Source organism: Cinclus cinclus, chromosome 3 (genome assembly GCF_963662255.1).
Source record: "Cinclus cinclus chromosome 3, bCinCin1.1, whole genome shotgun sequence".
Taxonomy (NCBI): Eukaryota; Metazoa; Chordata; class Aves; order Passeriformes; family Cinclidae; genus Cinclus; species Cinclus cinclus.
This window is the reverse complement of record NC_085048.1, coordinates 23,308,002-23,452,180: the sequence shown is the minus strand read 5'-3', so window position 1 is coordinate 23,452,180 and position 144,179 is coordinate 23,308,002. Positions and strand designations below refer to the sequence as shown.

Below are 144,179 nucleotides of genomic sequence, written 5' to 3'. Positions count from 1 at the left end.
CCAGCAATAAGTAAAAATGTTTACCAGTACAGCAATATAATTAACCCTTTAAGTAGAATTTTTGTGCTTATATGGAAAAAAAAAATAATTGGCTTTGCAAATGTGCTTTTTAATAGTGCAAACTGGCCAGTTTTCATGAACTTTAGTACAGGTGGCCTGGGACAGCACATTCGGGTAAAATCAATTTTCTTAGCAGGAAAAGAGGGTTAACCCATAACCACAGAATTTCATTCTCTTCCTGACTTTGCCACTGACTTACTATACTCTCTGTGGCAAATAATTTCATCTCTTTATGCCTTGGTTTCCTTACCTGTACAATTGAGATAAACTTGCTTCAGAAGATTGTTATGAGGCTTTTTGATACTAAGTTTTAAACACTTTGAGAACCCAAAATGAAAGTCAAATATGACTAGTAATAAATCTCAGTATAGATCAGAAATGTGCCATGTCATCATAAAATCAATCAGTTTTGTTCTTTTCTAAGCATTTTCTATTTTCACAAACAGAAGGGAGAAACCGGCAAACCAAAAATACCACACATAGCATGTGCATACTTTCCTTTTGGTGCAGCAGTATTCAGAAAAACTTCTCAAAGCATTTGCTCCCTCAGAAGGTAGAAAGAGTTCATCTTCTGCCATTAAACCCTTTAATTCTTATATCAAATGCTGTGACATGGCTTTCAAGAACTGAATCCACAAAATACTTTAGTTCCCATAAGCACTATAGGCCAGCCCCAAGGGGCTACTTAGGGTGCCAGATGGCTCTCCTGACCTCTGTGTACACCAAGGAACATCACCTCATCCTCCTCCTCATGCCAGGGAGACACCCCTCTCATTCCATGTGGAAAAACCTGGAAGCTGAGTTCATGTCAGGAGACACCAAGGGCTAATGGCCTCTGAACATGGGGAAGATGTGTAGGGAAAACCCCCTTACCTTACTCCAGCAAATAACCAGCGGAGTCAGGAACAAAGATGGATTAAAGACTTCAGGATCTATCCTTTAGAATTTGTGTGGAAAACAGGGAATCATGGGAAAACTCCCTTAGCAGAAACAAAGAGATACCTTAACACCTTTCTTGCCAGGTGTAGGCACAGTACCACCCAAAGTAACCTTCTCCTGGGCATACCATTATGCATCTCCTTCTGAAGCCTTCATTTAAGCCCTTTTTATGGAGATTTAATTCATATTATTCCAAAGGTTAGACTAACACTCTTTGTGTTGAAGTTTTCCCAGTGAATAGAGTGGAATCTTAATTTAGTTTATCTTCCAAGAATTTGTTTTCCTGATTTCAGCATGAAGTGGGGGAATTAAGCATGAAACCTAATCCTATTCCCATAGCCAAAGGGGTATGCAGCCCATCATGTCCCGTGAGGATTTGATAACAAAGGACTGCTGTCAGCAGAAAATGTCTACATCAGCACAAAATATCTACATCCTTCTTTTGGGGAGGAAAGAGGGAATACAAGGAATTAAAATGATTTAATATAACCAGAAGGGCACTCACCTTAACCAATAACCTCCAATTCATGGAGGTTTCACATTGAGTTTCCTCAGATTATCATTGACACCTCCAGTTTTCAGTACCAGTGAAAAGCCATGCTCTTAGCAATGCTTAAGCGGCAGACAAATTTTTTATCTCATTTGCAAAAAGGGAACACTATAAAATTGTCTGTCAGTGCAGATGTTGTCGAGACAAGCATTTTCATGACCCAGGCTCTTTGTAGCTTTGTTAAAGCTGCATATTGAGGATCAGCATGAGCGTGACATGGTATTAGAGATGATGTAATCCACTCTGTCGGTTGGGATTAAACTCCATGGTACTCAGTCCTGTTTTCCAGTTCCAACTTCATATTTGCATCCTGACTACACAATTTTAAATTTCAAATTGTATTTTTGAGATACATGTTATATATTGCCATCGATGACTTGTGGTCAGAGTAGCACTGTCATAGCATTTTGATTCATTTAATTGGCATATAGTTATCGTCTACTCTGTGTAATTCAAATAATAACAAATGTAGATCAGAGTAACAGAGTAATATTACTTTAAGTATGAAAATTCTGTTCTTGCCCATTCTAGTCACCAAAAGCTATTCCTGAAGGAAAGAAAAAAATTTCTCTTTTCCTAAGTCATGACCATGTGTTCCATGTGAATGCATTTAGGAAGCCCTTTAGAAATAACCATCTGTTGCAATATTTTTTGTAAAATTTTCTATCCATCCAGTCCAATGAAGACACCTGTACACATTCAATTATAACTGTATACATGGTGTAGTTACTTAGCATTTATAAGGTATCCATAAGGTTGTATTTATAAATTGAAAAAACAACTATTATGGCTTCAAACAAACATTAGATTGTATTGTCATATGCAAGTGTCTCTTTTTTTTCCCTTTAGGAATTCAGTTTCCAAAATGCCACGAATAGTCAGCAAGAATTGCTGCATGCTTTCCTGTTTATAAGCTAGCACTTCATGTACATCAACAACCATCTTGTTTTTGAGTAGTAAATTATTTATGAATGATGGGCTAAGTGCAATGAAACTTCTCTCTTACTACTTAAAGGGTTAAAAACTTTGGGGGCCAAATCCTTTTCATCTTACTCACAAAAAAAAGGTTCCATTAACTTCAGTGGGACTACAGAATAAGATGTACAGGATTTTGAACTCTTGGCCAAATTCTGGCAGAACAGTAAATAAAAACTGTCATACCCAGAAGGAAGACTGCTACTCTGCCTCCAGTGCCCTTGGTCATGACAAATCCATTAAGACATGTCCTAGGACAGGAGCCAAATACCACTGGCCATGTGTTCCTTCTGTAGCACAAGTTAGGTACATACTTCAGGCCAAAAATCTTAGGTAGATTCACAAATGATATGGTTACCAATATAACACTACAGGTTGGCTTTACATTATTTTCTCTAAACATCTGTTTAGGCTTCAACTGCACATTGAGCCAGGATTTGGCCCTTAATATGTGACACTATTAGCTGGACTTAATATTATGTTGAATCATATTATGTACTGAGCTATTTGTGACACTTTTATGTATGACCTTCTTCTGTTAGAACTGTGAAAATTATTTGTATGTTGTGTTTTATGGGATGTGTTCTTTCATTGTCTGGTACCATATATTCAATCTCTAGATGTTTAATAATGACATCTCAGTTGAACTTGAAATACTGTATATACCAAAAAGAAGTTGTAAAGTACAAGGAAGTACTGTATACAGTAATATTAAGAAGAGCAGAGGACTTCCAACTGTATGAGATGCAGACTGTTAAAGCACTACAGGGATTTTTAATGCTGTACTAGTAGTAGGAAAAAAAAACCAAAACAAATTAGTGTAAGCTGTTACCCTCAGAATTCTGTATAAAATACCTGTGCATTTTATAGTTGATACCTGTGCTTCAAATTCAGATCTGAAAAATAAGCTTTCTTCAGTCTGTGAGAGAAGCAGTTTGCAAGGGTTTGTTTTCCTGTTTATTCCTGGCTGTTTGGGTGCATGGGAGAGTGTGTTAGAGATTGTGAGGGAGGAACTTACTGTTGGAAAATTGTGCTGAAAGGAAGATTTTGTGTTCAGTTCTCAATCAAGATGAGATCACAATCATTTAATCTCTTCTTGAGGTTAACCTGCAAGTTCACCTGTGGATCAGTCGAGTCCAGTAAACTTGAATCCTTCAAAGAGGGAAGCAGGAAAAATTAGCATCAACAAAGTTCAATGAGGTACTGAAAAGTGCTTTGTGTTGAGATTTTTAAATGGCAGTTCTTGCAGGAAAAAAAAAAAAGATGCAATTAATGAAATTGCTGAGTAAGAACATTTGTATTATCCTGAAACCTAGATTAGTTTATCTCACAGTTCTAACTATTACCAAATCATACTGGGTTTAGGAGCAGTTTTTCCTTAGCAGCAGCTGGGCTTGGTAACTCTAGCTGCAAAGCCAGCAGTCACACAAATAGTTGTATGAGCTTGCATACCTTCTTTCATTTGGTGGACTTCTGCTACAGAAGTTATTCTTAAGGATTTATATTTGGAAAAATAAATTATAAGAACTAAATTAATGAGCAGACAAACATCAGTGTCTAATTAAAGCAAACATGAGGGTGTTATACTGATCCTCAACATCAACATTCACTTACCATACCAGTACATGGCATTTTTTGAGACTCAATTACCCTGTAAGGAAAATATTTCCTTGGAGTTGCTGCTCAATGAAATCCTATGTGTACTCCAAAGGTTTTTTGTGCAATACACAGGATGGGAGGTGCTCTAGTCCATGGAAATGCCAGGATGGAGCCCCTTTGCCCCTCAGCAAACTAAGATTTTTTTCCCAGTCCTCAAGGATGTTTGAGAAAAACGTGCTGGAAAGAAGCACCTACTTCAACACATACCTTCCCATAAGCATCTTTGCTGATGTTCCATAAATGAGATTTTCATCATCTTTCTGATGAAAAGCAAAGACCAATTTTCAATTGTCTTTCAATTCCATTCTCAGCTGAACTGAATTTTCCATCCATTTTAACTGTTTAGCCAAACTGGGTGATCTTTTTCAAAGTCTGAATTCACCTGCTCAGAGAATGCAATTGGAGACAGTAGTCCTACTATAGGTTCTTTACCTTTCTGCAATGAATCTTTTCATCTTTTTTGTCAAAGATTTGCTTTTTATAAGTATTCACAAACATTGTAATGCACAGATTTATACTTTGACTTCTCCTTGAAAGAGGAAGATCTCTTGTCTCTTTTAGTTTCTCTGTTCTTATCCATAACTGAGTGACTATCAGAGCACCAAAGAAGATGCATAGATGTGAACAGTACATAAAAGCTCAACTGTGAATCTGTAAAAATCTCATTGCTGATGGCCACAATAAAGCAAAGGACACATTCTGAAATGCCTGCTGGATGAAAGGGGTGAAACATCACAGAATCACAGAATATTCAGAGTTAAGGGAGCCATAAGGATCACAGAGTCCAACTTTTAAGTGAATGGCCTGTATGGGGATCAAACCCACAACCTTGTTAAGAAATGAGTTGCTGGTGCTCATTTGCAAGTGTGACCCTGCACAGAGCTCTGTTCCCAGAAGTTCCCTATAGAATAAAGGAAAATACGTGCAATTCTATACAGCTGGTGTGAGAGCTTTGGTTAATACCAGATAAGTTTTGCCATGCAAAAGACAAACTTGCCTCAATGAAAATTTTCAATAACCATATAGGCAATTAATAACCTTATGAGGAATAGGCAGTTTCTGTTGGTAAGAATGGGAACACACACATTTAGATACACTGTGAAAGGAAGATGTTGCTACTCTAGTAGCAGTCTTATCAGTTCCTTTATTGACAAGAAAAGTTTAAAATATAACTTATTTGTATAAAGTATTTTCCTGACTTATAAGTGTTAGATTGCTTACACAGAATGGTTTTCTAAGAGTACACTTTAAAGATGGACTGTGATAACACAAGGGAACATATTACAACAGAAAAAAATCTGTAAGTGTAATGTGAGAATGTTACAACTTAAAAACTAAAATTTGTAGAACAGCAAGTTGTCATTAAGAGGAAACCAGCATGTTGGTATTTTTCATTGTGTGCTTTAAATAAAACTGTTGACACATGGCACAAACAAATTATTCTAATTGTAAAATCAGTTGGAAACTGCGAGACTGTCTTTCTGACAAACGCCTGGTTGCAGTTGAAATATGCTTTGTTTTCTGATCCCTGGGCTGATCTTTGCTTTCATATCAGCCAACTGGAATGTTTGTTACACCCAGGCTGTCAAACCACCTTCACAATAAGCTGCACAGTGTGACACTGGAGCCACTTTTATCTTTTCCACTTTATAACAAAGACAATAACTTGCTTTTTTACAATTAATTTCACAGTCTTTTGTTGTAATCAAAATGCCTAACAAGAAGTGATGATAAATCAAATGTCTGACTAGCCACTGAACGTGTTTTTATTTGGATTGTATGGCTAAGAGCACTAAAAATAAAAACATCTAAGTTTCAAAGAAAAAAATTAGTCCAAATTCTGAAGAGAAATTAAGTTGTCCCACAGATGAGAGGGTTTGAGATGTCAAAAATTGTTCCCAGCTTTCTGACACCAAGGACTTGGTTCAGGTGTGATTCTGTAAGTTACAACCTGCAGGGTTGCCTGGCCTGTGGCTCTGCAGAGATCATGACTGCGGGTTCCTAAGATTCCATAATACACGAGGACACAGAGTCTTTATCCTCTAAAATTTTCTGCTTTATTACAGATTACCACAAAGATCATTGCTAGCAAGTATGCCAGTAATTATTACAGCTAATATGAAGATTTATAAAGTGAATGAATATGAATTTCAAGCTATTACAATTATTACCAGCAATCAATAATATTAGTCAGTAGGATGGTGTCAATCAATACTAGCATCAAGCAGATTGGTAGCACACCTGATGACAGCAACAGCCAACTAGGTCTGTACTATTACAATTAGTGGAGCTTGCCACTGAAACTAACTTGATCAACAATAATATAACAGCAAATATGCTTAATATGTATAATATTTTCATTCAACAAATTAGCCACACTTAAGAAGAAGCCAAACCAGCCCAAAAGGGAGGAGTAAATTGATCCTGGATGGGACACCCAACCATCCCCAAAAGAGGGGAAGAAAGACCCAAGCAGTAAGACAACAGACAGTTTCCCTTCAAAACAGATCCCTGACACAGTCTGGAGTCAGCCAGCATTCCCACTGAGTCCAAGAGAATGGACAGTTCATGTGGGATTCAGCTGGGAAGTTCTCAGAGGGAGACAACTTGAGTCCGTTTTGTAACAGAGACACATTAAGTGTTTGTTGGAGATTCTGCTTTGAGCAATTAATAGATGATGTTAATTTCTATTTTTTACCTCTAGCAGGCAATAGATGATTCTGTTTTCTGGGTTTTTTTACAGCAATATTATATCTCTATATTATTTTCCATTTTCTCAGACAGTAAATTGTCATTACAATCTCTCGTTTTTGCATTTATTCCTGGTACCTTGGGATGTCTCTGGTTTCTAGGTCTCTGGCTGCACTTTTCAAGGATGCTGGCAGTTCCCAGGCCTAGTCCTCAGTCTCACAATCCCAGGCTGGTAGATCTTTCTCTGTCATGATTTTCAACCAGTGAATTTTGTACAGCAATTTTCCTCTTCTAACCAGGTTGCTCACAGCTGGGTGAGCCAAGGCAGCTGGCTTTGAACCAGGACCCATGCACATCTGGAGCAGCAGCTGGGCTCCTTAGGGCACCTGAAAAGCCACTGCATGCCTGTGGCTGTGCTTAGCTGCACATCAAGTCTGGGGGTCAGGACTCAGTTGTCTAAAAGTCCCTTTTGCAGATGCCCCAGGTGCTGCAGAGCATTTCAAACGGCACTGGGTGTCCAGCTATGGCCACTAAGTCAAGCCTGGAGAAGGGGACTTGTTTGTCCCTCAGGTCTCCACACTGCACCCAGAGTGAATGGCTGACCTGTGTGTGTATGCTGGTGTATCCACTAGTCCTGCCTGCCTTGGGTAGCGATCAGGATTTTGAGGAAACAAAAGGGATGATTTTGCTTCAAAATTCAAGGATGGTTTTAAAGAGTCAAGCCATGAGTCTGTATTGTAAAAACTTCTAGAAAGACAGAAATTGAAATTAGACTATGATATAAAAGCAAAAGTATTTTAAGCAAGTCTTGACAAATGCATTAACTGCTAGCATTGCTAAAGTAAACATGGATTAAAGTAGAAACTATCTGGATCCTTTTTTTCTTATATTTGCCTTGTTACTTAAGGGCTTGAGAAAACTTATTTTTCTGTATTGCAGTTATATTTCAGATCTTATTATGTCATTATTTTCCCTCAAAAACAAATTATATGAGTGAAATATTTACTTAGCAAAAGCTGGTTTTCTGTAAATTATCCACAGTTTAGCTCTAGGTCCTACACAGATTTATGGTGTCCATTATAGCAACTTAAACCCAGTATTTAGAGGCCTATAAATTGGTATGCTGCTTTTTTTCCTGAAATGCTTATAAGATAAATGTTACTCAGGCCTATGGCACCGTATTCTTTTTTCATTTGAAGGACACCATGAATTTTATAAGCAAAATTCCTAAGTAGCATAAGAAGTTCCACCTGAATATGAGGAAGAACTTTACTGTGCAGGTGACTGCACACTGGAACAGGTTGCCCAGAGAAGCTGTAGAGCATCCCTCACTCAAGAATCATCTGGACACAATACTACTACTACTACTACTACTACTACTACTACTACTAGGATGACCCTGCTTTGGCAGGAGACTGGACCAGATGACCCTTTGTGGTCCTTTCCATCCTGTGACTCTCTGATTCTGTAGTGATGTGAGAATAGCTAAGATGAGTAGGGTCAGAATTCTGCTGAATTTCATTAGAAACAGCCAAATCGAACAGACTGCTTTTGTTTTGTGTCGTTGGTGTATGGGATTACGGTAAATTTGTTGAAGTTACTTCTCTAAAGGAGGAGAATAAATTGAGATTAAAGGTCTTTCAGTGTGCAACTTGTGTTCTTTCCAGTAAAAGCAGCCACAGAACAAATCACGACTTCTCATTCTGTGTTGGATAATGCCACCTTTTAACTACGGTGCAAATGGTTATGCAGGGAATGTCTTTGAAAAGGCTGCTCTCCAAATTGTTACTCGGATAACCTGGAACACCACGTTGCTTTACTGAACGTAGCAAAGCCCGTCTTTCTCAGCCTGGCTTAATGTCAGATGGGCGCTTCTATCTCTCTCCTTTGGTCAAGGACACAAGGCTTGTCCAGTTAATTTAGTTCCAACCTTCAGCTCGGCACCTGATGCTCACTCATCCCAAAGGATCATGGCTCTACGCGGGATCTCTTAAGGGTTTTGCTCTCCTGGACTGTTCCGGGAAGGAGACACTGGAGGGCACCAGAGGCCGGGGATGGAGCGGGCGGCGAGCAGGGAAAGCCGGTTTATCCGGCGGGGACACGGCTGTCCCGGGTGGGAACACGGCTGTCCCTCTGGGAACACGGCTGTCCCGGGTGGGAACACGGCTGTGCCGGTGGGATCACGGCTGTCCCGGGTGGGAACACGGCTGTGCCGGTGGGAACACGGCTGTCCCTCTGGGAACACGGCTGTGCCGGTGGAAACACGGCTGTCCCGGTGGGATCCACGGCTGTCCCGGGTGGGAACACGGCTGTCCCGGTGGGATCCACGGCTGTCCCGGGTGGGAACACGGCTGTCCCGGTGGGAACACGGCTGTCCGGGTGGGAACACGGCTGTCCCGGTGGGAACACGGCTGTCCCGGGTGAGGACAGTGCCGGGGAAGGCAGACTGAAAGCCAGACAGCGTTTACTTCAGCCAGCAGTGCTGGAGGCTCCGGGAAAGTGGAAGAAAGAGGGGAAGAACATTAAAGTCAAGAGTTACCACTGCTGAAATACACATTTAAAAATGTGTACAGTGTAACACATGTAGAAACACTTACTCCCGCATTTGCTAAAACCAAAGTGCACAATGGTGCCTGAGTTTTGACAACATTAGCATTAGGGGAATGTTTATGGGATTCAGAATGAATTTCTGGTTACTGCAAGAGAGTAGCATTCCTGCTTTCACAGGGAAAAGGACATAGTCTTGATTGGGGAGGACATACACCTTTCCATGTTTTTGGCTCACACCAGGGACTTGGTTTGCATGTTGCAGGTACACGATCTCAACATCAACCTATCTGAAAGCTTTTCAACCTCCTCTGTCAGATCCGTTCCAGTTTGAATACATAACTCACTATTTACCCCCCTGCAGGGCAGGGAATACATTTGTTTTCAGCTTCCCAAGCCAGTCTGCTAAGTGCTGATAGGTCAGGACAAGTTCATGCAAGAACATATTTTGCTTTCATCCCAGTGCAGTATGAACACATTTTTAAATTACTGACATTTAGCAGATGGGAAAAACAGTTATTTCCTATGTTGCTGGGAGAATGGCGCAGCCAACAGATTCCTAACCCAGCTGCTGCTCTAAAGCTGTTATGCTGGTCACTGCACACACCATACACTTGAGAGTTCAGCCAGTGAATTACAGTTTGCTATAATAATAACAGTTTTGCTTTCCATCAGATCACACTCAGTGGAACAACAGCAACTGCACTGAAGTAGCCAAAATGACTGTCAGTGACATTTCAGGCCCCTTTGCTTCATTGCTGGTGTCAAACAAGTTCTGGGAAAAGGACACCTTGGCCACATTGTCAGAAGTAACAGATCAGCTCTTCTGAAGAAGGAACAGATGTGGCAGGACAGGTGAACTGCAAAGCACTTAGACTGCAAAGGAATCTTAACAAAGCTGAAAAAATGAAAGTGAAGATTATAAATCATTTATTAAAACTCAATGCAGAGCTCTCTTAAGGTGTTATGTGAGTAATAACACCCTAAGATGTTAGCAGCAGCTTGAATTCTTCTCACACAACCCTTTGAAACAAAAGATGCACCTGTCTCCTGGATGGAAATTGTTGCAGGAAGTCACAAGAAAGAGACTGATTCATGCAGCAGAAGCAGAGCAGAAGGATGTGTCAGTTTGGGTCACCACTCAGAAGTGGGATCTGTTCATATGAGAAGTAAGTGTTCAAAGAATTCCCATAGGATCATATCTCTTTGGAAGGGCAGACCACTTAAAAAGGCCAGATCAGTCATGCAAGTCATGAAGCTGAGGAGTTGCAGGCATTAGCTGCTGTGTAAGCAAAATGCTGTCATATCTGCCACTGGTCCTTTGAAACACTGGGGACAACCCAAGGTCAGGAAGCAGAAATTCAGACATCTATATATATATACTATATATTAAACCTTCAGTTGCAGGCAGTACAGCCAAAGGTACACTATCAGCCAATGCAGGCACATGAAGTGATTTATTTGGTCACCCACAAGTCCTACTGTAGGGTAACCCAAGTTACTCCTTATGTTTTACTGACTATATTGGCACGAGACAAGATCCACACATGAATGTCCAGCACTGCTTGTGTGTTGGGAGAGCATCCTGTCTGGCATCCAGCCATCCCAAAAGGATGTGGGTTTCCCTTATGTTTAAAGTGCCAGGCATCACGTCTTAGACTTCTGCAATTCTTCCAAAGGCATTAACAGTTAGGCAAATTAATCAAACTACTGGTTTGATTTACTGACCCATTGATCTCCATAGTCAAAGTATAGACAGCAAGCATGTTTTTATCTTTACCTACATGTAGGCATGTCCATTTAAGAGCCTCCATCTTGAAGTGAATTCCAGTCCAGATATTACCTGTTTTTCTCTGCCCTTGAAAATTTTGTTGGCCAGAAGTTTCATTTTGAGGCTGTTGTGTCTTTTAATTTTAGAAGCTCTCATGCTTTTTCACTCATCTGAAATATGTCCATCAACAGTTCACATTCTTAAGACTTAACAGGTTGGTGCAGAACAAATACATGTGCACACAAGTAGCTCAGTGTTTAGAGACTGCATTCAGACTTTCCTAATCTGGTTTATTTGTATTTTACAAGAAAATCCCTGGAAGGCAGCCCTGTGGCCCTCCTTTAGTGTCTGGGGACAAAAATTGTACTTATGGGGAGTTATGGGTGACACAGGAATGAATGTGTTTAAGAACATCAGAAAAAAAACAGTAAAATTAGTTCAAAGGAATGGTCAGTATTAATAACCAAGGACATGTATGGAAGCAGTCAGACTGGAAAATGCTGAAGGATGAATTGTTCATTTATATCATTACCAGAAGGCCTCTGCTCCCTCCACAAGAAGATGGCAACCAGCTGTCACATGGGCCATGCTTCCTTCCACTGTGCCATGAGGAAGATGAGGATACGCAAACAGATGTATTACAGACAAAAGACAGCAACCTTGCCAGAGCTTTATGGAGAACAAAGCTTTGGAGGATGAAATGAGGATCTGGCATTATTTGCTGATCATCATTCAGCATTGGACTCTGGACCAAATTCTGGTCAAGATTAGCTTGGGAGTGACTGGTCCAGTTCATTTGTCTTGAAGTTCTTCTCCCAGCCTTCATTCTTTTGTTTTTGCTGGAATGAAACACAAAGCAAAATTTGACTGACATTCAAAGTGCTCTGTTGGTGACTCACTGCCCCACTCCATGGCTTTAAGCTAGTAATTAGCTCACTTGCTATCTCATTTGTGCCTTCTGAAAAACAGGGTAATGAGTTACACTTTGCTGATAATGAAAAAGTGAACATGAACGGAATTGTTCCCAGAAAGTAAATCACTAAATAAATATGCATTAACAAGTGATCCTAAGACAAGAATATACTTGTGGGAGCAACTGCATTTTCACTGAAGTCAGTCTTGAATAACACCCTGCCTTACAAAAGGCTGAGAGTCACCGTGACAAAGCACAAATTGCTATCAAGGTTATTAAGGTGATGGTGACTCTTTTCATTGAATGGTATCACAGGGATCAGTAAATGATATGTGGAACATTCTTCAATTTTGTTTCCTTCTTTCCTTGTCCGTGGCTGCCCCTTCTGCAGGTACAGCTCAATCCTGCTTCTCAATGCCCTTCCACAAACAACTGAGTGCCGAGTTAACCAGGCAACTTTGCAGGACTGAGTGTTTTAGAGGAAGTGTTTTATAGTCATAACAACTTCCAGACTCTTCAGTTTAGAAGGAACACCACTAACATTCATGCATTCAGGACATAAATAGTACAGTAATGTATTCACATTTATTTGCTTATATTACCATAAATTTTATAGACACAGACAGGTGTGTTGACTAAGACTTTTATTGTGCCCAACAAAGAAAAGGTCTGAACAGAAGCACTTGGACTCGGAGCCATGAGGTAGAAAGTAACAGGAAACAGAAACAAACAATCTGAGGGAGTAGTTTCAGTATAGCAACCATTCAACCATCATCAAGAGTTGAGTGGGCCTGAGGACTTTCAGAGAAAATAATTGGGTGGCTATGAGGTGTTTACAGTGACTTTTCCAGAGAAGAGAGAGTGCTTCTTGGAAAAAGCATCAAAAGCATGTGTTTGAAAATTATCAGGTTGGAAATGGAAAATTACAAAATTGCATCATAAGTTGATCAGAGGTAGGGCTTGACCTCTAAATACTAAAAAGGTTATTTTAGAAGTTGTTTTATCTGAGCAGTCACAGCACACAGAGTTGTGGTGAGTTCCTGGGAATAATCATTTAATTCTACAAGCAGTAAACCTGGTGAAGCCTGGTTTATTTTGTTTTATTTTCTTACCCACCCACCACAATAACCTTTCCTAAAGCTCTTTACAACCTTCTCCTCACCTCAGCTTGTTTCTTCTCATGACCTCTAAATACCATCTAGATGAAGGGCTCCCTGGCAAGGGGCATGCTCTGTCTCACAACCTGATACTCACGGTGAGTGGCCCTACCACTGCTGGTGAGCACATATTTCAGCTTTGCCTCATTAAATTTACTTTCTTATGTAGAGACAGTCTTCAGAAGTCATGTAGGAAATCCCACTGTTCTTCATCTCAGATGGTCATCCTAACTAAGCAGGAAAGAGAAAGGCACTTTAAGTCCATGATTCATCCTGTCCCAAAATAGACATCTAAATCAGGTCATTTGAATCATGGTTAAACATGCCAGCTGGTCTCCACTAAGTGTAAGGACAACCAAAGGGATTATCTCAGATGAAGACATTGGTACTACAGAAGTTTAAACTTAGGTGAAATGAATCCTACTCTAATTCTTTTGAGCTCTGTGTCACTTCATGATGTTAAAGAGTGGTGGTTAGTTTAAAAACTTTTAGAGTGGGACTGATGGATGGACATTGTGATCACTGAGTCTTCCTTCATCTTCCACAAAGGTGAAATTAGTTCACTTACCTTTTTGGTTTTTGTAAGCTTTTCCAGGAATTAATGTATATTTTTCTAGTCAGAGATAAAGAAAGAAGGTGATGAAAGAAGATGAAAGAGAAATCACACAAAATATATTGGTTCCAACAAGATCAGAATATTTAGTTGTTCGGTATTGCAAAACAGAAAAAACAACCATTTACTAGTAAAGGACCTTGAAACCTTTTCTTGCAATGCCCTTTTTTGAGGACAACCTGAATTTCCACACGCTTCTTTCTCCAGCCCTGGAACTAGCCTGCAAAATCCCTTCTAAGGGCTAGTGTGTAGATGCAGAGGTGCCCCACAGCTCTGACTCGGTTTCTCAACACACAAAAAAGTCAGTTTTATGCAACTTCATTGTGAAAAGCCACCCTGAACACACAATAAATGCTCCTGACTTACATTGTGAGTGAAATTCTAGGACAGCTGGGCTGGGGGAACCTAACAGCATGTCCTACACACCATTTTGCATACTCATCCTAGACTGCCACATGCCCACCCCCTGCAATTTTTGTGGCTGTCAGGGGAATGCTGTCAGAGGGCTCCTGCTCATGCCTGCAGCTCCAGCACTTCCATCCTGCTTGTGGCATGCTGTGGCATGGGGCTTCATGCTCATGTGTGCACCATCCCAGCACAGGGAAGTAAGGATCAGGAAAAATTCACAAAGGCTCACAGAGCTCTGCTGGAGGTCAGTGTCACTGTCCCCAGGTTAACAGCCACCCTCAGGCTCAGCCATGCCACATAACCTCACCCTGTGAGGAAGCACAAGCTCCCAGAGACCACCCTGCATCCTCCTCCCTGGTCCCCTGAGAGACAGTTGTCTCCCTCCCCTCCAGCCCTGCCTCTTGTGGGCACACATGTCCCCATGGCTGGATGGAAACCACATCACAACCCCGAGCCAGATTACAGCTGTGGTTTTGTTCCCATTGGCTGAGGCTTCAGCTAGATTAATTCATTTGTTGTTCAGACTAGGCTTGTGCAAACTCAAGGGAGACGGTAGGGATGAGCAGGAGGGAGGCACTACTATATCTTTTAGCACAAATTCTGGCAAATGTGAGCTTAAAAATACAATTCCTATCCCTGAACCAGCTTCTCAGCCCTAGCAAAGCAATCCTTTTCAGCCTTCTCTCCATGAATGTGGAGGACACATCTGCCTCTGCAATTGGGCTACACAAGTCATACAGCCCACAAAGAGCAGCTGGAACGGAATTTGGAAGTGCCAGGAGAGGAGGGTCTGAAAACGTTCACTTCAGACAAATCACTGGGTCTGCAAAAAACTAAACGAAGCAGTCAGCTGCCTGCATTGCATGGGAGCCTCATGGCAACACTCAGGACACTGTACATAGAGCTTTCTGTGTAATTTTTAATTATGTTTCTATTTGCTAGGGACTAAGAAATTTGACAAACTCTTGTTCTCCCCTTTGCAAAAAGAATTAGAAGGTTTGAGCTGTATCAGACCATGACACGTGTGATGTTGCTCATTGACACAGGCAAGAGAGACCCAGACAAGGTGCTCTTGCTCCAAGAGGGCTCCTGAACCAGACTGGCCCTGTGTTGGGGAACTCATGGAAAAAGTTGCTGCTGCACAGTGATCTCCCCACAAATACTTTGAGATTGCCTTCTCTCTCTGTGCATCCCCCTTCTCCCCATAACTTTGAATTGCAATTAAAAAGAAAGTACCTGAGTGTAATTCCTGAAACTACTTTTTCTATTGAAACTCCTCTGAAAGCTGTGCTCTGTGGAGTACCAAAATCCTGTTTACATCTGCACTTTCCACTTGAAGCTTTTGGAAATAATGATGGTGCCAAAGATTAAAATAAACCAATTCACCAGCCAGAAGAGAAAATACTTCTTGCCATACTTATCCCTTTTTATGTTTTAGTATGTTTCCTACCAGTTTTGGTAGGAAAGTGGCAGAGTTGATGGCAAATTTGATCTATCAATCCAAATAAGGAATAACAGGTGCCACCTGGGGGAAAAAAAAAATCAGAGGAACTTAAAAACAGTTATGGCTAAATGTATTCTTTTTTTTTTTTTTTTTGCATTCCAGAAGGTTCCCTTTGGTCTCTCGTGGAGATAATACATGAACATTAGGATGAAATACTGGTGTGCTGTTCAAACTTTTCACCTGAGATTGAATTATAAGATAGAGATGCTGAATCACTGGTCTTTTTTATTAGCTCAGAAAAATAACATGACATTACTCAAGGATAGAGACCAGCCAAATTTTTCTGAAGATAAGAAATGGATTCATTTTTCCTGAAAAAATAATTCCTTATCTTTCTGGCTTCATTTGGTGATACACCAACAGAAAACCAAAACTAACTGATAAAAACGATTTGTTCATTTATTTTCTTACAGAATATTTGATCCTTTTAGATGATTTCAAATAGCATCATATTGGGTCAGAAATTCCTGACTACCAAGGAACTGGAAACCTGATTTTCATAGCATTGCTGCCACATATTGATGTAACTTATCATGGAAAACACCCCATATTGATTATATATAACCATAGTATGGCTAAACAACAATACAAAGAAACACATCCACAAATTTTAATTGTTTTCAACTCCAAGCAGCCTAAGATCTAACATGAGAGCAGAGAGTCTTAGGGGAGCATGAGAACAGCTATTTAGTTCAGATGGAATTGTTCAGGTTGACAGAGGGAGCTGGGAATGTGGTCAGTATTTTCTAAAATGAAGCATCTTACAGGTTTGTTATAAAATAGTGGTGTTAAACTTTCAGAAACAAAGATCCTAGTCACAGGTGACTAATTATCATACAGTTTGATCCAGGGGAGCTCCTCTATTCCAGTGCTTGCTGAACAGCAACTAAACATTTCTGTGTATTTTTGGCAATTATATTTACTTTTGGTACCATCCCCACAAGAAGCAATTTTCCATTTCAAAGTTGTATCATCTACTTTTAGATCTCTTAGTATTTCAAAAGGATGAGCATATTTAAAATAAATTACATCTTTTGTGCAGTCAATCAAATGTTTTCCCATCAACTAGGACAGTTTCTGACTCTTGTCTCAGGTTTGGATTCTGCTACTGAGCAGCTTTGTAGGTGTTGAAGAAGTCAGTGTGCAAGTGAGACAGCTTAACAAATGCAGAAATCTGAGATGCAGAAACTTGCTTCCTTCAGAAGTACAATATGAAACTGAATAGCAGCTATTGTCTTTATTTTACAGTGGGCAAAATTATGTCCTATGTCTTAAGGAATGACGAAATCAGGACAGAAATTAATAATTTAGTGTTTTCTGATTGGTACAATATACAAATCTGGCATCAGTGTTTACAGGAAACTGTCCAGTAGTTCTCACTTGAAGTCCTTCATCTGACTTTGCAAGACTTCCATACAGCTGAAAATTTTCACTCTTGGTATCACTAAGAGTGCCTGTCATTAGAAAATGTTGACAAAAAACAGTTGTCATTACTGAGAACAAGAAAAGACATAAAATACACCTTCTTTATGGAGGGGCTTAGTCACTGTTGAGAATATGACCAGGTGGGAAACATGCTGTTTCATAGGTTGACAAGACTACAATTGGTCCCTTGGGAATCTCTTTGGTAACTATGAATTTGGTGAAAAAATTTCCATTTGGAAAGGTGAGGTTGCATGGTATAAGAAACTCCTCAAATTCCAAGGACACAACAAACTTGGGTTGGAAGTTCTGAGGGGGCCCTGCTCCTCCAGTTTGTGGAGGTTTATGAACCAAGCAGGGACTGGCAGATATGCCATCCCCACACAGCAAAAGACAAACACTTATCACAGAGAAATTATGAAAAACAAGTACAAGACAGTTCTGTGCTCAGCTCCTATTAGGTTCTTCTGGAGTTGGGAATAAGCAAGTTTCATCTATCAGCATATAATATGTCAAAGGCAATGAGAACACAGATGTCTCAGCATCCTTCTGGCACTGACTCCCTAGGAAGGGCAGCCTGTCTCTGAGTGCAGTTCAAAGGGCAGAGGATGCGTTATAAATCAAAAGCATCTTAACTTGCTGAAGAGCACATAAATGACAACATGAGTGGTGTATTCACAGGACACCTGCATTTTCACCTTCCCAGTTTTGTGAAACTATGAGGTTATTCACACACAACACCCAAAAAAATGGCCCTGCACTGAAAGAAAATTGTTATTGCAAAGTCAATACATTTAATGTCATGAAATGCCAGAATTAAGCTTTCCTAATGTGACATCCTGTTGTGTACATATTATGATACACTTCTTTAATGATACAACTGCATCGTGCTTCTTTCAAGAAATCCCTACTTCATTCAGTACACAGGAACAGATGAGATTTCTTAATGAGATTCTAGGCAGGATTTTTATTAACATTGATCTTCTACACTCTCTTTTGTTTACTGAACTCACTCCCAGTACAGCTCTGAATAGGAAATTAAAAATGTAATATTTTATGTAATTATTCTCAAAGTTCAAATCAACTGCAACTGTGTTCTATGACTCAGTAATCCAGGACAGTAAACTAAAAATTGTAGACTAAGCAAGCTGTGAAAACATAGTTTTCGTGTCTTGTGTCCCCAGGCTGTGTGAGATAGCCATGTCCAGCTGCATTTACTGTGGCAGTACTCCTACCCTTGTTGAAAGTTCTCCACTCAACCCTAAACATTGATAATTCAGAAAGCAGCATATTTCAGCTCAGGCCCAGAAAATACACATTTTTTACTCAATGGGCACAGTTACACTAATGTCCTCAGGCTGATTGACTGAAGGATATGTTTGCACTGTACAGACTACAGAGAATACCTGAAGGTATCATAGGGAAATATGAAGTTGAAAGCTTGAAATTCCCTCTGATCTATGCTAGGACAGACCACTGTATCCAGTGCCTACAGACAAAAAAGAAAAGAACTCCTTTCTTCAAAGGAAGTATGTCCACCTGAAGGACATATTTTTCCTTGAGTTTTGGTTAATCTGTCCACTTGAAGGTGGACCATTCATCCAGTTTTCCAGGAGACAACACATAAGGGATACTTTGTGCAACCAGAAGCACTGGGCTGAGAGCTGCCTGTAAGGCAGTGGCAACTGCAACATGGGAACTTTGACTTTCAGGCTGCCAAAAGGTCCAATATGCTATGCCAAAGAAAAAAAGCCAGCATAAATAGCCCGTTTGTTTAAAAAAAAGTGGAAACCATAATCCATTTAAAGGTTTCAGAGGAGAATACATTAAGGAAAACCAGCAAATACATTCTCTGTGTGGGCTGGCTCTTTCACTCATGATTTCTTAACACACTAGCCCTAGGAGAACTTTGAAGAAAGATGCAAAGGTTTTCACATGTAGATGCCCTCTTGAATGCCTGGCATATCTCACCCAGCCTCCAGCCACCAAGGCAGAGGGCAAGGAGGTCCAGCAAGTCCTGTGTTGTACCTTCAGCCCTGTGTGCTGTCCTGGCCACCCTCTGAAGTTTATGTCCAGGCATGTGCTTTGTTCTCCAGCACGCGAGGCTGTCCATGTTTTGGCATGAATCACCCTTGTGCTGCCATGCAAACGATGCTCCCATGTTCCTGCCACTGCACCTGCCCAGCCAAAGCAGGATGCCAGAAGCAACAGTGAGTCATTGCTATATTCACCCCAAGACACTGTTGCGTGAGGAAGACAGGTTCTTGCTGAGTTTTGTTTATAAGAAAGCTGAAGCTGTACTTCCCACAGAGCTTAAAAAGTGAACAAGAAAGCCTCAGATGACATTTCAAGGGAGGATGGCTTGGTAGGTGCCTTTTCTTTCAAACTAACCTCAGTAGAAGAATGAGGATATAATCAGGTAAGTGGCAAAATGAATGATTAATCCACACATCAGATAACTAACCCAGTTTTGAAAGAATATCGTATTTTATTATTTTAGATTGAAAAGCAGGATGGTTCAAAACTTAAGGGATTAAAACTGCCCCAACTCCAGCCAATGGAAATATTGTCTTTCACTTCAACAAAAATAGAAAATGTCTTCAGTAAATCTGGAAAAACTTTGAAATGCTGGAATGATTACTAGTTGCTGCCAACCATTAACTTTCCTCTTCTCCAACTGAATTATGCCAAATCTTTCATGGGCAGTATGTTTAATCGCCATTTACTTATTTGCTGTCTTCCTTTTCTGTAGATTTTTGAGAGGAAGATGGAAAGCTGATCTGTTTCCAGAATTTATGATAGGGGAAAAAAACAGCTGAAAAATGGGGGGAAAAAAGAGAAAGAAAGCTCACCTTAGTCCCATGGAGCGGGCAAGAGAGATTGTTGTCTCCTGGAGAGAGCTGAGGGGCAAGCCTACAAAATATTACTATACTGTATTACTATACTATAAAATATACTAGTATTGACCACCCTCCCTCAGAGCAAAGCCATGTTGCTGGTGTCTCACTGATCTGTCATATTGCAGTCCCAGCTTCATCCACTTAAACCCACGCTGTGAAAGACAAAACCATAATAATAAAAATAACATGTATATGAAGGATGATGCTGAACTGTGCATGAACAGAATTTGGCCATTTGTTATTCAGGAGTAGTGGCACTTTACCACAAAGAACATTAACCCGATTTCCATTGCTATAGAGTTCTTGTTCAGTTCTCCTCTACCTTTCCCTGGACCCAGATCCAGTCACATCCTTTGTGTTAGCTTTGTGCTCATCAGTACATTCATGCTTTGAGTCAACTCCATATGCTATCACAAACAATTCACCTGTTTTTCAGTTTAATATTCTTCTCAGTTCCAGTAATTAGAATTGTCTTGGTGCAGGGTCAGAAAACACAAGCCAGTGCATGTGAGGGGAGGTAGGCCAAGGCAGAAGGAGAACAGGGAAAAGGGTACAAAATCTCTTTATGTGGAAACGAGCTGTTAGACAATCTCAAGCCCAAACGTGTAACTTTACCTGTGTAGCTTTGCTGCAGACACTTTAATTCTTTGTTTTGTGTCCTGCAGGCTTCTCTTAATAGCTATCTTAATACTGCTGCCTGACAGTAATTACATAGCCTGGCTCAAAGGATTGAGCAATAATGTGATAAGGTGAATATGAAGAACTCCAAGAGAAAGCTACCTCTTCAATATGTTTAGAGGCCTGAAATGTTGAATAGTATCTATTGAGGTGTTTCCAGAGCACTTATCCATCCCTTTAGAGATGCACGTTTAGTTGTAGCACCTTTGTCTTTGAAAATATATGCCTTCCCTCTCAACCACCTCCTGGGTCATTTAGGACCACATCTTTCTTTCTGCAACAAAGGCTGAGAAACAAGTGTGGTAACACCACCAAAGCTAACACCACCTGCAGCCCATGATTCATAGCTACTTCCAATAGTGGTGTTTATGCAGCATGTGGAAGCAGCAGTGAGACAGCACCTGGGAGCTGTTCCCTCACATAACTCAGTTTCTCACTGGGGAAAAGCAGATTTATTCAGCTTATATTCCACCCATTTCTCAGTACCTGAAGCTCTATCCAGAAATACAAGCAGCCAAAGAAAGATAAAAATGGAATGTAAAACTATTCAAATACCTGAACTATTCAATGGAAGGCCAATGTCATCTTTCTTGATATGGCCGGTCTATTTGCAAATTGGTGGTTCAGCCTCACTACCATTTGCTGAGCAAGGCAATAGTGTGTTTTACTCAAGAACATCTTTAGGCTTATTAATAAACTCAGTCTTCTGTCACATGTAGTAACACACAGGTTTCTACTTGGGATTTTGAAGAACCCTTTCATGATATAGTTAAAGCCTTGTCCTTGGTGGAGTGCCACAGAATTACACAGCTTTTATGAAAAAGAAGATTAAAGCAGACTGGAGTCATGAGAAATTTGAGAAGAACACAGGTTTCTCAGGGGGTGATCCATATGAACAAAACCTGTACACTAAAAGGGAGGTTATAACCAGCATTAGACTGAATTCTTTTAAGCGTGGAATCTTTTTGAATCTGTGTCTGCTGTTCTTCCTTCTTTCTCTGCTTCTGTATGCCCCCAACAGCCTGCACTGAGGGAACCCTGCAGCCTTCTCTGCCTCTTTATACCAAGCATTGATCCATGCAGGGCACAAACCCAACAATGCTGCCTTGGTGCTGCCACCCAATAGCCATGGCTTTGGAAAGAACCAGCTGGCAGCAGCTAATCCAACTGGCAAAACCTGGGAATCCTGGTGTCAGCACCACAGAGCGTGGGAGAGCTGCAGGTTTGGCAGGCAGATGGTTGCTCTTTTACACAACTGTGCAAAGTACAGTTCTTGTGATAAAACATTACAGTTCATGACAGGTTATTTGGGGCGAGGGTTACATTTCCCTGAGTCTTATCTTGGTACCTGATGCATTCTTTGGCAGAAGTGGGAATTTGGACAAAGATTAAAGAAGTTATGGATGTGAACAACTTGGTTACCACATGGAGGCTGTATTGCTGTTACTGGCAGTATTAGGAGAGCTTAGAAATGTGAGGCATATAATCATTTACAGGCACAGGAAATAAACCAGGCAGTTATTTTCTATAAACCTCAAATACTAGAACAATGGAGCCCTGGGGAATTTGGTAGTGCAAAACATGGTTTGGGTTCCAACTCTTACCTCACCTGCTCAGGTTTAACTATTTCTTCATACTTAAAGTAAAAATCTTCCTGAATGCATATATATATTATTATTATTATGCATATATATATATAGCAGAGCTTGAGCTGAAACAGGGAATATAAGCATCTGAAACATAAGCCTTGTGCAAAGCAATGTTAGAAATACATACTTGATTATATGAAGGTGTATCACTATTTTAAAAGCTTTTTGCATATACTTATTACTTTATCATCATAGGTTTAATATCAGCTGGTGAATGGCCAGGAGAATATGGTTTGTCAGCCCTCCCAAGGAAACAAGTCTAAGAAGAGGTGAGGACACAGTACACACTTCATCTAGCAGCTCCTCTGACCTTCTGCACAGGGAAATAAATGGGTCACCATCCATGGGTCTCTGAGACTGACATCAGGGGTTTGCCAGGGAACATACAGGGAATATAATACAGCTCAGACCAACACTTCCTTCAGCAGCCCTGACCTTCTCAACAGCCTTCTTTGACCCAGTGCTCTCCCCTCCACTTCTCAGTCACTGGTGTTTCTGTATTAAATGCCTTTCAGGGTTGTAGCCCACCAGTTAGGCTGTTTCATGAGTGCTGCCATAGGGCAGGGATGCCACTAACCAGTTCCTGGCTCCTACTAGCTACACAGATGAAAGCAGTAAGATGAGAGAGAGCAGGACAAGAACCATATCTAACAAACCATTGCCCATTTCACTGCCTGGGGGTCCCTGTTGGAAGGGGGCACCGCAGTGGGGCACAGCATGGAGGGAAGCTGTGTACCTGCCTGCAAAGCCCTCTGCAACCCACAGGCTGCCTCTCCTCACAGGCAGGTGTGTCACTCTCCACTGCCAGCACCCCTGGCAGGCTGTCACTGTTGTTTCTTACGCAGTAATTCCATGGCAGGCTTTACGGGAGACTGGGAATCTTACTCAACAACAACTGCATCAACCCCTAAAGCTGGGGATCTAAAGGTAAGGTAAGCAATAATTATTTCAGGTATTTGAATTAAACTTTGTGTCTCCCTCACAAAGCAGTCTGACATCTCTGCTCCTCTGCTTGCCCACCTGCACACAAGACCACTTGCCAGTTCCTCAGCAGTGCTATAAATAACAGCAACATATTACAAAGTGCTGTAACTCTAAGTACTAGGCCAATTTTTAAAACTGTATCAATTAATCCACCCAAAAAAATTTCACGAAAAGTATTTTCCATATCATGTTTGATTTATCTTTGAAATAGAGCCTCCAAAATATTTGTAACTTGCCTCTGGAAGAGAGACCCTGAGAAGTACTGATCTGGTGGAAACACCTAGGAGGTATGAATGGTGTTAACAGTAACCTTCAAAGAGTTTTCTTATAGCAAATACTGAGTTTCTCTCTAAATGTTCCCTTTTGCTACGGTTTCTTCTTACTGTTTTGATTTGGCACTCATCTCTGTCTAAATTCTTTTAAAAACCACCAACTAACCAATTTCATTCACAGAGACAAGGGGAATGCATTTCCAGTAATTTTCAAGTTTTCAATAGAACTTAATACTCTATATAAAATCAAATACACAATATGAAGCAGAAGAAATGAAAATACTTTGTAATTAAAGATTTGGAGACATGGACCTTTAAAATACAAGAGGATTATTCACATTTGGTACATTGTTACCTGACCAAAAGCCTACATGATGAGCAATCTTGTAAATATTGACTACTCCCACCAGGAACTGTAACTTATACTGCAGTGAATTCTACCCTTATTTTCCCCACTAAGAATCAATACTTTATTCTTAGCTACTAAACTTTATGTAAAAAATATGCTACAGCTTGAGTGTGGCAAGAAAGACAAGACACCTGCTAAAGAGAAAAATATTATTTATTTATTCTGCTTTTCAACTAACTTTTGAATGCTCCAACCCACATTGAACTAATATTTGTGGTTTTGTGAATTCTTTTCAGGAGATGTGGATGATGGAATTAGGACTTTCTGGCATCTTGTCCTTCAAGAGAATACATGTGTGCAAAAAAAGTGCATGCACCTGCAGTCCTGCCTGTGGTGGGAATTCAAGTAACCAAGGAACTCAGTCACTTTGTTAAGATGCACACTCTGAATTCAGGCTTTTGTAAAGCTTAATCATCAACAGAATCTTTGGAAGGACTTTGCACTCAGCCACTGTCTTTCTTATGTCTAAAGAATTTCACTGCTTCTGATACAATGAATTAAGTGATGTATTAAAGACAACAACTCAGCATGCAGAGAGGATGAGAAGGTAGCCTTCAGCTTTTCTACTGAGCACCTGGCATTCATTTATTTTATATTACACACTTATCTACTAAGCAAAAACCCCCACAGGTCAGCCTATGGAAAAGAATATAATCTTATAATAGAGGGTCTCCATCTTAGAAGATGCTAGAAAGAAAATAAATGGGAAAATAATTTGGAAGTTCTTGCATTATTTGGAATTCTTTATATCTTGTGGATGTCATCAAAGAGCCTCTTTAGGACAGATCTGGACACAGGGACAGCTGAAGTGGTAGGAGAGTGCACTTCCAAGTGAACTGGTGGTGGCAGGAGAAAAAGGTGAACAGGATGGCATCAGTCACCATGCCAGACCACTCTGAGAGGGAGCAGCTCAGCAATGTGCACACAGAATAATTCACACACTACAACTGCTATTACTGCCAGCAGCATTCATGGCATGATTAGATATGCCCAAGTCAGTGAAGGCACCATAATCATGTCCTGTCCACAGACATAGCAAAAGAATACGTGGGCTACTCAGAAATGAGAAATTCAAGTTCCTTGCAAAAGGAACATGCTCATACAGACCAAAGTGGTGAACCAATGTGATTATATTCACTTTTTACACAAATGCATGAAACTTTATAGACTGAAATGCACAATTCAACCTTACTGAAGTAAAAAACTTCAACCCTCAAAATCTGTGTTATCAATAAAAATTCACCAAAAACATCCTAGAAATGCACCATTTAGGCTCATGACATAACTTAATGCTACTACAGTTATTTCTACATCAGGCAACAGCAAGAAAAAGAAATTTTAAAGTAATACTGAGAAGCCAGAACAGTGTCTCTCATACACTAATTGAGAAGCTGGCTTGGAGAGGAATAAGCACATTTAGTTAGACCAGATTAAGTCCCCATTAGTCATATTCCTCATCGCACAGCAGGAAGACTTTAACTGAAGATACATCAGGAGACCCTTCCCTTTAATCTTTGCAGTGTCCTGACTTCCTTCTCCCCCCAGATAGATCATTTAATCCAAGTTGCTAGTCAGCAAGACTTTCTGTATCAAGAAATAATTGACTGAGCACAGATCTCTGTAGTGCCTCAGGAAATGTCTGGAGACCTCCTCACTCAAAAGGAAGCAGTTATTGCATCTGCTGCTCACCTGAGTCAATTATACTGGACACAAGTGCATATCATAAATTATAGACCTGGAAGCATAAAAATTGGATCTAAAAATCTAAAAAATAATAATTTTTTTCTACCAAACATAAAATTTCAAAACTTTGGAAGTGGATTGTTTCATTTGAAGTCTTCTCATTTTACTCAGAGAATAACACAATATATAGCAATGCCAGCTCAACAATCACCTTGAACAAAGCTGCTTTAAAATTTTTTGCAGATGATTCATGAAGTAAAACAACTCTTTCTTTCTTCCTTCTAATAACAGCCTCATCACAAGACATCTGCTCATTACTTACTACTTTTAATGACAGCCAGTAAAAGAAAGGAGTCTGTAGGATTGGCCTCCCCATGAGCCTACATATCTTTCATCTCTCCCAGCGGGTATATTCTCAAAGAGCCAAGCTACTCTATTTAGGTTTAGTGGCAGCTGATTTGAATAGCTTTGCAGCTATACAAAATACAAAGTGAGTTATCCTCTGTGGAGAAAGGCAGGAACATGTCAAACAGCTCCTTGTTGTGCAGAATGCAAGTAACATATTCTCCTCCGATCAACTTACCAAATAACAGGTAGATCAGCCTTTTCCCTCAATGATTTCATTTGGACTGTTCAGAAAAAGTAGTTAAACCTTGAGGCTGGGGATATGGGTACAAAGTAAACTAATAACATCATCCAAAGTACTGCCTGTATGTTCAGAAAAGCTATTTTCATATTAAGTGTACTGGAAATAATTATACATGATACTTAGTGTACTGGAAATAATTATACACCATTAAGCATGTGGGCAGGTATCATACAAAGGTGGTTTGTCTTTAAGTAATATTTTAGGTGATGTGCAAATGAACATTTCTGCATGTGATGCTGTCAACTTTGGAATGACTTAGTCCTCCACTATGGATCACACCACACTGCCAGAACACATACCTTGGAACTAGAGGGGGAAAAGCTTCAGCTAAAGGTGGTGAACACTTCATAAACACAGCTGACTAGTCACACTGTTATGCTAGAGACTGCAGTGTGAGAAAAGAGTTTATATATTTATCAGTTTTACTGGTGCAAAAGGAAAATACCTTGATTTTCTGATGTAAACAATGTATTAGCTCTATAGTTGATGAGACTACACACACAGGACTGGAAATAAAGCAGATGTTGGCACTGAAGTAACACAAAAATGAGCTGAGTTTAAATACTGAGAAAGACATGACACTGAAAATGTGCTCTTGAATTGCAGGTCAAAGAGTAGCATTAGTGGTCAGCTGAAGAGTACAGACTGCATAATAGCAGCTTGCAATATAATAAAACTGATCTTATTTTCAAAATTTTGTGTGTGTTGCTGGAAATGTTTACAGTGCATTATACACCAGCACACTCAAAGCAGCTGGGATTATACCAAATATTCAATTCTTCCAGAAAAGTTTCTCAGTAACACAGGGCTCTTGCTGTCAGCCAAGTGAACTGAGAGCATGGACCCTAAACAATACAGACAGGTTGGCTCAGATTCCTAAAATGACAATATTAACTTTGATTTGGTACAACAAGGTTTGCTCCAGACCCAGGCTCAAGACTGCCCCAAGAGCCAGAGAGGGTCTAACACAGCTGCTGGCTCTCAGGTGCTGCTTGTCAGGCCAGGACTCCTCAGGTGCTTCAGCTTTAACTCAAAGCTGTGGAAAAGCTGAGACTGGATGGCAGCATGATGGCACCGACACGAAATCTTGAAATTTTGGTGCAACTGCCCTCAAACATGCAAGGTTTTGTCACCTTAGATCTGAAATAAAGTACAAATTGGCTTTCACATGACAGATAGGCCTCATCAGACTGCCATTACCAAGTGTGACATTTTTGGTCTCTTGATGTTTCAAAAATAAAAAAGGCTGTGGGATTTTTTAGCTAGAATAAAAGACTGTTTTCTTGTCCCCAAAATTAAGTCAACCAGCCATCTCCAGATCTACTACACTACCAACAACAGCACTGCTTTCAATCAGGCCAGCCTGTACAATTTAGGCCAAAACCATGAGTTCTTTGGGTTTTTTTAAATAAAAAAGCTCCTAAAAAAAGAGTTCATTATAAATTGTTTGTAATTGTAACGATTACCGCTTGTTCTGTCAGTGCTGCCCTTTGTGCAGAAACTTATGTTGTTACAACACTTCCAAGTCATTTTACTTTAATATTCGCTATATTCCACTAATGCATTTTGGTTTTGTTATTCTATTATCTTGGGAGCTTACTCTATCCTTTAGGTACCTCATATCCTGGAATAAAGACAATTAAGCAGTTCTTGTAAGTACAGTCGTTCAGTTAATGAAAGATCTAATAATACAGTTCATCCATTAGTGGGCGATATCACAGTTTAAATACCTTACTAATTCTCAAAGCATTGGTTTATCATATCCCAGCAGCCTATGATCAGCTTTGTGAATGCAACAACGAGGGTCCAGGAGTAATGAATTTCAGCTTCTCAGCAGTGAGAAACTCTCTTCGTGTTAACGTCCAGCCTTTTGTCTCTTCATTTAGTAAAGACTTAACACTAAGAGGCCTTCCTTCTACTTTTTATCGAATGTAAAATACACGCCTCGACACGCCCCCGTATCCTCCTTCCTGAGGCACTGCTGTTGAAGTTCCCTCCAGAAAAACTCCCGAGTAACAAACTCAATTTCAACATCTTCACGAGCTCGGTTTATGGTTGACCCACAACCCGTCGCTCCGCAGCTGGAGATGCACAGGAGGATGTATGGGGGGGTGAGGTGTGACATCTCTGGGTTTCACTCCACCGCTCCGAGCATCACGTTTTCCCCGGGTGATCCGTTCTGTGCAACACACAGCAGCGTTCGCAGGCCGTCCGCGCTTTGGGGCCTTTCAATCGGGGCTTTTATTTTGGCGCTCTCAGCCCCACAAGGGTCCCTTTCCCTCAGGAGCACCAGCCCGGCCAGACGCGCCCCGTCCTGCCGGGGGACACCCTCCCGCCGCCATGTCGCCTGGCGCGGGCGAGCGGCGCCTCCTGCCCTGCGTCCGGGGCCGTGGGCCGGGCGTTCGGAGCAGCGGCGCTCACGGTCGCTGCCGGCGACCGGGTTTGCCTGACCCGGGGCCGCTCGCGCGCTCCCTCCCTGCGGCTCCTTCTCGGCTCTCCCAGAGCGCGGCGGGGCCGCCAGGCCGCGCTCAGCCCCGCGCCGGGGGCGGCGCCTGCCGGCGGAAAGTGCTGAGTCACGGCCTGACGCGCGGCCGCCGTCACGTGCGGCGCCGGGCTCGGTCCCGCCGCCGCGGCACCAGCGCACCCGCGGCGCCGAGCGCACCGCGCGCACGGCCGCACCCGCTCCGCTCCGGCTCCGCTCGCTTCTTCGGCCTCCCTCCCTCCCTCCCGGCCGGCATGGGGCTGCTGTCGCAAGGCTCGCCGCTGAGCTGGGAGGAGACGCGGCGGTACGCGGAGCACGTGCGGCGGCACGGCATCCTCCAGTTCCTCCACATCTACCGCGCCCTGCGCGACCGCCACAAGGACGTGCTCAAGTGGGGCGACGAGGTGGGTGAGACCCCTGCGAGCGCGGCCTCCGCCGCCCCCCGTCGCGGGCGCAGGTGCCGTTCCGGCGTGGCGCGGGTCGGGCCGGCCGTGGCCGTGCTGCCCGGAGCGGGCCCTGCCGCTCGGCCGCGGTCGCTCGGCGGGTGGGGACGTTGCGGGCTGCCCGGCGGGGCTTTGTTTACCTGGCGCACACACGCGCGCTCGCCGCATCTCGTTGCGCAGCACGGCTGCCCCGCTCTGAGCCGCGGCTCTGAAACGCTGGAACAACTTTGAGTGTTTCCGCCTGGCACCAGCCGGTTGCCCGGGCAGCCCCTCGGGAGGGGCGGTGATGCTCGGCAGCACCCGCTCCTTCTCCGTAGTTTGTTTATGCTCTCTTGATGAATCTGAGTAAAGCGTGTCTATGCTTTTCGAGTCCGAGGTAGTGCCTGCTCGGACTCGAACTCAGTTTTTGAGAGGAAATTGAAGGAAGCGGGAGCGGGGATGGGCGGGCAGCTCTGCAGTGGCAGCCCTCTCACCGCGCACCGCGTTTCTCCTGTATCCCTGTGTGAAAGGGACCTGCCGAGCCCTGCTTTACCCCAGAGTTTCCTGGGCGTTCGGCAAGTGACAGCCTGCCTTCTCAACAGGGATCAGGATGATCGCTCGGGTAATGACTTGAACTTTGTTACAGGTGCTTAGTGCCCGAGGACCGTAACTTTAGTTACAGGTCTTGGGTGTGTTGCCTTGTAAACCTGCACTCAATTGTGCCACAGCCTGACAGCACTCTGTAAAGGAGCAAAGGCTTTTTCTACTGATCAGTTCCCCAAAAGACAGGGAGCAGCTTCACATGTGCTGCACTAGAAGCTGTCTTTGTCCGTGGTGTTGGTGAGGTCCAGCATTGGTCACTTGGAGGTGTCCTAGATGCAGCTGCAGGGAAGTTGGAAGAGTAGAGTAGGATACAAGCAATGTGAGGACTTGGCCATTACATCTCTGTCTCATGCACCGTTTGCTTTCTGAGCAGCAAAGGCATTTGTGAGAAAACTTTATTCACTAATAGCAGCTGTTCACAGATGCTCCTTGCCAGAGGAGAATGCTGTTCACCATGTTCACAATGTTCTCACCTCGAGAGAACTTGTCTCTTTAAAGTCAGTTCTTCTTTTATTGAAGCCCTTTTATAATTCACGTAATGGCAGGGCAAGCATCAGCATACAGAATCTGCTTCCATGAGTGAGTGGGGGCTTGGCTACTAAAATCTGTTTAATGAAAGTATGTGTAGTCTACACCACAGGGTTTTGCAGCTAGAGTGCTGTGAACTCAGGTTAAATATACTTCTATCTATCAGTGTCTGACATTTGTGTTCCCGCATGTCTGGTATGACTGAAGTTACACTGACAAAAGAGCCTCACAGTCTTCAGTCCAGGAATATAAACAGTCTTCCTGGTGCTCTGAGACTTAGCTTGAGGGTTTTCTCATGAATCTTTAAGAGATAGTACTCATTTTTAAATAGGTCTTCAATTTTAGTTGCCCTTTGCTTGAGAGTGAGATTTCACAAGATAGCTAAGGCTGATCCACTAGCAAGCTGGTTCAGCTTCCCTTCCTGTGTTCCAGGCTCATATTTCTGCTGCCTGCCTTGTGTTGTTACTGGCCAGCTGAGTTCAAAAAGTTAACCTAGCAGACAACTCTTCTTTTATTCAGCTTTTAGAGTGATGGGTTTTCTCAGCAGAGGTTCGGCTCTTTCACAGGAAGACCCAACAAGCTCTGCTTGATGTGAGGAAAGTACCAGGAGTGTGTGGAGGAGAGGGTCAAATACAGCTGGCCCCTGCAGCACCTGCAGCTGATCTCTTGGTAATCATAGATGTATGGTGAGACTGGACTCTGGGAGCTTCGTTGTTCCTTTGGCCTGGGGGCCGTACCTATCAAAGTATTTATGCTCAATAAATAGCGGGGTGTTACGTTAAAGAAGATGACAGTTTTCTTCTACCATGCCCCAGCATGGCAAGAGGCAGGATTTTAAGAGTAATAACATTGCAGACATGGTTTTGATAAGGAGCTGAGAGCTGTGTTAGAAATGTCTATGAACATTCAGAGAAGGTTGGGTAACCTGGTTAATTGTCTATCTCTTCATTTTAGCAAATGCTAATAAACTCAGGTGTGGCATCTTTGTTCTGCTGTTGTTATGCAGTTATATATTTTTATGTAACACAGCATTTAGGAGTGTGTTAATGGACCAGGTCCTTGTAGCCAGTCTGTTCTTGTGCAAACACAAAACCATACCTCAGTCCATAAGTTACTTGAGCTGTGCTATAGATAGACTGATGCAGAGGGCAGTACATTTATTTTCCATTTTTCCTGTCAGGTATCTAGTCAGAAAGTGGCGCCACATTTCTATGCAGCTTAGATGAATCAACTGACTAATTGAACAGTTTTCATAAAAAGTCTTTTTTGCACTTTGACTTTATGTATGAAGTTGTGGCCTGAGGGTGTTTAATTGTTTTAAAAACTTATTGAAGATGGAAATCAAGAATGAAGATGACAGTCTTCATGTTATGGTAGTGATAAAATCAGAATAAACAAAATTACTTTTGTGTTCCAGAGATGTTTCTGTGAGCGTGTTTAGTAAAAAATGTATTTTGTTATTTTTTTAAAGGAATGTTTATGAGAAAAAAACCCAACTTCAGTAGCACTCCTGAGTTTGTCTTTCAGGGCGTATGTGTGCATACTTGAAAGGTAGTTCCCCATCTAGGTGATGTCATTGTGAAAAGGAAATACTGTGTTTGCTTGTGAGCATAGATAGCAGCCTTTGCTTTGCTTTGGTTTTCATTAGGACTCCCACTTCTCAGTGTGTGTTATAAGACTCATTACAGAATTTTGGGGGGTCCCTTGGGGTGCTTGTAACTTCCTAAGGATCCCATTCCCTGGGGTTCCAAGGGTATGAAACTGTAGGCAATCATCATGTACTGTTTCTTGAGTGTCAGGCAGAAGTGCTAAGGCTAAGTGCTAACAGAGCATGGTGGTGGCATCTGCTTTGAAGGGAGCGAGACAGCATCACAGCTTACATTGCAGGGTAGCATTCCCTAGTGCTCCCATCCTCTCCCGAGTAAAGAGCTGGAAAGGTCAAAACTCTGGTTCTGCTGCCTTTTGAAAACTCAGCTCTTTTATTGCTTGCAGTGTTAATAGAGCCAAGAGCTGTTGTCTGTTTTGGGGCAAGTTCTTTTTTAATCAATTTTTTGCAACCATGAAGCTTTTACAATGGTAAAAAACAAAAGCCTACCAAGTATGACTGTAAGAGAGTAATGTTTGCTATAAAAAAATACTTTCTAAAGGTCTCCTTAAACTTACATCTGCAGGTAAAGGTCCCTCTGCCTCTTAATCATCCTTCTACCTCATTTAAAACTGACAGTTGACCTCCCTCTTCATGCTTGACTTCTCCTGACTGTGGAGAATACAAAACAGTGAATTGTCTCATTATCCCTCATCAGACCCCACCTTACTATCATTGTCTTAATGCTCACAAAGTTTGGGCAACAATTACATCTGCTGTTGAGACCTTGTCATGCTAACAAGTACGATCTCCTTATGTTCTCATCTTCCTCTTCCATCCAATAATGTATGCTTTACCTCGGGGCTGCGGAGTTGTGATCATTGTTTGTGGGGTTTTTTTGTTGTTTTTTTGGGGTTTTTTTTGTGCAGCAGAATCAAAAACCTGCAACGTTTCAGTGCTGTGTTTCAGAACTCCAATACAGTTAGCAGATATCATGTGAAACAATTAGTTTGTACAGCTTGGCAGATGCTAGCCTATTTTGCTGCTTCCCAGCTTTTATCCCGAAAAGCTCCCTTCTGTGCCAGTGCATTATTAGTCTCCCTTGCTGCTCAGCACCTCTTGTGTGCTGATTGCATTCCTCTAACTGACGGATGTTGCTTAAATTTCCCATTGGAGCTTAATGTGGACACTAGGATCAGACAAGTGGAATGGGTGACCCTTGGCAAAGCTCACTGCTGCTCTTCTGTGCTGAGCGTGCACACAAGTGTAGAGTCACAGCATTTCACATCGAACTGCATATACATATGTGTTCATATGTGCATGTAATGCTTCTCTTCCATGGTCTGTAAAGACTAGGAGGAGCTGTATTCGGCATAAGAAAATTTTGAGAAAGGTGTGCCAGAAGGAGACCTCAGAAGGAAGGGATTTAGAAAACAAGCGTAGGCGCAAAACATGGCAGTTTGGCTTTAAAGTACATATGAATTAAGTAGGACTCTGACTTTCTCAGCCTTGTTTAGTGAAATTAGACATAATCACCCTTTTGTTGTGGATGAGTCTTGTCCCAGTCAGTATGGGGATCTAGCACTCAGTAAGCATCTTCAGCTTTTTAAAGGTTTTCTTAGTCCAAACTTGAAGTGAAATTTGGAGGCCTTTGAAAAGATTTGATAATGCTATGTATGAGGCAGCACGGATAGTGTACCACTGCATTGCGAGTTGAAGTCTTACTAGTTAGTTCTGGTTTGGTTTTCGTTGTTTGTTTTCTTTTCTTCCTTTTACCTCTTTCTCAGTCCTTTTTAAGCTTTTGATCTTTCTCCTGTACACTCAATTCATTCCCCTCCTTATCCTTTATTTTTTAATTATACCTTATAAATAAGTTAAATAAGAATTAAAATGAACATGTGCCAATCCACACTTCCTCATGCAAGAAGCAAAGCAGCCCTTCTCGGCTATGAGAGGCCAGAGGTTTCTTACCAGAATGTCCCAAAGCTGTTGCTTCTGATTAGAAGATGCATGACTCTCTTGAAAGCTTTCTCTTTTTTCTTCATGAAAGGCTAGGCTGTGAAAAGAGATGAATTTCTTTGCTCTTTAGTGATTCTTTTCAGGGAACTAGCTGTTGCATTAGTGTCTTGTTACAGTTTCTAGCCTGTTACGGTTTTAGTGTTTCTAGAGCAGTAGCAACCTGTAAATGCTGCAGAACTTCAGATGGGAAAATTTTTTGCAGTGTATTAGGGAAATGAAGTTGGGTTCAGATGCACACAGCTTGAGGCTCTAGTTTGCTTGTCTCCCATTTAAAACCAGGAACAAAATCGAGGGCATTTTTTAGCAATGGTGAATCTAGCTCACCAGCTGCATGAAATAAGTACAGGTACTGTCCATAACGTACACAGGAGAAGTTTTTGTCATATCTTTGCTAAAAAGACAGCCAGTGAGGCTTGGTGAGAGACAGATACACGTGCATAAAAATATTCAAAAAGAGATAAGAAAGGACCAGAACTGATGAAGGCTTAGGTTCAGAGAGCATTACGGTATACAGAAAGGTAGTCTTAATTTCTCATTTTACAAGAAACTTGGCTAACCTAATGGACCAGAAGAGCAGATGTCCTTTTAAGATAATTACTTATTTTACAAAGCCTAGATGCCCTGTGGAACAAGATGCCACATGATAGCTTTGAAGCCGAGATAGACATTGTCTTACATGGACAACAAGAACAGACAGTTAATTGTGTTTTCTTTAAACTTTACATGCTGCAAGATGTTTGTCCATCTATCCAAACTTCTTAGATAATTGTATAGTGAGTTGTGGGGTTTCTTGAATTTATCTGGAACTTTCTAACTAGCTTTTTGTTTTATTTCTTATAAATAAAATTGACTTGAAAAAATAGTTGTTGCATTTTCCAGAATGTCAGTAATATATGGTCTTTAAAAAAAAAATTATCCAGGTCATTTTACAGATTCCTCATCAGTGCTATGATGATGTCACATTATCACTTGGTACAAATTGCTGCAGTATACCAGTGTGCAGAAATTGCTTTTTAGAAAGCTTTTCTTGGTAATCTTTTGCCAATATTAAAGCTAACAGTAGCCTGAAGTCTTACAAATTGTTTTGCATTCTTGTCATTTTAAGACAAATGCTTTTAGTCTCCCTGTCCCCCAGTGAAATTCCCCAAACAGAATGCATTTTTAATTTTTTTTTTTTTAATGTGGAAATTCCTCATGATGGCCTCTGCCAAATGTGGCATGTGTGGATGCATCTCAATGGAGCTGTCTTAATCGATGTGCTCACCCGCTGGCCGCTTGGGGGGAAGCAGCACTCGTGAATGATTTCATTATTTGTCACGTGTCTGCTTATTCACCCTTTATCTCTGGGCTTTATTGGCTAAATAAAGGGACTGTGGAATTATTTGTTTACAAATAGACTTAGTGATTCCTTAATATCTCTTATATGGCTACCTGCTCTTTCAAATAGCAGTGTTTCTGGGGCTGGGTCTGAAGGTATGGTGTTAGTGCTTGACAAAGAAATAAAGGAATACACTAATGCACAGAAATAGAACTCTTTACATCTTGACTTGAGCAAGATAGGTGCCCTTGAAGAGTCTTCGTGTTTATTCCTTCCCTGGATACTTTGATTGACTGCTGTGAAACTACTTTTCCTGCCTGGCTTTAATCCTGACATCAGGGAAAACCTAAACTAAATGCTCTAGCTCTCAAAACATGCACAGTGTGCTAATCCCATGATGGCTGATAATTTTGCTTTGTCTCCCTATAGGTTGTAGTACAGCATCAGTGACCTACCCTAGAGCTGTACTGCCAGATGCACTGTGTGTGTCACAGTGCAAGATTCATTGTAGTTTATACTGACGTGCTCTTTGAAAATTTAATTTTGTAATCAGTGAAAACCAGTTTGGAAGTTTTGGGGTTTTCTGTTGTGTGGGATTTTGTTTGGATTTTAACTTAGGGGCTTTTTGTGTATGTGGTTGGTTGGTGTTTTTTAGGGGTTTTTTTTTAGGAGGTTTTTTCCCAAAGCAAGCTGCAGTTGGTCATAAATACTGAACCACCCCCATAGTAAACATTGATATCCTCCTTCCCAATCTCAGATTTTAATAAAAGAAGCTTAATTTTTTAATGTTTTTGATACATACTTTTTTTGTGTATTTTTGATAACAAATTATTCTGCTCACACTGTATTTCCATCTGTGAATATCAAGTTGGATTGGTGTGGTTTTATCATACTTTCTGTTGTAATTCCTGTTTTCCCTCAGGACCTCTTCTTGCTGTGCAGATGCCTTATTTTAGTTAACAGTGTGAGAAAGGGTGAGTCAGAAGGATAAGTGCAAGAATGATTTTATTATTGATGTTGCATATTTGATTGTTCAAATTTTTTATTTTTCTTTCTGATGCAAAAGGCAAATTAGAGACTTGCAGCATTTTGTTTCACAGGTAAATAAATAAAGTTGTCTTTGCTGCAGAAATCTAAAGTGAACGTGATCCTAGTCTTTAATAATATTAGCCTCAGGTGTTACATAGTACAGGAGTCTGTGACACTTTCTGTAATGCACGACCTCTTATTTTTTTAGAATCATGCAAATGGTTATAACGTCTCAATTTTAATTTTCAATAACCCAGCTTTCTGGTTTGCAATGTGTGCAGAAGGTTCTCTAGTCACATTGTGTCATGCACAAAAAAATCTGCAGCCCTGATGTTGTTGCATGGGAGGGGGAACAGGCAAGAGCACTTAGTTGGGGCTGGCTGTGTTGACTGAGATGAGAGCCTCTGCATCCTCTTTGTTTTGTTTATTATAATATTTAATGTGGTGTAGAAGTCTTGATTTTTTCATTATTGTCAGTGTAACTCATGTAAAACATGAGTTGTGTTTTGTTTCTGGGACATGCTTGCTGTAAATTGCTTTTCTTTAGAGCTGGCAATGGTGCTTTTTTAATTGGGTTGCCAATTCCAATCTGCTTGATCGAAATTAAGCATTTTGGGAGTTACATTTTAGTCTTGGTTCTCCTGCTGCAAATTTTTCAAACTATTTCTGTGGCAGAGAACATCCATGATAATCTCATGAGTGTGGAAATGCCTTGCCTCATGCCAGTGCACAGTTTGGCAGCTTGCTGGCTAGAAATGGGGTAACTAGCCTCTTGGCACTTGCAGACTTGTTTTCCTCTGAAATGTGTTCCCTTGAGCATTAGACTTATTGTAAGAGAGTAAAGCTTTCATTAAAGGTGCATTACCAACTGTTTATTTCTGTGGCTTCATGCTTTATCACAGCAGTGGTGAGAATATAACTGCATCAAAAATCCCCACCTTGGATATTATGTTCCATCAGAATCCATCTGATCCATCAGAAGTATTTGTACCTATAGAAAATAATCTGCTTTTTCCATCGAAAGCTGAAAACTTGTGGCAGAGGTTCTTTAATGAACTGTGAGATTATTAAAACTTTGTTCTCCTCTAGACTGTTATTTAATAAGAATGGTATTTTAATGATGCATTAACTGATGAGTAAACATCTGGAAGAACTACTTTTTTTTTCTAAAAGTAGGCTTAATTACTAGTGAAAAGGGTATTCTAATGCATACTTATGTGAAGCAAACTACATGAAAATACTTAAATGTTGGTAGTGGCTTTTGTTAACAATAAACAATACCCATGAGACCTCACTGGATGTTCAGGAAAAATTTTCAATTTCCCTTAAAGCTCCAGGCCTGAAGGAATGTGGAGACTGCTAACAATTGTTCCAGGTATGTGTGGCAATAGCTGTCCAGTGGGAGGAGAAAGAAGCTGTCATTAAGATTGTCCTTGAGAAGCAGAGTGGTCTATGAGTCATCAGGTTTATTTAGAATCACAGAATGGTTTGTGTTGTAAGGGACCTTTGGAGATCATCTTGTCAAACTTCATGCCCTGGGCAAGGACACCATCCAGTTACACCAGGTTGCTCAAAGACCCATCCAAACTGGCCTTGATCACTTCCAGGGAGGGGACATCCACATCTGAGATGGATGGTCAGGAGTGTGGTACAAGGCTGGCACCTTACTTCTGAGCTTACTAAGGTCCAGACTGTGCTTAGCAGTATTTTCATAGGCAGAAGTACCTCATGGCAAATACTTTGAATGTTGAAAGGATTTTAGCATTTAACACTACAGCAAGAAGATTTACTCTCATCTATTAGATAGGTTTTGTTCCCTGTGTAGTTAGCATGATGGCATTAAATTGAGTATGAAGGGTGGGTTTTATATTGGGAAGCAGACCACTACCAAGGCAAGTATTTGGATGATGATATGTTGCTGTCCAGGCATTAGAAAGATAAATTACTTGTCGATAGAATTGTGTTAAGATTTAGGGCTTAACATGCTTCAGTGATCTTAGGACTGGGGGTAGAGGTTAGCAACGCTTGAGGAGAAGGCTATACTACTGATAGAGGGCACAAAGGACACAGAATTTACAGGCCACAAGGACGTTTGGCAAAACTCCCAAGATAAGTGAGAAGCTAACAAAGCCAACTCAGCAACTGCACGGAGATCAGTTCCAGCTGGGTAAAAGGTAATTCCAGCAGGGAGAGATTCCCACCACCATGGTCTGCTGACTCAGGAAACCCACCAACTCAAGAGAAGTACTGAGCATGCAGACTACTTGAAGCAAGCAAATAATTTAACCAACAGAAGGTAGAATTATTAAGAGAACTATGTAACTTGTAGTCAGTGAACTTGGATTTCTTTGCTAAAATGTATAAATTATATAAAGCTTTGATGATAGGGGAGCTAGCAGCCTTTTGCAGTTTATCACCTAGCTCCTTGCTTTGCACAAATTAGAATAGAGAAAAGTTCTGCCTTAAGTTGAAACAGGGGTGTTTCAGATCAGACATTAGAAAAAAAAATTCACCATTAGAGTGGTCAGGCACTGGGATGGATTACCCAGGGAGGTGATCAAGTCATCATCCTGAGAGATGTTGAAGAGGTATCTAGATCTTGCTCTGTGATACGGTTTAGTGATTTAGGGCTTACAGTGGCAGTGATGGTTTGACTTGCTGGACTAAGTTGGACTTGCTGATCCTTAAGGTCTCTTCCAACCTTGAAAATTCTGTGATTAAATAGAATTACCTCGTCTTTATCTGTACATTGGCACTGCGCACTGGGCAACAAGCCCACATTTGGGACAACAGCATGGCATAGGTGGTAACTTGGGTCCTCCTTGTTTCTTAGAATGTCTGCTAACAAGTTGTTTCTGATAAACCTTCATTTTTAAGAAGCATTCTTTATGCAGAAATAATATGTGTAATTATGGTCAAATAACTCAGGCATTCAAACAATTTCAGACATGCTTACCCATTTCCAGAGAACTGTCATCTTTCATTTTGCTTTCAGATAAGTCCAGCACAACTGTGTGACTTAATGAATGAAGAGTGGTTGTGGTTCTCCGCAGTTGAGAGGCTTCAAGGTCTCACTTGTATTTACAGAGGTGATATCAAAGAATTCTCAAAAGCCTGAAATTTTCTTGGTAGCCAACTGTGAGAAAAGATTGTAGTGAGTGCAGTAGCACCATTCTGGGTGCTAGCAAGCTAATGGAGCATAGTGCTTCTTAAGATGATTTGGCAATGGAGTGGAGCAGAGCTGGCCTGGAAGTACTCTGTAGATGCAGTTACATTGCAGGCCAGTAATTAAGAGGAAGGAAGCTTCTAAAGGCCAGTTTTTGCTTGTGTTGGCTTGTAAGTAGTTCTGATACTCCGAGTATTTGCTTTAACTAAAATTGTGTTTGCTTTTTTAATGCATTTAACTGTGAACAATAATTTGTTTTAGGCTTGCTCTGTGTCAGAACAGGGCAGGGGTTGGACTTTCAGCTTTCACTTTGCAACCTTGCTGGCCAAACTCTTGTTCCTTTGCCTGGTAAGGTACCACAGAGCTTCAGTGAGCCAGGCAGACTGGGGTGGTCAGAGAGATTCATCCACTGAGGCTGTGCAGAGCAGTCTGTCTGCAGGGAGGAGCTGGGATGCCACCTCTTGTCCTCAGCAGCCTGGCAGCATTTGCCAGCCAGAAGACAGAGGTGTGTAGGGTTTGCTGCACAATGAGAGCTCTGACTGGAAACTTGTGTCCAAAGTGGCCATGACAGGGTGCATTGTCCTCACTGGCTCTAAGCAAGGCTGCTGCTCAGCCATCTGCATCAGTAGTTTGATCTGATGTGTATTTTGCTTCTTGCTAAGGAACCTAGTTAAAATTATCAAGAAAAGTGATCTCCAAAGAGTGCAGCAAAATAATGAATTATGGATGTTGGGTGAAGCCCCTCATATTTGACCTTTGGACTGGAATCTCTGCCAGGCATGCTGATTCTCTCAGCTTGGTTGTGTTTCTCTAGACTTTGTTGTGGATAAAAAACATGTGAGAAGTCTGTGAATGATGACCTGAAGTTGAATGTAAAAATGTGTGAACTCTGAATTTGTTTCTTTGTAGCTGTAGGCTAAATCTTTTGATGAGTCTAAATTGCATTCTTTAAGGATGCCCCTTCAGTCAGTCTCTGTTGTTAAGATACTCTGTGGGTTACTTGGAACTGTTGGCAGCTGTCTGAAGGTTTTTATTTTCTCATTAAAATTAATGGCAGATCATCTCTGTGTTAACACAGCTTTGAAGATTTAGTCAGTGTTTCTGGAGGCAAAAGTAATAGTGTTTCTAAAGCTAGATGTATAAATGTAATATATTCACTACTTGAAATATGAAACACTTTAATTTCTTTGGGTTTACCTTCTTGACTTAAGTGTTTTTTACATGTTGGTTTGTTGTTTTTTTTTTAAACTTGCAATTTGATTTATAGAGAAATACAGTGCTCTTCCCACCAGCTCATTACAGCTGCATTTTGAGAGGGATTTCTAGGACAGGAGGCTAATCACAGTAACATACTCTTGTAAAGGTGGACAAGTGTTCAACTTTGTGTCTCTGGACAGCAGCTGCAGTTCCTATGCTCTCCCTTCTACCCACTCCCACAGGAAATGTGGCGAGCTTGATGCCCATTCTGTGTCCATCTGAATGACTAACACCTGTGGACTCTACCCCCTCTAGATTAGGCCAGCTCCTAGTGAGAATGATACTTTTACAAAGCAGGAATTGATGTTGAACATAGTAGGAAACTGGAAGTCCCTTTTTCTTTCCAGTATTCAAGGTCAAGTGACACTGGAAAGGCTGATGCTGGGCAATGATTTAATCAGTGCTCAACTATGTTCTGTTTGACTATAGTCTGTAGTTATCTCAAGTTGATTATTGTGGCATCATACACACAATTGACAAAGTATACCATGCAAGAAAGTAGAAATTAGAAATTATTTTTTCTCTAGGAGATAAAAATTTGATCATAGAAAACATAGAGGAAATGTGTGTAATTGCTGGATGAGTCCCTCCAGAGTTTGTCTCTGATGAGATTCTGTAGAATTACAAACACTCTTGGATAATACTGCTTGTGGTTTAATCACATAACCCAACCAAGGATTATATTTTTTGTCACAGCAGTGACAAAATAACTCTTCCATGGACAGTGAAGCAGCCAAAGAACATGAAGGCCAGAAATCTACTTACAGTATGCTGTAAAACACATCACAAATTCCCTGTCTTTTGGCAAGCTATTTTCCTATTTTCATTGGACTTAACTGCAAAATAGAAATTGCCATGAGTTGGTGAACCTGAACTCCTGGGACTGGAGCAGTCACGTTTGTTAAATACAGAGGGATGTGGCTCTAGACAATGTTGGAAAATGAAATTGAGGAGCACAGTGCACCTCTGACAGTTCTAGCTGTGAAAATGCAATCTGAATTTTTAACTATAAATTGATGCTTGAATTAGATTGTTTTTGGAAGTCTTGAAGGCAGTGGTTCGAGAGCCTCCAGCAGAAGGCACTGCCTGTTACCACTGGTCCAGCTGGGGTTTGAAAGGCAGTACCCTGGTAATGCATTTCCATGTGTGACTTATATTTTTGCATGGTAGGCAACACATCGGGGGCTGGTTTGTCTTATACAGTTCCCAGAACATTGCTAAATATCCTCTGACCTAGAGGTGTTGACAAATGGAGTGTAAGTATTGAAGGGCTACAAGGTCCAAGCAGCTGTTAGGTTGCTGTGCTTGGTAGCATTCTAAAAGTCTTTACAGGAGCTTTGACAGCAAGTGTGCATGGAGATCAGGGAGTTTGAGATGAGGGTGTTCCAGGTTTGGCTTCTTTCAGATAATGTCTATTAGAGGAACATACTCTGTAGTGCTGGTATGCAGCGGTGCTGTCACAAGTGGCTTGTTGCATCTAGTGTGGGTTGCAGCTTGGTGCAGGGACAGGGGAGAGCTCTGGGGATAAGGTACACTGCTGGGCATGAGGAGAAGAAAATGTGGCAGCAAAGCTTAATCAAGCAGGGGTGAGAACTACTGTACTAAGAGCTGGAGTGTTGTAATGACAGGACTGATGCTGTCACCAACAGTTGTGGGCTTTCTGTGGTGTAAATAAGACATAGTGCTAGTCTTTAATAGCTTCAACAAGTGATGGGTGTAAATGGATATCTTGTAGAATAGCTTTTGGGGTTTTTTTTTGTTTGTTTGTTTGTTTGGGTTTTTTGTCAGCAGCAGAGATTGTAACTGATGGGATAACAGTAAAATGTTTGTAGGTCACGTATTTTGCATGGGGTTTTAATTCTTTCTTGTGTAGAAAAAACATGGAGGCAAGTACAAATTCAGGATTTTTTTGGTGAAGTGTCTCCAATTAGAAATGGAGGGAAAGGAATTTCAAGTCTTTAGTCAAGATAAAATAAGCCTGCAGCTGTCTTTGCCACTATTGCTTACTGCATTCATAGTAATATTTTTGAACCTTTGTAAAATTCAGTGTAACAATTTTTTTCACTTGATGCTTAAAATTGCATGCCAATGTGTCTGTGTCTGAACAAAACCTTACTGTTTAATTGTTTGTTTTGTTTTTATTGCTTGCAAGGTGGAATATATGTTGGTGAAATTTGACCATGAAAACAAGAAAGTGTGTTTGGCACTCCGTGGTGAAGAAGTTCTTCAAACGCTGCAAGACAAGGGGGAGAAGGTAAACCCCAAGTGAGTAGCTGTTTTCAGGTTTGGTTTTTTTTATCTTCCACTTATGATACAGTTTTGTTATTCTGGCCTAGCATTCGAGTCTTCTATTGATAAAACTGTAAACCACAGATACTGATGTTTTCAGATAACCTGGGGTTCAGGAAGTGAAAGATATTGAGCACACATGCAGGCAATCCATGAACTTTTTGCATTATGCTTTGAAATAAAGGATCACGTAATGGTGAGCTCACAGATGTTGCAATGTGGGTGCTTGTTTTGTCTTGCTCTGATTTTGTGTCTGTGTGTATGCAGTACTCCATGTCCCATAAAAGTACATGTGCATGTGTACTTGCTCCTGTATCTCTTGACTAGAGGAGCAAGTGGGGGCTGTGTAGGGGAAGCCTGTTATCAGGAGAAGCATTCTTCCATTTTTGGAAGAACTGGAAGTATAGATGCAAGAATGACAGGGAAGTTTTTCCCTGTCCTGTCCTGTGGAAAAGCAGCAGTGATCTGTATTTTCTGGTTCTGGTTAAAACCCTAAGAAACAAAGCCTGAGACAGATGCCAAGGGTGACTGCAATTTGGTGTAGGCAAATGCTGCTTATTATGCTACACAGCAGCACTCTTACTGCAAAACTGCACCTTGATTTCTTTTCAGCACTTCCTTATGGTGAGGTGCATTGGAAGGTATGTTGTATTCCTCTGTCAAATATTCAAATATAGGAGATTTTTCTTGCAAGTGATATTAGTTTCTGAAATTCTCACAAATAATTGATCTTTTTTGAAGTTGCAGAAACGTTTAAATGTGACTCTTCTTTTATTTTAGTCACCCAACACTCTGGAGACCAGAATATGGAAGTTACATGATTGAAGGAACACCTGGACAGCCATATGGGGGAACCATGTCTGAATTCAACACTGTGCAAGACAACATGAGGAAAAGACGGCAAGAGGCTGCTTCTGTACTCAAAGAAAATGAGGCTGTTTGCACAGTGACATCATTTCCAAGGTGAGATGGTTGTTGATGTGTAATGCCATGTTTCCCGTTCCTTACATACTTTTTCTCCTTATTGCGTATAGCTGAATCATTCAGCAAAATAGAGAAAAATATTATTTGACTAAAGTACTTTGGCTTGATGCTCCAGTCACGTTTCCTAAAAGTTTTCTTGCAACGAGACAAGCAAATAAGCATCTTTTACATTTTTAGGTTGCTTCTAACCTGTGATGTTTTTTTATTAGGAGAGAATGCTGACTATTTGCAACATAAATTGTTAAGTATAGAGTAGTCTACCACCTTGAGTTGATACATAAAATTATATAGAAAAGGTTTCTCTTTACCTTTTTTGCAAACTGTGATGTTTATAAGCAGCACTTTTTCAACACATGGCTAACCTGATCTATTTTTAATACTACCTTTTCCCTAAAGTACATGCAAGCTTCTCTTAGTTTGGGGCACCTGAACTTAGTACTTCCGTTACACAATATTCTACTTACTGAATCTAGAAAGGAGAGCATCTCTCCTGGGTTAAAAATACCCTTACAAAGGATAGATTTCATCCGTTTATTGTTGTAAAGGAATTCTTGAAGAAATTAAATTTAGGATTAACTTCATTATCTAGGAGAAACTGTATTTTGTGACATTCTTTTGAAACATAATTCTAGGCAGAGATTTATTGCATTTATTGTAACTAGCCTGATCAGCAAAGTGAATGAAGATAGTTGTGCTTATGAGTGTAAAAAAGTTGCTCTGCAGCAGAAGAGTCGTGGCTGGCCTTACTGGCTAGTTTTCTTTTCTAATACAGAATCCAACAGCTCAAAATTCTTGCTGAGAGGAGGAACAATACAAAATATGCCTTAGCAGCAGTGGTGCCAAAATATCTGCATAATGCCCCATGAATGCTCTATTAAGAATACTCTGTTGGCAAAATTTACTTTCACCTTGTTAGAGTTATACTAGATGTAATAAGAGTTTATTTAAAATCCAGTGGTTAAGTAGTTGTCAGTGTATTAGAGAATTGTGTTTTTTTCCCCTGCAACCTTACCAGGTACATTTTGTCATTTAATAAATTTTACATACAAACGTCTTGGACCCTGTCTTGCAGGGAATAAAGGGAGAAAAGTTCTTCATCCCTTTGTCGATACAGATAAATACTTTTTACATCACTGTAGGAGCAGTACATTGGACTTTAGTGAAAGCCAGTAAATAATAAAATATAGTTTGTTTATGACTTACAGGTCATTCCAAACATACTTTAATCCCTCAGAGATTGCTCTCCCTAGGCTAGCCTAATTTAGTTTATTTTTTCTGACTTGTGCTATCTTGCCATTCAAGTCCTTGTTGGTTTGACTGGAGTCTTGCCAACATATAATTCTGAGGTTTTATGGGGTTGAAGTTTTTTGCCACATTTTCTCTACAGTAACATGTGCATATGCCTGTGTGCATCTGGGCATGTACACGTATATATAATAACATCTTTGCATTCTAAAAGACAAAAAACCTTTTTTAGACTGCTGACAGAAGAAAGGTAAAGAAGTAAGCTTATTCAAAATAAAATAATTCAGTTAAAAGTGAACTATTTGAAAATGCTTAAATATTGAAAAATTCTAGCATAATACTAAATGAGTGTCCCTAGTTCCTAAGTTTGTGAGCCCTCACTGCTTGACCAGAAAGTTGTTTTATTTCTTGAGGACTGGAGGGATGCAGTTTCCAGTGTAGCACTTGGGTAAGTGATGAAGCTGGCTTTGCAAGTTGTAGGACAACTTACTAAAACCAGGAAGAAGAAACAATATTGAACATAAATAATATTCTCGGAAGTGTGAGTGTTTCCTGATCTTTGAATAGTTTGTTTGTAATTTTATCAGCTTTTTTTAACCATCCAAAATACTAGAGCTTTTCAACAGAATCTTTGCCTTTTTGACTGTGCAACATGGAGAAACTAATCTGCTATTTTATCTCAGCCTTGTCAAATGTTCCTTTGTCTCAGCTGTACTGAGAGCTTATTCTTGGTTCAGGTGACTCTGAAACTTAAAATGGAGTTTCCCAAATGGGAGGGGTGTATTCTGGTTAGCTTGCTTATCTCTCAGCACTTTACACCTAATAGCTGCAATTTTTCTTCACTTAAGACATTCATCTCATAGGGGTTTTTCAGAGTTCTAGAAATGTTATAAGACTTACAATATGTGTACCACTTGAAACTACGTCTTAATTCTTATAGAGTGGGTTAAGCATATATTTTAAAAGGGGTAGATTGTTAAGAGTAGGTCTGGATAAATTACTTTGGCAGTCAACCTTCATCCTCGAGATAAACTTTGAAGCAAGAAATGCAGCTGTGTGTCAGTATTAATAACAGGCACTAACACGCTAAAATGTGTGTGTACCCCACATAGTACTGAAGTTTCCTGCTTCAGCCACTGCGAATGTCCATGTTTGCTATCTAATGATAGACTAGTGGGTTTCTTTTAAAACAAAGGCTGTGTTAACTACTGTGGAAGGTGGTGGTTGACTGGCTGTCTACTAGAATCCTAATCTTTGATCATTTCACCATTCTAAAATCACAGTCTGTTTTCACTGCAGCTTGTATCTCGTTGTGTTACATAGGTTAGGCTGTCCTGGGTTTACACTGCCGGATTATAAGCCAACACCAGTAGAAGAAGGAGCTTCAAAATCTCTCTTTTTTCCAGATGAAGCCATCAATAAACATCCTAGATTTAGGTAAGAGTATTTGGGAAATCTGAGAAGTTGAACATTTTGTCTCGACCTAAATATCACAGACATATCTCCAAATTCTTTACTGGAATGGAGGGCACTGTAGCTGGTTGCTGCAGATTTCACAAGGACTCGTACAGAAATGGTTGTCATGACACGTATTTTCTTTTCAAAGCGTCTTAAGAAAATTAATTGTTAAGTTAAAGGAACTTTATATAATAGTCCACAGTGTTGTGGGGCAAAAAGCGTTGATTTTTCTACTGCAAAATTGTTTCCGGTTTGAAATCCTGTGCCTAAATGATTCCATCACAGTTAATCTGGCTCTCACTTAGGTATGTCACAGTGGCATCTCAGTACTCAGTACCTTGTCCTAGTGACTCTGAAATGGGTGACGTACTTTTCACTGTAAAGTGAGACTTTGGACAACTAAACATTCTGTTTAAAAACTAAGCATACCTTTTAACTTGGCCTTGTATTCTTCAGGTCTTTGGCCTTTTATTTCTGTCTCTTTTATCAGTACTATACTGTGTTGATGCAGTATACAGTACAGTATATTACATATAATACAGTACTGTGGAGTCCATCACAATAAGACTGACTTTACTGAAGAAAAATTCATTGTTGTATCTTTTATGGTCTATATTAAAACTAGGAAAAGAATTATACTGAAGGAGATTGCTCAAAATAAATAGGAAGTTGGTGTCCTGAAACCCTAAAAATTATTGAGAAAGTAGCTGCAAAAATATTTGTATAAAGAGAAAATTTAATATGATTCAAAAAAGTTTTTCTTTTGTTGTAGTACACTGACCAGAAACATTCGACACAGAAGGGGAGAGAAGGTTGTGATAAATGTACCAAGTGAGTAAATCCAGTCTTATCTTTGTTCTTTTTCAATAGAAGTGTTTAGTCTCATGCTCTGAGTTACTGAGTGCCTGTATTTTCCACACAGTATTTAAAGATAGGAACACGCCATCACCTTTCATTGAAACATTTCCTAATGATGATGGAGAAGCAGCAAAGGCAGCCAAGCCAGACTACATATATATGGATGCTATGGGTTTTGGAATGGGAAACTGTTGTCTCCAGGTAAAGTGCATCTGCTTTCAAGATGTTACTGCACGTTGTCTTTTCTAAACACTTCCCTTTTCAAGACTTGTCCTGTGTCTACTTTCACTTTCTTCAATGGATGCATTGCACATTGGTGTGGCAAAAGGGGAGATAAAAGAATAAGTGGTATGTCTAGTATTCTAGTCTTAAAATCCAAGTATATTGGGGTTTTGTGGGCAGGTTTTGCTAGCAGGGGGGCTGGAGGGGTGGCTGCTGTGAGAAGTTTCCTTCCTTAAGAAGGAAGTTTCTCAAATGTCCAATAGAGCCAATGTCAGCTGGCTCCAAGACATACCCACCACTGGCCAAGGCTGAGCCCACCAGTGACAGAGTTAGCACCTCTGAGGTGCATACAATAAGAAGCAGCGGCACTCCAGGTGAAGATAGGAATGAGAATATGTAACAGCTTTGCAGACACCAAGGTCAATGAAGAAGCAGGGGGAGGTGTTCAAGGTGACAGAGCTGAGATTCCCATGGAGCCTGCAGTGAAGACCATGGTGAGGCAGGAGGCTGGCATTGCAGCAGAGATCCACCTGCAGCTGCTGGAGGATCCCACACCAAAACAGGTGGATGTGTGAAGGAAGCAGGACCTGCTACCCCATGCAGTACCCATGCTGGAACACTCAGTTCCTGAAAGATTGAACCCTGTGGAAGGGACCCACACTGGAGCAGTTAATTAAGTGTAATCCATGAGAAGGGCTGCTGTGGTTTAAACCCAGACAGCAAATAAGTACCATGCCATTGTTCCCTCACACACACGTATACCCCTTTGCTTCCACTGGGATGAGGAGGCAAGTCAGAAAAAGATGAGACTTGTGGATTGAGATAAAAATAGCTTAATAATTGAAATAAAATGAAATATAATAATGATAATGAAAATTAGAGAGAGGGGAATAAAACTCTAAAAGAAAGTGGTGCTCAGCAGTACAGTTGCTCACAACCTGCTTACAAATGCTCAGCCTGTCCCCAAGCAGCAATTGGCCTCTCCCAACCAACTCCCCCAGTTTATGTACTGAGCATGATGCCCTATGGTATGGGATATCCCTTTTGCCAGTTCTGGTCCCAGCTGTGCTCACTCCTGGCTTCTTGTGCACCTGCTCACTGGCAGAGCATGAGAAACTGAGAAGTCCTTAATTTAGAGTAAGCCCTGCTCAGCAAGAACTAAAACATCAGTGTGTTATCAACATTGTTCCCACACTGAATCCAAAACACTGAAGCCCAGCCACTAGGAACAGAATTAATTATCCCAGCTGATGCCAGGACAAAGACTCATGTTGGAGCAGTGAACATGTTCATTGGAGGACTGTCCCAGGGCAGGGATCCCACACTGAAAGCAAGAGTGTGAGGAGTCCTCCCCTGAGACGGAAGGAGCAGCAGAGACAGTGTGTGATGAACCAACCACAGCTCTCATTCCTCATTCTCCTTGCACTGCTGGGAGGGGAGGAAGTAGAGAATTTGAGAGTGAAGTGGATTTTAAGATTTAATTTTTATTTTTTATTATTCTACTCTGATTTGACTTGTAATAAATTCAGTTAATTTCCCCAAGTTAGGCCTGTTTTGCCTGTGACAGTAATTGGTGAGTCATCTCCACTGCACCAAGATGGGTCAGTGTTGATCTTCTGGAGGGTAGGAAGGCTCTGCAGAGGGGCCTGGACAGGTTGGATCAATGGGACAAGGCCATTTGTGTGTGGTTCTACTGAACCAGATGAAGTGCTGGGTCCTGCGCTTTGGCTGCCACAAGCCATGCAGAGCTGCAGGCTGAGGACAGCGTGTGGAAAGCTGCCTGGTGGAAAAGGACCCTGAGGTCCTGGTTTACAGTTGGCTGAACATGACCAGTGTGTGCCCAGGTGGCCAAGAAGGCCAGTGGCATCCTGGCCTGGATCAGCAATAGTGTGGCCAGCAGGAGCAGGGCAGGGATTGTCCCCCTGTACTCAGCACTGCTGAGGCCACACCTCGAGTGCTGGGTCCAGTTCTGGCCCCTCACTGTGTGAAAAACACTGAGGGGCTGGAGAGAGTCCAGGGAAGGGCAATGGAGCTGGGGAAGGGTCTGGAGCACAGATCCTGTGAGGAGCAGCTGAGGGAGCTGGGGGTGTTCAGCCTGGAGAGAAGGAGGCTCAGGGGAGACCTTGCTGTTCTCTACAACCACATGAAAGGAGGCTGTAAAAAGGTGGGGGTTGGCGGCTTCTCTCGGGCAACCAGCCCCAGGACAAGAGGAAATGGGCTCAGGCTGCCAAGGGAGGTTCAGGTTGGACATCAGGAAAAAATTCTTCACAGAAGGGGTGATCCGATGTTGGAATTAACTGCCCAGGGAGGTGGTAGAGTCGCTGTACCTGGAGGTGTTTAAGGAAATACTGGATGTGCACTTAGTGCCATGGTCCAGTTGACAAGGTGATGTTCAGTCCTAGGCTGGACTCAGTGATCACAGAGGTCTTTTCCAACCTAATTGTTTCTGTGATCTCTCCCTGACCTTACCTTGATCCTTGAGCCGTCTGTTACATTTTATCTTCCCTGTCCAGCAAAAGAGGGGAGTGTTTAAGTGGCTTTGATAGATATCTGGCATCCAGCCAGGGTCAATCCAATACACCAATATTTGCTTGCATTATGTTTTTTTCTGCTAATATTCAAATGTGATTGGATGACTTGCTGAGAGGGCTTCTTGAACTGGTCAAACCGCATTTGATCAAGCACCTGTTCCTGAAACTCCAGCACTCTTGAGAGTGTGAAAGGTCATCCTCTGCTCTGGCTATCTTTTAGGTATGACCAAAGAACACTTGAAGGATAGACACAGAAGGAATATTTTCTCCACAGCACAACTGTTTTCTAATTTGGGGTGTTTTAATGAAAAATGAATTAATATTTTAAAAGACAAAACAAACATAAACATCCCATATTTCCCCTATACCACCATCATCAACACCCCCCAAAAAATCCATCACTGAGGTACCAGCAAACTCAGGAGTTTTGGAAGGATTCGTTGGTTGGGGTCTTTTTTAAAGTCTTTCTTAAGGTGCAGTTTGGTCTAGTGGCAAGCTGAGAAGAATATTTGTGTTTTGTGCGATAGTCTAATTACTATCCTTGGAAGAGGAAAGCCTGTGTACAACTGGAATTTTTCAGGACAGCAAGCAGAGATGTTGATTTAGAACTGAAGCCTGTTGTATAATGTGATAGTGGTACAGGGGTACGTTCCCGTCTAAGTTTTCCTCTGATCTGTGAATACATAAACTGCTATAAGACAAAGGGAGTTTTGAGACTGATCACTCTGTGCAGATTTTAAATTCATAAAGTGTTGGTTTGCGAAGTCTAGAGGGTAAGGTCTGCTACTAGAAATGTGTCTTCTGTTTGATGCTGCTGTGAGTAAATTTCACAAACATATTCCAAAGGAGTTGCCTATTCCAGTGGCCTATCTGTGGTAGGGCTTTCAAAGCATTAATGCCTTCTGCAAATATTTATTTTCTACTTTTTTTGCTGGGTTCTGGCCTCTAATATAGAAAAAGTGGAACTTTTTTTTAAAATGAGAGTTAGAACTGTCACACAGATATTCTTTATTTCCACACAGTTTTTAAGGATCAAAGGCATCTTGAAATGTTCTTTAAAACAGGATTAGCGTCACATAAAACAAATGTGCAGTCTACAATAGAGTCTGACTGTTGTTCTAAGTAAATAGGTTCCTGGCTTACTTCCTGAAGGTGCATTACTCACCCACATGTGTATTCTAGATGTTAACTCAGTTTTCTTTGATTCTGGCAAGTGTTTATATATTCAGCCTCACCATAGAAGTATTGTGGTCTGAAATCTTTTAATGAGCATGGAAATTGCGTGGAAAGAAGCTTGTAATATCAGTGCTACTAATAGATGGGGCAGAAATATGTCCAAGACTTAGGGGCAAAACCCCCACAAAAAAAGCCCCACAAAATACCCTAAAATTTTTAGTGTATCAATAATTTTGTTTAAATACTTGATTTTAAATTTTAAAAGACTGTGCTTGTATGATTATAGAAATTTGATAACAGCTATACATCTTCCAACAGGTGACATTTCAGGCTTGCAGCATTTCCGAAGCAAGGTATCTCTATGATCAGCTAGCTACAATTTGTCCCATTGTGGTAAGTAGTAGACATCTATCTGACAGATGAACTCTTCCTTAGTGGCAAAAAACACTATATAGTAAAGAAATAATACCCAGATTGCAAGCTCATAAATTGGGCACTCTGGGAGAAGGTTCTTTCTAGGTTGCCACATTAGTCATGTAAACTATTTAATGTGCAAATGACACCACAAAACAGATGATATCTGTTCCTTCTTGGCCCTTGTGTCTGTTTTTTCCGCTCTGCTCTCATTCCCACATGCATGATACTCTTGTTGAATAGTTTTAGATATAGATTTGGGCAGTTTTTCATGAAAACAAGGCAAGCTTGCTCCTTAAAACAATTTTTAATTTTTCAGCTGGTCTTGAAAATTCTCTGGTGTTACAGAGAGAGGGTTTCAGCTTAAGTTGTTTAAATGTGTCCCTTTTATAAGCATGTTGTCATAAACAACTGTTTATAACAAGAGTTATGAAAATAAGGTATCTGTCTTGTCTGAAGATGAGTAGATCCTGCCCTGAGTGAGGTATCTTCCAGCTGTGTTACTAATGTGCTTGACCAAACAAAAATAAGCCAAATAAAATGCTTGCCATGTGAACTTTTGAAGTGAGCGAGCAGAATACTTGCTGATTTGTCTCAGAAGTGCTTCTGCCACTGTCATTTTGGTGTTCCTTAAATGCTGATCTGTAGAGGCAAAGTATTTGGAGCATTTGGAGATTCAGATGCCACTTCAGTAATGCTAACCCTTGACCCAAATGCTTTTTGGAGACAGCAGTTGAGATATTTCTGGTTATATGGACTTTGGCAGTGCATTAAACTGAAGCATATATACTTCAGTTCCTTCTGGATCTCTATCCACTGGGATTGTATTTTGCTTTTGGTTCCTTGGCCTTGGCCTCTGTTTTGATAGCAGGCTGTTTAATTTTAGATGGCGTTGAGTGCTGCATCTCCATTCTACAGAGGCTACGTGTCTGACATTGACTGTCGCTGGGGAGTGATCTCTGCTTCCGTGGATGATCGAACACGGGAGGAGAGAGGCCTAGAGGTAGGTCACGTTGTGTAGTAGCTGTCTGGGCTTTTTCGGGCAAAAAAAAGGTTAAATTTCCTTTAGTATCAAATTCTGCATTAGAATCCCTAATGAGGGAATGTGATGGTCTCTGTGGTAAATACAGGCGAGATGGTGTAAACGCTCACCTTGGTTGGTCAGTTTGTGGTAGCAAATATGTATTTTTAATTAGGTATGGAATGCCAGTCTTCCACAGCTGGCTGAAGAAAGTCCCCATGATGAAACTTTCTAATTTATGCTTGAGACCAAAAGGCAAAAATTGCACTAGATTAAATAGTGGGTGCTGCTGAGTAGTATAAACTAGAACTAAATCAAAGGAGCCAGGTGTCAGAACTTGTAGAGTTTCTCTGAGCAGGAATTTCCATTCGAGGCACTTACAAAATTACATAAATAATTTTTTACATTTACTTGAACTATTTCTTGAACTACCTGTCTTAAGGACATCTCTAACAGTGTGCACATAGTGAAATTGTTGGTATGTGTTTAATGCTTTGTAGGTGCTTGGGGTAATGGTTTATTAGATCAGGAAAACATTTCTACTTCTAGAGAATTCTAGTCACGTGTGATTGACTGATTTTTTTGCTCAGATCTATATTTCTGCAAACAAAATAGTCATAATTCCAGAATCACTTTATATTGAGCCTATTTAAGACTCGTGCTTTTAATAATTTCAATTGAGGCTGTAGGGTTTTTTAAACAGGATAATAATTCTCAACTTGTCATTAGTAAGCAAAATTTAGATAACATTGTTAACAAGCTGTTAAAATATTGTATTCTTAAATTATATAGCCACTGAAGAACAACCATTATAGAATCAGTAAATCCAGATATGATTCCATAGACAGTTATCTATCTGAATGTGGTGAGAAATACAATGACATTGATTTGACAATAGACAAAGATATCTACGAGCAGCTAATAAAGGAAGGTAAGTGTTTGCTTCATCATGAGCAGGTTAAGAACTATGTTTGCAGTGTGTGGGGATATTTTGGTTTTGTTCTTGTTTGTTACAAACATTGTGCAGTCCTCAGAGTGACTCCTACTGAGGAAGTATCTGTGCAGAGTGGTCTTGAGAGTTTTTTAAAAAGGATTCATTTGTAACAGAAACTGCTCCTAATGCATCAAACTGTGTTTCTCAAGCTGGAATTAGTATTTTATTTTTATGGAGAGAGCCAAACTGCTTTAGGACACATGGCATAGAATGCATCAGAAAACAGGAAGAATGGCAGCCACACCAATAGTCAGCTGTCATTTCCAAACAAGAACCTGTTTGGTTTTGTTGTTTGTTTTTTTTCTTTTTTTTTTAATCATTTCCTTCCTTCCTGAAGTCATCATTTTAACAGGATGTGGTGGGTTGAGGTAGCATTGCAGTGTTAGATATTTTCAGTCTTGTAAAAAAGAATAATTTCCTAGAGCCTGTTTTGATATTTGTGAATTGTTTGTTTGAATTTTCATCTTGTAGGTATTGACCACCTTTTGGCACAGCATATTGCACACTTGTTCATTCGAGACCCACTGACTTTGTTTGAGGAGAAAATACATCTAGATGATGCAAATGAATCCGACCATTTTGAGGTTATGTCTGATTTAGAGGAATTTAATAAATATATATAATTGCTTATTTTTATAATACTACTAAATTGGAGGATGGCTGTATTAGCTAAGAATTTTTCATTAATTTTTTACTTCAGCTACTTTTTTAGCTTATGACTTCACAGTTAAAAGCGCATTCATTTATTTGTTTTATCTTTTATTTAGCAGTTGATGGCTTAAACTTTTAACCAAATAAAATATGAGGAGCCTAAATTATAGTGATGTATATAAATGCTATGGGTAACTCTCAATTTTTAAGGCTTCCTGAAAACTGGTTTGTATTTTATTTATGTAGAAATCTCTCTTTTGCAGCTTTATGAGGTAATAGCTGTGGTAATATTAGGCCTTTTTAGTTCAGGATGTGTCAACCCCTCATGAAAAAATAAAATCAGCTGCATGCCAGCTGCAGTCCCTTAGTGTCTTGTACATAACACTAAGCCAAAATAGCATGAGAAAGTGCAACATATTTGCTCCTAGGACAGGTGGTTGTACTGTAGGCTTTAGGAAGTTACAGCACTTACTTTGGAACCACTTCTCTAAGCTTCTGTGCTGTTCCCTAGAAAACATTAGGACTCTAGTTATCAGCTTATCTTTCTTTGATTATATTGTAGAATTATGTGTATCTTGATTGTGACAGATTATTTCATATGTTTTGCAGAATATTCAGTCTACAAACTGGCAGACAATGAGGTTTAAGCCACCACCTCCAAATTCAGATATTGGATGGAGAGTGGAATTCAGACCTATGGAGGTAAGGAAGACATCAGTATGTACAAGAGCACATTTCCTTTTAAGTGGAAAAGTACCAGGCATTCTGCCATCCAGTATCAAACTCCTGTTACTTGTGCTGTTTTATCTCCCCTTTGATTTGCTAGATGCAAGTGAAGTGGACAGCAGTATTTAATCAGACATGGACTGTGGGAATGTAACTGACAGGAGAATCCACTGCAGCACATCAACGCATGCTAATGGATTTGGGCTGATGGGGAAAAGAATTAGGCTTGTATTAAAGCCCCAGTAAACAAAGCCCCATTTAGCTTCTAGAGACTGTATTTATCCAGTACATTTCCTGGTACTGAACAATCCCACTGTCACAGTTTTGTTTTTTTCACAAGTGCTTTTATTATATAGCTGTCTGTTTCTAAGCTCTCTGAATTTAATCCTTTTAGAGTGGAAATTTAAAAGCTACTATACTTCTGTACTTAGAGAGCTTGAAGGTGCAGGTTATTAGTCTATTGAGACACGAGTGTGCTTTGTATCGAATTGCAGGGTTGAGTTTGTTGAAGTGTGTGTGTGTGCACTGTGCACTGGAAATCATTGCTGGTGACTGCATATGTGCATCACCCCTTGGCAAGTACAGTGTGTGTGAACACAAGTACCAGCATGAACATATGAGTCCAACTGTTCCAGACTGTCCTTGCACGAGTATGTTCCCACTAAAGTAATTGCATCTCTGCTCCTTTCATGTCTAGGTCCAGTTAACAGACTTTGAAAACTCTGCATATGTTGTGTTTGTGGTATTGCTAACGAGAGTGATTCTGTCATATAAACTGGATTTTCTCATTCCTTTGTCCAAGGTAGGTGTGAAAGATCAGATCTGTTAGAGCTAAATGCAATGGATTTGCATCAAGTCTGATATTTATCCCCTGCAAGCTAGGAAATAATACTGGTCCACTTATAGAACAGTCATTTTTATCTTCAAGTCAGTTTTTGTCTGTACCAGTACTTTGAATGAATTTAAACTCTACAATATTAAGCAAATATTTTACTGCTGTCTCATGGAATCAAACAGACAAGGGCTGTAGGAATTTCATTCACACTGATGACCAGCAGTGTGTAACTGCTGCAGAAACATTGAGAAAGACCAATGTCACAAGGCTGTTTTGAGGCTGGGAAAGGGTATGTTTCCCCCATTTTACATACAGGGGGAAAATAACTGATGGAAGTCAAAATAAAAACTTTAGACCTATCTTAACATGAACGTTGCCTATGTCTCATGCTCTTATTCTGTGTTTTGATTGTATCTGGTGGGGAGAGAAAGGAGGAGTTCAGTATGTTTAGTGTTGCACAGTATTTGAGTGGAAACAAATACTGCTGATTCTGGTCACAACTGTGACTTGTCCTTAGACAGACAAGCCATGCAAAATGTACTTTTTCCTTATTCTTGCCCTCACAATTGCTGAACTGTTTTGTGTGAAACTGTCCTTGTGTGTCTTCTTTCTGAGGCACTTGACCAAAAAATGGTTTTTTAGATGGATATTCCTGCGATGTTACAGATAACTTTTAAAAAGATCTTGTAGGGCAGAAAGCTTTTTACACTATGCCTGAAAATCCAGCATAGCCAGAGTATCCTGTGGCTTTTCATAGAGTTTTTTAAATTAAAAAGGAGAAAAATACTGAAGTCATAAATTTACAGTAATCATACCATCCATACATGATATGATTTTGTATGACTTGTAAAAGGAGATGTCAGGGAGTTCAGACTGCATAAATAATACAGCAATTTACCACTTAGATTACACATAATTACATTGTTGTTTGAGTGTCTCAAAAGCATAAAAATTTTAACTACCAGTTAAGAGTGAATAAGAGATCAGGTGCTGAAAGAACATGAACAGAATTGGAGGGCTGGGGGGCTTAAAATTGCTTGAGCTTGCCAAGCAATTTGGCAGGTAATGCAACACAGAATTGCACAACCATTGGTAAGCCTGCCTTTTTCAAGTAAAATAATAGGGGGTTATGGGGCTAATCTCACACTAATCTTGGCTGTCTGATGGAATGCAGTTGAATGCTCATCAGCTAGGACTGGAGTTCTTTCAAACTTTCAAAACAACCTGTTGTGTAAATAGATTTCGTAATACAAAACGTATTAAAAATAAAGGTTTGGAAGGTAAGAAGTAAGTGAAGATTTTGCATAGTCTTTAGGTGAAGATCAGACAAAGAATTCAGCAAATTATATGTCTTTTTCCGAAGACAGTATGGTAAAGCTAATGTCCAAAAGCTGTATGATGTTAATTCCCTGAGAACACACCAACTAAAGAACCTGGACATAATCTTCCATTGAGAAAGACAGAGCAATGCTTATGCTATTTGCAGAGCAAACATAGTTTGGAGGATTGTTGAGAAGTCTAAAATTTAGAACTTTTTTTGCTAGCAATCTTAGTTTAAATATCTAACAGATGTTTGGGAATGGGATACAATTCCCATACAAACTTAACTGAATGCTGTTTATGAAAGTTTGTTTAATACAGTTGTAATTCTTCTAAAGAGAGTGATTTTGTTAATAAAAGCAGCAAATTATGGCCAGGGAAATAAAAATTTTCTTCTTCCCTACTTATTTAAATTGCATCTAAATATGCAAAGAAGTCTGCCAGAAGGGATGCAACCTCTTAATCGTTAACTGTTCCTGTGTTTTCGTACAAGCTCAAATTAGTATAGCATGTTCTAACATGATACCATTACCTATTCTGCTGGAGACCCAGATTCATAAAATATCATCTATTTGTGGGTTTGTCCTGACCACTGAAGAATGAAATAAAACTTAGCTTCACAGCTTGACCTTGTGCAATCAATTAGTAAGAAATAGAGTAAATGTGTCAGCTTTTGAAACCCAAATGTGACAGTTGGGTAGAATCCTAATTTTCTAAAATGTCACAGACCTCTGAAATACTTCTTTTGCCAGGTGGATGAAAACATGAAGGTGGCCCAGAAAAGAGATGCTGTACGACAGGGCATGTTTTACTTCAGAAAAGATATATGCAAAGGTATCACTTCAAGTAATCTGACTAATACTGTTGTGGATGTTTAGCACATGTCTTGTCTTTTAACCATTTTTTCTTTTCTCTCTGTCACATGTGAAGGTGGAAATGCTGTTGTGGATGGATGTGGCTCTGCACAGAATGGGACAGGCACCAACACAGAAGAGTACACCTTAATGAGCATTGATACAATTATCAATGGGAAGGTCATAGCTTCTTCTACCTGGAACACATTCTATTCTACCTGCCCAGAAACGAGACTGAGTGTGGTTTATGATGATTCTGTTCTCTTACACAGGAAGGAGTCTTTCCTGGTTTGATCCCAATTTTGAATTCCTATCTTGAAAACATGGAAGTGGATGTAGACACAAGATGCACCATCCTAAACTATCTGAAGCTAATAAAAAAGAGAGCCTCTGGTATGTTTGACATTTTTGGACATTGACTTTCTTGGCATTTTCCTACTTTCAGTTGTGTAAGACTGATGGGAGCTGTGGATGTCTCATTAGCTATCGAATCATTAGAGCAAAAGACTGGAGTGTGTTCTCTGGCTTAAATATTGTCCTGTCTATTTTTGATTTTTAGTGTTTAGTGATCCATTTTAGAACTTAAATTAGGAGTAACTGATAAGAGTATTAGTCATGGTTTAGAGGGTAGTATATACCCTGTCCTCAATTTTGCTTTTCAGCACCATTGACTGCTGCTTTTGCCACTGTATTGTTCACTCTGTAGTAGTTTAAACATACACTACTCCACTTTGCCCTGTCACTTGAGTGTTGTAAGAGTATTTGAGGCTGGGTCTGATAGCTTGCCTGATACTACTGGTGTGACTCCAAAGCTTACTGCTCCAAAGCATTCATAAGTCTAAACTCAGGTCTGCTAGACCAAGGGACCTAGACTTTAGCTCACTGATAAGAAAGTCCTTCTATAAATAGCAGAACTCCTTCGAGGCAGAGCAGGCTCTTCCACTATCTTTCCCAAGTTGCAATGTTTTTCAAGACAGGTATATAATGACTCTATGTTTCTTCTTAAAATGCAGAAGTATAATGAGTAAAAAGATGCAGGCTAAACTTAATTCAGAACTGTGAGCTTGGCTCAGTCTGCAGCAGCTTTTTGACTTTCTCTCTGTAAATCTCCTGCATAACTGCATTGATGTAAATTAAGCTAGATGGTTAATTTTAGCCTCATAAGTCAAGAATTTTTTTTCTTCCCCCTCTCCCCTCCCACCCCAAGTTTTAAACTAAAGTGCTGCATTCCTTTTTAATTCTTAAAGATTGCTGAAGAAGCTTCTAGGTAAATACCTTTCTAAAGTGGAAGTGGAAATCAGGATTTTGTCTTATCTGGCAATTCACTACTTTTGCAGTTCTTCAGAATGGTAACATGTTTTTAAACATTCCCTTGTCTGTTGGTTTGGTTTTGTTATTTTTTCCTTCAGGGTAATGGTGTTGAGAAAGCAAGGAGTCTATAACAGAGTCTTTTTTCTTAAGGCCTGGTACCCTGGGTTCAACCCCAGGTGCAGGTGTCCCCCACCAAAGAAAACTTTGCTACCTGATACAAAGTTGCAGTCATTGCAAAAGTCAGCTCCTGTATTTACATAGACCTAAAATCTGTGACAGCAAGGTAGACAAGAATGTAGGGTTTATAGTTCAGCTCTTATGAACTGAAAAGGCTTTTAAATGAGGCTTCTTAAGAACTAGAAACCACAGCATAAAAAGTATTCAGGTGTTACCATGTGCCATGGTGTTTCTCAGTCGTGAGCTTCGGATTATTCAGGTTTACTCTTGATCTTAGTCATATCCACGAGTGGCCATCTTTCAAATTTCTCAAATGGTGAACACAGTCACTCCCAGTGACACCTTAGCTGCTGTAGCTGTAACCTTGCCCCATAATTAATTTGAGCTTCAGTCTCCTCATGCAGCACAGCAAGGTATAACCTTCCTGGTCTCTGTATAGCTGGTGTGTGACTGCCGCCACTCATTGAGACTACAGATTTGCTAGGCAGGCAGCAGCTGCTGACCACCACCAAATATTAATGGAAGCAGTACTGAGCTGGCAGCATCAAGTGGTCCTTGTCCTGGTGTGCTCTCCTGACTGTCTGCAGCACAGTATTCACAGAGCTTGATCAGCATTCACAAATGTGATTTCCATGATCTTTGCCTTACCTTTCTTGAAGCAGTTACACTTCTCATCCCCCTAAAGTCATACAATAAGAAATGACACAGTTCTATTATATGCTTTTTGAAAAAATTAATTCTGTAGTTTTTCATGTTTAAATGCTCTTCACAGTTATTCCATGATATACCTTCTAGTTCCTGTGTTGTAGGATCATCAGTTAGTTATCTACTAACTTGTCATCAGCATTCATAATTGTGTGGACTTCTCCAGTATGGTTGCTCCTCAACTTACAATTCCCTTTGCCTCTCCTTGCCTAGAAGGTATCTCACACCTTTTGTCCTTCAGTAGTGCCATACTCCTGTAGGTACTTTGGAGAGTTGCAGGCTGTGTTCCCAGTGAAGGTGTGGCAGGGTACAGTGGGGCAAGGATGGGGAGTGCCTGGGCTGCCTGGCCACTAGGTGTCTATGTTGGTGTGCACTGGGCACTCCCCAGCTCCTCCAGCACTGATGCCTGCATGGCTTGCACTTCAATTTTTAAGCTTCATTCCACTCATCTCCTGACTCCACTGACATTCTTGCAGGCCCTCTGCTTCTTGTTGGTGTCAAAAAGTTTTCATGTTGAGTTTTTAGTGCTTTCAACAAATAAAGCCTCTCGGGTAATTTTTTTCCTGGCATCATTTGTAGAAGTGTAAACTCTGGCCTCATTCCTTTAAAACATTACTTCTGGTTTTTGAAGCACATTTTGATTTCTAGTAACCTTTTTTATTCTGCTTTTTGTTGCAGTACTTTCTGCAATTTTTCTGATTTGTCTTTATGTGCATCTGTTTAAAACCACTGCTAGGATATTTTTAAATAGTGTTGGATTCTTTCTACTTTTTAATTTGTGTGTTCCTGCATGCTTTCTCTAACTTGATTCCTCTTGCTTTTTATAATATTCTTAAACTAAAGACTTCTGTAGTGGAAGCCCTTGATTCTTTCCACTCTCACAACAAAGCTGATATTCCAGTAGCTAGTGGTGAAAGTTTTTCTAGACTCTTTGAGCATCCCATCAGCCCATCTTAATGTCTTGACTGTCAGAGTTACCTTAAACTTTTGTAGTAGTTTAAGATTTGCTTGCATGTGCTGCGTTCAGGAGCAAGATTCAACAGCCAGACACTGGTGTCCAGCCAGCCCCCAGCTGCTACTTGATGGGGATACCAGTCTCCTGCAAGTGGTGTGTGTCATTCAGTAACCTTGTAGAGAGGTTCTGGAGCCCCTTAGGTACCTGCTGACCACCCCAAGAACTGTGGAGTGAAGCAGAGGCACTGTGTACATACCAGAAGTTGGTATATTTGGGAGCCAATTTTTTTGCTAGAGTAGTTGCCAGAGGGAGAAAAAATAGTAATAAGCCAAGGTTGACTGAACAAAACTAGCAGCTCAGTTGGATGGATCAACTATGAACTTCTTTTATATAAATGCAGTAGTGCAGGGGTGTCTGTTGATTCCTCTCAGACAGATTTTGTTAAATTGTTTAAGATCTTTTGCTACACAATCTGTTGGTAGCACCTGTTCCAGTTGCTACTTCTTTCTGCATTATGTCATTGGAACATCTGAAAGTTGGAAAATTGCACCAGATAAGTGGCTTTAGACAATCAGGGATATGTCAGCTTAACTATGTTAGCCATGTTTGAAAAACAAAAAGTATAGGAATGTGCTTCTCCTGAAAGCATGGGCTGCTCATTAATTGTGTATATAGTGCACAGAACTCTAGGTGTTCTACTGCTAAATTAGATGTATAAAGTGTGAAATTGAATTTCCTCTTGCCCACAGGAGAATTAATGACAGTTGCTCGATGGATGAGGGAATTCATCGCACAGCATCCGGACTACAAGCAAGACAGTGTGATAACTGATGAAATTAATTACAGCCTTATGTGGAAATGTAACCAAATTGCTCAAGGCCAGGCAGAGTGTCCTGAACTATTGGGGGTAGGATTTAATAAGAAACAAAGTGGAAACAAAACTGACTCTTTGTAATGAATAACTGAATGAATGCTTCTTAAATAATAAAAAGATTAAGCCTTTTAGCAAAGCACTAGCAAAGATACTGTGAATCTGGTAAAGTTTCATGGTGTGAAGACCAAAACAGGCATACTGCACTATAAAATGGGCCAATCTGCCTAAATATTGGTTTGAGGCATCCTAAAATAGGCATATTCTTATTGTTAAGGTTTATACAATATACTTGTAAATAGTAAAATATTTTTATGATTAACATCAATGTATTTTAATAACATTGTAACTAAGGTTATTGTGAATTAGCTTGTAACTTTTTTATGCTTAATATAGAAAGAAAAATTGTCATGAACAGCTTTGTAAATGTAATGGTACTTGTATATTATATGCATTCCAGTTACTGAATGTTTACTGTAATTTTTTTAACCTGGAATGTGCTAAGTAATTTACCTTATTGTGTAAGAAAAAAAAATCCTTCTGGATCTACCTGAATCACAGATACTTATTCTTTCCATCTGGGTTTTGAAAGTATGGAAGAACAGGCAAATATATGTGCATCCCAGTTACTAATCTTAGAGCAGTTTCTCAGTTGCCACAAGACCTGCATCCACTTGTAAACTGTAAAACTCATAGGAACAGATCTGTTTTTATTCAGGTACTGCAAGTCAGTGTGCCTGCAGATGCACAGTTAGTTTCTTCCCCTCTAAAATAAGCTGTATGATGTCTCAGTTCAGAAATCTGCCCGATGATTTCACAAACAAAGTAATAATGGGAGATGTTTCAAAAGAGAGGAAGAAATAGAGCTGGACATACAGCTCTCTTCGCAAAGGAACCAGAGACACCTGCTCTGGACTTCAGCCTGCTTGACTGCTCTTCTCCCACATTGCTGCTGTGCCCATATTTGACAACGACTGCAGCACAAAAACAAAATTCTGTCCATTCTTCCTGAAGGTTGAGGTTTCTTATTTTGTCATCTTGCTAATTATAAATAATTTTGTCAGCATGTTTATTTTCTATAAGGTAATTTATGTAGGTGGCTGGGGTTACCCACATCGCTGTAGTTATGGACAACTTAATCCCCTCTAGAAGACAGTTTAAAGAGAAATTTTGGAATGCACTAATCCTTTGAATTGGAAGCTGGTGCTGGGATTGACTATAAACTATTTAATTTCAGACATTGCATCTGTAAATAAAGCAAACTTAAGGGGCCTTTTTGATTTAGCTTCTTAACTGATTTCTAAAAGTGAATTGCATTAGGGGTAGAAGATGCAAAGCTTAAGGAAGCCTATATAAATACTTAAGATGTAATGATTTTTTTTAAAGATCTAATGGAGAAGCTGCAGTGAGAAGTGCACCAAGAAACTTTTATGTATTGAATTACACTTTGTTCTGTGTTCAGAGGTGTGCTTTAGAGAATAAAAAGAATACTCTTTTCCTGCAGTGGTGAATTTGTTTTAATTAAGATGTAGGCATATGCTAATTTAGTTTCTGTAATAAGGAAATAAAATAAAATTTGCAGTATGTGTTGGTCACTTGCATGACTTGAACCCGTATTTTCAGATTCAAAAAAGGAGGAGCTGCATACCTCGCAAGCACAACTCACCTAGACTCATTTTGTTCACAGTGAAGCTTCTCAGGACTCAGACAAATGGTCTGACACTCATACAGCTAAGAAGTCCGTGCTATTACCAGGGTAGCATCTGTCTCATTGCACAGTGTGAGCCACTATGCTTGGAAAACCCCTAAAAATAGTTGGAATACTTTTCTGCTGGTACTGCATCAATACGTGAAATTCCCTTTCAGTTAACGTTGAATCACCCTTCTGGCCATCTCTGTGCCCTGTAAGTTAGAGAACATTTTGTCATGATGCCTTGAAAGTTGTGGCTGGGAGTTTTCCTGACTTCTTGTGTATGTGTTTCCAGAAGGGATAAGTGAGATAAACAGAGCTGCTGCTGTTTTTTGAGATATGCGTGGTTGCAGCATCTAGGCATTGTACATTCACTAGATGAAGAGTTCAGGTATGTGATCCAGCCTGTTCTTTACAGAGTGGTGAAGGCTGTCAGCACAAACCAGAGTTGCTGCAGTGACAGGGGCAAGCTTTGCCACTGTCTTTGAATACAACTTTGAGGTGGCTCTGTTCTGTCTGTGCCCACTCTGAGGTACAGAAGCAAACCCTAGTCCAAGCCTCAACCCCTGGTTGACCTTTTGCAGAGAGCATGAGAAACTCCTTTGGGCTACGAATACAGGACTTTCAGTTCTGCAGTCATGAAGTGCTTCTGTGGAGATAATGACCTTTCCAACAATCATGTGAGGAAAGGGGAGGGGAAGAAATACCAGGCACCCACGATGAACTGATTGATTGATTCCTTCCCCAAAGACTAACTGTGGCACTTTCAGTGATTATTGTCTTGGACACAGTTCAACCCCTGTAACATGTTTCATGCCTTCCACCCAGTTTTCAGCCAGAAGATCCCATCGTGATCTCCAGAGGTCTTGATGCTGTGAACTCTGATGCCACTTTTCACCTGTCAGACCCTTTATGTTCAAATGTCTTAGTTTCTGTACTATTATAGACATGCTTTTCTTGTGGCCTACATCCTTAAAATGTGTCTCCTTTGTGTGTGCACAGAGCTCTGCAAGCAGCTTGCCTTTCTGGGAGTGGTATAAATCTGCTCCAGCCTGGGTTCCTCCCTCCACAGGGCCACAGGTTCTGCCAGGAGTCTGTGCCACTGTGGATTTCCCACAGGATCACAACCTCCTTTGGGCATCCATCTGCTTTGCTGAGGATACATTTAGGAGCTGCAGGTGGATCTCGGCATCCCCATGGACCTTCATGGGCTGCAGGAGCCGAGCTGCCTCACCATGGGCTGTACCACAGGCTGCAGGAAGTCTTAGCTCTGTCACCTGGAACACCACCTCCCCCTCCTTTTTCTCTGACCTCTGCTGTCTGCTGAGTTGTTTCTCACGCATATTCTCACTCTCCCAGCTGAGTGCTGTTGCGCATTTTCCCTTTTTCTTAAATACACTATTCCAAGAGGCACTACCACTGTTGATGATGGGCTCAGCCTGGGTCAGGTCCATCTTGGAGCCATCTGTCATTGACTCTGTTGCACATGGGGGAAGCTTCCAGCAGCTTTTCATAGAAGCCACCCCTATAGCTCACCCAACACCAAAATGGGGCCGTGTGAACCCAATACAGTGTTCCCTGGAATAAAATTCCCTTAGAAATGGGAAACTCCTTGTAAGATTCTCCTAGACAGGTAGAGTCAGGAAGGCTTTGCAGGCTACAGCAGTTTCTGCCCATTCCCTCTCAAGTATGAGGATTCACTATGTACAGCAGTGGGAGCAGTAAACACAAGTTTCTGCAGCTTGTGTAGCAGCATTTTGTCTCCCTTTGAACAAAGCAATGTCTTTCCCAAAGAAAAGTGTAACTGTAAATGCTGGCTATGAATTGAACAACCAGGCAAGATATTATGGCTTATGTCAAGCAAGAAATGGCTGTGAACACTTCTATCAGGCTTTGAAAACAATGTTAATTTAGTTATGTATCTCAGAGTTACTCCAAAGTTACACCCCTGTGATATGACACAAAGGGAAAACTAAAATCATGCTGACAGTGAGAAAGTAAAAAGTAAATTTTCCTTCACTTCCCAATGAAGGAAAGTTAAAGTAATACCCCAAGCCACATTGTGCTCTAAAAAAAAGTGTTGGTGTATGATGGCTCCTCATCATTGACTTTTAAGAGTTTGTGTTCTGGCCAGAAAAATGCTAGTTTATAAAATATTTAAGCAACAACATTTTTTCTTACTCTGGAAAAAGTCCAAGCTCCCATTAAATGCAATTAGATCAAAAATAAGGAGATTTTTATCTGGTGGTACAGGGTGATGGTACAGATTTTGATGAAAGATCTTAATGAGTGCCTTACTATTCAGTGCCTCGACTACAGCCAGTCTGTGTGGCAGTGAGGGGTTGCTTGCTGTGTGTTGCTCTAGCAGGTCATGTTCAGAAGAGGTAACTGAGGGCAGGGAGGAGGAAAGAATGAAGGAGAGAAACCTGTTACCATCCTGAGAGATTCCATTTTCTCCCTACTCTTTGATTTGTGCTGGGGAAGCATCTGTGCCAAGACAACCTCAAGTTCTCAAGCATTTTTCACTTATGTTTCTTCTTTCCTTTCAACCATTTTCTAGTTTGGACTATATTCCTTCTTGTCTGTTCCCATCCGTGCATGCACAGGCAGAGCTGGACATCTAATCCTTGCCAGCTTACTCACCACATGGGCATTCAGAGGCCAAGAACTTAGAGTGTTTTTCTTGGCACTGCACGGGACTGAGACTCCATGCCCAGAGACCGCCACACAGCTGCCTATAATGAAAAACAGGAAAGCCTTCCAGCAAAAAATACACCTCTCTGCTTGAGGGGAAGCAAGACTTGGCATCACTCACATTTCCTACCTTTCATCCCACTCTGCAGCGTTCCTGTGGGTTATTCATCCCACTGCCATCAGCTACAGGCATCTGATTCTAAAGAGCAGTAGGACAGAGGATGGCATGGGATGTTAATGGAGGCAGGCCAAGCTGGCAGCCGGCTCTCCAGACCCCCCAGACTGTGGAGAGCAGGAGATGTGGCCGCTGTACTCTGTCCCAGACACAAACTGGAGCACAAACCAATCCTGTCTGTAATTTCTCATCCCGGCTGGGTGAACCAGAGCAATGCAATATAAACTCCGATGTGATCCCTGGGCTTCGGCAGCATGACCATTACCAGCAGAATGAAATAACCTTGGCACCGAGAGCAGAAAGCCTGCAGGGCCCGCGCTGGGGTGTGCTCAAGGCGCGGGGATGAGGTCGGACGAAGCTCATTGCTAAGCTCAGGGCCAGCTCTAGGTGTCCTCCTAAGGTAAGAGGCATTGCAGTGAGGTGGGAGGGAAAACAGCTGTTCTCGATGGAATAAAGGGGAAAAGGAGCCAGAGCCGCAGCGGTATTCCAGGTCCAAATCCTCTGTGGATTAATGCCCGAGATGCTACTCATGGGTTTAGCCCATGAACTCCTCCCGGTGGGGTCGCACAGCACAGCAGCAGTAATTCCTCTCCATCCCTGCTGCATTCCCGCTGGGAAGGGGCAAAGGGCAGCTGAGCCAGTGGTGGGGCTGCCTGGGGACACCCCAGCCGGGAGCCTTCCAGGCAGATGTGCTCGGCAGATGCCCTAAAAGCAGGGCAGACCGCTGTGTGCGTTTAAAGAGTAGCCCAGACCAGCGTGTCCCTTTCCAACCTTTGGTTTCGCCACACAATTGCTGGGAGCAAAACTGCCATGGTCCGAATTAAAACATGTAACATTCCAGTGCTTCCGGACATGACACATCCTGAAAAACCCTGTGAGGTGAAGAGGTGAATTCCCCTTTTAAATGCAGTTTGCTCTTACTCTTAAAATAAACTTTTCTAGACAACAAACTTCACTCATTGTTTTAAAAATAAATAAATAAAAATCTGTCCAGGAGTCCTCGGAGAATGGCGCCAAAAAACATATTTCAGATTTTTTCCCTTTACTTCCAGTGCAGCCCAATTGGCACACATCCCACAGATTCTCACAGGGTAGGGAAGCAGCCATTTCCGGACATGCATGTGAAAAGCAGAGCTCCAGAAGGGAGTGCCCACACTGGAAATTAATTCGGACATTCCACTTCCCACTCATCACAGCATATGTGGTGTCATCAGTATCTGACCATTCCCACTCAGGCCACAAGGGCTCAAAGAAGTGGCATGGTTAGGAAGGGAGAAGGTAGCCAGGCATCCCACTTCAGTCCCTCCAGCTCTGACTCTGGCTTCCAGAAACACGGCATGTTTGGCCTTGCTTTTAACTGATAAAGTGTGATGCTTGCCCTGAGCCCCAGCACAGTTCCAGGACAAAACATTTCTCATCTGGCCTCAGAAAATCAAAATCCACAGAACAGAACTCAGAGGATTACAACTGTGCAGCAAGGGAAAATCCCAGTAGGCTGCTGTGTTTCTCACTGAGTGCCTTCTGTGCTCATATGTTTGTACAAAGCTCTGTATTAGTTTTCAAGATATACCACAGCAAACTGCTTTCCTGGGGAGAGGAACACTTCCTCTAGGACCATGGTGTCCAGAGGGGTTCATCTGCCAGGCACACCAGTTGTCAGGACATCAGCAAGATGGTTAACTGTTTAAAGCTCTGCTTTCATCCTGAAAGAGGGTATTTATCTCCTTTTGTCCTGATGCTGCCAACAGAGTTTTGTAGTGTGTCAAAACTTTGATGCCAAGCACATGTCATGTTGCAATGACATGCTACAACACCTCACAGCTGACATATGGCAACCAAAGGTACATGAGGGTCTAGAAGTGCTCACAGGACAATGTGGAGTGGTGAGTCTGATGCTCTAATTGCAATTAAAGTGCAAAGCATTATGATAAATTTTGTAATCAACTGCACTGCTTTTACAACTTTTCCTTGGCTGTGCCTAGAGCTTGAGAGAGATGACATAGTGACAGTCTTGCCCACCCATTTCCTATCTTTTACCATCAACAAATACAGTGCATGTATAAACTTGGTTTAAACTGTCTTAGCTACTTCCTTGTAAACAACTTTTACTGGTGGAGCCCACTGGCTCAAAAATCAGCCAGATTGGAGATTTTCCAATACCTGTCATGAAAAAAACACCTCTGGGCTGTATCCTGGGACACCACAGGTGGCTCCAAGGTGCCTCCCAAGAGGACATTACAGACACTGCAGAAATCACTGAACACTAGTGCTGTGTCTTCATGGCATACTTCCAGCTATGACAGGCCCTACAACAGGAACTGGTTATATAGCAGCTACTTTCAAAAAATCTTTCAATGAGGCAGGAAATACTGTTGTAACACCAAGTTCCCAGTTTTGAAATTTGCCTGATGATTTCTGTGGGGATAGGAAAGGGAAAACAAATCTGCGTCCCATGTACCCAACATATGCCAGCTTCTCTGTCCCAGTGTTCCCAAGAGCTCTCGCCTGCTCCTGGGAAGAAGCAAAAAGAAGTAAAGCTAAACCTAGTCAAGAGGAATTGCAAATATGTTTTCCAGAGGAAAAGGCTAGCTTCATCATTACTTCCCTCTCTGCAAGCCTTACCTTCTCCTTCAGGACCTCACCCTTCCTGCCCCCTCCTCTCCCCAGGTAGCACATCTCCATGGTTGAGTCTCTTATTTGACTGACTGCTTCTTTTGCTCCTGAGTAAGCTCTGCCTCCCGATTTTACTCTGCCTGCCTGCCCCTCTGCAGCTCCATGTCAGCAGCCCCAGACCCATGGGATGCAAATTGGGAGGCCGTGCCAGCTTCTACTACCCAAGTGGTGAAAGACACAAAAAACCTGGGAAGCTGGACTTGGGCATGAGACACACCATAATCCTCTTAAAATGCCTCATTATTTAAAATCATGAAGGAAGACTGCAAGGCTTATGCAGCCTAGACTTGAGGACAGAGTGCACAAATTAGAAGCTTGTGTGTGGCTTTTTTTGGTTTTTTTTGTCCATGGTTAACGAAGGAAAAAAAAAAAAAGAAAAACAAAGGAAGAAGGAAAAGAGGAAGTGCTAAGGAGCTCCAGTTTGTCCAGGTTCAGTTTATCTGGCAGCTCAGATTTCAGTGTGGGCAGAAGACAGGTCTGGCATACAGAGTGAGTTGTAAATTGTCTGCAAGGAGACAGGCAAAGGAAATTCTTCTTTTATTCAGAGACAGGAGAATAGTCAGCTGATATGGAGACCAGCAGGACATATAGGAGTGGTGAGAAGCTGAGAATAACCCACTAAAGGGTCAACCTACCCTAATAAAGTGAGGTGATAATCAGGAGGCAACCTAAGAGCGGGCAGAACAAGAAAAAGTCAGAGAGGATGTAGATAGTTGTGAGAGTTTAGCAGTGTCTGTGAAACCTGATGGTCCAGGCAAGGTAAGTCTGGAATGTAATTTGGGATGGAAAGCCCTTTTGTGTTTGCACAATTTTATCTTTAAAAAAAAACTTCTAAAAGAAATGTCTTTAATTTTGAACCTCTCCTTCCATCAAGTGATTGCCAAGGAATACTTTCATATTCTTACCTCATTAGCTTTGGCATACAGCAAGGCAGGCAGGAACTGCTCTGTGTCTGGCTGCCGTGGAACCAGTTTTGGACATGCAGCTGGCAACACTTCTCTAGGCTAAGAAAGCCGAGTAATTCCTTCTTCCCAAGAAAAGCTAGGGGTTCCATCCTCCTTCTGCTTCTTCCTTCGTGGCAGATAGAAACCAAAAAAGAATGAAGCATCACTGAGGTGAAACAGGAATGGTCTCAGTTGAAACATCAGGAATTGGTGCTGAAGAGAGGGTGAGGCTGGGAGGCAGCAGGATCCATCATGACAAACACCCACTGTGCTGATGGCTGTGAGACATGGGACAGCAAGTGAAGTTTTACATTGCTTGTACCACTGATCCTAATGTGAACTTAGGCTTTTGCGGACTTTCAGCAATGTTTTTTGTAGATCAGGAGTGATAAAAGTCCTTTTATGGTGACATTTTTTTCCAAGATGGGTTGAGGCATCAGACCTTTGCTCATTTATTGTCCTCTACAAGGGTCTGACCTCCAGACTTCTACATTCTGTCTCCCAGGTTTCCCAGGCATCTCAGCACAAACTTCTCCAGACAGAGGGGAGCACCAAGAGACCTGTGTAGGTCCAGTCACTGACCAAACCAGCAATGTTCAAGTCCCAGAGGGACTGAGTCTGGAATGAAAGCAACAGGCTATCCCCAGATGCAATAGTGGTCACTTTCTATTTCTCAAGAGGGGCTTAGCTTCAAAGTTTTTATGAGACTCTTATGGTTAGGGCACTTCTCAGAAAGTGGAAGTGATATGGTGGTGCTTCTTGGGCATGAGTCACTTTCTCAGGCAATGCTCCAAAATCTCTGGCTTCTAGCCAGTCCTAAGCTCTTCCAGGATTCCTGGGAAATAGGGTTTTCCCATTTGAGCTGGTTGTGTAATCAATGCTACCCACTTACTCCATGGTTGTGTGAGGTGTTGAGGGAATATTTCCTTAATACATTCAGTGTAGGACAGCCAAGAAGTGACATGCTTCTGTCCCAACAACTTCTGAGGCAGCTCAAGCTCTTTATATGCTGCTAATACTCCTCTTTCATCTGGAGTATAGTGGGCTTCTGATCCTGGGTAACTCCAGCTCCAAAACCTTAATGGTAGACCTTGGGTTCCTCCTGAGGTCCTTTGTCGGAGGCTCCAGGTGAGGCCCTGCTCCCCAGATGCAGTGTAGAGTATATTTTACATGGCTGGTCCTGTCCAAACAGCCCAAGATCTACCACACGAGATATTTCCAGTTTGATGTGCTCAAAGGCCCCTTGTTACTCAAGGTCCCACTCAAAGTGGTTCTTCTTCTGGGTCACTCAATAGAGGGGACACATAACCTGGGATATGCATTCTCCAGAACACCACAAGGCCTAGAGAAGCTTCTGTTTCCTTCTTGTTAGCTGGTCAAGACAGCGGGTTCCAGGTGTACTGGACACCCCTCCAAGTGAAAGGAAAGTGTGGCCTGCACTCTGCTGCCAGAGGGACTGAGAAAAATGCATCATTGGTATTAATTGTGGCACCATTTGGCTGCCTTTGAGCCCACCTCACACTGATGTTCCAACATGTCTGTTACGGCAGCACTCAGAGGCAGCATGACTTCATTCAGGCCACGATAATCTGTCAGCCTCCATTCCCCAGAAGACTTTTGCACTGGTAGAATAGGACTGTCAAAGGGTGAGCAGGTCCTGCTGATCACTCCTTGGCTCTCCAGATGATTAATTAGTTCATGGATGGGAGTTAGAGCATCCCGGTTGGTTGCCTTTGACTCCAGCTCATATTGAAGTTCCAACATGTCTGGTAGGGAGCACTAAGAGGTGGCCTGACTTTATTGAGGCCACAAGAGTCTACTGCTCACCACATGGGCTGTGCTTGAGGCTTCCCTTCCCTCTGACTGGGGCAGGAAAGGACTGATCTCTTGGGCTGCCCCTAAAAGCTGCAGTGTGGACTTGTTAGGATGAGGAGGTACCCAGAGTTTATTCTACACTTTAGAGCCAGGATGCCATGTCTGTGGCTGGTGTATTTATTTGTGGGTAATACAGTGCTACCAAGCTGCTGGAGTATGATACAGGGGCACTTTGAACCATTGCTTCACATGACCATTATACAAGGAGCATTCTCTGACCCTTTAGGGACCTGTCACCTTTTAGATCACTCTAGACAAATTCTTGTACTGCTAATTCTCTCAGGTACTGGATACCTTTGTCTGCAGTGGTCCACTTCCCTAGGGAGTTTACAAGATCTTCCTTAAAAGGATATCTTGCCTCATGCTCGAGAGAAGCCATCTCCAGAGGCAGCAAATTGCTCCTTCTTTTCCAATTCCTCTTTAAATTTCCTGACCTTTAGCAAGTGATCTCAGCTCTTTGGCTTCATGACCTTCTAACTGACTATCACCACTATCCCAGCATTAAAGCAGCCAGACAGAAACCCACTCACCTGGCTAGTGGCTGTAATCTTTTCAAAAGTCTTGAAGTTCTGATGAGGTCAAGGACTGTGGTTTCCTGTTTCATTTGCCTCAAGGCGATTTCGTTGTTGAAGGACCTGGGTCTTGATCTAACCCCTTTTTTCCTATTGCTCCTCCTTCTCCTTCTCCTTCTCCTTCTCCTTCTCCTTCTCCTTCTCCTTCTCCTTCTCCTTCTCCTTCTCCTTCTCCTTCTCCTTCTCCTTCTCCTTCTCCTTCTCCTTCTCCTCCTTCTCCTTCTTCTCCTTCTTCTCCTTCTCCCTCTGTTGCTGCTCCTGCTGCTTCTTCTTGTGTTTCTTCTTTCTGCTGCTGCTTCTTCTTCCTCCTCCTTCCTTACTAATTGGTGATATGGGCCTGTAACTCACCTTGTCCATTTTCTGTTTTTTCTCTGCTGGAGCAATTAATGCAGTTGCTGTAGTTTGGGTTCCTGTCTCAGACAGTGTCCTCAAATGCAGTTTGGATTCCTGCCCCAACTACAGTCCTCTGAGAGTACTGTGCAATTGCTCAATGGGCACATGCCAGGCCCCAGTACAGGGCAAGAAGCTGCTGGTTCTCACTGGGATGGGCAAGGTACCCTTCTATTATTTGACTGGATCAGTTTGTCAGTGTATTACCTGTTCAGGTGTAAAACCCTAAGTAATGGGAGGTGATAACCGCCCTAAAAACTTGCCCAAATCCTTCCACAAACCCTCCCACCCAGGAACTGGATACCTCAGGGCAGATTTCAATAGCCCCTCACCTAAAGATTATTTTCTCTTACACAAGGATGATGAACTCCATAGTGTACCAATAGTATCAGATAGTATGATTAACAGTATTAGCTAGTATTATTGCAGCTTGCATAAGGATGAGCAAAGACCATGGGACACTGCATTATAAAAACATTCACATCAGTCTCAGGCAGGGAGAAGGAGGTGTATTCCCTCATTGTCCACAGAGGATAAGCAGTGAAGCTGACAAACTCAATGTCCTGCACAGGAGCTTGCTACTCTATAACTACTATTTACTACTTACAGTAGCATGCAATAAATATGTGCTTATTTATTTATTTATAGTATAAATAAATATAATATAGCATATAATACACAAATGCCTTTATCTTGCCTGAAGTTAAGTTGCCAAAAAAAAAAAGTGGGTTGACCTTGGTTGGGCACATGGTACCCCCCAAGCTGCTCTATGCCTCCCCTTCCCAGTAGGACAGGGTAGAGAACATAAGATGGAAAACAACTCCTATGTTGAGATAAGGCAGTTTACTAAAGCAAAAACAAAACAAAACAAAAAACCAAAAAAACAAACCAAACCAAAACAAAAATAAAAAAAAGGTTTGCAAAAGTTTGCACATGCATAAGCAAAGGGAAATGTCAATCTCTACTTCCTATCAACAAGCAATATTCAGACACTTCCCAGGAAGCAGGACTTCAGCACATGGAGCTCCAGAAGGCAAACATTGTAGAATAACAAATGCTCCACCCCATACCTCCTCCCTCCCTTAGCTTTTATATCTGAGCTGACATCATAAGGTATGGAATATTCCTTTGGTTAATTTGAGTCAGCTAGCTTGGTTGCATCCCCTCCCAGGATTTTGCCCACTCCCAGCCCCTTGATGGAGGGGAAGGAATGTTCCAGGGACAGTGCTGCTCAGCAGTAGCCAAAACACTGGTGTGTTATCCATACCCTTCCACCAATGCAAAGCACAGCACAGGGAGGGACAAGTGAATTGTATCTCAGTCAGACCCAACAGAGATGCTGCTGCCTCTGAGGGTTTACATATATAGAGTCTCCACACAGAGTACCTAAACCAATTCCTTAACATAGTTTCTAAAGAATCTCTGGTGGAGAGACAGAGGAGAGGATGGAAATTCTCCAGCCTTTTTATTGGACTTTGCTACCACAGAGAACAAAACAGGGCATATTTGTAAACCTCTGTATAATACACATTGCATGGTGTGAGTATTCTTCCTGCCTAATCTCAAAACATAAAACAGAGCAAGAAGTGGCCAAGGCCAAAGGGGAATTTTCAGAAAAACAGAAGTTCTTTCATCGATGAGACAGACAAAATAGTTTAGAAATTGTTGTCCTGAAAACAGATGTCTGGGGGATAAACATGATTGAATCATCTAAGTAAATTGTGGAACCAATTATTGCAAGAGGCAAAAATATAAAAGGGTTTTCCAAGTGATCAACCAAATTAATGGAAGAGATGTGGCTAGTACTTAGATAATGGCATCATCATCATTATCATTACTATTACTGTTATTATCTGGCTTAATATTCAGTATTCTGGTTAACATTGCCTGGGTGTCATTTCTGTCTGAGGAAATTCACAAACCACAGGATGCTGGAATGAGGTAAATAAGTCAGGGAAGGACCATTTTTTACTAGCTGTTCCTTGTGTTCTTTCCCTAAACATCCACATCTGCCAGGGAGAAAACACTGCCTTTCTGGTCTGACTAAATTACACTCTTACAAAATGCAGTGTTAATTGGGAAGTAGGCATAGTAGGAAGGACAGACTTCAGCCCACCAGGCATGCATTGGAAGCTGGATTGGAATTCAAGCAGTCACTAGCAGAGCAGAGAAGACAATCAGCAACTTAGAAGAGGTCTCCCAGCAGGTAAACTCCCAGTCATCAGCATGCACATGCCCTACTCCAGTGTGAGCCTTGCCTGTGCTTGAGGCCTCCTCCTTGGGGATAGCTGTTTGTGGCTGAGCATGCAACTGAACTGAAGTCTTCAGCACTGCACAGGAGACAATTAGATCAGCTGCAGCCATGTTACTGTGCTCCTTGGCGGGAACACAGGGTGAAGCCTTCCCAGCCTTCTCAGCAGTCACATAGAACAGGTAAGTGCCTCTCCTGAGATGACTCAGGCCTCTCACTGGGCTACCTGTCTAAGAGCCTTGACTGTGCAGAATAGAATGAAAGCCCCAGTGTTTCCTACTGACCTTGCTATGCAGCATTTTCAACTGTTCTGCTCCATGCTCCTGTTCTAGGTGAACGCGAGTGATTCACATCTTCTCCCTAACTACTTAAGTAATGTATTAATTTACCTCTAGCTGCTCTTTCTCATGTTGCAACTACTTTCCCAGTGATGTCTTATAACCTGATTAATGGGTACAGGGCACATCTTGGGCAACACTGTTCTAACAGCCTGATAATATTAACTAGACACTTCGATGGAATTACTTGTTACTTGGAATCATGGAATGGATACCTAGCCCTACCCATTAGGCAGAAAATATTTGGGGCTCAAGATACAGTTTAAGGAAAGCATATATGGCCTGCCTGGTCACATTTGTACAAAAATATATGATTAGCTTATTCCCTGCATGGTCCTAGCTCAAGCTCCCCTGCACTCTGCAGGCACGGCCCACGAGTCACACAGGCAGGATGCAGCCACACTATTCAGAGGCAGGTAGAATTTAGCTGTATGATGTCGTGGTCTAACCCCAGCCAGCAGCCAAGCCCCACATGGCTGCTCACTCACTCCCTCATCAATGGGATCAGGGAGAAAATCAAAAGAGTAAAAGCTAGAAAATCTGTGGGTCGAGATAAAGACAGCTTAATGGAAAAAGCAGAAGCCAAGCATGCAAGCAGAACAGAACAAGGAATTAATTCACTGCTACCCATTGTAGATGTTCAGCCATCTGCAGGAGCGCAGGGCCCTATTACATATGACAAATGTCATCACTCCAAATGACCCCTCCCTGCCCCATCCTCTTTCTTCCACTCACTTTATATACTGAGCATGATGCTGTATGGTCTGGAATATCCCTTTGGTCAGTTTGGGTCACCTCCTTCCAGCTTCCCATGCACCTCCAGCCTCCTTGCCAGCGTGGCAGTACGGAAAGCAGAAAAGGCCTTGGCTCTCTGTGTAAGCCCTGCTCAGCAATAACAAAAACATCTCTATATTATCAACCCTGTATTCAGCACATTCCAAAACACAGCCCCATACCTGCCACTGTATAGAAAATCACCCTAGCCAAAGCCAGCACATGGATACAAGTAAAGCTGGCAGGTGAGTCAGCCCTCCTGACTATTTTATTTACTAGTACAGACATAGCTTATGTGCCTCCCACCAACTTCCACTGGCAAAAATAGGTTATATCTATTTGTGGCTTCACATATTAGTGGTTATCTTCTTTTTTCTTCTGCCTTCACTCAGAGTCAGGATTTTCTTATTTGGACTCAGTTGTTTATTAATTATTATCTAAAGTACAGAGAGTTCTGCAGCACTTCTAGCTAACAAGCTAAAAGCAAGAAAATGTCCATGTATCTAGCTAGTTACAAGGTCTTCTAAAGCCCAACTCTCCAATTAAAAGCTAGCATCTATATTATTTATACTTTTGACCCAACGACCAAACACCCATGACCTGCAGTGCAGTACTTTCTATCCAACCAAAACGTACCACCTGAAATCATGAAGAAGAAGGAACAGGAAGGAAGAGACAATGCCCAACCACCTCCATCTTGTTCCATATCTATTACTATATTCTAAGACCCCAAATTCCAACCCTTCACCATGTGATATTACACACTTCTATTCTAACTACACATCAGTAATTCTAACTCCATCACTCAAATTTGGAAACTTTCTCCAAGGCCTCAAGTCAAAAGCAGTGGTCCCTTGAGGGTCAGTGTCAGAAAGCATAGAAAGCTCAGAACTCCCAGGCTTCAGGGTTCCAACAAATATCTATAAATTAGACATAATAACATCTTAACTTTCATGTACCTAAATATTTTCTTAGTTTTCTCACCCGACCCTCTACAGAACTAGAGGAATGTTATGCCTTTGGGGTTACATCCAGCACTGTTTGATGACACATCATCTACTATACAGGACCAAAGGAGCCCTTCACAGATGAGAAGGCTGGTCAAGCACTGCAGCTCCAGGAAATGACAAAGCCTCAGAAATTTATGATTTAACCTTGTGTAAATCAAGCAGAACTTGAGTCTTATATAGCAAATGCTCTTTTTATACACTGTCTTCATGTCCAACTTTTTCTAAAACATTTTTCTAAAAGCCAAATCCTCACTTTGTGTCTGAAATAGGAAAGAGGTTCTCATGCATGGAGGAGGTCTAGTATTACTGTCTGTAACTTGTAATGTGTGTAGGACCTGACTTGCTTTCCTGATAAAGGAAAGTGCAGTTAAAGTGCATAGCAATTTGGAAATTAGGGAACAGAAGCACCTAACAGCTGAGGTTGGAAGGGACCTCTGGAGATCATTTAGTCTACCCCCTGCCACCCTTCTTCAGGCAGGGTCAGCTAGAACACTCCACCTAAGACCATGTCCTCATGGCTTTTGAATATCTCCACAGATGGAGACTCCACAGCCTCTCTGGGAAACCTGTGCCAGTGTTTGGCCATCCTGACAGTAAAAGAAGTGTTTTCTTATTTCAAATAGAATTTCCTGTGCTTGAGTATATGCCCATTGCCTCTTATCCTGTTGGTATCTAAGAAGAGGCTCTGCCTTCTTCTTATTGTCCCATCAGGTATTTATATCTAATAAAAAGATTCCCCCTGAGTTTTCTCTTCTCCAGCCCAAACACTCCCAGCTCTCTCTGCCTTTTATCATGTGACAGTTGCTCCTGTCTCTTAATTAACTTTCAGATATTTCATGGGACCCAATCCATTGAGGACATACCTTTCTTGTCCAGGAGAGCCCAGGACTGGCACAGTATACCAGGTGTGGTCTCACCAGGGCTGAGCAGAGGGGAAGTGTCACTTCCCTCAACATGCTGGCAACACTTTGCCTGATGCAGTCCAGTTCTGGTATTTTTTTGCTAAAAGGGAGAATTGCTGGCTCATGGTCAGCTTGTCCACCAGGACACTCAGGGACTTTTCCTGCCATGTTATATTCCAGCTGGTTGGCCCCTAGTCTGTATGGGAGCATGGAGCTAGGTCCAGGTGTAGGACTTTGTATTTTTCTTTACTGAGCTCACTGAGATTCCTCTCTGCTCCTTTCCCCAGGCTGTCCAAGTCCCTCTGAATGGTATCAGCCACTCTTCACAATTTTGAACCATTAACAAACTTGCTGAGCTTGTCCCATCACCAAAGTTATTAATGAAGATGTTAAGTAATAGTGGTCTCAGCATCAACCTGTGGGTACACTCTAGTAGCAGGCCTCCAGATGAACTTTGTGCCACTGATCACAACCCTTTAAGCCTGTCAATCCACACAGTTGTCAGTCCACCTCCTTGTCCACTATCATGCCCCTACTTCTCTGCTTGTATATGAGGATATTACAGGTGACATTTTGAAACCCTGGCTAATGCCAAGAAAGAGAACATCCACTCATCCACCAAACCACTCTTCTCATGGTAGGTGATGAGTTTGGATAAGCACAATTTCCCTTCATAAATCCTTGTTGACTACTCGAAATCACTTTGATCAAACAAGGTTTCTTCCACTTGCCTGAAGAAGATCTCAGCTATTACTTCTTTCTAATCCAGTGATCTGTACAAGATACCCACAACTACATAACCCAAGTTGGCCTAGCCACTAGTACAAAATTAATGACCATTCTGTTTCAGGCAGGTTTCTAACGTAGTCCAATGGACGACAATTGAGTTGTGGCAGAGACATATACAGAGAGAGGAATAGATCAGAAAATGTATCATGGTTGGTCCAGAATATGATGCTGCTTTTTGAGATTAAGCAGTCAGAGCACTGCTGCATGTGACAGAACATCATAGATATGTTCTGAATATCTCAAACTAAAAGAGTTTGAGAAAAGCAGAAAGAGATCTTCTCCAAGGAGAAGTTTCTTTGGGCTCTAAATACTGCATCAGGAAGTCTGGGCAGGATGTAAGCAGCATGTCCTGATGTTTAGAAGGCAGATACCACCAGGAAGGACACCCCTCTTCGCTGATTCCCTGCTACTCCCTACTCCGCTCCAAAGGCTTGGGGCATACCCAGGATCCATGGAAAAACACAGCACCAAAGGAGTTGTAACAGGTGTTATGCTTCCTCAAATTTGTACCATAAAGCTTGATTGTATCCATTAATGTTTTATGAGGTCATTACCGTTATTAGGTAACAGATGACAGATAGGAAGTCACACCAACAATTTGGTTTTAGCTGGCAGAGCACACACATCTCCTCATATCTCCAATTTGTGATGAACGATGTCATCATATCCTTACCTTCTGCTGATGCATGCCTTAATCTTCTAGCTTGGTGCCCTTTTCATAGACCATTGAAGAAACTGATCTAAGCACAAATTCACATACCCTCATCCTTCACAGATTTCCAGTGCAAGACATATTTCAAATGCCACCAACCTCATATTTCATTCCTCAACTTCAACCTCATATGTCATTTGTTTAAATGATATCACACGTCAGAGCAGAGATGTGTTACTTACAGAGATTATGCAGAGCCATGTAAACCACTGCCTGACAGAAGGGGATGTCCAGAGCATTTTAAAACAACACGAGGTAGGTTGCTAGATGTGGGTTCCTTCACCTGTGTTGCTGTAGATGCAGAGTTGCAGCACTGAGGTTACCTTGGTGTTATAAATTACTCACCAAAATCGGGTAGGTCAATCAATAAGGCAATTTATTAGTCGGTCGATAAGGAGCAGGCAAACAGCGCTGGGGGCGCAGGGAGTCTGCGCTCCACCAATACGTCCACCTCACCTTTGGTCACTGCCCCTTTTACAGGCAGTCTCTGGTGGGCTGTGGCATGCCCACCGTGCTGGGTACAAGTCCCAGCAAGCCCGAATATGTTGGCTAGGGCCCAAGCAGCAGTGGCTACAAGCCCCCACCAGGTGTGGACAAGGCTCCAACATGTTCTCAGGTTCCACTCCTAGCAAGCAGGTAACAGCAGTGACAAGTCTGCTCATGTTCAAACAAGCTCACATCTTCCTTATACATAAAAGTGGATACAATTCATGATTATAGTAATAATAAAAAATATATTATTTACAACAAAGTGATTTAGACAAATATAATGAAATTATTAGATTTTCCTGTGTCTCATGTTCATGTTTTACTTTGGAATCAATATTTTTGTTTATATTGATCCCATCATGTATTTTCATAATGACACAAATCACTATGTAACATCTCACATTGGCATTACACAGACAGTAAGTGACAGCAGAGAGTCATCCAGCAGGAGGGTTTTGCAATTGGAAAGAGTAAACAAATTATCTTTCCTTTTTCTTGTCTGCTTATCCATGTTGTATAACCTACATCTGCACTCAGGGTTTGTTTAAATGCATGAAGGCAATACCCTCAGAGTCTTTTGCAAATACATTGAACATATTTTGGGAAAAAATTTGTTTAACATTTTTAAAAGAGGAAGACAGATCAAGAGTACAGCATGCCTGCTGTCCAGTCCTGTCCATGACAGCAGTTGTTAGTATCTAATGGGTAGAGAGACAAAGCTGCTTCTGAGGAGCATTTATTCCTTTTGAATGTCATATTTGAATTGTGCAATTACAAGAACAAGGAAAGCAATACAAAAATCACAAAAAAATAAGGGGATTTTGATTAAAACTTCATCCTTTACAAAATCTAGAAGAAATAGTAGGCAACTTTGCTGCATTTAGGCCTTGTCCTTAATAGTCCGTTTTGCACGAGGTGTAAGGAATGGCATAAAATTTCAAATTACTGCAAGGGAAGAAAGTGGTTATTGCTCTGCTGACACATGTACTTACACATATCTTTCTGACAAGATAAAATAGTCTGCAGTGTATCCACGTTTAAAAGCTTCTTGCCACTACCAGAGGACACAAAACTGTTGTAAAGTGCTTTAAGAGGTTTTTTTTTTTTTAATTATTCTCATCTTCTGGTAGTTAAGATTAACACACAATTTAAGATTTTATGTGAAAGCTATTCTTTTGTCCTGTTTTTATAGCAAAACTAAAATCACTTCTTTATGCAAGCTAAATTTCTTGTGTATCCTGGAAGAAAGAGTAAGAAATCAAGCACAGGACTGTACAGACATTAGAGCTCATTCTTGTGCTTTCAGTAAAGCCCTCTGTGGATGACAAAGTTTGGTTTCTTCAGTTGCTGCCTGGAAATAAACATTGCAGCAGCATATCTTTGGTAGTACTGTAAAAAAATCACAAGAGCAGCTCAGGAATATTTCAATGTTAGTAATACCTTGAGCTTGTCTAACAGGTTACTCAGTGACCTCAGAGCAAGCCCTGAACTCTACAGCTGGGAAGGAAAAGGGGAAAACATGGTTTTCAGGAGGAGTACAAGCATGCCCCAGCCATGCCTGGCAACTTGCCACAGCTGGGGAACAGTTCGCTGACAAAGATGGGAAGTGCCAATGCCATTTTCCCCCAGCAAAGCATTAAAACTGTTTCCCCCTGCCACCAATGCCACTGTTTTTGACCATGCAATGAAAACAAAGAGCATCTGTTCCTAAGGATTTAAAAACATAGTTTGCTTTATATATATAGAAAGAATAAATCTGTTCAGTTTTTCTTCACTCTCAGACATGACTCTCTCTGGGCTTATGGCCATTCATGTTCAAACTCCAATTGTTTTCCCGTGTTTCCCAAGTGTTATTTTTCATAAAGCAGTTATTCCTCTCTAACTGGATAGCAGCAGAAGTAAATCAGCTTCCACATTTTTAGAAACAAAGGAACAATGAAACATTCAGCCAAGCTTGCCTCAACAGATTACTCTAATTTTTTTATACATTCAAGGCAATTTGAAACAGGAAAACTGCCCAAGAGCTCAGAGGATTTGGGAGGAGGTACTCTGAGCAGCAACTGTGACTCTCCTGGGAGATTAGGGGAAGATCCTCCCCTCACTTGAGCTCTTGGAAATTGTGCAACTGCCCAAACAGAGATGGGAGAATAATTTGATCCATTTTCTTGCAGTGGTACGCTGAGGGTAAATTACTGTGATTAAAGATTTACGTTTGTCAGTTGAAGTTCAGTAATTTGGTAATGACAGTGACTCCAAATGTCTCAGCAGAATAGCAGAATAAGCAAAATTCAAGCATGAAGAGACACAGCTTATGGTTGTGGGGAGAGGTGAAAAAGCAAAGTAGGATCAGAGCCACGGGGTGCCAGGATTTTGGAAGTAAGTGCAGCCAAGGTAGGCAGCCCACAGTTCCCCTGTCTTGCTGCCACTGGCAGCTGCCCAGCCTTGCTTGTAACATTGATGAGTCCTGCTCTGCCTTTCTCAGCCTGGGGCAGTTGTGAAAGAAGACTTGTTATTTCCACCCCTGCAGCCAACCAGTTTTACATGATCATGCTGTGGGCTGACAGCAAACAGGCAATGGAGGCCAGCTGTCACCTGGGAAGCTGTCTAGGCACTTCTGTTCCATTTCCTAGACATATACTTCCTTAAGTACTGGATGGCACTTATATGCAGGGTCTCTCCTGTCTGGAAGTATGTAACTCTTAATAAGGCTAGGGCCATATTTTAGACCTTGAAAGCAATTTCCAGCTGTGTGATCTGAAACCCAGCAAAATTATTAAGCACCTTGCTCCAAGACATGAAAAAGTGGCAGAGAGAGAGAGAGAGAGAGAGAGAGAGAGAGAAGGGCATCACCTACATGCCTTCAATCAGGAGCTGCAGTAAGGACATGGCGTGGACACATCTGCCGAGCACTCCTAAGACATGCAGAAAGATACAAAATCTAGTTCAAACTGTTGAGGCAGTCATCTGGGCTGGAAAACAGCCAAGATTATGATTAGCACTGCACAAAAAAAGGCACCAGGGATCAGTAATGATGAGGGCTACCTGATGAGCTGCTGCTGGGCTTGAAGCACAGGGTGCTGTACTTCCCACCATGCTGAGCAGTTCTCCTGCTGTTTGCCCTTTGTACAATGACCAGCTGCAGAGCAGAGGAGAAGTGGTGACAACCCTTGGCATCTTTCCCTTTCGGTTTTCTGCCTTTCTTTAGCTGGAGGAAGGTTCAGGTATTTGGCAAAGCCAGGGAGATGGTTTATCTTCAGCTGACTGGACTGCTGGTGCTACCAAATATTTCCAAGAAAGCGAAGCTTACAGCTTCTGTTGGTATTTTAAAATAAGATATGGTTCTGGGTTTTGCCACTGGTATTTCAAAAAAAGAATGTTACAATAGATTTTATATGAATGGATGCATTCTTTATAGTTCCACAGTTTATTTAGACCGTTCAAAATGCCATCTTTTTTTCCAGGCAGCATTTCCTTATTACCATCTCTTCAGACCTCACCTGATTTCTCTCTGCTCCTCAGCTCTGCCCTTAAGATAACTTTCTTTTGTTTTCTCACCAGTGTTCTACCAGTTTTCAGTTTTACTTTATGACCTTCTCTTTTGATTCTTTTTCTTAGCTAACTAAACTGAACAACCAACATCACAAATATTTGTGACTTTGGTGATAATATAAAAAGGAGGGAGGTGCAGGAAGGAAGTACATATTTTTAGAAGAAAAGGAGGATGTTCTGAAAGTACCTGAAGACAGATACCAGCAGTATTGGTATTGAAAAAAAAAAAAGCATATGCAATGCTTTTCTGATCTGAATTTATCTGAGGGATGAAACATGCTGTGATTCAGGAACTTTGGTCCTTAACCACAGGATTTAAGATGACAATGTGATCATGAAAATATAGTGTGAAGAAAGAGACTTCTGTGTTCCTCTGGTGAACAAGGCCCAAACATCCCCATGCTGGGCTGCAAGGGTGCACTCAATAGTCATGGTTAGAAGAGCACAGACTGACGGACTGGAAGAGACATCAGCCAGTGGACAGTCAGTGGGGGCAGAAAATGCCAAGTGGAGGTTCATGTTACTAACCAAAAACTGACCTGCAAATGGGCAAGACCAACAGATAAGGTACTGGATGAGGCTGGAAGTAATTTGGGCCCCAAACTTCTGTTCAGCTCATGTCCATTCAGCCCCAGCCCACTACCCTTCCTGACAGGTAAGCATAAGTCTCCATAGTAGTACAGGCTAAGATGCTGTGCCAGGCGTGGATTCATGACAGCCACACCCATCACTGTTTGCTAGAATTTAAATAATTAAATTCAAATTTCAACAAAAATCGGAACCATCTAAACATAAAAAGATACTACAGGTCTCTCACCAAGCAAATCTTCTGCTAATCATACCTACTGTAAAAATACCATGCTCAGGGAGAGGGCTCTGAAAAATGCCAACTGATTTTCTCCCTAAAGGTCCAGAAGATTTGCTGAAGTCTCATAAGACACCTCCTCTGCAGTCCTTATTTTCTTTTCCAAAACCATGCTCAGGACTTCACCCCTCCTGTGGGTTCCGGGAGCCCTGGCTCTCCAGAGAGATGCTTGCCATGGCCTGGCCACTTGCCCCTGGCCAGGGCAGGACACATTTGCATCTCAGCTAAGGCTAAAGCAGTGTGATAAGGGCTTGACTTAAATGTGTCCTTACACATAAGCTGGGATGTTATCAGCAGCTCAAGCTGCTCCCTCGGGCACACTCCCAGAAGAGGAGGGAGCACGAATCAAGCCAAGCACAACCTGTTCGTGCCTTTAGCCAAAGCTTCTTGGCCTCCCCAGCAAAACAAAAACATGCCTTGAAGTACCTCAGGGAGTGGCCCGCAGCAGCACATCCTGAGGCAAGAGGACGAGAGGCAGGACTGCCCGTGGAAAAGGAAAGAACGCAAGCTTCCCGGCAAGGGCTGGACCAGAGCTGGCAGCTGAGTCACCGCAGCTGCCCCTGGATGCCGCGGCGGGAGCGCTGCTCCCTGCAGCACGGTTCCACTGGCACACACAGCCAGGGAGACTCTGCTCCCAGCCTTCATTCCTGGAATCTGCAAGTTCACTCCTCTGCTTACAGGTTTTACAGAATGCGGAATGATGTCTGGTAGATAAAGCTGAACTGAGTACAGAATTTGGGGATTTCCCCCTTCACAAGAGATGTTTTTGGGTTTTTGGTTTGGTTTTTTTTTTTCAGATAAAATAGCATTTAAAACGGAATATGATAACTATGGGGTTTAAAAATAGCTTTTACCCAAAGTGATGTAATTAGTCATGATTCAAGAACAGTTTGCCACACAAAATCCAATTTTCAGCTGTCTAAAATCAATGTGAGGCTCATTCCTTCTGCTGTTAAAATCAATGACAATTTGAGTTCAAGAAGAAGCTTGATCCTGGTTCTGTAAAAATGTAAACCAGATCTTTCCCTCTTTGCCCTGCTCTTTTTAAAAAAAGAAACCCATCACACCCTAAGTATGTTAGTTTCCTTCTCTTATAAATATATGTTTCTAAAGAAGTTTAAGAAAGATTTTACTCTTTTGACTGAAATATTTCCTTTTTATTACAGTACCCATAGAGATGGTTCTGTGACCTTTTATCAACGACATGTGAATTTCCCAAGTACACAGGACTGGACCGCTTTCATTTAGGTGGTGGTTTTCTGTAACTTTTTGTTTTCTCCCCTGTCCTGTTGTTTTTGGGCAGGGGAAAGTTACAAGGTTTGTGAGTGCTGGCCTTTCAGGCACTCAGCTTCATGGTTTCTCACAGAAACCTGTAGTTTCCAGCCAGCAGAAAAACACCGGGAGAGCAGCTCAGACTTTTTCCACAGGCTTTATTATCGTCCTTGAAGGGGTCAGGCTACAAATCCAAAGATGGGAGATCACACATGCAGTTTTATAGGGTTTGGGGGGATCACAAGTAAACCAATGGAAAACAGGGTTAACACATTTTGGCCAACTACATTATCTTTGTTTGGGGCAACCAATTATAAAGAATCAAACCTAACCAATAATATTCTAAAAAGATAAGAAGAAGAGCTTACATTTTTTCTAACATGAGTCATTCTAAGTAGTTTTTCTTCTCTCAAAGGAAATGCCAGGGGGCCCTCACAGGGATATCTGCAGGGGGATTTGTCTCCTCTATCGTTTTTCATAGCTGTGTGACTGTGGTCCCTTATACTGTGCATCCTAACAAGCCTTAGGAACATTCCTGAGACTCAGGGAAGCAGAGCCATTGTGTTCCACCACCTGTGGGCATGCTGTAATTTGCAGGGGCCAATCACGGCACTAATTTGCTCCAAGTCTTCACTGACAAATAGAAAAAAAATGATTGAACCGAGAGAGGTCTAGTCAATATCTGCTGTTGCAGAGCTACTCTCTTTCAGTTCTAGTTGTATGAGATCTGACAGCATGGTTTTCTTCTTCCTTAAACATTCAGTCAAAAAAAGAGGAGTTAATGTATGGAAATAAACCTTTGATGTGGGGAAAAAAAAGAATACAAAATAATAAAACCAGAAAATTTATTAAGTGTCTGGTTTTGATATATGGTGGACATTTAAAGCAGATAAAGAAGTCAGTATTTTCAAGAGTCTGCTTGTAATGAGAGGTAGAAATAAGAGGTGTAATCAAAGGTACCTTCCTAGCAAAGGAGACCATCAGCAGGAACAAACTGTGGAAAGCATGTAGCACCCATACCTGTGTCAGCAGAGACAAATGACACTGTAGATGCATGATCCCTTAATCTAGAACAAGCACTTATTCAGGCAGGAAGAAATGATCCATTCTTCCCATGGCTCCCAGGCCTCAGTCCCATACTCTACCTTGCACTTGCATTTGACCTCTAAAAGTCTTCTAGTCCAACCTCCCTGCAGTAAACAGTGAAGTCTTCAACAAGATCAGGTTGCTCAGAGCCCTGTCCAACCTGACTGTGAGCATTTCCAGAGATGGAGCATCTACTGGCTCTCAGGGCAAGTTGTTCCAGGATGTTACTTAGTCCACAGCCATAACCCTACAGTCAATTACTCCAGTCCCTTCTTAGTCTTTCAGTTACCAGCATGCCTATGAAAGTTGTTAGCTTTCAAGGGAAGCAACCCATCTTACTGACCTGTGGTCTGCTTAATGCTGAATTTTACTGGGAATGAAAATAATACGCATACAGTCCATCAAGCAAAACCAGAGTTTAAATAGCCAAGCTTCATTTTCTTAGAAGCTTTTATCCCCTATTTAAGCTAAAACAGGATCTAGACAACAGATGAACATGTTTACTGCACCCTACCCGGGCAGGTTGCTGACACAGTTCTCCATGTGGGCAATTAGGTGTGTAATGTGCTGCAAGCATCAACCAGGGATTAGTATTTTATAAAGCCAACATTGCACATCATTCATTTGGGATGTGCAAGCTTCTCCTGCTGATTCATGTCCAATCAATTCTACGTAGAGTACAATGGTGCAGTAAGAAACACTGATAAATATATTAAACAGAGGGACTAGTCTGTGGTGCTAATACACACAGAGTAGAGTTCAAAGCCCCTCAGTGCCTGTGTGGCCCATCCTGCCACCCTGGGGATAGTCATCCTTTAAAGTTGCAGCACTGGGAATGCTAAGCCTCCTTGTCAGAGCAATGTTCCAGAAGAAATCAGATGACTGCAACTTTTAAGTCAGTCTGGCAGAAGCTTGGGTTGAGGAAAGGGCAGAGGAACGACAAGCATTGTGAAATAAAACACAGGGTCCAAGTATAACAGAGCTATGTGTTGGAAGCAGGAGGGGTGGTTTATAGTCTTGCCCACAGGTCACATCCCACAGAGCTCCTTGTAGATGGGGCAGGACCTCTCTGCAGCAGGCACAGTACGAACGCAGCTGAGGAAGAGATGCACCGCCTCAGCCCACCCTGGCATCCATGCACTCATGGGGCAAACATATATTGCTGCTTCAGTGTCAGAAATGAGCCACTTTTATGAGCTGAAATACACTTCTGCCTTCCTTTAAAAAAGACAACTCTCTACTATCAAAAGGCAAAGTTGGATTCAGTTATTCTGCCATTCTGATCTTAATGGGCTTCACGCTGTTGGCATTATTAGACAAGTTTTTACAGTGTGGGTGGAAGCAAAAAGTCTGCCAAGAGCTCCAAAACTATGTGAAGAATGGGGATTTCTGGTGAGAGTCTCTGATGATGAATCTCCTGCTACTGCATTCATGAGAACAGGGCTGAGCCCTGCACTACCTTTTCTCTGCTGACAGTGCTCTCACTGCAGGGTTGGAACAAAAATGCAGTGATTATAAAAAGTGACATGATCAATGATTCAGACAAGCGATATAACAAGGCAACTACCTTGTCAAAATGATATGAGTGGTTATAGCAAAAAAAGCAAATAGCCTCAGTGCTGCTTTTTTTTCCTCACAAAACTAGGTAGAAAAAAGAATCCAGGATACATCAAAGCTGACAGTTTATTGAATTTGGCAGCAGTTCAAAGGTAGAATGTCTTGTCCATGCTGTGCAGAGCTCACACCCACTATCTGCAAGAGGTAAGAAACAAGGAGCATGGACACCTCACACAGAATGAATGAGTGAACTGATTGTTCTTCCAAGTTTCAGAGGATGCTCTATGCAGACCCCTGCAGAGGAAATACACAGAGTTAATGAGAAACTACTGCAATAAAATAACAACCCCCTGGCTGGCAGGTGGCATAAAGGAATTATGTAAAAAAATATACTTCACTGAGCCTCTAATGCTTCCACTGGTATACAACAAAAAGACAAGAAGAGCTGTTTACAAAGACCATCCATGTGTGTTAAGTCTATGCAAAAAGCTCGGTTTAAGTGAAAGGTGAGGAGGGTGTCAGGATATCACCTATCTGGAGAAAAAGCGTCAAAGCAGTTTTTCTCAGTGATAACTGCATCTGGAGCTTAGTGCATTTCAGCTCAGACAATTTTTAACTTGTCTAATTATAGCACATGGGTAGTGATACTATAATTATGAGAATAGAGGCACTGTCATATTCATGCCTGGAAGAGCTGCTGGTACCAAGGAGTGCTGGTAGCAGCAGTAAGTGTCCTCAGCATACATGGAACTACTTTAGTTCTTGTTAAAATATATGTAAGGGCTGAGGCACCTGAAGCTGACCAAGTGCCTGTACAGGAGCAGGAGCTAAAAGCTCTCAGTCCCCAGTAAAAGCATGGTACCTTTGATCTGCAAAGGTTTCAACTTATGCACTTCATTTCTCATCTCCAACAGAAAGAAAGAGACAAACAATTCTGCAGCTTGATGTGGTAATTCATTAAAGAGCACTAACTTGGCATTTCTGAGTTCCAGCTGTTTTGTCCTGAACCCAGAGAAGCTATCTTGAAGATGAAAGGGTCCAGGGACACCCCACAGCAGCCATTCCCACACAGAGGCTGGGGGCAGCAGTGAATAAGTCACAGCAACTTCCAATTTTAGAAAAATACAGTGAATGAAATTACTCCAACAATAAAAACAAAAACAGCCTTTAGTCCAACCATACTAAAGAGCTTCCACTTAAATAAGAAAAAACATAATTACAAGAATACAGAATGCCTCTAAATTCAATTAGATACAAATTTTGTATTTAAAGCTAACAAATCATAAGAGTACAGCAATTAGACAGTGATACAGCCAAAGCTGAAAATTAAATCAAGTTCAGAAACAAAATATTTTGCCACAGAGATCACAGAAAAGATAAACCTTAAATGCAAGAGACAAAACTGTAGCAGGACTCAAAAAGCAGAACTCGCCTCATTTACAATGGAGTTACGAGGGAAGCAGTCAGTATGAGCCACATCCATCACATCATCAGCACCACGAAGCTAAGTAGGATGGATATGGATGTGAAAGGTCACTATGTAGATTCTGACAATAGTGTAGCCATGCCATTCTCCTTCTCAAACAGACCAATAAACACATGAAATCCTAATAATCGTTAGTTAGATATTGCTGCTCAAGTACTGAAATAAAAATTTGTGTCAAAGGATTGGAAACAAAAATTACAGCAGACAAATGAATAGGTTTTAGCAGACTGCAGCTTGAAAATGCTGAAAATGCAATAAATTATGAAGGAAGGAAGTTAGAAAGAAGACAATAGACCAAATTATGTACCAGAGGCACAGGAGAAATGTTATCAGAATAGGTGTAAGGCTTAATGAAAAAAAAAAAAAAAAACATAAAATTAAAAGACAAGACTGTAAGCACAAATGTTTTTATACATAAAAGATAAGTCTGGAGAAATGTCACCTCAGCAGCATTAAAATATATATTTTTTGGAAACAAACCCAAGTATTTTAAGTACTATTTTCATGCTGAAGTAAGTAGACACTGTTTAAAAAGAGTTGTGAGGAAGGCAAGGTACTCAAGAAGAAATTAATGAGACTGACCAGAACATTGTTTTAAATATAATTTATTTTCAAAAGTGTAAATCAGGCTTGTTTCTTTGAAGACCAGTCCCCAGAGACTGCAGCCTCTGCTCAAAGCAAGAACTCTTCTTTCCCAGGACCCCATAATGACCTCCTGTGGATTTTAACATGGCTTTGGTTGGCAGTCACAGTCTCAACCTACACACTTGGGACATGATGGTCTGTGAGGCTGGGAAATGTTCTTTTTGGCTGCTGACCTTACACAGCAGGACTAGTGCAGTATCTTTGGATATGCTGAGGAAAATCTCACTCTGCTTAAGGGTGACAGAATGGATTCAGCCACCTCTAAGACTTTTGATTACTTACAACCTCATGATGAGCCCATCCAGAAGTGTACCCAGTCTTCCCCTAGAGCTCCTTGGGTCATTATCAAGATTGCTCCAGGGGATGTGACATTTCTATACCCTTCTCCCATCTAAGTATTTGAAGTGTACTATGCATGCACATAGTGGGAAAGAATCCCTGCCCTCACACAGTTTACAGTGTGAGTGGTCAAAACAAGATAAGAGTGAGGAAGGAAGACAGGAATATCTATCATATTTTATCTCATTATCTACCTATATCTTGTACTGTTCACAGCTGGGAAAAAAATGCATTCCTAGGAGAATAAAAACCAAACCACCCATCCTTCCCAGGGAAAGGCAAAATATTTTTCAACTGACAAGAAGAAGGGTTATGTTAAAATACCTCCTACACAAAACCTGACCTGGATTGGTTGCTGTATCACTGACCAAAGATTATTCCCAATAGCTGGCAGGTTGCTGCTGATAGTTTACAGCTGAGGAACCCACCCAGGACCCCATCACAGTTCTCCTGAGGTCAGCAGCAGAGCTAGAAAAATCAACAGCAGCCGCTGCATTGAGCGGCTCACTGTTCAGCTGCACATGTCCAGAGGCTCTCTGAAGATGGTCAGTGAGAATGCAAAAACCCCAAAACACAAGTTATTTTGTATGTTTAATTTTTATCTTGGCATTTTTTCCCCCAACTGCCTGTCAAATACATTCTCAGCCTTCCTCTTTCCCAGGCCACATGAGCGGAGGTCCCAAGAAGACTGCAAAGGCTACAGGGTAAAGGCAGGCTCTGCCTTCCCAGGTGAGAGCTGAAATAATCCTTAAAAGAAGGAGAAAAGGATATCCTGAGAAAGGATATCTGAACACTTTAGCTGAGCAAGCAACAGAGACAGCACATTGGATTTGCAGGTTCTGCTGGAAGATGGGCAGGGGAGGGCTCAGAGTTGTGTACTGAGGCTTTAGTATCCTGCAGCTGGGAAGGCAGGCTGCAGGCTGGTCTGCACAGGTGCTGATACTTCAAAACAGACTATTAAAACAGTATACAATAGTTTTAACTCAGGGCAAATGTCCAGGTATAATGGTTTTCTCAAAATGCAGAATAGATTTTCTGTGCATGCTTAAGGGCTGAAAGAGGAAAGGACTTATATCAGGATCAGAGTGCTCTGAAAACACTGAAAACAGTGTAGGGAAACAGCCTCCTCAAAAACATGACAACAGTGATGATTTAATAACTATTATTAGTTATTAAATAACTACTATTAGTTATTAGGAGTTGGCAACATGAAGTCCACCAACAAACCAGTTTGAATGGATTTAATATTTTAGAAATTCCAACATGGAATGACAGCCGTTCAGATACATGTTTTCAGACATACAAGGGAATTTCCAAAATACTTTCCCTCATCTCTTTTTCAAAAACATGATTTACTGTTTGCTCTAAGCAGTAAGACAGTGTTTTCTCTCAACAACAGGATTTTTTCAAACAGATTACAATGGTTCTGATTAAAGAGAAAGGGATAGGCAGCATGGCACATAAAGAGGGATTGCAAATGCTGCTTTTAACTGATTCTCTAAATTAGAACACCTAATACTCTTCATGGAAATACAGTCTTGCATTCTTACCAGCTCTCTTATATTGAGCAACATGACAGTTCCAAATCCCAGTCCCACTAGTTCTGAGATTAAGAAGAAAATTGTTGTCAGGTTGCAACGGACAATGATGGATTTATGATTCTTTGGAAAACCACACATTGTTTTGAAGGATTAGATGCTGTAATCCATACAGCAAGTCAACAAAAATGCACTATAGCAGGAATAGGCAAGGAGCAAGCCATCCAATTACTAATGCAAAATAATGCAGTCTATACTGCATTATTTTATATAGCTCGCCCTATTGTGATTAGCATTAGCTCTTATAAAATCACTCTCCACCAGCAGAAGCTGCTTGCAATATAAAGTGAAAATATACTTTCCCCTTAAAGAGCATCTACTCTTCACTGTAGATGTGCCCAAATTTTGAGGGGAATACCCGAAGGTAGGCAGAAGGAAGGAGAGAGCAGGGCTGGGCTCACAGGGCTCCCTGGGGTTGGAGCAGAGCAGTGGGACAGAGGCACACCAGGGTGACTGTCCATGCTGTCCCCTCCCCGGCACACTGCAGCCACCAGCAAACCCCTGGATGGGATAAGGTGGGTCAAGCCCTGCCAGAGCCCGAGTCTGCTCCAGAGGGAGAGGTGTGGTTTGAGTACAGGGTTATAAACAAGCCAGTACTGATTTCCACTCCTCCTGTAGACACTGCGAAAGAGAAGGCACACTGCTGACAGACAGCTCTAGCCACATGTTAGTTGAGTTAATCACTGCATAACTCTGGGTTAAGAGACCACTTTCTTCATGTTTTGGAACTACTCGATCATCTTGTTATTCTTTCTGTGTCTCCTATTTGCAGCCCCAGCAGTGCCATAGGAGCAAACTAGCTGTTATATAGCGGCAAGATTCTTGGGACTCATTATTCTCTGAAATCTGGGTAATTAAAGCTTTAGCAGCATTTACAAGGGTGGACTTTAATCACATTTTCTCACTCCGAAATGATGAACAGCATGGTGAGAAAGAAGAACATACTACAACAAGTGACAGAGAAAACTCCATAATTATTTGATCTATTTGACAAGAAACAAAATATTTTGGTCTTGTGGGACACTATTTGGGGTAAATCTGGCTCTTACAATACACTGAAAGTTTGGTGAGTTGGTACAGGTCTCCAATCCTATTCAATCATTTGCCTACAGCACCTCACACTGCAGGGAAACATAAGAGGAAGAGGAAATGCAGAATAGTAACTACTGTTAATGTAAAATGCATGAAAATGTATTATGAACACATGGCTATGCCTGTAAGAATTTTTCAAAAAAGCACCCTCAAAAACTAAGATCAGTTTGTAACGTGATCATACTTCAGAACAGAGCGTGAGTACATTCACATCAGTTCTGTGTTGGAATCTCAAAATAGCAGCTTCATCTAATCACTTGCTTATGAGACCTGAAAATACAAAATTGTGAAGGAAGACTTGCTTGGAAAGCTTTTCCTACAAAGGTCGAGTATGTAAAAGTTAGACAAGGTTGTACACACAGCATGAAGCATTTGTCATCTGCACAACAGAAGAAAACACCATATTCAGAAGAAATGGATATTGCAGTTTCAAGCCTGATTCTTTAGTCCCGTGTTTGATCTAGGAACAGTAATCACATTTACTGCCCTGATAAAGAACATGGAGCTGCCACAGTCAGTTTGGATGGATGCCAAGGCAAACTCAGGCAGAAGTGAAAAATCCCGTTAAGATGACTGAGTGGCAAATGATAGTTATTTATTCTAATCAATTTGTTAATTTACTTCTGGAAAAACTGGATTAATCTGTTTTTAATCAAAACAAGGACCTATTCATTACAGTGTGTATGATGAACCGCTACTACATAGGCATAGCTAGGATTTCTAACAATATTTTTTAAAAAGAAGACAGATTTGGGGACTCACCCCCTCCAGATAAGACCAAGTGGGCTTGTTTTCCTGGAATTTCTAACCCTTTATCCAGGTAAATTCAAACACCATGCTGGTGGGCCTTCCATTCCAAACTCTTTCCCTCTCAGTGCTGCAGCCCTCACTGACTTTTCACTCTATTTTCAAGTGTTCCAGTTGTTCTCTTCCTACCCATACTATCAAACACTAGTATCTATTTACTGTTCCCTTTGTGCACCACTGATTAAGTGAGGATAGGTCTATCTGCTGTGACCTCTTCATCACCTCTGCTGCTGCTGCCTAGGCTGGGTCACCTAGTACTTCGCTTTCCACAGTGCTCAGATTCTGCCTCTTCTCCCTCAAAAGGCAGGATTACAATAGTAATGAGATATAGGTTAAAATTATATGCAAGGTATAACTTATTTTACATCAGTCCTAGCAATCCTTCTGTCTAAATCCTGAATAATGTTTAATGTATCCTTCTCTGAACTCCAGCCTCATTGATTCCACTCTGATAACAAGGTCTCTGAAGCCCCTCCTGAGCAAACATTCCAGCAGCAATTTCATCAGTGCTCAGTGAGGAGGTCAATGGTATTGTTTTCACTCCTGACAAACCTGCAGATGCTCCAAGAAGATGAGGAGGAAGCTAGGACTCAGTACATCTGCAGCCCAGAATGACACTGGCCAGCTACTAGCCCTATTAAATGCAAAACATTTAGCATCAAAACATTTGGCATTGTCTGCTTATTGCTCCCAGGTGGGTAATTCTGACATTTTCCTTGCTGTGACCTTGCTCTTGTTCTCTGACTGATAACAGCATGAGCACTTTGGAGAGATCAAGAGAGGGATGAACCAGCAGACCAGCTGACAGACTGGGAGTCTCACACTGGAGCCAGGCTGGCAAAAACACCAGCCTCCTGCCTCCCTGCCTCATCGTTTCCTCCATCAGCTGTTGTATCTTCCCTCTCCAGTGCCATTTACTTGGCACCCTGGCCATAGAGTCTCATTAAAACCCCACCACCAAGCAAGGAAAGCAAGCTCCATAGTGAAGCTTGCACAGCCAGGTGCGTGCCAGCCTCCGGTGGGCCTGGGGCACACTTCCTTACCTGGGGGATGGATGCAGTGTGGGGACCAGGAAGTAGCACATCCCATTCCTGCCCAGGGTGCTGCTCACTCCCCAGCTTTACTCCCTATGCCCCACTCCATCCCTTTCTGCATCTCAAGTTCTTATTTTTTATTTTTAAACAGCCAGATTGAGTCTTAATTATTTAAGCACTTTCCAGATTTAGAAAGCTGTTTTGGCTGTGAAAGTAACGCTCAGTGCAATCATCTCTCATCAATAAATCATGGAAACAAATGTGTACGCCTGTTGGGAAAGAATTTTATTTAAAGCACACTGAAAAGTGCTTAAAATAAAGTGTGAAAAGACCTAATGCTGGTCATGTTTCAGTGAGTTCAGCACATTTTGGCTCAAGTGAGAAAAAATGGGACTTGTGTCTTATTCAATTAAAACAGCTTGACTTTTCACAAATTGGAAGGGATGCCTCAGAAACATCCAAAATACAAACTTGAGCAAAGGACCATCAGAAAGGCACACTCATCTGACAGCTGTGCTTGTTTTTGTAGGGTTTGGGGTTATTTTCCAAAGTGTTAAAACACATAGGCAGGGGTCTGGTCCTTCAGGGAAATAAAGATTTGAGCTTTAAAATAAAAACAGGAAAAATCCCCTCCAACATCAACCAAATACTATTACTAACATTTTACTCTAATAAAAGAAATAAGATTAAATAACAGTGGCATAGCCTCAGTGTTTACTTTAGTGAGAGATTTTGTCTTATCCCAGAGAGAGCTTAAGGGACATAATTTCTGATCCCACTGGGAAACACTCCATATTACTGTACTCACAGAATCATAGAATTATAGTATATGCTGAGTTGGAGGGACCCCCAGGATGATTGAGTCCAACTCCTGACCCAGCATAGGATACCCCAAGAGTCTCATCATGTTCCCAAGAGCACTGTCCAAATGCTCCTTGAACTCTGTCAGGCTTGGTGCTGTGACCACTGCCCTGGGAACCCTGTTCTAGTGCCCAGCCACTCTCTGGATGAAGAACCTCTTTCTTGATATCCAACTTAAACCTCCCCTGACTCAACTCCATGTCACTGCCTCAAGTCCTGCCTCTTGTCACAAGAGTAAAGAGATCAGTACCTGCTCCTCCACTATCCCTCATGAATATATTGAAAAGCACATTGAGGTCTCCCCTCACTCTCTTCCAGGCTGAACAGACCAAGTGACCTCAGCTGCTTCTCACACAGCATCCCCTCAAGGCCCTTCACATCCTCGTGGTCCTCCTTTTGACGCCCTCAAATAGCTTAATGTCCTTTTTCTATTGTGGTTACCAAAACAGCACACAGGACTCAACGTGAAGCCACCCCAGTGCAGAGCAGAGTGGGACAATCCCCTTCTTTGACCAGCTTGTTATGCTCCCCAGGACACAGGTGGCCCTCCTGGGACCTCTTCATGACTATTTACAGCCCATCATCACCTCTGGGGGCTGTTTGCACACTGACTTTCAGTCAGGTGAGGTAAGGCTGCAATACATTGCTTCAGATAAATGACCAAGGGCATGGGCCTTGGTAAATGACTGTGGACATGGTATCACTGCCTGGGAGAAGAGACTGGATGTTGGGTTGGCATAGCCAGTTTTGATGGCTTCACCCAACCAGCTGTCTTCTATCGCTGAGGGAAAGATCCAGGAAACCCTTTTTACTCCAGCTTTCTAAAATTGTGTTGGGGGATGGGGAGACAAATTGCTAGCTGCTCCTCATGGAGTGGAGATACTTGATCTTGAATAAACCCCATGCAAATTGCTGCTTGACTCCTCTCCTTTGCAAAGCAAAGCTGCTCTTTATTTATGTAGCATTTTCATTTAATTAATGAGAGATGGAACAAATTCTCAGGGAGGGGAAGAAATTAAAAGGTCATCTTCCATCAGGAGGGAATACATGAAAGGGGGAAAGAAACAAACAGTTTTTCTGTTGGGCATACGAACATCAAGGCACCCTCACTGTTGCCCTGTTAGGACCTCGGGGAGGTAATGAAGTGTCTGGAGAGCACGGACAGAGCTTTTCCTCCTCTGTTGAGCATCCCTGCCATTGGAAAGGAGCCAGAGAGGGTGCTTTGCGATTCCCTCCTCGGACATCTGACACTGTGGGGACCAGCTCACCACATGCATGCAAATTACACAACAAAACCAGAGGCTTTATTATACGACCCAGTTCAAATACTACCTAGCTAATTGAAGCCAGACCTTACATTCAAAAATGCTGTCACGTTGCAAAGCCCGTTACTTCAAAACACATCAACTACATCTGCCCGGGACCTTCAATGTAGGCCCGCGGCTCCTCTCATTACGGCAGTCTTTAATTACACGGTCCCATACTGTTTTTCACAGGGGCCCCCCGCTGCCACGGCCCGGGTTGAGAGCCCTCAGGCCCGCCCGGGACCTGTTGGACGCGGCGGCTCCGAGCCGCGGGCGGCGGGAGCCCCGCACGAGCCGCCCCACCGCCCGATTGGCTCTCTGCCGCCGTGACGTCATAGCGCCCCTCCGCCGCCGCCCGTGAGCCCCCCGCACCACTCTGACGTCACCGTCAGCCCACGGCCGCCCGGGGGCGGGGCCCGCGGCCCCGTGCCCGCCCCCCGGCCCCGCCCCCGCGGCTCGCAGCGGGACAGACCGGCCGGTGCCGCCCGCCGCCCTCAGCGCCGCCGCCGCCGCCGCCAGGTAGGGCCGCGTTCCCGGCCGGGAGAGAGCGCGGTGTCGGGGCTCCCCGCCCGGAGACGGGAATGCGGCGCGGCCGCCCGGGCCCGGAGAGGGATGCGAAGGACGAGGGTGGTGGGGGCCACGACGGGCGGGGGGCGCCGCTCCGCGGGGCGCGCAACAAGTGCGGCGGCAGTGCTGGCCGTGCGCGGAGCGGAGGGAGGGCTTGGAGTCTGGCGGGGAGCGGCGGGGCTACGGCCGGGAACGGGGCCGGCAGTGCGGGCAGGCCGGCCGGGAAGGGAGGGGACGGGGCGGCGGAAGGGACGGGGCTCTCGCCAGGAGCGTCTTTTCTCAGTTTAGTCAAGAGCATGATGCAATCCCGCATTACCATGGATACTGCATCCCGGGCGGCGGCGGCAGCGCCTTCCGCCGTGCGGGGCACGGGGTGGGGTGAAATAACAGGGGCAGGAAGGGAGGAGACCCCGTACCTGAGTCCTCGTCCTGGGCCGTAGATGTCCTCCCGGGAGCTCGCGGAGAGCTGAGCGCTGCCACGGCACCAGACAGAAATCCTGATCCGTCTGTTTCCGTCGTGTGGGGTGTGCGGGGCGTGCATCCCGCCAGCCCGGCCCCGCTGAGGCGGCTGCTCCCGGCCGGGAGAGCGGCCCGGCGAAGGGGCAGGGTGTCAGCGGAAGGGCTCGTCGGCCTCGGAAGGGAAGGCTGTTATTTCTCCTTCTTCCCTGAGCTCTTTCCCAGCGCCCCTGACCGCCTTACTTGTTTAGAACCGGAGCCACTGTCAGGGCAGTTCCCGGCTCTGTGTGGGACGGGACAGATGCCGCGGTAAAGCAGCACGCGAGGTGCGCAGTGCTTCTGAAAGGGCCGACCCGTTTTAAAACCTAGATGTTTGAAGAGTACAGTACGAAATGAGCAGAAAAGGCAGGGCAAACGATAGAAATGTGTCAGTGTGTCAGATGCCGGTGCAGGGACTTTCTTTAAAACTTCGTGACTTTGCTTTTATCTCTTCATCTCCTGGAAGCCCTCGGGCGCCAGCAGCATTAGAAGCAGTGCCCGGGGTTACGTGAGGTATTGTCTTGGGGCAGTGTGTTTTTTCCTTCTCTTGTCTGCGTTTGTTGCTTTTCTGCCCTCATTCCTTTCCCCTGATTCCCGGGAATGCAGCATCTGAGGATCTCACTCCAGAAAGCTTTCGGTGTCGATCTGTGCAGACAAGAGGTCAGTTTTGCAGACCTGGGCAGGAATAGTCGCACTTTGGCTTCCTCAGCAAGGAAGGGCTCCTGGCAGACCGGAGGGGTTTCTCGCTCCCGCAGCTGGGTGCCCTGCCCTCTCCGAGTCCCAGCCACGGCTGAACGGCAGTGCCCCGTACGGCTCATTTGTATTCTCAGTGCTTCGGGCGATCTCTCATGCTTTGGGATTCAGTGCCCTGGCAGAGTTCTCAGCCGGCTCCTAGCGATGGCGAGGGAAAACAAGGCAGGGGCATGGCTGTAGTTGGGATGCTTCCCATCAGGAAGTCTCCAAAACCGCTCTGTGCAAATGGAAACACGCCCTGCAGCTGAAACTAGAGGAGAGTGAGCGTGGAGGCGTCTTCCCTGGCGGCACAGCCTTTCGCCGGAGTTTGGGCCAGGTTGCTTCCAGGGTGAGGTTATCTCTGCCAGAGCAGCTCCCTGCCAGGACTTGGCAGCCGTGGACCGCCGGCTGAAATTATCGCCAGTGGCCGCGCTTGGGTGGAGGGTTTGCGGCTGCGAAGTTTTAGTAGATGCGGCTGTTAGTGCTGCTGCATCAGTATTGAGCTGCTAGCGTAGAGGGAGGGGATTTATTTGAACTTGCGAATAACGCTGAGGAGTTTTGCGAGGTATTTCACTCTAAGCCCTTCTCGCTCCTTCAGTGCAGTCACAGCCCGAGATTTTCCTCTGCTGTTAAAATACTCCATAGCTAGAAATAGGTCCTGGTGCAGGCTCACCTCTGCTAGCAGCAGCTGAAGCTGTGTCGGGGAGAGTCAGCCTGTGCCACACGTGATCGTCTTTTGCTGTTTAGTAATAAAAGCTGGAGTTTTTTATATAAGTATTCATGTATTTGTGGTGCGCTAGACGTAGTCTGCTTTCACATCAGCAAGTAACCAACACAAGTGCTCTGGCTGGGGGTAGCTGTATTTGCACACATGGGGAGGATTTTACCTGAAACTTGTGGTGCTTGGAGATAGCTGGGGTCAGCTGGGTGGAGATCCCTTCCCAGCTTTCTGTGGACTTAGGAGCAAATGAAAAGGATCACTGTGCTGAGTTTGCCGAAGAAGGTGAGGTGAATTTGCCCTCGGGGATGCTCTTGACATTGACAACTGATACTGGTCAAGAGCACTAAAAGACAAGCCAGAATCTTGCTCGATTTCACTGATTTTTGTACAAGGCACACATTAGGTACGTAGTGTAGCTCCTGCTGGAAGCTCTTTGTGGTTTTTATTCGTAAGTAGTTAAGTGAATGTGTCACGTGTTCTGACTTAAGTCTCCTGTATTTTAGCATTCAAATGCAACCAGGGAGAGCAGCAGTGAGATAAATATGCAGTGTGGCTTTGTCATGCAAGCTGGCTAAATGGTCTCTGTGCCTCCTGGTGCTTTTTAAAAAACAGTTGCACTTCGTGAGTTAGTGCCTTTTACCCAGCAGCAGCTGATCAGATTGACTATATTCGATAAAAACTCGCTGCATATTTGGTACTTAAACTAAATATCATTAATAATGCTATATTTATGTGCTGTCTGACCAGCCTCTGGGTTTACTTCTTGCAGTATTTTTAGTAAGTTGGTGTTGTTCTTAAATTTCTCAGCATGGATTCTTCTTGTTGCATTCTTTGTCTTTAGTGCAGTCAGAATTGAAATAAAATATTTTGAATTCTCTGGTCTAATTTCTTCTTTCCCTGCTGACTTTCATTTTGTGTTGTTTATAAGAGGAATTGGCTTAGAGAAGATAAGTTAATGGAACAAAAAAACCTAAATTTGAAATAATACTGTGGATCCATCAGGCCTCTGGATATTCCTTTAATTGTACTTTCTTTTGCAACTTGCTAGGAGCAGATTTTTGAAAATATGTTTGAAGATGTAAATTTTTTGGGAATTATGGTGGATCTGACAATATATTAGGATTTCAGGCTGAGCTGGTGCTCAAGTCCGGCAGCCACAGATGGGAGAGCCCAGTGCTGAGCATAATTATAGCTGCCCCTTAGCAAGCAAGTTCCTTGTAAGTGACATTCAGTTGCTAATTGGTTAAATGCTTCTCAAGTACTGAGCTGACCTCATTCTTTTTCCTTCCTCATTTTTGGGGCAGTAAACATTGCAACATCAAAAGCTTCTGTTTCTGCTGAGTTTGGGGGAAAAAAAGACACCCAGACAAAGCACAAGGTTAAAATACTTGTCTTCTGCCTTCTGGTGGTCTCAGCAGCCCTCACTGATGGCAGACAAAGCCAGTCTCCCAGTTAATGCTGTCTGAATCCCACCTGAGAAAAAATTTTGGGAGAGAAACAGCAGTCACCTACAGTGCCAAGTTAAGTGTCATGCTTCTGTGCACTGTTGTCGCCTGTGACCCTCTTGGAGCTAGTACTAAAAGAATATCACCCATGAGCATTCATTCCCAGTACGTAGGGCAAGAACAGTGTGGTGGTGTGGAGCAGTGACTGCATGGGAGGGTGGGCTCAGTGCCATGTCAGGTGTCACCCTGCTGGCCACACAGTAGGTGACTTAGCTCTCTGGGTCTGGGTTCCCACCATAAGTGGGAGCAGCACAGCCAGAGTGCCTGTGCTGTGCAGAGTTGTTCCCTGTGACAACTCATGCCAGGAAGGCTGTTTTGGATTGAGGACGTTCTTTGGAGTGAATGGGCTCTTAGTGATGTGGTTTGGGTTTTTTTTTTTTGTTCAGGACATAGAGGTTTTGTTCTCTGACTTTGAACTAAGAGAGGCAGGGGTTCTCTTCCATTGCTGAAGAGCAGAGCCACAAATACTTCCACCTATTCTTTCTTGGCATGTTGTTTTACTCCTGCTGTCTTAAGATGGATCACAAGCAAAATGTTGGTTCTTCACAGCTACAAAAGTCCCACATAGATTTGGCAGCTCTTCCTTTAGGGCGTGAAGGCATGTATAGATAATTATGCTGTTTACTATAACCTCCCCTGCATAACAACTCATTCATTTTGTTTCCTTAATGTCAATCCTCTTTTGGTACCTTCTGTCATTACCATGTCTTGAATTAGTTGTGTGGGGGTGAGATCTACAAAACTGTTTAGACATAGGAATACCATGGGCACTGTTGGCCTCAGCTCTTGCAGTAATACTTTTGTTTTCCTGTTTTTACAGTGTACCAAATTACATTCTTCCAGGCTTCACCATAAGCTTTTCAAAGCTGTTTTGCTGTATAATAGACTGAAGACACTGATGCTTTCTGCATAATAGAGCACCCTTCTCCATGTGCATCCAATTCACAAAACTGACAGTAATTCTTGTAGTGCAGTTGATAATTTGTTTAGTGATTCTTAAATGTGTTAAAAATGCAGAGATTCTTGCAGTCTGTGCATACTAGCATGGAAAATGCTTTTTCCCTTAAATGGAAAAAACACACAAGGACAAATGAAAGAGATAATCAATGAATTGCATAGAAGTTGGTCTGTTTAAAAACTTTTTTCCAGGTCAGATTGCTCTGCTATGACCTTTCCTAAGGCTGTTTTAATTTGGTACTGCAGCAAAAGTTAAGAGGGCATTGCTTAGGCTGATATCCCTGCAGGTCTCGAGTGCTGATTGGTAGAAATTATTTATATCTGGGTTTCTGAGGGCACTGAAGCCTGTCCCCATCATCCGACAGAACAGCAGTTAGATCTTTGTTTGATGAGGATAATGCAAACAGTGACATGAATTGATTTTTTGATTGACAAATCAAATAAATGCTGCCTTCAATCTTACTATGGAAATAACTTGTTGAGTTGCTGTTGACTGCATATGCATTGGATCTCCTTATATCTATTTAATGAAATTAATCTCCTGAAATTTATTGCCTTGGTTTCTCTGTGTTTTGGGTTTTAGATCACATTATTTTCCAGGGCAAATAAGAGCGCAAGAGCAAACTTGTCTTAAGTATGTGGTTGGTAAATGTTTTCCTGCTGTATTGGAGTACTGGAGAATTATTTTATTTTCTGGGTGAAATAGTTGACTGGCATAAAACAGGAATAAACCTCCTTACCAGGTGTAAGAGATCTTACAAAAAATGCATGCTGCTAAGTGTAGTTGTCACTTCTTTGTGAACAAATGAATCACACTACTTATGCTGAGCTCAGTGCTGTGAGTTGAACTGGCCTTGGCATCCCATTGGAACTGGGTATTTTTCATGCCTTTATTAAAACTTAATTAACTGTAGAGCTTGTGCTTCATTAATGACAGCTTTGTTAACAACCTACAGCATACTGGCCAGGTAGAAATACACAGACGTTTCATGAACTTCTATTTAAAATAATGTTTTCTGTATTTAATTGACCTCTGTGTTAAAACTTCGTATCAAATATTTGCCTGCCAACTGATATGCTTTGGGCAGTGACTAAATGCGCTGAGTTGCCCTAGCATTTACAGGAGATAAAACTTGCTTGTGCAATACAGCAAATGTGGAATAAACCTCTTTTCCTGCATTTCCAAATTATGCCCTGTGCTTTGATCCCTACATAACCCTCCTCGTTTGAGACTCTGGGTCAGTGATTTGAACAAAGTGACTGTTCTTTTGTTATCACTTGGAAGTGCTCCTCTCCCTCTTGACCTTGAGAAAACTGTTTCTCTTCTTGCCAGCTGTCTTTGCAGTGACTGGAGGGTAATTGCTTTCTTCCTATGCGCATGTTCAGGCTCTCTGTTAAAACCTACATAATTTCAAAAAGGATGTAGTCTTGATTTCAGGTAACATTCCAGCTTTTCTGTATGCCAGTGGGGTTCTTTGTTGGTGTCATCTTAAGGGTGTTACCAGGATTAGGCAAAAATTAACAAGTATTAATTTGCGGATTAAACCAAATGCATATCATATGTTTAGCTAGTTAATTCATAAGCAGGCAAGTTTGCCTTTTTTTCTTTTTATCGTCCCTCATTTTTTTGCTGTTAAAAGTTTGCCGGGAAGCATTTCAGGTTAAAGCAGTATTTCTGCAGTGCCCGTGTTGACTCAAGAGCCCTCAGTAAGTGCTAGTTGTGAGAAAATGCCTTCTTTCCCTTAGACACCATGCGGTTAAGGTTTGGAGCAGATCACAACTTCATGGAGGAGCACCTGTGTTAAAACCATGACATCTATATTTAAATAGGGATCTTGAGTCTCTTAGAAATGAATAAAAGAAATCTACTCTTATATTTGACACTACTGTATCATCATCAACATAGTGGTCGGAACCGAGATGTCTAGTCCTTGAGCTGATCCATGTCCTTAGGTTTGGGTTCACTTGAGATAATGAGGATTTGGGAAACTATAGGCCTTTATACCTTAATCCACATAGGCTTCCCTTTAGATAGGCTATTTCTATGCACATAATTGAATCAGAAAGCTTCAGTTAACCTTTTCCTGAAGGAATATTTCCTGCTCTTGGGTTACTTTTAATGTTTTGAATAATGATTTTGAGAATCATCTCCTTGCCGAACAGTAGGGAGAACCTTTGACTTAAATAACAATAATTAAACCTTTAACCAGTTAGGAAGATGGCATTCTTCAATGTTTGTCATTGCCCCACCCTTTAGAAAAAGAAACTTGAGGAACCTTTTTGCATGTTGAAGTTCAAATGCCATCTTATTTTGGGGTATGGCCTGTGTGCTTGGTGGAAACCATCTGTGGCGTCAGTTCATTCACATGGCTGCTCACACACTTTTAAGGAAGGGCTCCTGTGGTAGCTGCAGGCCACTGTTGGGGAAGGCACATGGATCTGTATTTGGCTTTGAAGTACTCAATCAAAGCTGTACTTTCATTTTATGTATGTGCTTCTGTGGGTTGCGGGGCACTAGATGCTTATGGTGAATGTCTGATTGTGGTTTGGTGGTTCATTTCTGTTTTGCAGTACTGATGTCGAGAGGTTGCTCTTAGCTGATCACAGACCCTGTGAACTCAGCTGGTTGTCCTAAATTAGGGTCATGCATTTATCCCTTGCACCATACACACACATTTATCCCTTGATTCACTTGGTGTATAGTGGCCTTTTGGCATGTTGCTAAGGTTTGCATTAATCTTGTGAGCGTGACTTTGTGCATGCATAAAGCCTCATTAATGGGGAAAATACCTGCTGTTGTACAACATGGTACAGAATGTTCTTTTTTGTTAACATATGTGATACAGTGACAGAAAGTAAACTGCCACTCCAGTAGGCCTGGTTACTTACGGAATTTTTTCTCTGCCTCTAACATGCCTAAGCAGAAAAGCCTCTTTCAAAAGATTTGAACAGGTTTTTCATATTTTTTTGAATTCTGAATTGTTTGCCATCAAGAAGACACAGCTTTTAGACCATGGTTGCTTCTGCATCCTCTTGTTTGCACTGGCTGTAAGGAGGGGGGGCTGGGTTTGCCAGGCCCCAGCCACTAGACTCAGCCGTGGGCTGGGAAGTTTTATGTGAGTGTCTCCATCACCATCTGCAAGAGCTTTAGAATTACACAGTGCAAGGACTAGAGAACACAAGTATGAGGGAGCACCACCAATATAGGGTGGCAGTTACTTACGCAGAGATTGAGAGAGATGACTCTGAGCGAGTCAGAAAGGAGTACTGCATTTGTTTGATTGTTAAAAATGAGGAGTAAAATAATAGTAATACCGGTAATCACAGAAAGGCCACTGTTTCAGTGTAGATCATTGCCCTTCTAATGGATGAGTTGTTGCTCCAGCCTCTACTTTCTTATAGGTAAAAACTGTGCATGGCTGTAAGTAATATTTTAGAGATGATGGTGTCAGGCCACTTGTCATGGGAGTTTAAATAGTAAGAGCTCTGTGGCCTAGTTTCATCTGGAATAATTTTCGTCTTAGTAGCTGGTACAGTGGTGTGTTTTGGGTTTAGTATGAGAATAATGTTGATAACACACTGGTGTTTAAATTGTTGCTGAGCAGGGTGTAGTCTAAATCAAGAACTTTCCAGTGTTGCATGCTCTGCCAGTGAGCAAGCGCATGAGAAACTGGGAGGAAGCACAATTAGGACAAAAACTGACCCAAGCTGGCCAGAGGGATATTCCATACTGCAGAATGTCATGCTTGGTGTGTAAACTGAGGGGAGTTGGCTGGGAGGCTCCGATGGTTGTTCAAGGATGGTCTGGGCATTGGTTAATGAGTGGTGAGCAATTGTACTGTGCATCACTTGTCTTTCTTCAGTTTTATTCCTCCTTTTTTCCTCCTATTATGTCCTTTTTCATTATTGTTGTTATTGTTATTGTAATTGTTAATTTTAGTTCGTTTATTAAACTGTTCGTATCTTAACCCACAGGCTTTACCTTTATCTGATTCTCTTCCCTATTCCACCAGGTCTCTAGAGGGGTGAGCAAGCTGCTGTGGGGTGTTATTTACCAGCTGGAGTCAAACTATGACACTCTGTCCTGGTTTTGCAGCCTTCATTAGGTTCCCAAGTAATTTTCCAGAGGCCATACCTGATTCTCCACTTTAACTTAACAGGTTCCCAGAACCTCTAACTTCTTTATTCTTTTTTTAGCCCTTTCAAAACCATCATCATCTGCCTTTGAAGCACACAAAAGCAGGCTGCAAGTCTGGTCATGCCTTGCAGAATAAAAATAATATCCTTTGGTATTTCTTTGTATTGATTTCTTGTTATATCACCACTGCCAAGTGGTTGCATTATGGTGCAGGAAGGAACTGCTAATGTTGTTTTCAAATGTTTCTGATTTTTTTAAAAAATCTGTCTTAATTGGCTGGTACATTCTAAATTCAGTGCTGGACTTGTTTAGATCAGAGACTCAAATCTGAACTGTAGTTGAACACTTGCAGAGCTATGATGAATTTCCAGTTGTGCAGACTGAATACTTCTTGGTTTCACAAAACACGTCAGGCTCAAACAATGCATCAGCTCAGGTATCAGTTGCATATAGCACAGCCCAGTTTTCTAAGCATTTGTGGGATTGACTTTTTGTCTTAAAATACACATTTAGGAAGCTGTTAAAGTACAATTTTGCATCCTGAAGGATGAGAAACAGACAGGTTTCTCTGTGAGAACTCAATAATGTTGCCAGATTTTAACTGTATTTTACCGTGTATGAAAAACAATCATCTTGGTGTGTTTTATTTGCATCCTTTAGTGTTGTGTGGCCTTCAAAGGAGAGATGCATGGCCTTGGAAGGAGATGACCATCTTGAAACCTGCAGTGACTTGAGTGGTCAACTGCACATGTGAAGAAGCCTAGCAGGGATGTTAACATAGTTTTCCACCCTTCTCCTTATTTAATTTTTTTGTTTCTGCACCTTTTTGCACTTTCATATGTTTGTCTGTATCTATTTTTCAGACTTTTCATTTCTAAAAATCTTAGTCACCCAACACCCTGAAGGGTTGTTTTGCAGAAAGGAGGAGTAAGGCTGAGTTTTGCACAGAACCAGTGAAGAAGCTCTAGTCAGCCATTGGTGGTTCTGGCACATCCTCACTTAAAGCATCATTGCTCTTCTAAGATTCTTACCAAATTCCCACCTAAGCTGTCAGTCATTAACATGAGAGTAGAATATTAACAAATGTTTTTTGGTAGTTTTTCATTTTTGTTTTTTTCCCTACCCTTATGCCCCTACCACATACCAGTTCCAGTGTGGGGATATGAACTGGAGCGTTTAACTCCCTGTTTGAGAATAATAGGTCTGTTTAATTGAAGGGTCCTTTTGCTGCTGTTTGGTTTTGAGATGACACATCTATGTGGAGGGCTTGTATTACACGGAGATAAAAACATTGTGGAAAAATAACTAGCAACTACAGGAGTGGTATTTTGATACTTGAAAAATTGCTTAATGAAAGATTTTTTTGCACAAAAACATGTTTTGCTTTTAGCATACAGTAAAAATAGAGATGTGGTGGTGGTAAGATTCCAGAGGGGAAGACTCAGAGAGCTGCTGACAGGAATAAGCAATTTAATTGCCTGAAGGATTATTCTGTATTCTACACAGTCTGTACAAAACATGTATGAGATAGGTACACTCAGAATGTACAGGGTTTACTTGTTGAGCAACTTTTAATATGTTGACATTTTTTTATAATTAATCTGCAGAGTCTTATTATAGAGACTGAAAAGCACGGGTTTTTTTGCCCAGAGTTTAAAGAGTTACTTTACAAGTGTTGATGATGAAACACCACTTGATTCTGTCCTTTTACTCCTGGCAGAATATGAGCACTTATAAAATACAGTGTAAGTTAGGTTTTCACTTTGCTGCTGTCAATATTGTTTTTATGTGTAAATCACTAATTGCATACTGATGTGTTTTTCTCATCTAACAAATTTAATAATAAGCTTTGGGCATCAAATAGAAAATACTCAGTATTATCAGAAAGTCAGACTTCCCATTGAAGCTTAGTCTTGGGCTACTGTGTTCAAGATGTGTCTCAAATCACTAGTAAAGTTGTTGTTTGATGTTTCTTACAGCATAACCTGTCTTTTACTGTATAACATATAAGGCTGAGAAAGGACATTTTTTCCCCTCTATCCTCAAGGCTCTCAGCTGAAGGCTGGCCACGGTGTATGTAGCAAGAGGTTTTGGTCGTATTCACTGTCCATTTAACTTTTTATTTCAGTCTTTTTCTGTGTATTTATTTTCATTAGCACTGTTTCTGTTGGAATACTTAGCTGTGTTTAGAGTGAGTAAAACATTCAAGTTGCCTTTTCTTGAAATGTTTTGTTGTTCTTTATGCATTTGGTCTCTTGATGGTTTTTTCCCCCTTCCCCTACCTGACCTGCCCTGCGGCCATCTTTAGTCCTGTAGTTCTCAAGACAGAAACAGGCCTAAGACTTCTTAAAATCTGCCTCTTTATAGTTTGAACAAATCAGGGTTGGGTTTTTTATTGGTTTTTGCCTTTTACAGTGCAATAATCTGTCTGTTCATGCTGCTACAATTATATTTAAGAAATCTTCAAAGTTAGCTTTGTGTGATTTATCCTGTATGACCTTTTGTTATTTTGTGCTTTCTTTTTTTCTGCAAATTTCGTGCTTTTGGCTAGAACCATTCTTATATGTAAAATTATGATTGTGCAATGCATTATAATTTGGCCTCCTCTTAACTGCATTTTAGAGTTCTGCATTAGACATTTCCATCTTCCATTTTGTCTGTCTGTTTCATTTGCCTTTCTTTTTGCTGTGGTTCCTTGCTGGGTGCAGTGTGATGGCTTTGCTCATCTTCAACCATGTAAGACCTCTTTGTCACCCTCATATCTGTGTCGTGCTACTGCTTCTGCAGTAAATCAGCAGTGGGATGGACCTGGCTGAAAGCTGGTCTTCTTGCTTGGTTGGTTTCTTTGGGGCTACCTCAGTTTTTCCAGGTTCCTTCCACCCAAGCAGAGTGGAAGGTAGGAAAGGAATAAAAGCAGCCTTGCAGCAGTGTCAAATGTGTTACTGTCTTTTCCCTGTTCCTGCACTCACCCTGGGTATGGCTGTATAGATGGTTATGGTTATAGAGGGGACCAGGCTGAATGGAGAAGCTAGAACAAGGATCTGGTGATGTGACAGCCCTGAGCCTGAGGGTTGCTGATGGGCATGAGCTGGCAACACAACTGGATGGATGGAAATGCTTGTCTTTGGAAACGAGTAAGGCTTTGCACACACAGTGAGGCAGAGGAGGCATGTCTGGTGCCCCCTTTTCCAGGGGACTGCTGCCCTGCAGAGAATGGGATAGCTGCAGGGCTGGGAAGGAAACCTGTTGCCTGCTCTTTGGGTGGATATTGCTTTTAAAGTCCCTGTAAAGCAGATATATTATGTCAGGTTACAGTGCTGACCCTGCTGTTGATTCAGTGCTTGTGAAAGTATGAAGCAAATGTAGCAAAACCTGCATCTTGGTGCTGGAGCTGGGGTTTCAGTTTAGCTGTGTTCTTCCTTGGAGCAGGTTTAAATGGCAGCAGGGTTTTCACTGCACCAAGAATTTGATACCTTTTATTGAAAGAAAAGAGTGGCTGAAATTTGGAGGAAAGATACTTATTTTCCTGGAATTCACTGCGTGACTTCTGCAGGTAAATTATGAGTTTGCAGAAAACATCTTGGAAGTTGCCAGATATGTGGAGTTTTTTTTCTCCAGTAGTCTATTTAAAGTTCATAGAAAGAGTAAATGATAAGATCACATGCAGCTGTACCATTACAGAATTTCCTTATAATTGGTTGGCTGATCTTTCTACCTTAAAACAAATAATAAAATATAAGAAACCTCAGTACTTGCCTCCTGAAGCAGGGTCTTTTGATGAAGTAACATTTTGGAAAGTGCTGCCAAAATCTAATAAAGGAAATGTGCAGTTACCAATGCTTTCTTTTCTGACTGCTCCAGGAGTCAGTCCTCTTTCATGGGCCTTTGTTGCAGCAATGATTTGGTATCCCAAAAGTTGCTGATTTTCAGCAGAAGTTGTTTTGACATGGGTCTGGTGCAGGCAAGGAAGTTCAGCTCCTCAGGACTCAGCAGGCTTTACAGCTCTGAGCTTACGTAACAGAAATGCCATCAGCTGGCTGCATGGTTTTGGCAGCATTAACAATTTACAGATGCATGAAGTGTTGTCCAAGAAGGGAAAGGTGTGGGGGAGTGATCTGACAAATGCATCTGCAAGAAATCTCCTGTCTCTTTGTTTTCTGTCCCTAAGCTGGGACATGTCATCTTCACTACCAATATTCCTTGTGCATCCTGGGCAGGAATAAGGTTAAAAATGATAGTGTTAGCACCTTTATCCTTTAGAGAGGCAGTTAGATCTTAAAGGTAGTTGATTTTATGAATAATGAGCCTATTTATTTTTTTACTGTTTTGAAGACAGAGGGTTTAACATGGCACCTAGTGGTTAGGATTCTGTCCTGAGCAGCACAATGCCATGGCATAATACTTGTACATAAAGTAATTTTTTTTTTTTAATTCTCAGAATATTGGGAAATTGAGAAATGTTTTTGTACCTTCTTCTGTTTAAAGCCAGCTGTCATTTATATTTGCCTGACTTCTGTTAGTACTGTTTACTTTTGGATGATGGTACAGTCTGGCATGATGTTTAGCATCTTAAAATGAAGGTGCTAAGTATGCAACCACACAGGGTCTCACAGGTGTACAGCCAGAACATAGAAAAGTTTTAAGATTGACTTCTCATAGCATGGCTGACTGTAAAAAGAAATGGCAGCAAGGCAAGCGCTGGGGTGCATCTATAGTGCCAGTATGCATCCTTTCATCTTTTAGGCAAGAGTACAGAAATTCACTTGTATTGAGGAATGTAATTACTTCAGTATATTGTATGTAATTTGGTGTGCTGAGGCTCACCAGAGAATTTCACCTCTCCCACAGCACTCCAGGTACGACCCCACAAGCATTGGAAATAGAGTAAGCACACAAATAAATACTTAACATACTGTAACTTGCCTAACGGTGACTTGTGTGCTTTTTCAGTGTGATCTGCTTTCCAAAACACAGGTGTCCTCTGAAAGGTGTCAGTTACCCACCTGAACACAGGGGTTGTAGTTTCACATCTTAGCAGGGCATCTTAATTCAGGTTTTATGTGCACTCTTACCCCTGTACAAGTCAGATTTGCATGGTGTAGCATTACCTTTGTGACTGTCATGCTCAGCTTGCACAGTCTTCTAATTCCTCCACTTCTTATTGGATTGTTGTGTCTAGTCAGCATGTGAACCTGAGATAGCTTCTTCATAGCTAAACCTTGTTTACAGGATAACTGTACACAGCCATTTTTTGCTTTGTACAGTGTTTCACATGTGCAGGAGAATTTTTAAGTACTTTTATAGATTACACGGTAGACTTTCATATGTCAAGCTACTAAATGCAAAGGAGATAACTAAGAATTATATATCTCCATATATCTTTGAGTTTTATTACTGAGATGTCCCTTGGGTTCAGAGCTCAGTGCAGGATTTTGGCAGGAGGAGTGGGCAGGTGGATGACAGATATTCTTAGTGTTTAGATTTGGTGCTGCAGGTGTGGGTGTTGGAGGAAATGAGGGATGTGGAGGGACAGTCCCAGTTGTCACTTTTTTTTCTTCTTTTTAAATTTTATTATGAAATTATGAGGCATGAGCATTTGAAGAAAATGTAAGTTGAAGCTTACTGTACTCTAGAGTACACAGTGCTCTTGGATGTTATGGTCACAGAAGGCTGGGCTTCTCCATCCTTTGTCCTAGTGGCTGGAGTCTCATTGGTTCTGTTGTTAGAAAATGCAATATTTTGACCAAGAAGACACACTAAAATAGGCTTTGGGGACTGTAACTTTATTTTTCTCCTGGTGAAATACAAAGTTGGTTTGAGCGAAGTGCACAGAGATAACAGGAATCCCATTATTAAAGGAGACAAAAATTTTTAATACTTTCTTGCAGGTGGCTTTTGATTCAAAGAAACGAGACCAGAAATGAAAGGTAAAATCCTTATGGCCCTCTGGACTTAGATTTTTTCCCTTTATCTTCTCAATTCTCTTTAGCTTCCCAGGCTTCCTGAAGCTAATCTTCCGTTGTGAGCTGCAGCTGACAGTGTTATCACAGAGTAAGTTGAGGTGAAATGGACCCACAAGGATCATCAAGTCCAACTCCTGGACCATGTACAGCACCATCCCCAAGAGTCCCATCGTGTTCCCAAGAGCACTGTCCAAACACTTCTTGAATTCTGTCAGGCTAGGGCTGTGACCACTGCCCTGGAGAGCCTGTTCCAGTGTCCAACCATCCTCTGTGTGAAGAACCTTTTTCTAATATTCAACCTACGCCTTCCTTGGCACAACTTCAGGCCATTCCCTCAGGTCCTGTCACTGTCACCACAGAGAAGAGATCAGGGTCTGCCCCTCCCCTTCCCCTCACCAGAAGCTGGAACTGCAGTGAGGTCTCCCCTCAGTCTCCTCCAGGCTCAGACCAAGTGACCTCAGCTGCTCCTCATGCAGCTTCTCTCAAGGCCCTTCCCCGTCTTTGTTGCCCTCCTTTAGACACTCTCCAATAGTTAAAATGTCTTTCCTTCAGTGTGGCACCCAAAATTGTCCCCCAGCACTCGAGGTGAGACTGCCCCAGCTCAGAGCAGAGCAGGGCAATCCTTCCCTTGCCTGGCTGGTGATGCTGTGCCTGATGCCCCCAAGACAGGGTTGGCCTTCCTGACTGCCAGCACACTGCTCATTTGTATTCAACTTGTCATTGACCAGGAGCTCCAAGTTCCCTTGTTTTCCCAATTGCAATACCAGCACGGCTTTTGTAAAGAGATGGAGTTTCAGATTCAAAGAGTAGCTGTTAATAAACACCGCCCACAGTGCTTTGGGAGGGGGGATTTGCAGCAAAGCTGTCTAGCCAACGCTGTGCTTTGGCTTTCCTTAGAAAAAGTCAACTTGTTGTTCTTGTGCCATGTACATATTCTCCCTGTTTCCATCTAACCTAGTTTGCTACAGATACTCTATTCTGTTTCAATGAAAAAAAAAAAAAGCAGTTCTTAAACCCTAGGCGGCAGTGTCATTGCTGTATATTACAATTACATCAATTGAAATAAACCTGTGTGCTTTGCTTTTTCTTCCTCCACATTTTATTTCTATGAATACTCCTTCATGCTTGACTGTATTGCTCTCACAGCAGTGCGTTGTAAGCTGGCTGATGAGTTTTCCAGTATCACAGTGCTGGTGTATGGGCACAATGTTCAGGCACGGGATATACCCCCTTGAACACTTTATTCTAGGAAGATGCTCTTGTGAAAACCATAGTGCTGTGTGAAGCCAGATCTGCTGCTGCTAAGGGGAGCTTTGCAGCATAAAATGCCCTTGTTTGTAGATGGATGCTGGATGCATCCTTCTGGCATGTAGAGGCAGTCATGAACCGTTTTCCTCTGATTCTTAGTACTTACACAGGTATGTTTGTGTGCTTGCTTCCAACTTGCTCTTCCTGCTTGGACATCACCCTTGGTATTTTCCCTCTGTCTGAAGTCATCCATGCCATAGCAAGAGCTGTTGAGTGCAAGGGGATGAATGTTGTGTTAGTGTTCTAATCCTAGGACAGTCAGATCCCAATTTGAGCTATTTTAGATCTGCTGAAGGTGTAAATAAAATTGCAAGGACCTGTTATTTCTCTTAATTTGTCTATCTGAAGATCATTAGATTCTGGTTTCATGAGATACTGTCTACTGAGTGCAATTAGTCATTCTGTTTTGCAGTATTCTTTTTTGTATTTATTTCTGTTCTGTAAGATACTTTATTAAGTTTATGTAGTAAGGTAACTATTACTGAAGGATTTGAGGGAATGGAATGACAGAAGTAATGCTATGAAATTACGCCTGTCCAAAGTCTTCCTTTACCCCATGCATTTTCAAATGGTTTGAAATCCCACTGAGGTTAAACTGTTTGAAACTAGCTTCTCTCCTTTGTCCCACACTTGTTATGCTTCCCTGAATTTTATACAGATGATTTATTTCTAAACTTCCTTATGCTGGTGCTGCTGGTGAGTGTGGGTCCTGATGTGTCAGCAGCAGGCTGGAGGGTTTGCTGCTGATGCAAGGGGGGCAAAAATCTGAATCACATTGCTAAAGACAGAGATGCAAAATAAAGTTTAAAAATAGCTTCTTGTATTTTAACAAAACTAAAGTGCAAAATCCGCAGCACTCGTGCTTCACCTGGTTTCCCATAAAATAAATATATCTATGCTTTCAGATCAATATAATCAGATCAATATGAAGTCCTTTTTATTGCTAGCATTAAGCGTGGCTGGGACCTAAGAGGGTATTCAGAAAGGAAAGAAAAGGGTAATCTGGAGTTGGCAGGAAGTTGAAAGGCAAAGGGAAATGCATTCAAGGGGCAGTTAAGGCTTGGGGAATAGAAAGGACAAACTGGGCAGCTTTGCCAAATGGACAGAAAACAGTTGACAGCTTTGATTATCAGTGCTGTCTTCCAGTTCTCAAGCCAAACGTTTTCAGTTCCAGTGCATCTACAAAAGCAAACAGCAGTGTGATCATTGGGTTTTTGGAGGAGAGATAGTTTGTACTTTCGGATGAGGGAGAAGAGGAGTCACCTCTGCAGTGGCAGGGACTGGGAAACATTACTTTTAAGAGAAAACACAACTCAAGATTTCCAAAAACAAAAGCTAGTGCCTAAATTTAGGATTCAAAGTCCTAATTTAAGAACAGAGAAAGTGGCTGTTTTCCAGAAAGGTTGAGCAGCCAGGCCTGACAGCACATCTCTGTCAGAAGCCAGAACAATTATTTAGATTCCTATTTTTGGGATTTTATTGGAACTCAAGTTCAGGCACTTAGCTGCAAAAATTGGAATCTGTTTCATAGAGTTCTTGAGCAGCAGGATGGGAGCTGGAGAATCTTCCTGAAAGGGAGCAGGCTCCCAGTGCTTTGAGCTTAAAATGTTTTTTTTTTTGTTGATTGTTTGATTTGGTTAAAAAGGGTGTTATGGGACAGAAAGCAAACCTTTATATTTTTGTGTGTTATCTTTACACCTGGAAAGTTACTCCAAGAAGAAACTCAAGAAGCACCATCAAAATGTGTGAAGAATTCTTAAAGTACTTCATAGCATAAAGCCTCTAGAATGCATTTTCTGGGGAAAGTGTAGGAAAGAATTTCCTTTGAAGGGCAGAAGCTGGTTGAAGTCCTTCATTCTGTAGTAGCCATTTCCTCAGAGTAGTTATGTGCATTAGAAGAGCAGGCTGTCAATGCTGGTAGCCTGTATGAAACATTTCCTATAAATAATTTTCTTACACGTCTTCTGCAAGAAAAGCGTGTTTCTGTGTAGGCTTTGAACTGTATTTTTGATTGTCACACCAAGAAGCACAGAGGCTATCCATGCTTGGACTGAGCAGTAGGGCAGAGTTTCACATCTTCTGCCCAAATATTTGGGTGGCTGCTGGAGCATAGTGTTTGTCTCAGCTCATAGTGCCAGAAATAAACGCAGGATGCCAAATGATCTGTGGATGTCCAAAAAAACCTGACAAAATCCAGAGGACAATTGAAAATGTATTTTAATGACATTGCTCTGTCTTGTTGGGGCAAGGTTCAAGTTTACCCTTTGTTATATTTGTGTTGCAGGATTAAAGTCCACTAATTTTGTTTGTTTAAAGCATCAGATAGGGTTGGTTTTTTTTTTCTGATTGGCTATTTGGACTTGAAGGAGTGGAATGTCTTCCCGGTTGCGGAAGCTGATTGCTTCCAGTCTTTGATCCAGTTTGCCCTGGTCAAGTGCTTTACTGCACTGGTAAAATTTGGTGGCAGAGAGGATGATTCCTTTCTCCATTGTAGAAAAGCAGGTTAGGAAAAAATAACTGGTGTCTGTAAAGGTACATGTTTTGAAAAGCATTGTCTGGCCTAATTGGGTCTTTCTGTTCCAGCTGTAGGTATTGAATAAGGCTGTGGATGCTGTCAGCCATTTTCTACAAGGCCTTTGACACGGTCCCCCACATCCTTATCTCTGAATTGGAGACACATGGATTTGTTGGGTGGATTGTTCACTGGAAAAGTGATTGGTTGGATGACCACATCCAGAGGGTAGTGGTCAGTGACTTGGAGTCCTGATGGACAAAGTGGTGTCCCTCAGGGGTCCATAATAGGACCAGTACTGTTTAATGTCTCTGTCAGTGACATGGACAGTGGGATCCAAAGCACCCTCAGCAAGTTTGCCACCGAGCTGAGTGGTGTGGTTGACATGCATGGGGTGCCATCCAAAGGGACCTGGACAGGCTCAAGAAGTGAGCCTTGGGAACCACATGAGGTTCAACACGTGAGGCCAAGTGTAAGGTCCTATACCTGGGCTGGGAAAGTCCACAACCATCAGTATGGTTTTGGGGGGGATGAAGGGATTGAGAGCAGTAGCAGCTGAGAAGGACTTGGGGGTGCTGGTAGAGGACAGCTGGCAATATGTACCTGCAACCCAGAAAACAAATTCTGTCCTGGGCTGCATCCAAAGCAGCATGGCCAGCAGGATGAGGGGAATTCTGCCCCTCTGCTCTGGTGAGGCCCCACCTGGAGTGCTGCATCCAGCTCTGGGTCCTCAGCACAGGAAAGACACAGACACATTAGAGTGGATCCAGAGGAGGTCAGAGAGCTGGAGCACCTCTCCCTGTGGAGACAGGCTTGCGAGAGTTGGGGCTGCTCAGCCTGGAAAAGAGAAAGCTCCAGGGAGATCTTATTGTAGCCTTCCAGTACCTAAAAGAGGCCTACAGGGAAAATGGGTACAAACTTTTTAATAGGGACTGTAGTGTTAGGGCAAGGGAGAGTGGTATTGAGCTAAAAGAAGGCAGATTTAGACTAGATTAAAGGAAGAAGTTTTTTCAGTGTAGGCTTTGAAATGCTGCAATAGGTTGGTCACAGAGGTGATGGATGCCCCATGCAGGAAAACTTTCAAGGCTGGATGATGCTCTGAGCATCTTGAGTGGAAGATGGTGGAGTAGTTCCCTACATAAGCTTCAAAGGTCTCTGTCTCTTCCAAACCAAGCAATTCCATGAATCTGTGAATGACATGCCTTGCTATGGGATGACATCCAGGTAAAGGAGCATTGCTACTGATCCGCTCATGGATGCGGTCAGCTGCAGAGTTTTCTTACTTCCAGTGTTAGGAAATATGCCGATCACAGTATTTCACATGGCCACTGGTTTAATTTTTCTGGGAGTCGATGTTTCTCTGAATTGGGAAACTATTCTAATTTAAAAAGAGCCCTTGTAGTTGCTGCTGTTGAAGCAGTGTTTAATGTTGTGTGGCTGTTGGCAGGAGACTTGATGCCTTTTCACATGACCCCCTCTGGAACAAAAGCAGATTGTTTCCTTCTGTTTTTCTGTTACACAAATGAGTTCCTTTTGAAACAATTTCTTTTCCTGCAAATTCTGGAAATCGACACCAGGAGTAGTTTTTCCTTTGCTGTGTTTTTTACAATCTGCTGTCTGATAATGCTGGCACAAAAAGTTGCTTTGGGGTACCAGCCCAAAAAAAGCTGAGACCTCTGCAGAGAGCCTCTTCCTCTTGGGAAATGGGTTTTTCTTCCAATTTTATGGAGGGCTTCAGTGTGGATTTTCAGTTCTCGCTATCTTTACTACAGCTAGACAGAGTTTGTTTCTGATTTCTTAGTTGTTTCATTTACGTATATGCATTTTTAGTGTCCAGTAAATGTGGCAAGTCAGTTCTGTATTGAGCTTTTTTGGTATATTTTAGTATAACAAACCTTTGATTTTGTACCAGCCTCTGTCATCTGAAGCCTTTGCCTGTGAGAAGCAAAGTTGAAGTCAGGTGCAGATTATTGCTGATGCAGTGCTGCATAACTAGACCAATTAGTATGGGATCAAACGAGCAGCAAATTGATTAAGTGGGGATCTCATCAAAATGAATTCACAAGGGGTTTCATGGCGATAATTAATAGCTGACAAACTAAAAAAAAAGATGGGGTGACAAAAAAGGGTGCTTTCTCTAAATATCTTTTTTCTCCTTGTAATTATATACTAATTTCTTGCAGCCTTCCCAATGTTCGTGCTTCTAGTGACACAAGTTATATTTCCTTATTCCTAGGACACCAGTGTGCCAGTGCTGTGGCTGTTAACACAAGTGCTCACAGTACCATAGTTGGTGAGGTGACATAATCCCAAAAATGCACTTTCTTCTGAAGTGTTTACTTACTTGGGCTGGGCTTCTTAAGTCAGAAAGTAAAGTTTAAACTTAAAGTTTAGACTTAAAGTTTTAAGTCGGAAAATAAAACCAGTATGAATTAGGGCTGCAAAATACTTTCGACACTTGTGGTAATTTTGTGCCTGGTGACCACATTCCAATGATGTTCTGTGGCTTTCTGTAGTCCCAAGCAGTATGGCATAGAAGGGAAAGTCTCTTCTGTGTGTCCCTGAGAGTCCTGCAGGGAATGGTGGGTGGTGTTGCAGGCAGAAGTCCTCAGGGAGCCTATCAGCCTCCTGCCTGGGGCCCTGCAGTGGAAGGGATGTGGGCTTACAGAGAAGACCACAGAATGGAAATGCATGATTTGTAAGCCCCTTGTATTTGCTTGGTCCCATGGGAAGTCAAAGTCCCTGCAGGTCTTCCAACAGTGGCTCCCAGTCCCACTTGGGTCTGGGGAGAAAGCACAGTTTGGATCCTGCTTGGCTTTTCTTGCTGGACCTGGATGAAATTCAGGTTTCAGTTCCCAGCTGATTAGAACCAGAGGATATATGATTAATTTAATAAGTTGCATAAATCAGAAATCTACTAGAGATGGGATTTTCACAGGTGGAAGAGAGATATTTCTTTAGGTAGAACTAAAAAAAAAGAAACTTTTTTTTCTTAGCAACTACATATAAGCTTGTGTAATTTTTGATTGTGCTATGGTTATACTGACAGCTTGTGTTGCTTACGTTATTTTCTCATAGCTAAAAATTGTTAATATTAGTACTTTAGGAAAGGAGAAACACTACAAAGAGAAAACCATTCTATTAGAAATGGATAAAATTTTATTAGTGAAAGTACAGTACAGTTCTGGATAGAAAAGAGGAAATTGGAAGGGTTGAGGTTTTTTATTTTTTCTTAATCAAGAAGAAAATTACTTCCTCTTCTCTTGAGAACAGCTTTGTGCACAGTTGTCCCTGTTCACAGACAGTGTTGCTGCTTCAATCCTGCTTTAACCACAGTGAGGTACCACAACGTGGCTGCCTCCATGTACAGACCAGGTGCTTCCAATCATTAGTGGCCACGTCAGGAGCTGACAGATGGCATTTGAATCACTGTACTGATGTTGGCTGAATTTTATCTGGTAGTGTCTTACCAGTAAGCAGTTTCTGGAACTGGAGATGCTCATGCCATGAGATGCTGTGTTTTTTCCCTGGACTCTGCAGCCCTCTCTGTCACTCCGTGACTGTTGATCTCTTGGTTTTATGTGCTGTAATCAGTCACCTATCTGCAGATGATGGCAAAACAAGTTCTTGCTTTTTTCTTCCTTCCCTCCTCCTCCCTAGCTAGCCTTGCTAGTTATTTGAGACTCTTTGTTAAAATAGCTTCATAGTCTTTATCTGAAAATTTCAATGTTGCTGGCTTTCTCAAAGTCCAGTCCTCCCCCTCACTGAGGGATCTTTCAAGATTCCAGCTTTTGTTTGCGTGTACGAAATAAAGAATTAGAAAGAACTTCAGTTTAATCTGAACTCATTATTTTAAGCTTTGGTGCATCTATAACTATGATTAAGTACTTCAATGGGAAATGTAGCTCATACACCAATATCTCTCTGAAACTAGAATAAGCTTTATGTACTTAATATATGCTGAGAAAGTCCATTATGTTTGCTGGAATTTTTGCATACTAGTATTTTCTTTGTTAATCCTAACAGGATGTGTTCAGATCTTTGAACTATTTTCCTGAGCAGAAGAACTAACTTTCTCTTTTTCCTTCCTTTTCAGTAGGTTGTAGAATGGAACTTCTGGATAAAACAATCAATAGTTACTTTGACGTTTGGCTTGGACCTAGAGGTAAGATTTCTCAAAAATTGACACATAAATAAAACTGATCTTACCAGAACATAAGAAACGTTTTTCCTTTAACTTGACATTGACAGTTGACTGCTTTCTTTAGGATCTGCAAAGCATCAAAATGTCTGACAATTTAATAAATAAGAGTCTATTCAGTGCTCCTGGATCTTTTGACCTGAAGAGGTCATTCTTCTTATGATCAGTTAAGCTTATGTTTGTCTCAGTGGGAGCTGCTTTTTTTTAAAAAAAAATAGTAATAGCTTTAATTCTAAAAAAGCCACTTCAATTTGCATTTAATTAAATAAAATATACTCTTGCCTTAATAATTATAGCGTTTCTCTGGAATTTTTCACTAAAAATATCAGTAGTTTTTGGAAAGTACTGCATTTTCGAAACCATTCTTTTTTGAAGAAGCAATAGGTTATGCCCAGGGAAAAACTCTGCAGGTGGAGAATTGCAGTCCTGGTCAGTGTGAGGAAGGCAGAGGCTGTGGAACCAGGACAAACAGTGGCCTCATGCTGAGGGCTTGGGTAGGATGGTCCAGTTCCACCTGGTTCTGACCAGGTGGATTAAATGGCTGCATCCTGCGCAGAGTGTGCAGAGCACTGCTGCTCAGTGGCATGTGCTTTCTTCTTCTGACTGCTGCAATAATGCCTTTCTCTCTGTCCCACTCAAGATCCAGTGATGGTGCCCCTTCTTCACAGAGGAAAGTCCACAGGAGGTGGAACAAGCCTCTGATTCTTTTAAGTGTATTTTCTGTTTGCTTTTATTAGTATCTCAGTGCCCTTGTTGCTTCTCTCTTCATACTAAGTCTGTTTAAATTAGCCTGGATGTTCTGATGTAAAATATTGCATGTGCTGGCATACAGACTCTATTTAATTTATGAGAAAAATCATGAACCATAAAGGTGGCAAATCCAAACAATTCCCTGCCTTGCCTACCTACTTTCCAACCTACAGTTTTAAGGCTTCATTTCTTATATTCAGGATCCATGTATGATTCCTTTAAAATTAAGTCAAGACTGTGAATGACAGCAATACTTGAATTGTTCATTATAGTTTAGTTAACTTGGTCAGTACTTTGGACTGACTTTAGTGAGAGGAGTGAGATACTCTGCTGTTGCCATGGACAACACAGTTGTGGTTCAAAAGGATTGCACTAGTGTTCCAAGTAATCCCCTAAAATTCTCTGATTCCAGGTGGTTTATGTGCTTTTCCTGAGAAGTCGTTGTATTGCCAACCTGGACTGGTTATTCAGGCGGGACTGGATGCTCTGTGTTCAATTGCTTATACAAAGACTCCACAATTTAATTCTTTCTAATAGCACATGCATTAGTCTAACTGTGTTAGTATTGACTGGAAGATAATTATCAGGATCATCCACCTATAACTACAGAAGTATCAACTTCACTCCTAGGTGTGACTTTGCTGACTCTAGGAAATAATATGTGTACCATCAGGAAAGGTTGGTTTGAGAAGATAAAGGGGAGAGATTTGTTGAAACTTTTCTTTATAATTTTATCTGTGGTATTCAAGTGGGTGACAGTTGTGAATGGTAATGAGTATTTAAAAATAATAGTGGTAATAACTTAAGAATATTTTAGCCTTTGGAAAAGAATTATTTCTGCTTTCTTAAATATGTAGATAAAATGTTTGTTATTAACAATGTGGGCCTTAATAAACTGGTTTGCTGCACTTCCTTCGTCTTTCTTTGATATTCCAGCCCTGGAACCGTTTTGGGTACAGCTATTTTCAGATGTGTTGAATTCTTCTCCTTACAAAATCTAAATGTTTTGTATATTTTTGTTTCTTTGTTTCAGACCCCAGGGTAAAAGGATGGCTTCTTCTGGAGAACTATACACCTACCTTTATCTTCTCAGTCTTGTACTTACTAATCGTATGGCTAGGACCAAAGTACATGAGGAATAAGCAGCCATTCTCATGCAGGGGTATTCTAGTGATCTACAACCTCGGACTTACACTGCTTTCTCTGTATATGTTTTATGAGGTAAGAGAAAAAGGGTTGGTCAGGCTTATTTTGCGTGTCTGTTTTAATTACATTGGCTCGTGTTGAAATAATCTGAGTAAAGTGCTTCTGAATTCAGGAAGCACCTGCAGAAATGGTGCAACCATTTTCAATGTCACTTCTCTGGGGAGAAAACCCTAATTGTACTGTTACCTCTAAGGTGTGAAGCAAACCTTGCCTTAACCTTGCTGACCTTGGTTAGCAATGTTTCAAATGCACTTTGCTCAGTCAGTGCAAGTGAAGTCCTGATCTTTCACCATGAACTTGGCTACTCCTTCAGGAGCTTCTCCTTGCTCAGTGTGATAGTGGACGATACAAAGTACTTTTTAGCTAAACTGTGGCTTTATCTCCAGGGCAAAACATTTTATTCACTGGTGTTAAATCATGCACACACTCCTTCCATCTATTTCTGTAAGCTTGCAATAGGTTCTTTTGCATCCTCTTGGTTTTGCTGAGGAAAAAAAACCATTGCTGAAACAATGCCATTGTGATTCATCTGTTTCTTTGAGCTTAGAACCTAAACATACAGATATATTTCAGACTGAATTGAACTTTTCTGTGGACTTATTTCCTTTCATAAAAAACCCAAAGATTTAGGCAGTATAAAGTTTTCCACTTCTCAGAGAGCTCTTTAGCTGCTTTTACTGAGAACTGTATGGTTTTGTTCAAGTGCAAATGAAGATCTGTGGTAGTGTAAATAATGATGTGGTCAGAAAATTACTCTTTTGCTTTAATGTACAGAATATTCTGGCACGCTTTTAACCAAAGTACTTCTTCTTTCTGTAAGGAGATATTTAATTTTCAACATCCTCTTTTCAATTCTTTCACTAGAGTGTTTTCAAATGCAACCTAGGGCTAAAACTACTTTTTTTTATGAGCATAGAAGTGTATATAAGCTGCAGTTCTCCTTTAAGGTTGTAGTTTATTCTATAGTGTTTTACAAGGTGAATGTTTAGAGATGAAGTGATTTAAATTCAGTGTTATTTCTCTTATGTAGTGAGTTGTCTACTCAAAAATCACTGGGTTGGGTTATTAAGAAATTTGATACTTAATTGTTCAGTTGGGAGCAGTTTTGGATTCAGTAAGTACTTGGAATTACTTGTGTTCTTGATGTGCTTACATTTCTAGCCTCCTTATCCAGGGTGTATTCCAGAAAAAATGTGTGTTGATCAGTTTAATTTGCCTAAACATAGTGTTGATGTTGACTTCATTGTCCATCTGAATTATTTTATGCAGGTATTTATCTGCAGTTATACAGTGATATATTGTTTTAACCTCTACTTATGTTATTGAGAGTTTACAAGTGCAGACTTTTCTTCAGTTGTACCAAGTGTGGCTAAAACTCTCAGGATAGCCAATCTTTCTTCTTTGAATACTTGGAATAATACTCATAGTTTCTGAATTACTGTAATGTTCTGCTGTGTTACAAAACCTGCTGGTAAATTTAAACAAGAGAAAATACCTGAACTGTTGATCCTATAAAAGCTTTTTTTTTGCTAACAATAAACTGGTTACCAAGGGAGGAGTGTTCATTATATGCTGTAGAAGTCCTCCTACTTGTAACCAGATAAATAGCTTTTGTATTGTGGAGCAATGACACAACTAAAATAGAATGACTGTTAAGACCCCTCCTTCCTATACAATTAAATGCTTTCCGTGAAAGTGAATATTGCTCTTAGTGTAATCCTATCCATATTTTACTGTTCATTAGTACTGTAAATATACCTTCTTCTTGTAAATGAGCACACACAAAGCTAGAGCATTATGAAGATCATTAAACACATGATAGTGGCAGTGAAATGTGGTTGGCAGCACTTAGAAGCTGGATGTGAGGGCAAGTGGTGCTCTGCAACAAGAGACTGATCCCGTAGAAATGCTGCAAAGCAGAGAGCCATGCTGGCATAACACCACACTGCTTGATGTTTGCAGGGAGAGAGCCAAAGGGCATAGGGAAAAAACAGGTCCTTGCACCTCCAGGTATGTTCTTTATCTGAAGTACCTGCACAATTACCCCTGTTGGTGCACAGCATGTGATACCCTTGGTTGTATCTCATCAGTCTTGAAATTTTCCTTTGAAGGACTAGCCATGTATCAGTAGCAATTTATAGTACACTTACTTTTAAGACAGAATGATGAGGAACAGCATTCAGAAAACTTGTGTAACTCCCTGTTCTCCTTGTTAACATTTTGAGTTTCAGTGGGATTGAAATTTTTCAGTCGTACTGTGAGGAAAATCATAAAATGTCACCATTTATGAACTTGTTTAGTAGCGTGTCTGAAATGAAGTTGCTTTAATAGCTTGTTTACCGTACACCTGAAACTCTACTTTGAAGTTTTTCCTGAGTTATAGCTATGGTGATTCAGGTCATGATTCATAGCGTCACAGCTCAGTTTGCATATTATGTGACCAAAACAAGATGTTGAAGTGAGGCATCCTCCCAACTGGGATGAAAAGGATGACCTACTTGGTTTTCTGACCTTTGTGTCTGAATGACTGTAAGCAGTACCATGGGGGAATTCGTCATCTTAGGATTTATGTAACTCTAGGTATTGTGTACTTTGGTCTAAAATCACTAGAAATCTTAGACCTCTTATGTAGAATTCATAATAGTTTCTCTCTGTTCTTGGTATACCTTTTTTATTTGGATATTTAATGATCTGGGTGGGTTTTAGTACTCTCAGAGAAGTGAACTGCTCTTTCCCAGACAGTGTAACAGGCAAGGCAGATCTAGGGGAGCTGGAGAGGTTTCTCCAGGTTAATTTGTCACATATTTCAGGAGGACAGGATGTTCTTTAGGGACAAACGTGTTTTTCTATAAAAATATACAGTGCGTGGACTTTATGGAGAAATAACGTTCTTACATCTCAGGCAGGGGCATCAAGGGATAGCTCCTGTGTGATGAAGGAGGTGCCTAGCTGGGACTGGCAGGGGTGTTAAAGGATATGGGCTGATTACCTGCTGGCTGGCATGGCCATGTCTGGAGGAGCAGCAGAGGCAGCACTGCTTCCCCTGTACTGCTGCTCTGTGCTGGGACCACAAGACATCTTGCAACGCTGTGAATAGGGCCCGTGCCTCTCTGCTCAAGTCTCAGCTGGGTAATTTAGCAAAGAGGGGAGAGTGCCAGGTACCCAGTTACACAGCACACAGACTTACGTTATTTTGGGGAAGTTTGTTAGCAAAAGTGGCCAAGTTACCTGAACCACCTGGTCAATGATGAAGGCTCACTTTCTTAAGTGATCTCTTTACTGTCTTTTTTCTTAATCTGAAAAATTAATTCCCTACTGAACCTGCCTGAGAAAAATCTTAGATTTTTCTGATGAGTGAGGTGTTGCACATGCTGTAGGAAAAGCCTTAGGAAGCAGGGGAGTCTGTACAGAGGTGCTGTGTCACATGAACCATGGGTGGCAGCTGCGTTGCTCTTTCCTCTCCCCTTTCTTTCTCCACCTTCCTGAAGCCATTATCTCTTCCCTGGGGTGACTGCATTCATATAAAGTTCCATATCTGTGCAGGCATTTGCACATTCTAATCTAGCTCTGTTTTGAACCTTGTAAACCCATCACGCCTTGACAGCGTGATGCAGTGCTAGGCCCCTTATCTGCCCCTCTCCAGTGAGTCTCAGACTTCAGTTTTATCACAAGAAAAAAACAAAATCCTCCCCAGTAACACCTCTCCTCCCCCTAGTCAGAATGGTGTTAGTGTCCTGGCTTATTTTGGTAGCAGAGTTGATAAAAAAGCATGTGCCACAGCATTTTAAAGAATTCAGCAACAGAATTACAAAATGAAAGCAATAGGAAAAAAGAAAACTTCATTGCAGGGGAAGAAAGTGTGGGTTGTTTCAGCACAAATGTGACATTGAGCTGCAGGCTTTTCTCCTGAGCTGAGGGACTTAACCCTGAGTTTGAGTACCATTTTAATTGGCTTGTGAAGGAACTGTCTTTTTGTGCGGTTCAGAAACCAGGTGAAGTGGTTTACTCAAGTGCAAGTGGTTATAATTGGCCTTTTCTGGACATGTTTCTTGAGAGAAGATTTGCCTGTGGTTGTTCATTAGCAGTGCCATCAGCAGGCTTGGACTCTCTACCAGCCTGAAGATGAAGGACTTCTAGAGACAGTGGGCAAGGAAGGAAAGGTTGTCTCAAGGCTGTGTTGACAGAGGAGCCACCACTCTGTTTCTGGGCAAGTTTCAGACCTACTGTAAAGTGGTGTAAGGAGGTCTTGGAAACTCTGGCCATCCAGGAAGAAGACCACAACAACTGAGAGCAAGGACTTAAATGCACTGCTGGAAATTTTTGACCCCTCTATCCCTTTTGTGGTAGCAGGGAAGCAGCTCCCTGGGGCTGTACACCCATGCATAATAGAGCCACTTGTGGTCATGTTTCAGAGTGATCTCTTGGTTTTGTTTTCGGAAGCCTTCCAGCATTGATGAAAGCATTGTGGGTGCAAGAAATAGTGGTGCCAGGCAAAGGAGCAGCTAGCTAAATGGGGAGAAAGATTATTTACATGTTGTATGTTGCACTGAGTAAGGTTTGTGGGCAGCAACAGCAGTTTGTGGGCAGCTATAAGCAGCTTTTTACCAATTAGTTCCTTCTGGAAAGTGGGGAATGAAATTATTTTTGTAACTATATTAGCTGTTTATATGATAAAAGATGCTGACATTTCCTACAAATGTTGTTTTGCTTATGTCATTTGTGGCTGTGAGAGTATTACAGTTTCTAGCATACAGTAATATGTTCTTTTGTAAACAAGGGAGTACTCCGGTTGAGCTGAAGCTGCTGCTCTTAGCCACACTGATGCCATTATCCTTTAGGGAGGTGGGATCCATGGAGACACCTCTGGTTGCATTATGATTTTGGTGGTGAACCTGTACCACTTGCAGGAAAAGCTCTCTGGATTCACTATGCCAACCTTTACTGGGAAGAAATTTATGGAGCAACATTAATGATGGATGTTGTTTGGATTAATTACAATATAAATAATGCTATTACCCTTCTATTCCTAACACTTCCTTGAACTATGAGATCTGCATGAAAGCATCTGTAAGCTGTTAACATCATCACAGCACGATGTGGTCTTCAGTCTGAGGGACTTGCGGGCACTGCAAGGCCACGCAGTCTTTCCCTCAGTGGCCTGGAAGTGGCTTGGTGCAATGCTTGCTCTGGGACACAGCTGATCCTTTAGCACGGTACCACTTTTAAACTGGTGTCCTCTGCACAGCCCTGCAGCCAGGAGAGAAGTCCTCCTTCCACGGCTGCCTTCCCTTTGTTGCTTGGGTAGGAACACTGCCTGGGTCTGCTGCTGATGTGCACGGCTGCCCTGCCCTTGCTGTGGCAGAATGCTATTGATTTATCTCTAATACGAGAGATACTTCCAGATCTGTATATTATGATCTAACTAGATGTATATTTTCTCCCCTAAATTGTTAGAATAATTCTATCACAGAAGGTCAAAAATAATGACCTAGGCTGACTGAGTATTTTAAAAGCTAATTTAGCGGGGAAATGAGGCATGAAAGAAATAACACTGGGGAAAGGTAGATCATTTAAATGATAATCTTCATTGAACTTTTTAAAATTAGGTTCATGTTCACGGTTCTGAGCAGCATTTAGTCATACCAGTTATTGTACTCCTTTAATCAAGTGATCTTTTAAAATAACTTTTAGTACAAGTATTTTCTACTGTGGCTTTGCAAAGCTATTTTTTATTCTGCAGATAGATAAGGCTGAAAACATACAACTTGCTTCTGCTTTTCTGATGTTTTTTGAGATACCTAACAATTTTCTTTTCACTTGGGAGTTGCCTACAGTTGTTACTCGTCTCCTTATGCTATTCCCAAGAGGAAGAACATCTTTATAAACAATGTCCAGTGATCCCTTCTGTTGAGATATTATGTTCACATCCTTGTTTGTGTCCTTGCACATGCTCCCTCCTCCCATTCTACCCTCAACCTGTCCTACCATCTCCTGCCATCTGTGAAAGGGTGAGAACATCCAGCGTGGATCTTGTTTCTCTAGAGATTTGAGCCAGCGCCTCCACAGTGGACACCCTGTCACGACTAATAGTTGGTCATTACTCTTAATAGTGATTCTGTTATGTTTGAGGTGTTACTTGTTATGCCAGGAAGTCAGGCAGGCAGTGGCATACCTTGCAGAGGAAGTCACTTATATTGGGAAGGATGTAGCGTGCTTGGGATGAGTGAATTGCTTAAAAAGATCTTGAAGAGTGGCAATGCAGTGAGACATCTGTTGTTAGCTGTTAAGGAGAGCAGAGCTGAAAATATGCTCTATCACATGGCTGAAAAAACTGTAGCTACATCTCCTGAGTATCAAATTTCTTAAAGCTGTAACTCTTTCCAAAAGTAATCAGAAGAAAAACGTATTTACTGAACTTTGGTTATTTACTTTCTCTAACAACAAGATCATCAACAAAGAAGGAGATTTCCTGAGAAGCTGTGTGAAATATGACTATGAAAAGGCTCACACTGTTTGGGATAAGTGGGGATAAAATATTGCCTCCTTTTTTTATTCTGGTATACCCCAATTGGGAGAATTTATTAATTCATCCTTCACTATGATTCAGTCACTGCTTGGGACTTGAATTCAACCTAATGCCACCCTCAGGTGCCCAGGATTCTCTTGACACCAGATGTCTGGGCTGAACCACTGTGAAGGTTTGCAGGTGCCATGGAGTTCAGCCTACCCCCCAAATAACACTATTTTTTTTTTTTTTATTTGCTCAGCTGGTGACTGGAGTATTGGAAGGAGGATACAGTTTCTTCTGCCAGGATACACACAGTGGAGGAGAGGCTGATATGAAGGTACCATAAGAGACTTAGAGCTGGTAATGTTTCAGATTGTCCACTTGAGTGTAAGTGGAGAGCAGAACAGTATTGATTATGCACATTTTGCTTAAACAATAAGCTTTTTTTCCTCCTTTTGCAGTACAATGGACAATGCACTGTCAGACATAATAGTTAATCTATGATATATTCATGGTTGGTATTTTTGTGAGTAATTATGTACAAATTTTCAAGTGACCTCAGATCAAAAAATGAGGACCTGGTCTTCAGACTGTATCTAACCACTCTATGTTGAGCCCACCCTTCTCTTTCTGAGATGTGATGATGATTTCTTCTGGTCACACTTGTGACCTCTCCTTTACAGAGAGCACTGCAGCACCAGCTCTGGTTAAGTATTTTCTTATTTCTCCCAGGACAGCCCAGGTGAACAGCAGTAGCCTCATGAAGCAGTCTTTGTCATCCTGTTTTCAGCTGTAGCTATAGATTTGTACCTCGATCTCCCATGGAGAAACCTGAGGCAGAAGTATTAGAGAAGATCCCAGCAGTGTCTTCAATCCAAGTAGTGCAGGACAGAATCTGGATTTTAATTACTTAGATAGCATAAGAGTTGAAAGCCCCCACAATGTGCAATGCTTCTAAAACTCATTTACTCCTTTCCAGATCATCCATGTCCTCTGGTGGTACTATTTCTCCAAACTCATTGAGTTCATGGATACCTTCTTTTTTATTTTGAGGAAAAATAATCATCAGATCACTGTTCTGCATGTCTACCACCATGCAACAATGCTGAACATCTGGTGGTTTGTTATGAACTGGGTGCCTTGTGGTCACTGTAAGTACTGGGATATGGTGGGGGAACATCTGCAACAGGGGCCATCTGTTTTGGTCGTCTTTTGATCAAACGAAACATCTCTGTACCATATTAAGCTGCTTTGCTGAATTGCAACTATTGTAGATGGCTGCAGGAATTAAGCTACCAGCACAGCCTCTAGGAAAGGAATGTCTGTGTAGTTTGAAGAATTTGTGTGGTAGTGTGACATTTATCAGGTGCATTACCCCAGGTCAGATACCTGTCAACCTTACTTTCTCTATTTTTGCTGTACAGACCCTTTGATGAAACAATACTCTTTTTCAAATCAAGCCAGAAGCTTATTTCAGCTGTAGAGCAGCTAAAAGTGATTCTTGTCCTTGTATCTGTAAAGTTCACTTGAGATAGGATTTTCTTAATTTAATCTCATTACACCACAAATGACAAACAAATTGTTTCAATTAAAATCTTGTCTCCTGATCACTAATGAACATGAGCAAATGAATCTTAAGTGGAAGATTTCCATGTTTCTCTCATCTAAATCCTGCTAACCTTTGGCAATCTGGTTTTAATTCTTTACTTCCATTGTACTTAGCTGGCATCTGGTTTCCTAACTGCACGAGCATGGTTTAGCTGTGGTTAGGATGTGCAGCTTATAGATACTGGATTTGTTGAACGCTCCATTCAAGAGAAACCTTTTCAAACCTGATGGATGTGAGCTACTGGCAGTGCAGACCAAGAGGATGCATTCCTCAGGAGTCTGCTCTCTGAGTCAAACAGCATAGAAACTTGTATTTGTTTTTGTGTTGTCAGCACAACGGTGAGTAATACTGAACTTATAAAAAGTGTGCATCTGGAAACACATTCTCCTCCAAGGAAGTCAATCCTTGTTCATACGGCAGTCAAAAAACTGCATATACTTGGAATCTATCTTGTGCTCATGTGGTCTTGAAAACACTTTTATGTTATTTCTAGCCACGTGTTCTTCTTCCAAGCTTTGTGTTCTGTTGTGTCATCACAGTTCTGTGCAGTTCGATGTTAAGCTAGAAGTTTCTTCAATGACTAAAGGTGCTTTAAACAAGGACAAATAAAATAGCTAACTTGCAGGTTCCAAAGGTGTCAGAAGCTTTTGGTTATAAATGACAAAATTGGCTCCTGCTGGAAGGAAGTGAAATCAGCCTAAAAGTAGATGGGTGAAGCTATTGATTGTTTGGTATGTGAGCATTCCTCCTTTTATCTGTTTCCTCAGTTCCCTTGAGAAACCATAATGTAGATGTGAAAAAGAATAACTTGAGGAAACAAAACCAGAAGGCTGGTGTAAAGCACAAGGCTGCAAAGCAGCTCAGCTACTCCTTTGGGTAGGCAGAATAAAAAGCAGGGTAAAAAAAGAACCCTCTTGCTTTTCTTCTAAGAGAAATCATATTTTAAATAGTAACATTTTGAACATGTTATTTTTATAGATTCCATGAAACAGCATGTTCCTTCCTGGTAATGCAGTGTACTTTCTTTTTCCCCTGCCCTTCTTTTAGCTTACTTTGGTGCCACACTGAACAGTTTTATCCACGTCCTCATGTACTCCTACTACGGATTGTCCGCTGTTCCAGCAATGCGTCCTTATCTGTGGTGGAAGAAGTACATCACTCAGGGGCAGCTGGTGAGTGATTTGCTCTTCAGTGCTTCAGCAGGCTCTTGAATTTGTGATGAGGTCCTCTTTCTTGTCTTTACTGAGTTAAGAAATTTTGGCAAGGGATAGAAGAAAAGAGAATGAGTGCTAGTACCTTCTGCATCTTGTAGTGCCTACATCACCTTAGAAATCCAGCTTCTGCACATCTGTTTGCTCTGTTTTCAGGACAATGGGGAGCTGAGGTCTGGGGCTGAACATGAAACAGTGCTGAGGTCTGTGGGATCTTTCTCCCTCTCGCCAAGTTGTGTGGCTAGATGTATTTGGGAGTTGCAGTGCTGGGATTTCTGGGACTCAGTAGCCAGGGAGGAGGCTTTTCTTCCAAGCTCTCTTGAGCTAGCCTGCTCTTCCCTGTGCTTGGTTGGTCAGGCTATAGACCAGAAATCAAGTGCAATGCTGTCCACAGCTAACAAGAGCCATTCTACTCCTGCAGGACAATGTCTTTTCTGTCCTCCTTTTGCATACAGTTGCAAATGGTTTATTAAAATCTATTCAGTATTTTTGTTCTCTTTCTGCACTTGAAATGGGCAGATTTTTTCTCTTGTAATTCTGTGTTGGACTCCTTGTATCCATTTGCACTGTTTCATGTGCGTGCAGTGATGAAGCCTGACCATGGTGTGCCGGAGGTGATAAGAGCGGTGAAATTAGGTAATACACAGAGCATGTTGTAGTGGTACTGCACAAGAACCAGGTTTCAGTGTGTACAACGTGTCAGAACACAACAAGGAAATGTGCATGGGCATTCTCCCTTCCCCATTTTGTAGGGGGGGGAAGCTGAAACCTAGAGATTAATTATTTTGTTATATTCTTCTTCCCCCCCCCCCCCCCCCCCCCCCCCCCCCCCCCCAGAGCTATGAATAGTTTTAATAACATTTGCTGGTGATGATTAATAACATTTACTGCCAGCAATTCACAGTGTTGATTCTCAACATGGTTTTTTTAGCGCTGTTCTTCCTGAGGAGTGGCTAAGTATTGTAGCTGAGGGCTCATTATTTTTATGAGAGCCATGGGGAGGGTTGCTTTGGTTTAAGGGTTGTTTCTGTTTTTCTTCCCAGATTTAGGCTCTATTCTTCATCCTTGTTGTTCAAGTGCTACGGATTGCAGTGTCTCAGTGCTTCGGTTGCTCCCCTGGCTATTGTCATAGCTGCTTTCACTTCCTTGCCTGCTCTGTCTGCATGCATAGCTGTTAGGGCAGCAAAATAGCAGAGTAGAACAAACAGTCTTTCCCTTTTTAAATAAACATTCCCTAATCTGGTAGCCTTTATGTGAGGGTGAATTTTGCCTAAGGCCCTCTGCCTTGCATAAGCCCAAATTCTGTTTTTCCAAATGAGATAATTAAAGATAATTGAACCCTTATCCTCCTCCCTGGCTCCCTAGCTTCCCTGCAGCCTTTACCCCAAAAATTCTTCCACTGGAGCCGTATGTCAGACAGTTGCTGTCTGTGGGAAAGGATTGCAGGGGTCTCTGTGTAGACCAAGTGACCCAGGTCTTCTGCAGCTGAAGCAGTGAGATGGGGATCTACTCCATTAGGATGGTAAAGTCAAATCCCAATGAACTCTCACTAGGAAGAAGGTGGTCTTTCTTCCTTGGGACATTTATATATCAGTTTTATGTAAGTTACTCTAATGTTCTAAAATGGAAAAACACAGATAAACACTCTTAACATGGTACCATAATCTGAATGTCTGCTCACTCATGTTTACAGAGAAAACGCTTGCCAGACACACAATGTTACATACTCTTCACTTGTTTTGGAAATAACTGTTGAGATTTTGGTCACTCATGGTGTTTTTTCCTCCTTCCATTAATGTGCTCCATTTCTCTTATTTTTGTTTTCTCTCCCCAGATTCAGTTTGTCTTGACAATCTTCCAGACCAGCTGTGGTGTTGTTTGGCCATGTGCATTTCCTCAGGGGTGGCTGTATTTTCAGATTTCTTACATGATTTCTTTGATTATCCTCTTCACAAATTTCTATATTCAGGTAAAAGTAGCATTCATCAACTCTTTCTAGCATTGTGCTGGCTGTATCTCACTGTAAAGCTGTTGCAGAAAGATATGTTTGAAATGTCCTTTTGCTATCCTTCACTAACATGCATATGTTCTTGAAGTACTACACTTGTTGATCTACCCTCTACTTTCAAATCTTCAGATGTGCTGTACCCATAATTCAGAATGCTTAGTAATTTCAGTGAGCCAGAGTGATACAAAGAAATGGTTTATTGCAATTCTAACTGCAGGTAAGGGAGAGGAAGAACTTCATGTAAGACAAAGCTTTCCAGTCTGAAGTAAACCAGCAGCATGTGAACCTGTGAAGTGCCTGAAGGAATTGTTCATTTCTGCTTTTGCAAGGGGAAATCAGGGAAACTTCCCTTACAACATGCAGAAATCTGGATTTGGTTCACTTCTACAGGCATTTGTATTTTCATATGGAAAATTAGTAGGTTTAGTTGTGTTTATACAAATCTGATTTCATGTTTGAACAGATCCAGATTTGGTATGTGTTACTCTGAGCAGTTCATAACTGGGCTCTGTACAAAGATGTACAACTACTGTCTACAGAAAATCATGTACTACTGTCTGCAGAAAATCAACAACAGCCTGCTGCCCCTAAGGAAGCAAACTCTGTTATATGTTTCAGATATCATTTGAGATTAGAGCATTTTGGTTCTGGTGAGAATGATTCATGGGGTGAAACACAACAGGCTTCCCTGTTTGTTCTTCTCGTACTTTTTAAAATCAATCCCGTGATTTCTATCACTTGCTGCATATGAACATACTAGTTAAACATTATAGCATATTCCAGATACTACTTGATCTTCTTTGTCAAGTTTGCTGATATTTTAACTTTTAATTGTTTAAATTCACACAGAAATTTGGGGAAATGTGCTTTTGTCAGGCAGCTGAGCCCTTTTGAAAAACATGAATGTATATTTTGTTGTCTGTAATTTTTTTAGACAGTCTCCCAGTCCTGTTAGTTTTTGATTCTTGTGTTAGCCAGTGGAAATTCCCATCACATTTCTATCTCTGAACTTTCCTTACTTTTATTGTTTACACACCTCTTGTTCTGGTTTTGTTCAAGGTACTGTCACCTGCAGTGCCTCAAACCTCCTTCTTCACATGTCATTTTGGGTATATTCTTATCCCATAGTCTGCTCATAAAATTGCTTCCCTTGTTTCTAATTTACTATTAGTATAGCACTACCATCACACTGCCAAGCCTTTTTCTTTTCAAGTGAACTACTCCTCTCACTGTGATGAATGAAAGGCATAGTGTAGAGTTTGTTAGACTCTTTCCACAAGGTCTTTAAAAATTACGAATGCAAGTTTACTTTTGTGTTTCTAGAGTTACTGTAAGGAAGTGGTTATTTATATCTAATTAAGCAAAACCATGTGCCTTTCCATGTATTCTAGACTTACAACAAGAAGGCAGCCTCGAGGAGGAAAGAGTATCAGAACGGCTCCACGGCCATTGTGAATGGGTACACAAACAGCTTTTCTTCCCTTGAGAACAATGTGAAACAAAGGAAACAAAGGAAGGATTGAAGACCAAACTGAAAAACCATTTTGATAACCCCAACAACAAAATCATCTGATTGTAAGCACAATGAGAGTTGTGCATTAATACTCTAAATGGCTACTGTAACTATTCCTGCCTAGAATAGTGTGATTTATGTAGGACTTAACCAGTGCAAACACCCTAGAAACCGTATACAGAACATAAAAGTAGGTTAAAGTTTAAAAATAATTCTGGGCTGTCACTGACCCTGCTATAGACTATGGAAGGGAAGTATTATCATATTATCCGACACTGCTGTTGCCTTACTAGTCAATATGATAGGTGCTGAATTATGATTCACATTTTGAAAACACTGTAATCTAAACCTCCATTTTTTTAACTATATATCATGCATGTGATTGTAGAGGTAATTTGTATGATGCTGGTTTCAGTAGATAAAACACACATGCCTTAAATTAAAAAGCAGGGCCCAAAGCTTATTACTGGCTTAAAAATTAGGGTATGTTTCAACTTTTCAATTGATTGACTTTTTATTAAAAAGTCATTTAGAAAAATCCATTGATCATTTTACTGTTCTGTATGTGATACACGATGCTACGTATCTCTTACTCGATACAGTGAAATTGAAAATGGCACATTTAGTTTTGTATATTTGGCTTTAATTGATTCAACAGTCACAAAACAGATGGAAAAGTTATTTTACCTTTTTAATAGATCTTATTTTTTTATTTGAAGTACATCACTAACATAAAAGCAATTGGCACTTACACAGTCGAGTAAGATTTAAATATTGTCTCTAAAGTTTAGAGCATATACAGGGTGGACCCATCTATTCTTTATACTTTTTTTTCTCTTTTTTTTCTTTCTTATTTCTGAGAATTCTTAAATGCTAAATGAAGAGTTTTTTAATATGAAACTGGCAGTTTGAAGTGTTATTACTATAGCCATATCCATGTTTTAGGACTTACTGTTTCAGTCTGTGACATATCCAAAAGTGTTTTTAAAAGTGGAGCCAGAAAGATGCTTTTCTGATGGAATTGTCTGTATTTAAGTTGGTATCTGAACTGTTCTTCATGTAGCATACATTCACTTTGAAAATGTGCCTAACACAATTTTTTTTTTCCCAAACAAGCAAGTTTAAACAGTTTGAGTCATAGCTAATGTTTTTTGAATGTTACTGAAATGTGCTGGAAATGTCTGTTTCTGTAATGTGAGTTGTGTATATCAATGGTAATGTTTTGGCTTGTTATCTAAGGATTTGGTTTGAGTGCTGGTTAAAGTTAATTCTTCTTGTAAAATGCTGTCTTGCACATATGAGGAGTCAGTTGCAAAGCCAGTAGCTGTTGCTGGTATTCTGGTATCTGCCATGGTGGAGTCCATTAAGCTCTGAAAAATTGAATTGTGCAAGATATTCTGCTGGTCATTGCTCAAGTTAAACTATTTGGTTTTTTGATATTTATATAAATGCCAGTTTTAACACGTTTAATTGTTTTTAAATATTTTTTAAATTTTTTGCACATCTCTTAATGAATTAATAAGTTCTCTTACTAGCCTTGTGGGTTTTCATTCCTTGTTTTGAAGGAGACAGTGTCTGTTATGTTTACATTATCAAAGCTTGTGTGTGTGTGTCTTCATTTCTAGGTACTGGTTTGCAGAGTCTTTACATAGCTCAGTACAGCAGCTATAATGTTCAAAATAGGCTGTCTAAATGTGCTAGAAATAAACTCTTGGCTCATCTGAGTATAGTTCATTGTTAATGTTTGACATGGTTTAATCATTAAAACACTTTTGATTATCTCGGCCTGAATTCTGTGGGTTTGTACAGATTTAATGCATTGCCCCATCCTGTGTCAGGCCAAGGAGGAGCCACCATGATGGAAGAACAGCTGCAGATATTCAGGGACATTTAGCATACCAGAGATTTGGCAACAAATTCTTTAGAGAAACCTTTGGCAGTTATTAACACTGTTCCCTTGCCTGGCTGTAGAAATACTGGTCTGTGTGATGGATTTAATTCCTGGTGGGATTACTGACTCACTGAATGCAGAGCAGCCCCAACAGCACGAGATGATGAGTGCCAGGAGCTCCCCTTACCGTTAGGTGATTGTTTTGGAGCCCTCTCTGATTTGAGCATTTAATTAGAATATTGCAGCAACCCCGGATAGGCTGGTGATGGACTTGGTAAAACAGAGCAACTTAACATAGCTGTCTGTCTTTTCCCTTGCAGGCTCTTAACACAAAAAACAGACCAGGGAAATGGGTTTACACTTTGTGAAAGGCTCAGAGGTTTCATGCTGTGTTGGTCTCCCCTGGGAGGGTGCTTTGAGGTGGTTGCTAGGACAGTTTCTTCTTCACATGCCAATTCAACTATGAAATCGTGTGTGTTTCTAAGCAAGGTTCAGTAAGATGCAGTTCTTTGGATGTTAAGCTAAATCTCCAGGAAGTACCTAGAAGGCAGAAGCCACAGCACCAACCTAGCCTCCCCATGTGAGCCAGCAGAGATGAGGCTGCTGCACTGCAAACCTTGTCTTGATTTTTTGTGTTGTAAAAGCAGGAGAGTTGAAATAAGAACTGCTCCCAACAGCTGAAGAGAATGAGACAGTTTAGTTCTTTGCAGAGAGAATGACCAAGCTACAAACCATTAGGTTAAGATCTTGTGCAGTTCATGAGCTGACCAAATCCCTCTCAGCTCTCAGGCTCTACAGCCTCAGTGATGAAATGTTAAGCTTTTGCTCAGCTGTGAATGGGATAGTTAAGCTCTAGTGCCAGAAAGCAGCTTTTTTAGGGTGATCCTGCTGTAAAGACATTGAGTGCTGCGTCATGGATGTGCAATGACGTGGATGTGCCACCCGTGGGACTGAGATCACTCAGGAACTGGGATTCTTGAGATGGCAGGGAAAGGAAAAGCAGAGAACAATCCTGGAAATCTTTGTGTTTGGTTGTGCATTTTACTTGATGCAAGAGAGATATCAAATAATTGTTGGAGCGTATGATAGGATTTATATCCCCAAAACTGAAGTAACAAAAGCCCCAAGCCTCATAGAGAGCTGTTCTGGGGGTTGCCTCTGCCTTTGATATTTGATAGCTGTCTTGAGTTTAAGTTGATAAAATGTGTGTTTCTTGTATGAGATGGGAATGTATGTTGTTAAAAATGTATGTATTATTCACAAAAAAAAGAGATGTAAAAGTAAAATGGATGCTGAAGAGAAGTATAAATAAAGTTGGAGGCCAAATTACTTGAACTGTGAGGGTTCTGCAGGGAATCCCTTGGAGGCAATGCAGGAAATGATGAAATACAGAAAGAGATCTATTAGAGAAATGCTGTTCCAAACTCTATTGATACAGATTAACTCACTGTCATCCTCTTACCAAGAATTACTGCACCAACAAAAGTGATTCGTTGTGATTATCAGGATGTCTCACAAACTGATTTATAAAGCAAAAACTTTGATTCCATTTTCAATTTTTAATTCATTTAAATAGATGGATATACAAAACAAGGTCCATATATTTCTCCATTTTGGTAGAATGCATTTGTATGAGCAGGGGAAGCTGGAGTCCCCAGGGCCTCCCATGACATGACAGTAGCAGAGGCATTCATTTTTAAGTCATAGCTATTAAAATAATCTCCAACAGGAGGGAAGAGAACAACAGTCCAGTTAAAAAAAAAAAGTATTATGTTTAAATCAGTCAAGCTGGGATGTGGAGGAGGAGGAAAGAGACATGTCTTGTATTTTAATGATATATAACATACTATATTTTCTATAGGAGGAATGTAAAAAGTCTCTGGTAGATGGTAGACTTGATAGTCTGATTTCAGTATGATGACAGGTTTCAGAATGAATGGGAAGAATGAGTACAAGGAAGTAAAAAAATGGGAGAAAATGTACCAGTGCTTTTCTGGAAGTAATCACATCTGATTGACCCATATTGGTTTTTAATTAAAAAAAAATATTGTGTGAACAAAGGAAATGCATCTTTCATCCCTCTGGAATAGGTAGTATTTTTCATCTTTGAAATTACTAGGTAAACTAGGGGGTGTGGTGACCAGCTACAGGATCCAGGGATAAGCAAGGTCAAACTGATGAGCAAATGGTTTGTCTCAATGCTTTCAGCCAGAAAGGAGCCCATTAATAATGTTTTAGGAGAAACCCAGGTATAAAAAACAGGACTATTTGCAACAATGTTTGGAGATGACAACATCAGAAAGTACTGTCAGTGCCAGGAAAGATTGCATCTCCTACAACAACTACCTTTATGGCTGGAATAAGAAATGGGATTACTGTAAATGCCCCTTAGGCACCAGTAACAGAATTTCAGCTGTTTCCATAGGAGTTCTAGTTGGACATGACTGAAGAGGAGAGAAGGAAGATACATTGTGAATCATCTCTTCAATAACTTAGAGCTGCTACTGGGATTAAAAAAAAAAAAGGTGGGGGGAAATCTCTTTATTTGCTAACTGGTCCGTTTTTAGTAGGAGGAATGTGCTAGTATGGGAGGATGAGGCTCTGGCAGAACTTCCTTTTGATGAATACATTGGCTCTCAAGAAAACTAATTTTGAAAGATCTGCTGTACAGAAGAGTTACTGGGATGGTCAGAAATTGAGAAGTTCTGCAAAACAGATGTTTAACAAGAACAGTGTTGAAAAGGGATGTAACCTCAGCCAACACAGAATTTTTCATGAAGGAAAATGAGCTATTTTAAGTGTATGACACAAATCAAATGGGTATAAACTACCCAAGAGTGTTCCTAGGCTAGAAATAGGGAGAGTGCCTTTTTAAGTGGAATATGGTTCTGGAGCATTTTTCCCATAAAAGTGGTGTGAAGCTCTGGGGGATTGCTTGAAGATGGGTCACTGACCACTTCTAAAGCTGCTAAGACCAGGGATGGGACCCCCTGGTATGCTGCTCTGCATTCTTGCAAAAAGCAGCTGTTGGTGCCTTTGTGAAAGCATGTCTAAGAAAGGGCAAAACAGAGAGAGGAATGATAACAAAAGTGTGAGAAACAGTCCTGCAGACAGCAAGGGAGAGGAAGGAGGGGGAGGAGGTGATGCTGGAGCAGGTTCCCCTGCAGTCTGTGGAGAAGCCTATGGCAAAGCAGATATCCACACTGCATCTTATGGGGGACCATGTGGTAGAGCAGGTGGGCATACCCTGAAGGAACTGCAGCCTGTGGAGAGCCCATGCTGCAAGTTTTCCCTGAGGGATTTCAGCACATGGGAAAGGCCCACACAGGAACATGAGTGGGAAGGAGGAGGGAGGAGCTGCTATGGACTGACCGCAGCTACCCTCACACCACTTGGAACATGGAGGAGGCAGAGGGGGTGGGAATGAAGGAGTGAAACATCCTTGGAAGAAGGGGGTAAGGAGTAGGTGTTCTAGTTGTTGTCTTTGTGTCTCACCATTCAGCTCTATTTTAATTGGAAATGCATTAAATTATTTTCCCAGAATCCATTTGGGCCAAGAAAATTACTGCTCAGTAACCTTCCTCTTTATCTCAAATTGTTTCCACCCCCAATCCTATTGGGGGGGGGGGGGGGGGGGGGAATAGAGCAGCTGGGCAGGTGTCAGGCAGGTGGCCAAGGTCACCCCACCCCACATGGACACTTTGTCCTCTTACCAATCAGCAGGTCAGGCAGAAGGCAGCTTCCTTGAGCAGAAGGAACAACTGCGAAAGGCCACGAGGTACCAGGCACCAGAAAGCCTGAAGGCCATTGTGGTACGGCTGGAAGTCTTGTAGTTGGGGAAAACATGCTCCCTGGAATGAACCAACTGCTTTGTTCTTTTTTGTTTTGCTTGTTTTTTAATTTTTCTTGTTTTATCCAGATTTAACACATGTTAAAACAACACATTTTCCAGGAATCTGACCCATAATTCTTGGAAAGTTTTTAAAGGCAGTGTAGGAGCCCCATTTACTGACGGAAGGCACTGCACTGGCATGACATGTAGAAGGAAGCCTGTGTTCAGAAGAAAGGTCCTGAATTCCCACATGAGAGAAGTTGCCTCATACCCTTCAGAGGCAGCTGGAGCTCCAGCTCAAACAGGGGTGGTCCAGCCATGTGACAGAAAGAAATGCAAAACTGTACTCATTGTCGCATTTCATTTGGAAGCATGTGAAACTAAGTGAACTGACTCTGTTGACATAAAAATGCAATCCCACAGCGTTGTTTACTCCTGGGCTTTTGCTGCTCCTGCATTGGTGTAATGGGGAATGCACAATCCCTGTGGCACAATTGCATTTTTACTGCCTGAGACTTGCCTAAGTGGATATTCATAGCGTTTCCACTAGGATTAGCCAGCATCAGAGGTAATTTTATGTGATGATAAACTACTTGGTAAAAATACTTACAGTGAAATGAAGTTATTTTTTTTCCACACCTACTTAAGCAAGGTATTGTGGTATTTGTGTAATAGATTAGACATACGGTGTGTCATCCCATTTAGCAAGTAGGAAGCATGTCTTTATCAGCTGTTCTCTCTGCCACTGGAAGCCAAATGTTTACTAAATGCTAGTAATTCAATTCTACCAGCTGTTCTAGGGAATCAGAATCTCAGCTCACCTACCAGCAGTAAGAACTTTATGAAAGTAAATTTTAAGAAAAAAATCTGTAGCCTTGTAGTTATCTAAGTGCCTTTCTTCCTTTAAAATCAATGGCATCTCAATGCTTCAGTGCCTTTCTAAGTCTTACACCTGTCTGTATATTTAGAAAGGATCGCCTCTCTGAAAGATCTTCTGTTAATTTATCAAGTTGCTTTGTTTCCCACAGCACTTGGGGTTGGAAGGGAGTGTGAGACCAGCTCTTGGTGTGCTGGGCTATTAGGGACTTGAGACATCTTTGATGCAAATTCACTTTTGCTCAGTAGAATAGTGATGAGTTTGTGAGAAAGACCAGGAAATACATCCCATGCATATAGATGGCATAACTATTATCATCTAACTATTATCAGTTGTGTTTCCTTTTAAAATTGTTTGCACAGATTTTTTCAAATCATCATGACAAAGGCTCTTCTGTTCTCAGAAGTTTAAATAATAGGGCAAGAAGTAGTCTTTATATCTGACTCTCGTTTCCATGCTAAGTAGATGTGAAGAATTGCTGCCCAGTCCTACTGTTATAAAGCTGTACAAGTAGATTTTTAAATGAGTGGGAACTCCTGAAACCAGACCGAGCAATTTGGTGGTGGATGCTCCGCTTGGTTTCCTGGTATTTTTGCAATTATGCAGTATTTGCCAAAAGTTTCCTTGCAACATAGGAAAATAGGAATAATTAACAACTAATTTTCTCTTGGTCAGAAAGGAGCAACATACAAGGCTTCAGAAACGTCCAAAACTATGGGCCAACTTCCTGGCTCCATCCATCCAGAGCACTTTGAAATGAATGACAGTCAATGTGAGATTTTACTTCTTCAAGTAAAAGTTTAAAAATCCCCAAAACAACTAGACAAATACCCACCCCCAGCTGCTCACAACCAAACCCCATCCATCTCACCTTGCCAGAATAATACTAAAACTAAACAAAGAAAAAACCCAAACACAACTATGTTCAATTTTGTCTTCTGGCCTCAAAATTGGAGAGAGCAGATCTAAGCAGCATCTGCTGAGGTGTTTTGTCTTTTATGCTGATGATTTTAAGGAGGTTCAAGAATGGTGTAAGCAAGCACTGGGGTTTTAAACCTAATCCTCCAATATTCAGGTCTGGTTAAACCCAGGGCTGATGTCAGCCTGGCTGGCTGAGAGAGGAAAGTGGAGGGGGTGGAAGCGGGATCCGGTAAGCACGGGAGCATCCAGAACCGAAGGGGGTGTGGGGAATGCCCGGGGCTGCGCACCCAGGGGATGCGCTGTGAGCCAATGCCCTCTCCTGGTGGCACCTGTGAGGGGACAGCTGGGGACACGCTGCTGCTCCCCCTCCCCGAACCAGGAGAATTTCATAGAGATGCAGCTGACCCCAGTGACAAATATGTCAACATTTAGTACAGGCAAGCGTGGCAGATCACTATTTAGATACAGATTTCACAGCCAGAGACTTTTCCCTTGCAATTGCACTGTAGCATGTTCTTTGAAGACCATGTTTAGTCCCTTCT

General features: G+C 41.6%; 2 protein-coding genes across 6 annotated transcripts; both read left to right on the top strand.

Moving 5' to 3' along the window:
- The first annotated feature begins 29,119 nt into the window (after positions 1 to 29,119).
- On the top strand, positions 29,120 to 64,023 carry GCLC (glutamate-cysteine ligase catalytic subunit). Of its 3 annotated transcripts, XM_062489745.1 has the most exons (16): positions 29,122 to 29,319; positions 42,995 to 43,107; positions 43,912 to 44,094; positions 46,684 to 46,797; positions 47,591 to 47,649; positions 47,741 to 47,877; positions 51,924 to 51,998; positions 52,906 to 53,022; positions 53,833 to 53,971; positions 54,506 to 54,618; positions 55,295 to 55,387; positions 56,109 to 56,213; positions 58,319 to 58,400; positions 58,497 to 58,600; positions 58,693 to 58,813; positions 62,318 to 64,023. In XM_062489745.1, exons 1-16 carry the CDS (start codon positions 29,170 to 29,172, stop codon positions 62,521 to 62,523), a joined length of 1,911 nt encoding a protein of 636 aa, XP_062345729.1. In that variant the 5' UTR covers positions 29,122 to 29,169; the 3' UTR covers positions 62,524 to 64,023. The 3 variants fall into 3 exon arrangements, with proteins under 3 accessions (XP_062345730.1, XP_062345729.1, XP_062345731.1); XM_062489746.1 differs by lacking the exon at positions 46,684 to 46,797 and having other exon boundaries at positions 29,120 to 29,319; XM_062489747.1 differs by lacking the exon at positions 29,122 to 29,319 and having other exon boundaries at positions 43,102 to 43,125.
- Positions 64,024 to 98,685: 34,662 nt separating this feature from the next.
- Positions 98,686 to 137,895, top strand: ELOVL5 (ELOVL fatty acid elongase 5). Of its 3 annotated transcripts, XM_062489742.1 has the most exons (9): positions 98,704 to 98,731; positions 113,216 to 113,254; positions 121,207 to 121,275; positions 123,095 to 123,282; positions 130,035 to 130,112; positions 130,755 to 130,926; positions 132,432 to 132,556; positions 134,430 to 134,564; positions 135,995 to 137,895. In XM_062489742.1, the coding sequence occupies exons 2-9, from the start codon at positions 113,248 to 113,250 to the stop codon at positions 136,124 to 136,126; spliced, it is 906 nt and encodes a 301-aa protein (XP_062345726.1). In that variant the 5' UTR covers positions 98,704 to 98,731; positions 113,216 to 113,247; the 3' UTR covers positions 136,127 to 137,895. The 3 variants fall into 3 exon arrangements, with proteins under 3 accessions (XP_062345727.1, XP_062345726.1, XP_062345728.1); XM_062489743.1 differs by lacking the exon at positions 113,216 to 113,254 and having other exon boundaries at positions 98,686 to 98,731; XM_062489744.1 differs by lacking the exon at positions 113,216 to 113,254 and having other exon boundaries at positions 98,709 to 98,731; positions 121,210 to 121,275.
- Positions 137,896 to 144,179: the final 6,284 nt, after the last annotated feature.

Excerpts from the sequence above, each read along its gene's own strand:
- ELOVL5 (XM_062489742.1), top strand. Across the intron at positions 123,283-130,034 it reads CTCTGTATATGTTTTATGAG|CTGGTGACTGGAGTATTGGA; the intron begins GTAAGAGAAAAA and ends TTATTTGCTCAG. Across the intron at positions 132,557-134,429 it reads ACATCACTCAGGGGCAGCTG|ATTCAGTTTGTCTTGACAAT; the intron begins GTGAGTGATTTG and ends TTCTCTCCCCAG.
- GCLC (XM_062489745.1), top strand. The coding sequence starts at position 29,170 with ATGGGGCTGCTGTCGCAAGGCTCGCCGCTGAGCTGGGAGGAGACGCGG. Across the intron at positions 46,798-47,590 it reads AATAAACATCCTAGATTTAG|TACACTGACCAGAAACATTC; the intron begins GTAAGAGTATTT and ends CTTTTGTTGTAG. Across the intron at positions 51,999-52,905 it reads CTACAATTTGTCCCATTGTG|ATGGCGTTGAGTGCTGCATC; the intron begins GTAAGTAGTAGA and ends GTTTAATTTTAG.